The sequence below is a fragment of the Triturus cristatus genome, chromosome 4_1, assembly GCF_964204655.1.
Source record: "Triturus cristatus chromosome 4_1, aTriCri1.1, whole genome shotgun sequence".
In the NCBI taxonomy this organism is placed as follows: domain Eukaryota; kingdom Metazoa; phylum Chordata; class Amphibia; order Caudata; family Salamandridae; genus Triturus; species Triturus cristatus.
This window is the reverse complement of record NC_140585.1, coordinates 165,201,800-165,345,978: the sequence shown is the minus strand read 5'-3', so window position 1 is coordinate 165,345,978 and position 144,179 is coordinate 165,201,800. Positions and strand designations below refer to the sequence as shown.

The 144,179-nt window shown below is 46.5% G+C and overlaps 1 protein-coding gene across 1 annotated transcript; it reads left to right on the top strand.

Annotated features, from left to right (window-relative positions):
• Positions 1-18,626: 18,626 nt before the first annotated feature.
• LOC146853797 (olfactory receptor 5J3-like) lies at positions 18,627-19,583 on the top strand. Its single transcript, XM_085650909.1, has one exon. It carries the CDS (start codon positions 18,627-18,629, stop codon positions 19,581-19,583), a length of 957 nt encoding a protein of 318 aa, XP_085507035.1.
• Positions 19,584-144,179: the final 124,596 nt, after the last annotated feature.

Below are 144,179 nucleotides of genomic sequence, written 5' to 3'. Positions count from 1 at the left end.
GATCATATTGTTCTCTTGTCAACAGGACAATATTTCCACCTTTATCACTTTGGCGAATAATGATGTTTTTATTCTGTTTAAGTTTTAACATGAGCTGTTCATATTGCTGGGTTTGTCGGTTATACCGACGTCGTTTACTCCGAGTCTCCTTATGTAACATTTTTAATTCAGCTGTCACATTTTCATTGAATATGTCAAGGGCATCCCGGGGCATGATGGGATTGTATGTAGACGCTGGTCTGAATGGAGTAGTAGGGACTAATGGATTGGTTCCATCACGGCAATTAGATATACTTAGATCACCTGTTCCTTCGGTGTCCCATAATTCCTGCATAGCATCAACAAGCTATATTTCAGATACAATCCTGGTGCTAACCTGTTTGGCATTTTTGAGTGCAAAAGATTTTTTGTGTTTAAGTTCACGCACTGATTTGTGTATATCCAGTCTTGTGGCGCTGTAATCAAAGTTGACCTGAGGTGAGAATGAAAGACCCAATGCAAGGATCCTCTTATCATCCTCCGTGAGGGTTAAGGGTCTTAGATTGATTATTGTATTGATATTAGTATCATTAGAACTCACTTCTTCGCCCAATATCCTCTTCCTCTTTTCCTGTTCTGATTTGAGACCCCTCTTCCTCGCCCTCCACCTCTGCCTGCATTTGTAATTTGAATGTTTGCGTCGAGGCTCGTTGTTATTGGTCTTGGGCGCAGAGTTTGTCTCCTCTCTATACATAAAAAATTAATTTCCTCTGCTGGAGTCGGTTTGGGGATCAGGCCAGCTGCCAGACTGTTTCGTATCTCGGACTCAGAGTCACTACCCCCTGCTGAACTTAAATCGGACTGTGTAGTCTCCTTAACGTAGGTATATCTGCTAGAGTCTTTATTTGGAGGTACAGTCTTGGTTTTTGGGACACGTAGTGAGTCATATTTCTTGGCAAATGTAAATATTTGCCCCAATTTATAATCGGTGCGGTCCCTCTGGAACTTAAAAACCTTCCTCTCCATAATTTTTGTTTCCTCTTTTTTCAGCCTAGCAGTCATTTTATTAGTTAACCTGGTTTTCTCATCATTATTCTCTATTTTGTCCAGTTCCTCATTGATCTCATCTATCTCCTTTAGTAGCTGCGCTCTGTCTATGTCAGCATACTTGATCAGGATCAACACCAATTTGCGTGAAGATTCTAAATTAGTTTCCACCCATTCTCGCATTAACTCCGGGTTGGGATTCTCATAACTCGGAGCCGTGAGTATTCGCAACCCTCAAGGGATTCTGTTCACATCTATGTAGCGTTGAAGGGACTTGGACTCCCACCATTTGCTCTGCTCGCTCCGTAACTTTTTTTCTAAAATTTTGTATTTTTCTTTCAATGACTTATCTTGTCGATCTGTATCTGTGATATTACTATTTTGGATATTCGTTGGTAACGGGAGGCTGCCTGAAAACATAGATAATGCTGCAGCCTCTCGTTCTCGTACACTGTCTGCCGTCATGTTTACTTTAAGGCTATTCAATAGATTGCGTTTAGGGGCCAACTCGGGTCTTTAAAATTTCATCCGTAGCCACCCCAACGCAGCACTCAAACTCTCCACCCCTCGATACCTTTGTGTGTTTTAGCGAAGTTACCGGAGCTTCCCGCGTCTTGTCGTCCGACTTCGACCAGGGAGCTCCTTCTCCGTTGCAGACCGTGTCCACAGCACTGCCAGTAAGTTATCTGGGGGTCAGGCGCCAACTCTTCCTTCCGGGAGTAGATTCTTCCGGGTTAAACCTGGAAATGGTTTCACTTCAGACGCCGACCAGTTTGCAGAGAGGGTTCCGTGTAAGGGTCGAAAGAAACCTAATACGACCAAACATATCCCGATTACTGCCTTTTGCCAGCCTCAGTAATCCTCCGGACGTTTTCAAAAAGCAGGTACACGAACCAAGTAAAGTGCAAAGTTAGATTTATTTGCCAAAAGCGACGGCCATAACGTTTCGGCTCCTCAGAGCCTTGCTCACATGACAACGCCTCATGCAATGTGCCTGATTTTTAAAGTTCCAGTGCAAATTCCAATTGACATCACGTGGGGGGTGCATCGTTGCCACTGAAAGCAGACTAACACATAGTAAAACAATGTGCTTACAGAAAACTCCCAAAGTAGCGCAAATTAGATTATTATACCATTAACAGTATTGATGTATATTCAAGGCTTAAATGCCAATTCAATCAATCATCACACAGTTGTAAAATACCAGCATACATAATGACTGGTTGCTACTAACTAGTAATGCTGCGATCTGTAAAGCAACGTACTGTACATGAGACCATCAATTGATGGTAAAAATAGTCCTCCCCCTATTCGATGAAAATAAGTTACAGTGCAAATTACAAAGTGAAAGTGCTTGTAATAATAATTGAAAGAAAAAAAGTCTTGTATAGTAGTGCATCTCATATAGTCTGAAAAAACGAATACATTTCATATAATTGATTGTTGTTAATCTCAATACAAGATAAAATACCTTCAGAGTTTAGTGGTAGGTTACTAGTCCTCATATTACATATATAATAAATATTCTTTGAAGCTGCTGAAGTCAACATCTCCTCAATATGTCCCAAGATGTAATTAAAATTATAGGGGTAAGTTCAGATGTGCAAAAATCCTGCATACAGTACAATTTATCTATAATAAATAGTGTAATACAAATCAAATAAATAACCATAAAAGATAAGAATAAATAGATTAAGACCAATGCCTATATATATATATATATATATATAATAAATACTTGGATTCATCTGCCATAATGTCGAAATAATAGCCATGCACTTATCAATTGTTGACCTTGTAATCATGCCTTTTGGTTACACTGAGGGTGACATTACTTGAGTAAGTCAAGGCACTCCATGTTCTAATGTGAGGATTCTATATGTAGATCATAGACAAAGGATAATATTGGATCGGATAGTAAGATCCATTTTAGCAGCTCAATTGATGATCACAGTGTCCTACTGTTAAAAGTAGCATGCGCAAATAAAAACTTAACCTGGGACAGGAAAGTAGGGGATCTGACAATGATCCACTTTGTCATAGTCACTATTGTATTGATGACATGTGTACTATTGATATTTTTTCTATTTACAGCTTCTCTTGCTAGTGGGCTGCCAAGTCCAAAGCAGGGAAATGCAAGACCTTGGGTGAAGGACAGCAAGGACTTCTATGTCTATGTTGGAATAATAAACCACAAATACAACAGCAAAGAGAAGGAAGGAGAAGGCAACTGCTGCAAGGGTGTGTCTGCCCTGAGAGTGATGCAATACCTATCCAAGAAACTCAGTATAGGCAGTACAGACCTGCAAGAAAATGGTTGAAATGAACACCGCATTTCAGGAGGAGTTTGCCAACAGGGTTTCTTATGGTCCTAAAGTCTGGACTGTGGACATATTGCAGAAGGCCCCTCAATCATTGTGGCTTTAAGCTAACCCCTCCATTACATCTAGGCAAATATACATCACCAGGCACACTGATACTTGTCTTCCTGCTCCACCCATGGCCAGTCTGAATAACAGCCAAGGGAAGCATTCATCACACAGCCCTCATGTGTAACACCACCCTGCCTTCTCAGTATATCACCATGACTGCTTTCCAGGAGACATAAGCAAGTGGAATGCTGGTCAGCAGGTGCTCTCTAGGGGGCTTTGTGTGGTGGTATGGGCAATTATTGTTTTGCAAGGCTGACCAGTCTAGAAAGCTCTCCTGCCCCCACTTCTCATGGACTGCAACTGTTTCACCTCATCCAGAGATCTACCACTCACCACCTGATGTTGTGTCTCCCAGTAGTTCTTCCACCACTGCCTCTGTACCTATCCCATTGTGTCCTCAAGCTCAGTATATGTCTGGCCCTGCTTGCAACTGTTAGTGCCTGCACCAGAGAAAAAGATATAAATGGTTCCGAGGTTGGAACCTTAAGATGACCATAAACCTTTGCTGCCAACCTACAGCAATATTTCCAACATGGCATCTGTATTGGGTACTGCCTTTATGTTTGACTCTAAACATTACATTTGGATGTGTTCTTTGCTTTGGGACTTTGGAATATTGCTTAGCAATATTTATTGCCATTTTTCTCATTGGACTGTTGACGTAGACTTATCCCTTGATGTTTTTAGTGTGTTTATTACTGTTGACAATGCACCTGCAAGTTGACTGTTCCTCCTTTAACTTAGCCATTATTTTTATTTTTCTTGCTTTGTAAAGGACAGATGACTTTTCATCTTAAAAACCGATTTACAATTTTGTTAAAAATGTTTTTATTTTCTAAACAATTTGTATTATGCTAACTCTTTTCTTAGTTTGTGAGCATTCCTGAAGAAACATGTAAGTGTGGTTGTCTAGGAAAACATGCTAAATGACTCTCTAATACACTCAATTACATTATTTGCCTATAGCAAATGTCATGCCCTGGCACATTGGCGGATCATCCAAAGCTCTGGCTATACAATACGGTACCCATGTTTGGCTTCAGGATTTAGTTGTGGAGTGGGAGCAGGTGGGTTGTTGATTGTGCAGGCGGGTTGTTGGTTGGGCATTTAGGTTGGACTTGCAGGTTGCTGTTGACATATTGTTACCTGAGATACATATTTTGAACCTACACCTTTAGGTTGGCTGCTGTATAAAAGATTGGCGTAATAAAGTAAATCCACACCAGATGAAGATATGTGGTAAGAGGTATTTATTACAGCCTCAACCAACAGCCAGCATATCAACTGTCATCATAGAACCCTCACATGACAGAACCTCAGAACAAGCTGGTTCCATGCCTAGTGTTCTGGCATGGAGCCATGTTACATCATTACACTTCTTCCTCTTTACATTAGAACAAAAGTAACATGAGAACAATAAACACATTTGAACAACAAGAAAAAGAAGGTAGAAAGAACTACACAAAATCACGTAAATGCAAAGGAAACCTGCGTGTTCTGACACCCCTACAAGTACTATCAGACCGTACATCAATGTCTGAGGGAAAACGATAAGAAGTATCATCCCTCCTGTCGGCCACACCACACCCCCGAAAATGTGCTACACGACTATGATTCCAGATGCGACCATCATCCGTCTTGACAGCATTTTTAAACAGCTTAATGATAGTTTTTGGAGAGGTATATTTTGACCAATTTTGACACCCAACAGGAGCTTTGACCTTTACTTTATCTCCAACCTCAAAATTTGTAACTTTCGCATTATTCCTTTGTTACATCATTACAATTGGTACAAACTGCATAGCCAGGCATGGCACCTGCAGCCTCATACCTAGGCACCCAGAAATGTTCCTGTTGCAACTTCACCATGCTCTGTAGACTCAGTTCTCTCAATAAACCTTGAGAGCTGTTCCAGATGGGCAAACATATTGATTAAAGTCAACCTCGATTCACAAATATCTCAGACAACAGGATTTACCAGCCCAATCCCCTATCCATTGCATGCATGGCTGTCTGACACAGCTTGTCCTTGAAGATGAGGGATGTGAAAGGATGCTGTTGAATAAGGTGAAGAAGTTTCTCCTGTGGTTTCCTCTATCTCAAAAATGGAAAGAAGCACTTGGGTTAGGGGGTGCAGCAGCACAGTCACTGTTGTACTTATAGGCTGCAAAGTCCTTTGTTAATGGTGTTAGCATCTGTGGCTTTTTAGCTGTTGCCTGAACCTGCAAGTCACAGGTTACACCATTACACTACTGGCCACCTGTGATCTGTTTTTCCAAGTGCTTTCCTCAGTGGGTGAACAATCACCTCTTCCTCTATAGCTGCAGAGGTTGCAGAGAAGGCAGCTTGTGAAAGAATTTATTTTCCACGAATTTCATGTCACCCTCCACTTGCAGATGGTGTGGAATCATCGTGAAGCTCTTGGTCCCCAGATGCTGCAAGAGAATGTTGGCTTTAAGGCACAGATAACTTTTAGCAAAGATAAATTAAACTGTAAATTAGTATCCTAGCTAGTCTAGGACACCCCCCGCGCCGCACGGCCACCAGCTGCTGCGTGTGCCCCCCCGCCTGCCTGCCTCTGAGCTCCGGCTGCCGCCGCGGGACCACGCCCCCTGCCATCGAGCGGCGTGGTCTGTGCTCGCTTCCTGAATTGTACCGCTGTTTTGTGTAATTGTATCTTCCTGTATATTGTTATTTTGTCCCCCCCTGTTGCCTATTTGCCGGATTTGTTCCTTGTCTGCCCCTGTCTCATCCCTCCCCGCTTCCCGCCACCGCTGCTAACCCCGCCCCTTTCTTCATTCTGTACCCTCCCCGCTCCCGCCTCCCAGCTGCTCCGCCCCCCCTCGCACTTGGCCATATATGGCGACCGTGCGACGCAGGTGAGTGTGACCTAGTCTAGGACACCCCCCGCGCCGCACAGCCACCAGCTGCTGCTTGTGCCCCCCCACCTGCCTGCCTCTGAGCTCCGGCTGCCACCGCGGGACCACGCCCCCTGCCATCGAGCGGCGTGGTCTGTGCTCGCTTCCTGAATTGTACCGCTGTTTTGGGTAATTGTATCTTGCTGTATATTGTTATTTTGTCCCCACCTGTTGCCTATTTGCCGGATTTGTTCCTTGTCTGCCCCTGTCTCATCCCTCCCCGCTTCCCGCCACCGCCGCTAACCCCGCCCCTTTCTTCATTCTGCACCCTCCCCGCTCCCGCCTCCCAGCTGCTCCGCCCCCCTCGCACTTGGCCATATATGGCGACCGTGCGACGCAGGTGAGTGTGACCTAGTCTAGGACACCCCCGCGCCACACGGCCACCAGCTGCTGCGTGTGCCCCCCCGCCTGCCTGCCTCTGAGCTCCGGCTGCCGCCGCGGGACCACGCCCCCTGCCATCGAGCGGCGTGGTCTGTGCTCGCTTCCTGAATTGTACCGCTGTTTTGTGTAATTGTATCTTGCTGTATATTGTTATTTTGTCCCCCCCTGTTGCCTATTTGCCGGATTTGTTCCTTGTCTGCCCCTGTCTCATCCCTCCCCGCTTCCCGCCACCGCCGCTAACCCCGCCCCTTTCTTCATTCTGTACCCTCCCCGCTCCCGCCTCCCAGCTGCTCCGCCCCCCCTCGCACTTGGCCATATATGGCGACCGTGCGAACGCGCAGCGGTCACGCGCAGCGGGCGCGCCGATTGTGCGCCGAAGGCGCGCCAAAGGTAAGCCCGTCTGCGCCCGTCCGCGCCTGGACCGCGCCCAGGGCTAGGACCCCTGGCCCTCGAGGACCCCGGCCCAGCCGCCTGACGTACACCGCCGCCACCCTCAACGCACTCAACACCGGCCGATTCCCAGGATGCTACCGAGCCACCCCACGACGCACCCACGGACCCTTCAGCTGCCACGCCTGCAAGTTCTCCTGCATCCGGACCTGCCTCGCACCAGCACCCGCCAAGCCGAACACCAGCAGCAACCACCTCAAGTGCATCCTGCTCAACACCCGCTCCATCCACAGACACGCCATCGAACTCTGGAACCTCCTCGACACCACAGCCCCTGACGTTGCCTTCCTCACGGAGACCTGGATGAACGCCTCTTCAGCGCCCGACATCGCCATCGCCATCCCAGAGGGATACAAGATCACCCGGAGGGACCGCACCGCCAACCAGATGGGAGGAGGCATCGCCGTCATCCACAGGAACACCATCCGCATCACGACCAGCACCGACGACACCTTAACGACCGCCGAACACCTGCACTTCCAGATACACACCGACCCGAAGACCACCCTCAGAGGCACCCTGATCTACCGACCCCCGGGACCACGCACACAATTCAGCGAGGACATCGCCGACTTCATCAACCCGCACGCCCTCCCCTCCGCTGACTACATCCTCCTGGGGGACCTCAACTTCCACCTGGAGAACAACAACGACCGCAACACCACCACCCTGCTCGACAACCTCGCCAACCTCGGACTCAAGCAACTGGTGTCCACCCCCACCCACCTCGCCGGACACACACTCGACGCCATCTTCTCATCCAGCAAAGACATCGCCTTCAGCCACGCCACAGGACTCCACTGGACGGACCACAGCTGCGTCCACTTCACCTTCAAAAGAACGACGATCCACCACCACCAGCGACAGGTTGCTCGTAGAAGCTGGAACAAGATCACAGCCGACCAGCTCGCCGCTTCCCTGAGCCAGCACCCGCCTACCAGCTCAGAGAACCCCAGCCAGGCCGCCGACAACCTCACGAAGTGGATCAGCAACTGCGCGGACGAACTCGCCCCTCTGAGGACCCCGCCCAGCAGACCCGCCAGCAAGAAAGCCCCATGGTTCACCGACGAACTCAAGAGCTCCAAGAAGAACTGCCGAGCCCTCGAGAAAGTCTGGAGAAGGGAACCAACACCAGACAACATGACCACCCTCAAGATTGCCACCCGGAAGCACCACCAACTGATCCGCGCCGCCAAGAAAACTGCATTCAAGGACCGGCTGGACAACAACGCACACAACTGCAAGGAACTCTTCAACATCGTGAAAGAGCTCTCCAACCCCAACGCCGGAAACAACGACATCACCCCATCGCAAGACCTCTGCAACTCCCTCGCCTCCTACTTCCACAACAAGATCGCGGACATACACAACAGCTTCAGCTGTCAACCGACGCACGCCACGACCACAGCAACGCCGCCCACCACCACCCTCCGCACCTGGACTCCGATCAGCACCGAAGACACCGTCCGCATGATGAACTCCGTCCACTCCGGATCTCCGACCGACCCCTGCCCTCACCACGTTTTCAACAAGGCCGACGCTGTCATCGCACCCCACCTGCGGGACATTATCAACACCTCCTCCGACACCGCCACCTTCCCTGAGAGCTGGAAGCACGCCGAACTCAGCGCTCTACTCAAGAAACCTACAGCGGACCCCACCGATCTCAAGAACTACCGCCCCATCTCGCTCCTCCCGTTTCCAGCCAAAGTCATCGAGAAGACCGTCAACAAACAGCTGGCCGCCTTCCTTGAGACGAATGGGTCCCTCGACCCCTCACAGTCTGGCTTCCGAGCCAACCACAGCACAGAGACCGCCCTCATCGCCGCCACCGCCGACATCCGAGCCCTGATGGACAACGGAGAAACAGCGGCCCTCATCCTCCTAGACCTCTCCGCGGCTTTCGACACGGTCTGCCACCGCACCCTAGTGCAGCGCCTCAGCAACATCGGAATCCAGGAGAAGGCACTGGATTGGATCGTCTCCTTCCTCGACGGAAGAACACAGAGAGTCCGCCTACCACCGTACAAGTCAGAGGCCACCAAAGTCATCTGCGGCGTCCCTCAAGGATCCTCGCTGAGCCCCACCCTCTTCAACGTCTACATGAGCCCCCTCGCGGCCATCGCACGCCAACACAACCTCAACATAATCTCCTACGCCGACGACACCCAGCTGATCCTCTCCCTGACCAACGACCCCGCCGCCGCCAGAGCCAACCTGCACGATGGGATGAAAGATGTAGCCGAGTGGATGACGACCAGCCGCCTGAAACTGAACTCAGACAAGACGGAGGTCCTCATCCTGGGCTCCTCGCCCTCCGCATGGGACGACTCCTGCTGGCCCCCCGCCCTGGGCACCGCACCCAAACCGACGGACCACTCACGCAACCTGGGCTTCATCCTGGACTCCTCCCTCTCCATGACCAGACAAGTCAACGCCGTCTCCTCGTCGTGCTTCAACATCCTGCGCATGCTACGGAAGATCTTCTGGTGGATCCCCACGGAGACCAGGAAGACGGTCACCCAGGCCCTCGTCACCAGCCGACTGGACTACGGCAACGCCCTCTACGCCGGAACAACCGCCAAGCTCCAGCAGAGACTCCAGCGGATCCAGAACGCCTCAGCCAGACTCATCCTCGACATCCCACGTAACAGCCACATCTCCGGACATCTGAGAGACCTGCATTGGCTCCCCGTCAACAAAAGAATCACCTTCCGTCTCCTCACCCACGCACACAAAGCCCTTCACGATCAAGGCCCGAGCTACCTCAACAACCGAGTCAACTTCTACGCTCCCAAACGCCACCTCTGATCAGCCAGCCACGCCCTCGCCGCCGTCCCCCGCATCCGAAGAGCGACAACAGGAGGAAGGTCCTTCTCCTACCTGGCCGCCAAGACCTGGAACTCCCTCCCGACCGACCTGCGCTTGACCCAAGACCACCTCTCCTTCAGGAAGAAGCTCAAGACCTGGCTGTTCGAGCAGTAACGGCACCCCACCCCCCAAAGCGCCTTGAGACCCTACGGGTAAGTAGTGCACTCTATAAATGTCTTTGATTGATTGATTGATTGATTGACTAATAAAGAAAATTGACCACTAGAAAGTTAAATTTGCCATGCCTAAAGCCTCCGGAGGCTTTGCCCTTTGAGTGCTCAAGTGCTGATGATATCAGGAAAGTGTTCCTAGAGCAGAGACAAAGGCTTTGGTCTAGGGAAGTGTGTTGTTCCTCTGGCAGGATGACCATTTGGACTATGCCTAGGTACTTAATTTATTTCATAGGAAAATGTCAGATGACACCTAGACAAATCCTTCTTTTGTTCCCCCAGTCAGGCTGATCTAATAGCAGTGGGAAGGTAGATGCTCCCAGAACTGGTTTGGAGTGCTACTGAGATGGGGCTTCATATTATCTTTGCTGGACCTCTGGGTGGCCATTACAAAAATGGGGTAACCCAATGGTGATCAAGGACCTGGGTAAGGTATGATGCAAAAAACAGTGGTCCTAGACCTTCATTTATAAATCAGCCAATGATTTTGTGAGCGTTTGCTCATAGAACTTAATACATTATTTACAACAGAAAAGTGCAACAAACCATAATCTGGATCACCATGCATTTTATTTTCAGGTCAAATGGTGAAAATCAGACAATATTATGTACATTATCAATTTTGCAAAGAAGGTTGCTCCAGAGGGAATGTGCATAGGAGTAAGGGTGCTCAAGTGTAAGTTGGTGAAAAATAGGGGTATTCAAAAAGATGACATAGAAAAGTTTAATACATCAAAACAGTTGGACTGGTTATAAATCACCGTCCTTAAGAGCCTGGCCACGCATTTCAATGTACAATCACAAGTATGTTACAGTTTCAATTTACATAGAAGTCCATTCTAGTGTGGCACGTGGGGGGTAAAGTTCGGGGTCTAGGCTTAATTAAAGGGGCATCGATGTTTCGACCCGTCTTATGGCCATGAGGGCAATTAAATCCTCGGCCTTGCGGATCTTCATCAGGACAGGGTGGGGCAACCTAGGAAAGTATGGGGCCTAGTCACATACCTATGGAGTGAGTGGAAAAGAAACCAGAGGTCTGGTCGTTGCACTGGGGGTTAAAATCTGGCAGCATAATTTAGAAGTATAAAGATAGTTCACCCACCGTTAACTGTGGTATACTGATCAGTAGTTAAAGGCTAGTGTCCGTAATTCCTAAGGCTTATGCGGCCAAATTCACTGATGGATGCGCTTGAGAGCAGTAGCTTGAAGGCTGGGGGAGAGGTATAAAGGTGGGGAGAATCAGTGAACCTGCCGATGCTTAGTATCGGGCTGGTAATGTTCATACATTTAAAGAGGCTCTTTACCCAGTAGTCTCAAGGAAGTGGGTCCGCATATAAGTCAGTGTTCTCCAGCAATATTTTATGAGTTAGGTCCGTATAGTCAGACGAACGTTAATGGAGAATCCAATTCCCCAACTATAAGGAGTAAAAACGAATATGAATGAGGGGATAGAGTAAGCTTAGCGTCTAGCATGACATCGATATTCCCCAAGGAGTGAAAATCACCTGAAAAGCGCTCTTCATCCGCGTCCGTCTACCGCCGTGTGTGGCTGCATACTGAGAAGGCGGCTGGCGCGAAGACATTTGTCCAACTGTGGTCTATTTAGAACTGGTCAATTGAGCAGTTGCAGGAAAGATTTCCATTGCATACTGAGAAGGGGGCCGGCGCGAAGACGTATAAAACCGGGTACCGCGTCGGCGACACGCACCGATACCGGGAGAGTCTGTCCTCCCTGTTAATTGACGTGCACCGGCGGCGTCAGTCCAACGCCGACACGGTACCCGGTTTTATACGTCTTCGCGCCGGCCCCCTTCTCAGTATGAAATGGAAATCTTTCCTGCAACTGCTCAATTGACCAGTTCTAAATAGACCACAGTTGGACAAATGGACCTGCCCTGGACCTTGCTATTGGCCTCCGCTGGAGTGACTCCTACCCCTTAAGAGCTGGTCCTAGGGTACTGGAATGCTTGGCTGTGTCTGACTGGACTTCTCCAACCACCCCTGAAAACCTGGGACTTAGAAACTTAGAAATAGGATACTTATCTTTTAGTTTTTAGATGGAAACTCTTATACTGCATGTAATTCATCTCTTTGTTGTTTAACTTTTAGCTTTAAATCAAACCGCAATTATTAAGTAATTCTACACACATACACATATAGTTATCCCTGTGTAGCTAAGTGTAAGTCAGAGATTCCATAAAAAGAGCATTTTTTGTTTTGCTGATAACTTTAGTGCAATTTCAGGGTGAGCCGACAAGCAGGGGTTGTGAAAATGGGGGGTTGCCAGAACACCTTTTTCCCCCATGCATTTTCCATTTCCCAACATGTGAACCAACAAGTACACAGTGTACATATGACAGTGACACCATCTGTGCAATCCTCTGCTTTGTTTCTAGAGACTCCTGGCCTTTTTCACATGTTTAATTTAGGCTACAGCAATATTTTAATTACAACTGCAAAATTTATTAAATTCACACATTTTTGCACCATGTGAAGTTTTACATAATATTTTTACTCAAATGTGGCCCTTATGTAAAATAATATTTGCACGTTTAGGTGCCATATTTGATATTTCAAGGATTCCTGGAATGTTAGTGGATAATCTTTCATTTGTGTTGTGGTGCATATGTGTGTTTACTTGGTCTTTGCTTTCTCCCTTCACCTCCCTGCCTTTTCATGATATTGATGTTCTCTATTTCCTGTATGTGTGTCACAAAGTGTGTCTTGTACTTCATGTTTGTATGTTTGCTATTGTGAACTTTGCTGTCACTATAGATGCACAATATGGTATACCTTCTTTCGTATTGTGCACCATTGTGCAATCATATTCAATTCACATAAAACATTTTATATGAAAGGAAATGACAAACTTTGCATCAGATTGTACACTTTTATGCACTCAAATTCCGCTTACCTTCATGCACACATTTGGAGAGGGATTTTTGGAAAGCAGATCTGTAATTATTTGGAAATAGTCAGAGACCCTCCTCACACATGCCAGGGACCAAATGTATCAACCATTTTTCTGGTTGTAAACTGCCCTATTCGCTGAATCAGGTAACTCCGCTCCGCTAGCAGAAGTTGTGGAGATTTCATAACTACACATTTCATTGAAAACACGGAATTCATGCAATCATTTTCATTCCATTGCGCAATTCAGTTACATGCTATGCCCACTACCCTTTGGTAAACCAACTTTACTTTTACATGCTCAAAAGCATATAACCAATTCACTAAAGTGAACTTTGAATAACATCAGGCAATGAGAGAGGAGATGATTTTGTGGGCACCCCTTATCTAGTGGGAGGTAAAGCAGATGCATTGAACACAAACAGCATATCATGCTGAACGATTTGGTGGTGGTCCCATCCGCCTAGGACCACCCCAAGCAAAGTTATGAGCAAAAATACAATACCAACCAAAGGCCCAGCAAAGCATTATGGGGCGAGATTCTAGAGTTTATTGAATATTATAGTATTAGCTCTCAGCTGAGCCTGAGAGCCTGCCCCTTGAAGAATGTTTTGATATTGGATACAGTAATATTCACTGCACTCTAGAATATTGTCCCATAATGCTTTGCAGGGCCTTTCGTTGGGATTGTATTTTTGCCCATACCTGTGCTTGGGGTGGTCCTAGGTCGCAAAGTACATTTCACTTTGAGAGTCTCTAATTGCGAATCGCAAAATGAAATGGTGGTACATCTGCCTCAAATTTCTTAAATCATTTAGAAAGCTATAAGGATCATAAATGTATTTGAAACTGCGATGGACCAGGATGAGCTCATAGAAACCCGTCACAGTCCACAACTACTAAAAAAGTAAAACTGTTTATCACTAAAGTAATTTTGAATATTTTGGGTCATATTCACAAGGATCTATCGCCGACTTAACGGCACTTTATCGCAGCCAAAGTTGCGATAAACTTATCGCCCCAATCACAAGCTGGTGTTAACATCCCAAAGCACCAGTTTACCCGCGATAGCAGCTGCAAAAAACATTACAACTGATGACCCCCGCAACTATCGCTAATGAGATGCAGAGTAGGCGCTCCCATGCGAAAAGCCGCGACCACACCACTCCACTCCACAACATTCACAACGAACAGCCAGAACTGCGATAAGAACACAAAATAGGTGATAAGGCACGTTAGCACCAGGAAAATAACACCTGGTCCGACCTGGTGCTAAGTCGGACCACAGCCTGCACCACAAAAGGTAGACCAGCCCAGAGCCACACCTGAAGAACAACAGATGCAACCGGGCAACTGAACATGCAGCCCGGAGGGCCAAAAGGGAAGCAACACCCACCGCAACTACCCCCAGGACCCCCCTCCCAGGCACCCCCTGACCAAAGACATGCCACATCAGCTACACCCAAACACATACAAAATAATCTGCCTGATGTCGCAGAATCACAACTGGTGATATGCATGTGTCGTCACAAAAATTAGCATCACACATTCATTTCCGAAGCAACAAATCAAACTTTATTAAAATGAGCACTAAAATGAAATGAAGACACATGGCGGCTCCCCTCGGGACAATCCGTAGGTCACAGCCTGCAAGACAAAAATCATGATGAGAAGGTGTGTCCTGCGCATATGAAAGGACAGAGAGAGAGCGAATGGGAGAGAGAGGACGAGAGGGAGAGAGAGAGAGAGAAGAAGAGAGGGGGAGAGAAAGAGAGAGAGTGCCGACCCTGAGCACCCAGGCCACATCTGCTCACCTGCTGCCACCGGTGTGTCTCCAACCACTTGCCGGTATGTAGTACAGTTCATCAGGTCACACATCTGAGACAGACCCTTCATCTGAAACAGAGTCCAGATACATTATTGGCACAGTACACACAATTGTACAAGACAACATCGCCTGCCCGCCCATGCACACCCAGACAGAGGCACCCCCACCCATCCCGCCTCCCATCGGAGCATGCCTGCCCATGCACACCCAGGCCGCACTGCAAGCCACAAGCCCAGGGCCCGCGGACATGGCACACTCCACACCATGCTGCCCCGCTCCGCAGGCCACCAGGTCTCACGTTTGGTGCTGGGTCTTGATTACTCCATGGCAGAGGACATACCAGTGTACAGGGCATCATCGCAGGTTGCACACCTGCTCAGCCCAATAGGTGCCACTAACTCTGTGACCCGTGTCTGTAGGCCCGCGCTGCCTGCTGGCTCTGGCCTACACTGCGGTCCAGCAGGGCACACGAACCTTAGCTGTCCGGACCGCAGGGACGGGGCATCATTGTAGGCTGCACACCCACTCAGCAGCTCAAGGTGCCCCTAACTCAGTACACCCAAAGTCACCGTGGGTTGCGGTGTACCTGTGCCAGCCGCAATGCTCCAGGTGCCACTAAGCCTGTGCAACCCCAGTCAGCGCCACGTGGCGGTAGACCCGTGACGGCCCCAAGGCCTCGGGTGCCACTAACCCTGTGCGCAACTCATGTGCCCTTTATGATTGAGAACCGTGGAGCCTCCGTCATCCAGTCACCACCGGCAGAGAGCAATGTGACATCGTCAGCTCCTTATGTTGGTGGAGTCACATGGCCTATGATGCCTGTGCCGGATGGGTGTGGTATGCATGCAAACCTGCCCTCAGGGAGTGGCTGTGACATGCTGACAACTAGACCAGTGACCTGCACACCACCAGCGAGTACGCCTGCGACGGGTAGCAATGAGGACCCCCCTCAGAGCGTAAGCGGAGAGGTCTGGGCTGCTGTACGCCAGACCAGTGCAGGGCTTGCAACAATGACTAGTGGGATCTGGGTGTGGTTCAGTCCATGTTCGGACATGGAAGTGACTGATGCGTGTGATGCGTTTGTTCCTGTTGTAGTGTTCACAAGACCCGGTACACAATATGCAATGTAGCACTCTCTGACTGGCATCCCACAGGATGAGCATCATTGATGCAAGGGAAATCACTGTCCCTACATTCATCCACACATTCATACATGAATGATGAAGACATAACACAGCAGTGCGTCACTGGATGCTTATTGCACATCCAGTGCAGTTCTGCAGCTGGAGCGGTACAGGGCATTGCCTAGCACACTGCACAATATGGGCCTGTGGAGGGCCAGCCAGAGTCCATCTGGGGATGACTAGTACTGCGGAAGAGGAAGGGTACAGTCCGCAGCCAGGTCGCCGTGTCATTGGTCATCAAGCAGGATATGGCAGTCTAAGTCACTGCCCAAAGTGAGTGCATCGGAGTGTATCAAGAGTCAGTGGAAGGACATGGGGCCATGTGCGACACCAAGCAGGAACAGGCCAGGTAGCGGAAATGAAAGCTAGTGCCTCCTGATCACAAACCCATCCACGTCCTTGTCCCCGGATGTGTGCTCTGCCCCACCTGTGGGTGTTGCAGTACTGGCTGAGGCAATGTGTGCCACTGACACATCAGGGGCCGGAGGAGGGTTGTCGGCTGCATTGTGTGGCAGTGACACATCAGGTGCCGGAGTGGATACGCCTGCCACACTGTAGGGCACTGACACACCAGGGGGTGGAGATGTGGATGGTGTGGAGTCAGCAGCATTCATCTGTGCCACGCCTTGTGGCACCAACGCCATGATGATGATCTGCAGGGCATGGTAGATCCCAGCTGCATTTCACTGGTGTGCAGCGGTGGCTGCCATCCTTTCCGCCTCCATATGCACCATGTCCTCCATGAGCCTCCGCATGTGTGCCAGCTCACGGCTGCTATCTCTGGAGCCACTCTGAGCAGACAGGTGTTCTTCTCTCTGTGTCAGGACTCCAGCAATGTCAGTCAGGACTTGTTGAAGGCCATGGAGCGGGTCTAGACACCCATGGATGGCGTCCAATTGGTAGCCATGAGGTCGAACCCCACCCGCACCTGCTCAGCCGTCTCCCTCTGGGCCTCCAGAACACGGCGTTGGAAGGCCATTTGTTGCCCCTGGGGGTCTTGGGAGACTGGCGGGCTGTGGGTGCCTTTCGCTGGGTGGTTTGGGTGGTGGGTGGGTTCTCCTTGATGCAGCTGTTCAGCACGGATCCTGGAGGTGAGTCGTGGATGATTTCAATGCTGTCTAGAAGGGCTTGGGTGTCGATGCTTGGGTTGTCCTCCTTGTCCTCAGTGAAGAGTGGCTGGGACTGCTCTGTGGGGGGTATTGACACTGGCCCTGCAATGTGAAATGGAGATGGTGTATTGCAATGTGTCCACATGTATGTAGCCGCATGGGACATGTTGACATTCAGACAGCATGGCATTGTACATTGTGACAGTCTATGGATCTGGGCGATGACCCAGAGTCATTGAGGGTGTGCACTGTGCTCTGCTTGATTGTGCATGTGTGCCATCATGGCCATCTCCATCCGTCCCCTGGTGGTCACTCACCCTGTTGCAGTTGTGCTGTGTCCTGTCGAGCAGTGTCCGGTCCCCCCAACTCCGGCCACAGTATCCACACTGATGACTGTTGACACCAGTTTCTCCATGTCATCCAGCTCGAGCTGTGGCGCTTGGCCCCCACTTCCAGTCTGCATTGCTGCCTTCTGGTTGGTTGCGAGTTTCTCATTGGTCTTTTGCTTGTTGTCATTCCATCACCTCTTGGTCTTGTCCATTGTCCTCTTGTGCTCTCCGACGGCATTCAATTTGTCCACAATGTCCACAATGTCCAGCCATATTCCAGTTTTGGTGCCAATGACACGTTGGAGGTGACAAACAGTTGTTGATGGTGTTCCATCACCTCCATCACTATGCTGTTCGCCTGCGGACTGAACTTCGTCTTCTTCTGTTCCTTGCCCTTCCCTGTCCCCGAGGTCCCGGGCTGGTCATCTGGGGTGCTTGTGGGGTTGCGCTCGTCCTCTGCGCCTGCTCCGGCTACCTCCATGGTGCTTGGGTGTTGGTCAGTTTGTGTTTGGGTGCTTTTTCTACTTTTATGGTGATTTTTCCCGCCGGCCAGGTGTGTGCTGCAGGGCTGGTGCTGCGTATTGCTGATTTCCTCATCGCGCTTTGGCCCATCGCAGGTTTTTTTGGTGTTATGGTTTGTGTTTTTATCTCCATCGAGGTGGTTGTATCGCGGACATTGTTTGCGGTTTCGGCATGGTACCACCTTGTTGTGAATTCCACGTTGACACGGGGTTATTTTCCCGCGATAGACTGCGATGTGTAAAGTTGCGTTGACATTTTTTAGTGATGTTTAGCACACGTTCTTGTGAATATAACCCTTTGTGTTTTCAGTCCTTGACGCCTTTAGCTATGGCTCATTAAAATGAGAATTTTGTTTTATTTACCCTAATCTGATAAATGCTGAAAAACGTTGTTTCTTAAAAGTACCCTGAATTTCAAGAAGTATTTGCACATGTATGTTAAATCTGATAACTAACATAGCTCATATATTTGCTCTCATTTGATTTTCCAAAGACCAATGGCATTGTCCACAGCCATTAAACCTGGAAACGGAAGCAATGTGGCTGAGTTCATTCTCCTGGGACTCACAGGTGACCCACATCTGCAAATAGTTCTCTTCCTAGTGTTCCTCTCTGTCTACGCCTTCACTGTGCTTGGGAACTTCAGCATCATACTCGTTGTTTGGTACAGTTCCCGCCTTCACACACCCATGTACTTCTTCCTTGCACAGCTGTCCTTTGTGGATATTTCATTGTCTACAGTTCTCTCTCCCAAGATGTTGGCTGGATTTGTTACTGGGGAGAAGAGAATCTCTTTTAATGAGTGCATAGCCCAAACCTACCTGTTTTGTGCCTTTGCCAGTACTGAGTTCTTTCTCTTGGGGGTAATGGCCTACGACCGATATGTCGCGATATGCAACCCGCTGCTATACACGGTCAACATGAGCAGACATCTCTGCATACAATTGATTGTAGGGTCATACATAGCAAGCTTTCTGCACTCTCTGATTCATGCTATTTGCTTATTTCGGTTATCTTTTTGTGGGCCTGATATCATGAATCATTTTGCTTGTGATTACCCTGTACTTGTTCCTCTATCCTGCACAGACTTTTTCTTAAATGATTTGGTACGGATTATATTTGGTGGCATGATGGTGGCAGGTTCCCTCCTTGTTATCATTGTCTCCTACATCCACATAGTCAAAGCCATCCTTAGAATCCGCACCTCAGCTGGGAGACACCGGGCCGCCTCCACCTGCATCTCCCACTTCACTTGTGTCTTTCTATTCTATGGCAGCTGCTTGATCATGGAGTTAATGCCCCACTCAAAAGATTCAGAAGACAAGATCAAAGTGGTCGCTGTCATCCATGCTGTGCTGGTTCCCGCTCTGAACCCGGTGATATACAGCCTGAGAAACAATGAAGTGAAAGAAGCTGTGAAGAAGATATTGATCAAGCCATGTCATTCTCGATGATCAGTTTCAGCAAATGGTTATAAATTGAACACCATGGTTACATGACATTTTCTTCTGAGGCTAGAATATGTTCTAGATAGATTAGCTATCAACATTATATGTGCCCTCACCAGTGGATGTTGTCATCTGCTGATTGAGGCCTTGTTGTCTTTTATGATTTTCTCTGACATCATTCCAAGTGTAGAATTTTTTGATAAAGATGGATTATTAATTGTTTTTATGTAATTTTCTTGTCTTTTGTGGAACTGTGTCCTGAGTGCTGAATGGCAGTGACCCCAAGTCCATGGCAGGGATCACAGCAGCATACTCCCTTTGATCAGTTAGGCATATTTCGATATGCAAGGCCAGCGACACGAGGTGCCACGAACCCTGTACAATACAAGGTGTGACACATGGTGCCACTAACCCTGTTCAACACAAGCCGATCCCACATGTGGAACTGTGTCCTGAGTCCTGAATGGCAGTGACCCCAAGTCTGTGGCAGTGACCACAGCAGCATACTCCCTTTGATCAGTTAGGCATATTTCGATATGCAAGGCCGGCGACATGTGGTGCCACGAACACTGTTCAACACAAGCTGAACAATCCCACATGTGATACTGTGTTCTGAGTCCTGAATGGCAGTGACCTCAAGTCCGTGGCAGCGACCACAGCACCAGACTCCCTATGATCAGTTAGGCATATTTCCATATGCAAGGCCGGCGACGCGTGGTGCCACTAACCCTTATCAACACAAGGCGCGACACATGGTGCCACTAACCCTGTTCAACACAAGCTGATCCCACATGTGGAACTGTGTCCTGAGTCCTGAATGGCAGTGACCCCAAGTCCGTGGCAGCGACCACATCAGCATACTCCCTTTGATCAGTTAGGCATATTTTCATATGCAAAGCCGGTGACATGTGGTGCCACTAACCCTGTACAACACAAGCCGATCCCACATGTGGAACTGTGTCCTGAGTCCTGAATGGTAGTGACCCCAACTTCGTGGCAGCGACCACAACACTAGACTCCCTTCGATTAGTGACGCTTATGTGCATATGGAAGGCCGGTGACAGTGGTGCCACTGATCCTAAACATGCAGGCCGGTGGAGTCACCAACCAATGCATGTGGCTGTGGGCCCTTGCTCACCGCTACCTCTGGACTACACTGTGGTCAGCAGGGCCCACAATTCAGATACAGTCGCATTTGCAGATGACGCAGTAGGCAACAGACATAGCACCCACAGCGGCCCTTCAGCACCAAGCAGCATCACAGGCTCATACACTCCGACAGTGTATGCTATACATATTTAATCTTTTCATGATACGCCTACACTGCGGTCAGTAGGGCTCACAATTAAAATTAAATCTTGATTCATTAATTGCAGATTCCACTAGGCAAATAACTATCACAGGCCTAAAACCTACATAATATCCTTTTAGTATCCTTGCTTCAAGAACTTTTTTTATATCAGTTATAGCTTTAGTACAATCGACAAATTAATCTTCAAGTGCAAACAAACACTCAATAACAGTCTACACTGCAGGCAAAAGAGCTCGCAATTCGAATTTTTGACACGTGGTGCCACTAACCCTGAATGGCAGTGACCCCAACTTTGTGGCAGCGGCCACAGCACCAGACTCCCTTTGATCAGTCAGGCATATTTCCATATGCAAGGTCACCGACACGTGGTGCCACTAACCCTGTACAACACAAGGCGTGACACGTGGTGCCACTAACCTTGTTCAATACAAGCCGATCCCACATGTGGAACTGTGTCCTGAGTCCTGAATGACAGTAACCCCAACTTTGTGGCACTGACCACAGCACAAGTCTCCCTTCAGTTTTATTTGTTGTTCTTTTGTTTAAAAAAAATATGTTATATGTATATCTATACATGACTAAGATTCTTGTTTGTCCAACCGCACAGGGATAATTCTGGGCCCAAGAGGGTAGTTGGGGGTATGTTGGTAATGTGGGAAGAGGGTGCGTTACCTGCTGATGTGGGGAGAGGCAGTGTGAAAGGGGTATCTCTCACAGAAAGAACTCCGGTATGTTTTCAGAAATGCCTCGGACAGATGCCAGCTGACGGACTGAATCACAAAATGACTTTTCAATGCTTATGTAGTGTGACTTATAAACAGTTCACACCCAGGCTCGCAGAGGAACAACTGTGGCACGTCCGTATGACTCCCAGGCGCAGTACTACGAGCCGTCCGCTCCCAAAGGAACAGCAGCGTAGTAGCTCGCAGAGGTACAGGCACAGCAGCGTAGTAGCTCGCTAAGGTAGAGAGCTGTGAGCCAATGGACTGGCTTCTAATGCTATAGCTACAAAGTGGTGATGTTGGGAAGAGGGAGCGTGAAAGGGTTATCTCACACAGACAGAGCTCTGGTATGTTAAATTGCCCTCGGGACCTTTCTTTTATATTTTCACTCGATGCAAGAAAGCGCGCTTTCTGGACCATGACCTTTCTCCTTACCAAACTTGGCGTAATTCCGTTCAGCAGTTTGACCTGTAGCCTTGTCTAAAGTTTCCTATGGAAAATCCATTGAGAAAACACATTTTCACACCCCCACATAGCTACCTGATGCAGGCGTACTCGCTGTTGGTGTGCAGGTCAGTGCTCTAGTTGTCAACATGTCACGGCCACTCCCTGAGGGCAGGTTTGCACACACACTACACCCATCCGGCACATGCATCACAGGCCATGTGACCAAGCAAATATAATGCACCGACAACGTCACATCCTTTATTGCCAGTGGTGACTGGATGGTGAATGCTCCACGGGACTCAATCATAAAGAGTCCATGAAAAGTTGTGCAGATGGTTAGTCGCACCCTGCGTTGTATGGCCGTCAGGGGCCTACTACCACGTGGCGCGGACTTGACTTGCACAGGGTTAGTGCCACCCGAAGCTGATGTGGCCGTCAGGGGCCTACCACCACGTGGTGCAGACTTGAGTTACACAGGGTTAGTCGCACCCTAAGGTGTATGGCCGTCAGCGGCCTACCACCACGTGGCGGTGACTTGTGTTGCACAGGGTTAGCAGCACCCAAAGCTGATGTGGTCTCTGCCATTGATGACTCAGGACTCGGCGACATGTGTGGTATCTGCCGGGCTGCAGAGAAGCTGATGTGGTCTCCGCCATTCATGACTCAGGACTCTGCTACATCTGTGAGATCTTCCTTGCCCCAGAGCTTTGACGGGCACGTGGTGTGCCCACTGGTAGACACTCCAATGGCAGCAGGTAATTATTTGGTCATGGATGCGCAGGGGCGGCAATATCTCTCTCTCTCTCTGCCTCTCTCACTTCCCTCTCTTCACTCTCTCTCTGACTCTCTTCCTTCCTTTCCTTCTCTTTCTCTATCTCCCTTCTCCCTTTCTCACTCCCTTTCTTTTCTTCCCCCTCTTCTTCTCTTTAGCTTTTTTTTCCTTCTCTGTGTCTCGCTCCTTTGATATGCGCATTACACACGTCCTTATTTTGTGCTTTATTTTCCAGGCTGTGTCGTCGACATTCATGGTCCCGACAGGAGTCTTCCACCTTGTTGTTTTGTGTTCATTTTGTTAAATTTACTTTATCCTTTATATATACGTTTACGAAAAAAATAAAGTTTGAAGAAAAAACAATTCAATAAAGTTTTTGGTTCTTACTTAAGTGCTGTGTGACTCTTTCTCGTTCTTATTACTGGTATTTGGTGGTGTCCACCATGGTGTTAAATTTTGGGGCAGTGGGGCAGTTATCACGGGAATACTGGTGATGTCTGCAGTTTTCTCCAGCTTCTCAATATTGTGTTAGATTTATCTCAACTGTAGTTGCATTAAAGTGCTGATAATGAGATGCAGAGTAGGCGTTCCTGTGCAAAAACACATGAGGTGCACCTTTGCGATTTATGCTAAATACTAAAATCCTGTATTGAATTGCACTGTGGTAGTGGGTGCATTTTAGGGGTGAGCGGAATTTGCGAAATCCACTTTCGCAAATTATCGCGAAAGTGTTTAAAATTATCGCAAACAAGCGGAAATATCGCGAAGATGCAGAATTTTTTTCCCCGCATGTTCGCGAGATTTTCTGCATGGTTGCGGGTCGCCAAATTACCCATGTGGTTGCTTGCGGGCGTGGCCATCTTGTTTTGAGTTGTCTCGCGGTGCATGATCGCGAGAAGAAAGTCGTGATTGCACGACGCATGACGTCACTGCGGGCGCGAACTGTCGTGAGACAGCGCAAATGGCTAAAAACAATCCAACATCTCTTGGAGAACGCGACCGGATCAAGAAAACTTGTCGGCGAACGCAGGGATTCAGGTAAGGCGATCGCGCGCGCGCGAGAATGTATTATTTTACAGCGCGAGCAAGAAACAAATTATCGCCAAGCTGCGGAAAGCGGAAATTTTGACATTTTCGCGCTCTCAGCGGAACGCGAAAATGTCAAATTATCACAATTTCCGCAAACGGAACGAAATTTTTGCCCAGGCCTAGTGCATTTACAGTGCACACACAAAATCAATCAAGAAATCTCATTGTATTTATATTGATTGGGAATAATGGGTCAGGTGCTGGATCTTGACCGGATACACTGCCCAGTTCATTTATTTTTCTGTACACGAAAAAACCACATCACAACTTTCACAACGAAAGGCAAAAACTGTGATGCGAAACAAATTCCGGCGATAAGCCGCGTTAGCACCAGAGATTTTACACCTGCTTTCTCCAGGTGTTAAGGAGGACCACTGCCTGCAGCATGAAAGGGAACACAGCCAAGAGCCACATCTGAACACTCACAGGTGCCATAGAGTCAATCAGCATGATACACGGATACCCATGAGGGACATAACACTCATCGCAACAACCTCAGGACCGCCAACACCCCCCGAACCCGCATCTGAGCAAGTATGTCCGTGTGGTCATTGTGTTAGCATGATAGGCACGGGCCCTGCAACATCAGTGTGCTGTCTTCAGCGGACGTTACCATGTCACCTCAGCGTTGGCAGTGAGCCTGGAGATGTAGCTCCGCATGCATCCTCCTGCATGCACAAGTGGCAAAGGGAACGGGGTGTCTTACACATATCCGTGTGCAAGAAGTGCAGTAAGTGTGTCTCTGTGTTTTGGTGTGGCCGCCACAAGGGCCGCAGCAGTCGATGTTGTAAAGTGGCATTCACCACCTCCAAACTGCAGTGTCACGGTGTGATTGGAATGCCACAGGACATGCCCGAATAGCCATTACAAAGGTGTGCTGTAGGAGTGCACAGGATACAACAGCACAGTGCACAAAAGTGTGGGGGCTCGTGGGAGGGAGGAGCAGCTGTTTGGCAACGTAACACACAGTAATCCCACCCATGTGCCACATGCTGGGCATCTCATCCACGATGACCAGGGTCACAGACATCCCACAACACCCACGACCGGCCTTTGTACACATCCTGTCTGACTGGAGCTGGAGAAGTTACTGTAAGGATGAAAGGTTCTTTGTCTGAGCTATCTTGCGCTAACACATCCACTGCTCTGAGAAGGAACTTGCAAGTGGCCAGCCCCCACTGACAGATGCAATAATATTTGCATCCGTCTTCCACACTACGCACTGCCCGATTTGAGAACAACGAGTGGACATCCAACACTCAAGAGTCCTTCGTCGTAGTTAGCGTGCGTGAAATGGCCTTCACTCATACTCCCACCACAACCCTGCCCTGCACCCATTGCACACAGACCTGGCTCATTGCACCAAACTGTGCCATTTCATTCACAAGACTGGCACACAGCAAGCCAGTGCAGCTACAAGCAAAGCCACTGACGCATAGCAGGGCAGCCCGAACATATGGTCGGCTCCATTCACGTCAACCTATTCCTTGGACGTCTGCTGCATGTCCTGGGTGCACTGCCTTTGGCAGTGCTGTGGATCACTTATCAGTACCATATACAAGTTATCGTGTTCAAAACAAAACTTCCTCCTACTACGTATAAAATATTGCTGCCACTACTTGCACAGATGTGGCACAGCGGCCAGAGCACATGACTTCTCAGCATAATACACACAGTTTGGACTCACGCTTTCATCCCCGAGTCCGGCCACAGCTCAGCTTAGCAGCATGAGGCTCAAGACAATGCCTCACATATTTTCTGTACCCCAGCACTTTCAAACCAGTAGGGGTCAGTAGTTCATCAAAGTAGGTATACACTCATGCTGACACTACTTCCACAGGTGTGGTGCAATGGAGAGGGCACATGACTTCACAGCATAAGACACACAATTTGGGCTCACGCTTTAATCCCCGAGTCCCGCAGCAGCTCACCTTAGCAGCATCAGACTCTAGGCAATACCTCACTTAATTTCCGTAGCCCAGCACCCTTTTTCCCCTTACTCGCTTCAACAGAATCACAAAATGGCTGCCAACACTTCCTAGTTGCAACCGCTCGCACCGCTCGCAGCCAATAAGCAGCAAGCTCGTGCTCGTAATGCCTCAGTCAATCAGATGGCAGAATTCCCAAATATCGATATCTGTAAATTTCATTTTTTCTTTAAAACTACTGAACGGATTTACACCAAATAAACAAAAGCGTGCTTTATAGACCAAGACCCTTCTCCCTGCCAAATGTGGGGTAATTCTGTTCACCCATTCGACCTGTAGCCTTGTCTAAAGTTTCCTATGGAAATTGCATGGAGAAAACACATTTTGGGACCCCCTTTTTTTGTCCCCCCCTTGATGAATCACCCTCAAACTTTCAACATAGGAGCTGATATGAACAAAGAATTAGTTTGGAAAATGGCATGAAGATTCATCAAACGACGCCAAAGTTATAAGCAAAATAAAAAATGTTCTTCCTATGGAAACTTGGTTGTAACTATAACTACCTACTGGTGACCGCCAGTAGGTAATATACATATCTATATATTGTCCAACAAATGCCCAGCAGCTTGTAGGGGCACACTCCCATTAGATTGCACCATCCGTTATATTTCATATGGGAAGAGACTCGCTTTGCTGCTCCTTGGTTACTGTTTCTCCGACCTGACGCGTTTCAAGGCTGTTGCCTCTTTATCAAAGGTCACTAGTATGCTGGCTTACGCAGGCTGTTCTGATTATCTTTATTATATGCATGCCCCGCCCTCAGTGGGCTGCACTTCGTGCGCACTTGCATGCTGGGATAGGTAGTCCGTATAGAACAAAATGTCACCTCTAGTGGGTCCTGCATGTAAGTCACAAATTAAAACATGCTTTTACACACTGAGTGGGCCCCAGAGCAGCTCGCAAGTCTGTTTTGCCCCAATCTGCTGTGCCGCATAGGGTCCCGATCCAGTTCCGACCCGCAGCCTCCTTTTCATTATCAGGATGTTGCTGCCGCGCACGGCAGGACTGCAGTGTAGTTAAATTGTCCACCAAATGCATAGCAGCTTGTAGGGGTGCACTCCAAGCAGATTGCCCCATCTGGTATATTTCATATGGGAAGAGACTCGCAGTGCTGCTCCCCGTTTACTGTTTCTCCGACCTGATGCATTTCAAGACTGTTGCCTCTTTATCAAAGGTCACTAGTATGCTGGCTTACGCAGGCTGTTCTGATTATCTTTATTATATGCATGCCCCGCCCTCAGTGAGCTGCGCTTCCTGCGTACTTGCATGCTGGGATAGGTAGTCCCATACAGAACAAATTGTCACCTCTAGTGGGTCCTGCATGTAAGACACAAATTAAAACATTATTTTACACCCCGAGTGGGCCCCAGAGCAGCTCGCAAGTCTTTTTTTCCCCAATCAGCCGTGCTGCATACGGGTCCCGATCCAGTTCCGACCCGCAGCCTCCCTTTCATTATCAGGATGTTGCTGTCCCAAACGGCAGGACTGCCGTGTAGTTAAATTGTCCACCAAATGCCTGACAGCTTGTAGGAGCACACTCCCAGCAGATTGCAGCATCCAGTATATTTCATATGGGAACTGTTCCTCCGACCTGAAGTGTTTCAAGGCTGTTGCCTCTTAATCAAAGGGCACTAGTATGCTGGCTTACGCAGGCTGTTCTGATTAGCTTTATTATATGCATGCCCGTAATGAAGTCCACATGGTCTACTGCCTCTCGAGTGCCCTGCCAATCTTTCGGGCATTTGTTGAGAATCTATTGATACGGCGGCCCTGCCGTAGGGAGGAGCACCACCTCATTGAAACACAAGAGGGACTGCAGCACAAACTGTTCCTGAAGCCAAACAGAGCAGGCAGTTTTGAAACTAAGTGACTCTCCTGCAACACTGCGGATCCTACTAAGGAAAGAAAAAAAGCTTTAAATGAAATGATAACAGAAACCTACTGAAGAAAAATAATTTGCTCGAAGCGGGACTACGTGGCCCAACATGCTCCATTATGAACTATGCACTAAGCTAAGCCCACTGAGGGCAATGAATCAATTGAGTATGCAAAAGAGTGAAAATAAAAGAGAGCTTCTTCTGTTAAGTCTTTCAGAGCAAGCCTATGATTAAGATGTCAATCATTGAAACGCGTCAGGGGATAATTCACCGCGATGCCAAAGAGAGCCAGTAATGAAGTCCGCATGGCCTACTGCCTGTCAAGTGCCATGCCAAGCTTTCGGGCATTTGTTGAGATATATATATATATATATATATATATATATATATATATGCCCATCACGCTACAATTTTTGTGCTGGAAGGTGAAAAATAAAGCCTGGCTGTTTGAAGTTCCCCAGCTGTGTCAGACCTGCTTTCTTATTAGGAGGCGGGATTGGTGGTAAGATATATATATATATATATATATATATATATAGCAAACACACGGTGACTCACTCGAGAAGCACTCGGGAAGCGTGCAAGTTCACCAGCCTAAAATAATAATATATTGACAAGTTCAGGAGCTGGTACGTGATTGGCAGCCTTTCTTTTAGCCTGACGCGTTTCAAAAATTTCTTCCTCAGAGGCTCAAGAAGGTAGGTGCTATTTCTCCTCCCCCAGCAGCATTTATAACATGTCCCACCCTTGGATAGGGCAATCGTCATTCTTTGGCATTCTGGGAGTTGGAGTACTAAATCTTTCAATATTTTCATGCACAATTACTGCTTCTGATAAAGCCCAGATTGGGCCCCAGCTGCTGATCAAAGTCATAATTCTGCAACGTTTCCCCGCATCTGCGGAGGCTAAATCACTCCACGCGGCCCCCTCTGGATACTGGGGTGGTGCATCCTCAGCGGCTGAGCGGCCGCTTTTCAATGGCAAACACACAGTGACTCACTCGAGAAGCACTCGGGAAGCGTGCAAGGTCACCAGCCTAAAATAATAAGATATTGACAAGTTCAGGAGCTGGTACGTGATTGGCAGCCTTTCTTTTAGCCTGACGCATTTAAAAAATTTCTTCCTCAGAGGCTCAAGAAGGTAGGTACTATTTCTCCTCCCCCAGCAGCATTTATAACATGTCCCGCCGTTGGATAGGGAAATCGTCATTCTTTGGGATTCTGGGAGTTGGAGTACTAAATCTTTCAATATTTTCATGCACAATTACTGCTTGCGATAAAGCCCAGATTGGGCCCCAGCTGCTGATCAAAGTCATAATTCTGCAACGTTTCCCCGCATCTGCGGAGGGTGAATCACTCCACGCGGCCCCCTCTGGATACTGGGGTGGTGCATCCTCAGCGGCTGAGCGGCCGCTTTTCAATGGCAAACACACGGTGACTCACTCGAGAAGCACTCGGGAAGCGTGTGATACAGATCAGGGTAACAGATATATGCCCACTACCACAGATAGAGTAATCTTTACAGTTACACACACATACATTCATCATACACTAGGGCCCATTTCACTAACATATGCTCCGATACTCTACCAGCAGCAAACCTGTGGAAAGAAAACTCCTAAACACCCTGCATCTATATCTAGGCGATAGGACCAGTTTTAGTGGCTGTCCAACATAATATAAACAATCTATAAACAATAATCAATAAATGTTCAATAAATGACAAGGAAAGAAACAACCAACACCATGTTGAAAGTTATATTGCTTTATCTAAATTAGTCAGAGTAAAATCAGAATAAATCATTTCTCATAGTTACCTATTCTAACTAGTGTCAGAACGGGTCAGGACCAGTCTCTTGAAAAGTCTTTCAGGATAAAGTCCTCAGCATCGATCATCTGCAACGCAAGTTCACGCAGCAAGGCGACGAAAGAAAGAGTGGGGAGAGCCCTCCCTAAGCTAACATTTTATACTATAAAATACAATGAAAACCCACATGCATAAATTGTATCACCAAGTAGAACAAAAAGGATGGGATGTATCGTAGCTACATCCTGAAATCTCCGCTCAAGAAAATCATAATATGACATCCTCGAAAAAAGAATCAAGTTTCGCAACTGTTCATATTCGCTTCCTCCGACAAACCAGCCTTTGCACAGAGTTCTCTCTTAGTCTTCATTGTTCCCCAAGGACAAACATTTCTTTTGGAGATCCTCCAAACTTGCTGATGTCCTCCCGGAAATTTCCTTATAAGGACTACCGCCAGTTTCTCTGTTAACTGAACTCCAGCAGGGGTCTCCCTTGCTACACGATAGATTTCACGTCGCCTGAACCACAGCTCAGCCAGGCTTCAAATTATTCTCAGTTATTTTCATAAAGGCCTCCATAGGCCACAATAGACCATCTTTAATTAAAGAGACAAAATCAAGATTACTACATCATAATGATTAGACAGTGTTAACCCCACTAATACCCTTATGTGTATGCATTTATCTAGCTTTGCGACATACAGTGCATTAATTCAGACAGCGTTTTGTGCTTAAAATAAATAGCACACAGCAACGTTTAAACATGGAAAACTTGCACGTTATTGTGAAAACGAATACAGCACGAATTAGCTAACCCTTGTGCAACCTTCTCTTGTGTTGAAACAAACAGATTGATTAATAAGACGCACTTGCACAAGACAAATAATTAGTTTATTAATTATTAATTAATTAATATGACGCATAGACATGCCAGAGCTTCAAAAGCCCCAGAATTTTCTAACAGAAAACTCTGCTCCAGCAATCCCCCCTTTGGTGATTTTATCACCAAATAAACCCAAAAAAAAAAAAAAAAAAAAAAAAAATTAGTGAAAATTTTAGTCCCATTTTAGGAGAAATCAGAAATGTCTTTTCCCCTTACACAACATTAAACACCAGTCTCTCTTTCATCATCTCTCTTAGTCTCTAAATAAACACTCTCCCTCAATTCTTCTAATTCTATTTCTTCTGGTTCTCTTTTCGAATTCTTATTTTCCTTTTTATTTTTCAAAATTTTCTCTTTCCCTCTCCTGTTTTTATAACACACACACACTAATCTCAGTATCAACACAGCAACAATTATACAAGACAAAGGAAACAATATTCTACCTACAATAGTACTACCTATTTTAGTAATAAAATCCTTAACAGCTATCATCTTATTAGCTAGTTTAGTCCATAAACTCCCAGTTTCAAGTGGTACTAAATCTTCATGTAAATCAGTAATATTTTTGATATAGACCTTCAGGTCTCTGCTTTCATCAGGAATGTAAGTGCAACAATGTTGAACTTTCAAAATTCCACAAACTCCACCCTCCTTAGCCAAAAGAATATCAAGGGCAAGTCGATTTTGCATAGACATGGCACGTACGGCACTCAACTCCGTATTTACCAAAAGAAATCCTCCTGCGGTATTTGTCGATAAACGATCAACCACTGTGGACAATTTCCGAATTCCATAAGCATTTAAAGAAATTCCCACTGCCGGAATCAAAACCCCAAAAATGTCACCCACTATTTCAGACCAAGTTTCTCTCTTAAAACGTTTTAGTACATTAATATCTTCTACATCACTTATTTTATCTGTATGAAAAATCTTAGGAAAAACTAAACCCACGTAACATGTACCATACCAATGGTCAGGCAACCTATAATAAGCCTTGTTCCCACACACATAATACACTCCTGGAAAAATAGTATCTTCTCCACCTCCGAAACCCCAACCAGTCGCAACGAAGTATGTATCATGGCACTCACTAGTTCCCACAAAGTATGTATCATATTGGGATTTCCTTCTGGTAATGCATAGTTTACCCTTTTGCGGTGCATCCAAAGCTAAAGTTGGACTAACCCCATTCTTCAATTCTTTTCCCATTTCAATGTCCCAAATTGTCTCACTCACTTCATATTTTCCCCCTTTCTCCTGCATGTTCACTCTCCTTTCCTCTACCATATCCAGGAAAGCTTTCTCCTCTTCTTTCAAACTGCAAGTTAAATTATTCTTAAAAATGTAATCTAATGTTAGTCCTTTTTCTTCAATAAAAATCTCACCAAAAGTGTTAGCTTCTTTAGCCGGATTCAGCTCTTTGTTCATTGGCAAGTGCCCAAAAATACTATCTCTGTTAGACATCTTATAATCTATTTTCCCTAACAAATAAAAAACACTACTTAAAATACTACAAGAAATACCATATGTAGCTGGTAAATGGTGATAAGTAACACCTTCTGAAACAGATGCAGGTAACTGCATGCAGACATAGCAATCCCTCACTTCCATTGTTTTCACATATTCATATAACAGTTTAGAAAAAACATTACTAGAAAAATTATTAATTGACCTATCTTTGTGTATGTAACTACCACTTCTAATTGGGACTACTTTGTGTGAATTCTTCTCTATATTAGTCATGTTTTCTGTGTCCATCCCAAATTCAACCTTAAAAGTAACTAATAAAACTAAAACACCCCATAGAAGCATTAATATTCCAGTACAACAGCAGCACATCTTGCACCACCTTTTAAGGAAGGCACATCTATTTGGGTTATTCTCTATGTTAGCCATACTGCTTTACTTTTACTCCACTACTTGTAATTAGAACTTATCAATTAGAATTTATCTAATTTCCAACGTGTGTTCCAAACTTTTCAGCTTCTTCAAAGATCTTTCTGTTCACTTAGTCCAAGTGAATTCTTCTTTCACTCAGTTTGGATACTCATCATTTTTCACTCCAATTTCTTCAACATCAAATTGTATCAGATCTCCAACACTTGAATCCTCAGTATCTGACTCTTCTCTGATGTCAGTCAAGAGTACTTTCAGGATTTCACCAGTTTCTTCTTCTCGTACGGCCTCCTCTGGATTTCCTTGACTTTCCACCTCTTCACCTTCAGGCAGTGTCACATACGTCCATTCCGGCGACCTATACTTTTGGTTGGGTCTTTTAACTCTTTTTATTTCTACTGGTTCTTTTGTTTTCTCCAATTCAACCTCTCCAGCTTTTGAAGTTTGACTGGATACCTCATTCACTTGTTCAGCTTCTGATACATTTGTATTTGCTCTTATTATCCTGTATCTCAGTCTTTTCACTCTGTTGTTAGGCCAACGATCTCCTCTCACAACCTTTTTCTGCTTCACTTCCCTGACACTCTTCTCTCCAATCGAAGTTCTCTTTCTCAGAACTCGACCCTCTGTTTGTTCATTTTCATCTTCCGATTCTGTTTCAATTGCCCTTTGCTTTCGTTTCTTAGCAGTTTTCTTTTCTTTCACAGATTCTTTCACCACTGTTTGAGATTTCCCTACTTCTGTCCCTCCTCGGGTCTCCGACACGCAATCTTCTTGCTGTCTATTTGTCCCTTTACCTAGCTCCTCATCAATGTTCCCTACACCTCCTCGGGGGTCTTCCGCAATCTGTCCCTCTCTATCTTCTTCTGACCCTGTTTCTTCAAGAATAATCTCAAGTGGTTCTTCAATCTCCTCCTCTTCTGATTCAGGAGTAGTCTCAATGTGTTTTCTTTTTTCTTTTTTTTTTCCTCCACTGCTACTTGAAACTTCAGGCTCTTTCACAGAATCAGAATCTGATCTTCCTTCTGTTACTCGCAGTGAATCTCTTGAAGCTCTCTCTGCTTCTTTTCTCACTAATTCCGTATCTTCAGGATCTTCACCATCACTGGAATCTGACTCTTCATAATACTCTTCACCAGTTCCCTCTCTTGGACTTGGAATTCTCAGAGTATGACTTGCATGTACCCAGTGTCTCACTCCAGCACACTTTACTGCAGTCGTTGTAGTCAGAATAACTTGTCTTGGCCTTCCCCACCTTGGAACCAAGCAATTTCTTCTTCTGTGCACCTTAATCCTCACCCAGTCTCCTGGACTTAGATCATGGGCTTGCTTCTTCTCAAGTGTGGTAGCTTCTTCTCCAACCTGGTGAAACACAGAATGAACTGCGTCAGCCAGGCCTTTACAGTAATCCAAAATCATGTCATCAGTTATTGCCATCAATTTATTCACAGGTACAAATGCATGGCGCATTGCACGTCCCATAATGATTTCATGCGGACTCAAACCTGTAGTTCTGTCTGGAGTAGATCTCATAGTCATCAAGACTAGAGGAAGAACATCTGGCCATTTCATGCCAGTGGCTAAGCACATCTTCCCAATTCTGTTCTTGATTGTGCCATTAATCTGCTCAACCACACCAGAAGCCTCTGGTCGGTATGCACAATGTAGCTTCTGTTGTATTTTTAATGCTTCACAAATTAAACCAATGAGTTCATTTTGAAAGTGCCTACCTCTGTCAGATTCAATTGTGACTGGAAACCCAAACCTAGGAATCAACTCCCTCAACAGTAATTTTGCCACTGTTAACCCATCATTCCTCCTTGTCGGGTAGGCCTCCACCCACCTCGAAAACAAACAGACTACTACTAGGACATACCTCAGTCTGTTCACTTGGGGCATTTCAATGAAATCAATTTGCATTCTTGTGAAAGGACCTCCTTCTCTGCCAATGGTCCCTAGACTCACCACTGTCTTTTTCCCAGTGTTAAACTGCTGACAAATTAAACACCTCTGACAGATGCTCTCCGCAATTGCCCTAAACTTTGCATTGTACCAGGTTTGCTTGAAGGACCTAATCATTGCGTCCCTCCCCAGATGTCCCTGGCCATGATACATCCTTGCCATTGACGACAAAATTGAGTTTGGCATCACTGGTCTGCCATCTCTGTAGACCCAAACATGGTCTGTTTCTCTTGGAGCACATCCTGCCTTAACCCAATCTTGTTTTTCTTCCTCTCCTGCCTCGTCTTGTAACTGTTTCACTTCATCCCACGTTTCTAGTACATTAGTAAACATCACAGAAAGAAAAGACATTTCCTCCATCCTGTTCCTGTTAATTGATTGGTTTGTTTTTGCACAATACTGCGCCACATCGTTAGCATATCTATTGCCAACAGTGATAAAATCTTCTCCTGAAACATGTGCTGCACATTTTACAACTGCTAACTCCTTAGGCAGCTGTATCGCCTCAAGCAATTTTCCAATCAGCTCAGCATTCTTTATCGGAGTTCCACCCGATGTCAAGAAACCTCTCTGTAGCCACAATTGGCCAAAATCATGCACCACTCCAAACCCATACTGACTATCAGTCAACACAGTTGTTCTCAAATCTTTCCCGATCTCACAAGCTCTTGTCAATGCCACCAATTCAGCAACTTGCGCAGACTTCACTCCTTTTAATGGTGATGCCTCCATCACCTCTGAAACCTTGCATACTGCATATGCTGCACATAGCACACCATTATCATTTCTCAGGCATGATCCATCCACAAACAGCACATGATCATTCTCAGACAAAGGAACATCCTTGATGTCTGGCCTTGGTTTTGTACAGTATTCCAGCACATCCAAACAATCATGATCATCTTCCATCTTTATACCCACATTCTCAATATCTGGCAAAAGTGTCGCTGGATTCACATTCGTACATCTCTCAAGAGTCACATTTGACGCTCCCAAAATCACTTTCTCATACTTAGTCAACCGACTATTTGACATATGCTGAGTTCTGCTTCTTGTCAAAAGAATTGCCACATTGTGAGGTACAAATACCCTTACGGGATACCCCATTATGATTCCCTCACTCTGTTCCAGGCTTCTGCATGTCGCAGCCACAGATTTTAGACAACCTGGTAAACCCACAGCTACAGGGTCAAGTGTCGATGAGAAGTACGCAATAGGCCTCCTCAATTGTCCATGTTTCTGGATTAACACTGAAAGTGCACATCCATTTCTCTCACTACAGTACAGTTCAAATTCTTTTTCATAGTCTGGCATACCCAGAGCTGGAGCTTCACACATTTTTGTTTTGAGCTCTTCAAATGCTGCCAATTGTTCTACATCCAGATCCAATGGATCTGTCATGTCACTTTTTGTCAATTTAATCAATGGCTTTGCTATCAGGGAAAAATTAATTATCCACTGACGACAATATCCCACCATACCCAGGAACATTCTCACCTCTCTCTGGGTTTTTGGAGCTTTCATTTCTCTGATTATTTTGATCCTGTCAGTAGTCACTTTTCTCAGACCTTTCTCAATATTATGTCCAAGATAATGCACCTCTTTCTTGCAAAACTGCAATTTGGCTGGAGATACCTTTAACCCTCCATCTCCCAGATGATTCAGTAAAGCTATGGTATCTACTTCACAAGCTTCACGTGTCTTTGATGCCACAAGTAGGTCATCAATATATTGCACTAGTACTGAGTTCTCAGGCATGACCAAACTTTCCAACGATTTCTTCAATAACTGATTGAATATCGAAGGACTCTCCGTATACCCCTGTGGGATACGACACCATGCTAAAATACGCTGGCCAAACCTAAATGCAAAAATCGGCTGGCTGTCATGATGCAATGGAATTGAAAAGAATGCATGACACAAATCAATCACTGTATACCACTCAGCATCATGTGGAATTTGATACAGAATCACTGATGGATTTGGCACGATGGGACAACATGCCACCACAATCTGATTAATTTTCCTCAGGTCCTGGACAATCCTGAACTTGCCATTAGGCTTCTTCAGCCCCATTATCGGTGAATTACACGGACTACTCAGTAATTCTCTCAGGACTCCTTGCTGAATCATTTTCTCAATTATAGGAGTTATCCCTTCAATTATTTCTGGCGTCATTTTGTACTGAGGAATGTTAGGATATGTAATTCCCTCTTTCACTGCAATCTTCACTGGATCTACATTATTCATCAATCCCACATCTTCTCCAGTAAAATCCCAAACTATTCTCTTCACTGTGTCCCTCAGCTCTTGAGGCAAATCCTCTGGATTAAACACTGGAAATGCACTAATTAATTCATTTTCTCTATTTTCTAAAGTCATTCGATAGAAAACATCATCATCTGGTGTCTCAAAAGCTATTCCATCTGGTGTACAGAAAATCGTGCAGTTCATTTTGCACAATAGGTCCCTACCTAACAGGTTCACTGGACTTGTGTCACAGACAATAAATCTGTGCATGTCTGAAAATTTCCCTATCTGTACTTTCACTGGTTCAGTAAGACGTGTTCTGATCTGTGTATTGGCTACACCAACTACTTGGATTGCTTCATCCGAGAGAGGAAGATTTCTAACATCTGTTGACCTGACAGTTGATCTTGTCGCACCTGTGTCTACCAAAAAAGTAACACTCTCCTCATTTATTTTCCCATCCACAAATGGTCCTGCCTGGTCTATTTCTAGAGTTGCACCAAGTATGCACTCTTCTTCCTCTCCTCGGCACCGTCAGTAATCACCTTCAGACTCACTCCCTTCACTTTTTAACAAGTACTGCTGTACCTTGTTAGTACGTCTTTGTTTGTTTACCTGCTCATCACTGAAGAATCCCGAATCCTGACTGTACTTTTGTACCCCTCTATTCTGCGGTAAAGGTGGTTTTGGCTCTTGACTCTGCTGCTGTCTCACAACTTTCTGCTGTTGTTGCTGTTGCTGCTGGTTATTCCCTTCATTCTGCACCTGTTGATTCAACAATTTACCCTCATTTAATGGTGGATTAGGACATTCAGACCTCCAGTGTCCCAGTTGGCCACAGTTGTGACACGGGAACTTCTTCTTTGCTTCCTCAAGACTTCCTCTTCCCTTTCCTGCAAATCTTGGTCTATTCCCTGTATTATTTCCTGAATTATTTGCCTGTTCCACTAACTGTGCTTCTTGTCTTTCCGCAACTTTCACCTGTGCCCACATTGCTTTCTCTTTCAGCTTTCTTTGCTTTGCTTCAATTTCATCACTGAAATATTTTGCATGTCTCAGAATCTCATCTACTTTCTTACTCTGCCAATCCACTGTGTTTTCACGAATTCTCTCACCAATTTCAGGTCTAAGACCATATACAAATCTGTATACAAAATGACTCAAATCCTTGTCACCCAGGTGTTCATCTCCACTGAATTGTTTAAAAGCCAGTATCAGCCTCTCGTAAAAAGCATGAACTGATTCCTTTGCTTCCTGTTGTGTTCGATTTATCTTAACCCAGTCTGTCTCTATTGGGGGAACTTTACTCTTCAGGTATACCATCACCTGATCGTACTTTCTCATTACTTCTGGATCTGGTGCCCCTGTTCTCGGATCTCTTGGATATTCCTCACTAGGCCAACTTACAACTATTTTACACTCAGTCCACAAGTCCCCTGGAACAATTATATCAAACAGACTATTCAGGTCAACCCACAGCACTTTTGACAATTTCACAAACCTGTCTACCTGCCTATACCACTCGACGGGCTTTTCTCTCAATCGAGGGAAATCATTCGTAAATGATAAAATATCCTGTCTGGTCCATGGAACATGTACATATCCTCCTCCAGGTATTTCTCTCATGGGAAACTGCTCCACTGATTTCTCTTTTTCTCTTACTGGAAATGAATAAGTTGTTCTATCTTCAGATTCATCTCTCTTTTTATACCATCTATCCTTCCACTTTTCCACATCACCCCATCTACGCAATAATGCCACCATTTCTTTAATCTGTCCTGTTCTACCAGAATTATTCAAATTTTCTATATCTTTCTCTGTGAAATCCATCCTGTACGTTTTCTGCAAAGCTTTCACTTTATCAATGTCAATTCCTTGCTCATTTGCTATCGCTCTCAGTCTATCATGTGTATTTCTCGCTCTCCATGTTATGCTCTTACACATAAACAATAATTCACCATCATGGTGACTTTTCAAAATTTCTGTCGGGATTGTTCCTGTCACAAGCTCTTCTAATTCTATACGTAATTTACCCACATCAACAATTTGTGGATCTTTGTCTTTTTTCTGAAGAACTTTCATCCAGTCATTTAAGTCTTTTACTGTTATATCTGTTGTCTGTCTCACTGGAACCCCTTTTCTTTGTGGTTCTAAAATTGGCATTCCTGAACTACTGGAATCACTAACTTCCATTAATTCACTATTTGTGTCATGTCTTGTTTGTCTCAAGTCATTTCTCCCTGTTCTTTTACCTGATTCTCCTGAAGGACCCGCTGTATTACCCGGAAAATATGGAACTACCAGCCCATTTTCACCTGCTCTTTGTCCGTCAATCATAGGAATTATCGGACCTATAGTAACTGGTACTGTCACAGCTTCCATGTTCATTGTTAACTCTCTAATCTTTTCAGTCAGTTCTGTTGTCGTCTTTGCTAATTGTCTGGCATTCCTGGCATTTTCCTCTCTTAAAGAATCACTATTTCTTGATTCAGGTGTCATTTTCCCTTTCTCAACTGTATCTCTTATTGGAGAAACAACTGGTGTACTCTCTTCTGATTCTGATCTATATGGAGGTGGTCTCTTGTACATCATGTCATTTAAAACTTCATCTTCATACTCTCCATACCTTCTCCTTTCTGTCTCAGAAACCCTTTCTTCTGAAGGAGCAGAAGCTTCAACTGTTCTCATAGGATATAATCCCTCTGACATGTTAGCATCCCGCCACCTTTTCATTCGATCATGATGTGTTTCACGATCATGTCTCCTTCCAAACATATACCTGTAATACCCTCCAGACCTTTGTTTTTCTCTGTCATGAACTTCTTCTTCCCATTCCACTAAAGCCTCAAACTGTGTAGGTCTCGGCTTCGGGTCCAGATGTGCCATCTTTTCCCGTAAATTTCTCAACACGGCCAGATTAAATGAACCATGTTCTGGAAATGCTAGAACACCATCTTCTTTAGTATACTTTACCCAATTCTGTAACCATACACAGGTATGTAATCCATATTTCGCAACCATGAAGGATGCAGGTGTTTTCGCTGGAGGCAGTAACTCACCCTCTCTTGTCTTAACCTCTTTATCCTTGCTAAACCACTTCTTAACCTTTCCAAAGAACGTCTTTTTCTTTTTCTCCTCTTGATAATACATTTTAGTTAATTCTTATTTATCTCTCTACTTTTTAAGAAGATTTGCAAACTTAATTCTCGTCAACGCACCAGTCCTGGGCGTCTACGTCACTAAGCAGCTCTACCAATCCCTGCGCGACTCACACTAACGCACCAATCCTAGCGCGAACCCTACTCTGAGTCACTATCCAATCAGTGCGCGAACCTTCTGACGTCAGCAGCAGCTGCAGTCTCTGTCTCCTGTCTCTGTCACTCGTCTACCCCTCCTTTACAAAAACTCTCAGTAGACTTCGTATGTCAAAATTTCTACAAAATCTGTTAGTCACCACATTTAAACATTTCCATTGTCTGCTTCGCTAACCACAGAATAGTAAAGAGAGTCTATTTCTCAAGAGTCAACAACTTTACATACATCTCATAACTGTTTCCTCTAGGACGTATCCAAAAGAGTCTTACAATCAATAAATGTATATGCATTCACGCACAATCATACGAGAGAAAAATATAGTACATACACACAGAATCCTGCTTTTTGAGAACAGCGCACAATCTGCCTCCGCACAGAATTATAACTGACAACAACTAAGCAGCTTACCTCTGCCCAGTTCTGCAAACAAGCTCAGAGAATACCTATTACTCCTCCCGCAATAAGCTTTAACGGCAATCCTTTCGGATCCCTGGGACTTAAGACCAAAGTTTCACAGATAACCTTCACTATGATACACACTCCTTATATACCAGAAATGTCTAATAGTAACATACAATGTCACTGATTCCGAACCCAGACAATGAACAAACGCGCAACTTCTATTGTCACACGTAATTCCTTACAATCCCGTCTTTCCCGAGAGCAGCATATACACCTTCCTCTGCCCTACTACGGAACTGCTTCCAGCTTCCAAGTTCCAGAAGCACTACATATAACTCAACATTACGACTCCAACATATAATATTAGTACATATACCAAAACATCAAATAAATCAATAATCAATAAGCTAGTTTACAAGCAATCTTATCTTATCTTATCAGATCAAGACAACCATCTAAAACCATCCTCTGCTACCAGAGAAATTGATACAGATCAGGGTAACAGATATATGCCCACTACCACAGATAGAGTAATCTTTACAGTTACACACACATACATTCATCATACACTAGGGCCCATTTCACTAACATATGCTCCGATACTCTACCAGCAGCAAACCTGTGGAAAGAAAACTCCTAAACACCCTGCATCTATATCTAGGCGATAGGACCAGTTTTAGTGGCTGTCCAACATAATATAAACAATCTATAAACAATAATCAATAAATGTTCAATAAATGACAAGGAAAGAAACAACCAACACCATGTTGAAAGTTATATTGCTTTATCTAAATTAGTCAGAGTAAAATCAGAATAAATCATTTCTCATAGTTACCTATTCTAACTAGTGTCAGAACGGGTCAGGACCAGTCTCTTGAAAAGTCTTTCAGGATAAAGTCCTCAGCATCGATCATCTGCAACGCAAGTTCACGCAGCAAGGCGACGAAAGAAAGAGTGGGGAGAGCCCTCCCTAAGCTAACATTTTATACTATAAAATACAATGAAAACCCACATGCATAAATTGTATCACCAAGTAGAACAAAAAGGATGGGATGTATCGTAGCTACATCCTGAAATCTCCGCTCAAGAAAATCATAATATGACATCCTCGAAAAAAGAATCAAGTTTCGCAACTGTTCATATTCGCTTCCTCCGACAAACCAGCCTTTGCACAGAGTTCTCTCTTAGTCTTCATTGTTCCCCAAGGACAAACATTTCTTTTGGAGATCCTCCAAACTTGCTGATGTCCTCCCGGAAATTTCCTTATAAGGACTACCGCCAGTTTCTCTGTTAACTGAACTCCAGCAGGGGTCTCCCTTGCTACACAATAGATTTCACGTCGCCTGAACCACAGCTCAGCCAGGCTTCAAATTATTCTCAGTTATTTTCATAAAGGCCTCCATAGGCCACAATAGACCATCTTTAATTAAAGAGACAAAATCAAGATTACTACATCATAATGATTAGACAGTGTTAACCCCACTAATACCCTTATGTGTATGCATTTATCTAGCTTTGCGACATACAGTGCATTAATTCAGACAGCGTTTTGTGCTTAAAATAAATAGCACACAGCAACGTTTAAACATGGAAAACTTGCACGTTATTGTGAAAACGAATACAGCACGAATTAGCTAACCCTTGTGCAACCTTCTCTTGTGTTGAAACAAACAGATTGATTAATAAGACGCACTTGCACAAGACAAATAATTCGTTTATTAATTATTAATTAATTAATATGACGCATAGACATGCCAGAGCTTCAAAAGCCCCAGAATTTTCTAACAGAAAACTCTGCTCCAGCACGTGCAAGGTCACCAGCCAAAAATAAAAAGATATTGACAAGTTCAGGAGCTGGTACGTGATTGGCAGCCTTTCTTTTAGCCTGATGCGTTTCAAAAATGTCTTCCTCAGAGGCTCAAGAAGGTAGGCGCTATTTCTCCTCCCCCAGCAGCATTTATAACATGTCCCGCCCTTGGATAGGGCAATCGTCATTCTTTGGCATTCTGGGAGTTAGAGTGCTAAATCTTTCAATATTTTCATGCACAATTACTGCTTGCGATAAAGCCCAGATTGGGCCCCAGCTGCTGATCAAAGTCATAATTCTGCAATGTTTCCCCGCATCTGCGGAGGGTGAATCACTCCACGCGGCCCCCTCTGGATACTGGGGTGGTGCATCCTCAGTGGCTGAGCGGCCGCTTTTCAATGGCAAACACACGGTGACTCACTCGAGAAGCACTCGGGAAGCGTGCAAGGTCACCAGCCTAAAATAAAAAGATATTGACAAGTTCAGGAGCTGGTACGTGATTGGCAGCCTTTCTTTTAGCCTGACACGTTTCAAAAATTTCTTCCTCAGAGGCTCAAGAAGGTAGTTGCTTTTTCTCCTCCCCCAGCAGCATTTATAACATGTCCCGCCCTTGGATAGGGCAATCGTCATTCTTTGGCCTTCTGAGAGTTGGAGTACTAAATCTTTCAATATTTTCATGTACAATTACTGCTTGCGATAAAGCCCAGATTGGGCCCCAGCTGCTGATCAAAGTCATAATTCTGCAACGTTTCCCCGCATCTGCGGAGGGTGAATCACTCCACGCGGCTCCGTCTGGATACTGGGGTGGTGCATCTTCAGCGGCTGAGCGGCCGCTTTTCAATGGCAAACACACGGTGACTCACTCGAGAAGCACTCGGGAAGCGTGCAAGGTCACCAGCCTAAAATAAAAAGATATTGACAAGTTCAGGAGCTGGTACGTGATTGGCAGCCTTTCTTTTAGCCTGACGCGTTTCAAAAATTTCTTCCTCAGAGGCTCAAGAAGGTAGTTGCTATTTCTCCTCCCCCAGCAGCATTTATAACATGTCCCGCCCTTGGATAGGGCAATCGTCATTCTTTGGCCTTCTGGGAGTTGGAGTACTAAATCTTTCAATATTTTCATGCACAATTACTGCTTCTGATAAAGCCCAGATTGGGCCCCAGCTGCTGATCAAAGTCATAATTCTGCAACGTTTCCCCGCATCTGCGGAGGGTGAATCACTCCACGCGGCTCCGTCTGGATACTGGGGTGGTGCATCTTCAGCGGCTGAGCGGCCGCTTTTCAATGGCAAACACACGGTGACTCACTCGAGAAGCACTCGGGAAGCGTGCAAGGTCACCAGCCTAAAATAAAAAGATATTGACAAGTTCAGGAGCTGGTACGTGATTGGCAGCCTTTCTTTTAGCCTGACGCGTTTCAAAAATTTCTTCCTCAGAGGCTCAAGAAGGTAGTTGCTATTTCTCCTCCCCCAGCAGCATTTATAACATGTCCCGCCCTTGGATAGGGCAATCGTCATTCTTTGGCCTTCTGGGAGTTGGAGTACTAAATCTTTCAATATTTTCATGCACAATTACTGCTTGCGATAAAGCCCAGATTGGGCCCCAGCTGCTGATCAAAGTCATAATTCTGCAACGTTTCCCCGCATCTGCGGAGGGTGAATCACTCCACGCGGCCCCGTCTGGATACTGGGGTGGTGCATCTTCAGCGGCTGAGCGGCCGCTTTTCAATGGCAAACACACGGTGACTCACTCGAGAAGCACTCGGGAAGCGTGCAAGGTCACCAGCCTAAAATAAAAAGATATTGACAAGTTCAGGAGCTGGTACGTGATTGGAAGCCTTTCTTTTAGCATGACGCGTTTCAAAAATTTCTTCCTCAGAGGCTCAAGAAGGTTGGTGCTATGTCTCCTCCCCCAGCATCATTTATAACATGTCCCGCCCTTGGATAGGGCAATCGTCATTCTTTGGCATTCTGGGTGTTGGAGTACTAAATCTTTCAATATTTTCATGCACAATTACTGCTTCTGATAAAGCCCAGATTGGGCCCCAGCTGCTGATCAAAGTCATAATTCTGCAACGTTTCCCCGCATCTGCGGAGGCTGAATCACTCCACGCGGCCCCCTCTGGATACTGGGGTGGTGCATCCTCAGCGGCTGAGCGGCCGCTTTTCAATGGCAAACACACAGTGACTCACTCGAGAAGCACTCGGGAAGCGTGCAAGGTCACCAGCCTAAAATAATAAGATATTGACAAGTTCAGGAGCTGGTACCTGATTGGCAGCCTTTCTTTTAGCCTGACGCATTTCAAACATTTCTTCCTCAGAGGCTCAAGAAGGTAGGTACTATTTCTCCTCCCCCAGCAGCATTTATAACATGTCCCGCCCTTGGATAGGGAAATCGTCATTCTTTGGGATTCTGGGAGTTGGAGTACTAAATCTTTCAATATTTTCATGCACAATTACTGCTTGCGATAAAGCCCAGATTGGGCCCCAGCTGCTGATCAAAGTCATAATTCTGCAACGTTTCCCCGCATCTGCGGAGGGTGAATCACTCCACGCGGCCCCCTCTGGATACTGGGGTGGTGCATCCTCAGTGGCTGAGCGGCCGCTTTTCAATGGCAAAGACACGGTGACTCACTCGAGAAGCACTCGGGAAGCGTGCAAGGTCACCAGCCTAAAATAAAAAGATATTGACAAGTTCAGGAGCTGGTAGGTGATTGGCAGCCTTTCTTTTAGCCTGACACGTTTCAAAAATTTCTTCCTCAGAGGCTCAAGAAGGTAGTTGCTATTTCTCCTCCCCCAGCAGCATTTATAACATGTCCCGCCCTTGGATAGGGCAATCGTCATTCTTTGGCCTTCTGGGAGTTGGAGTACTAAATCTTTCAATATTTTCATGCACAATTACTGCTTGCGATAAAGCCCAGATTGGGCCCCAGCTGCTGATCAAAGTCATAATTCTGCAACGTTTCCCCGCATCTGCGGAGGGTGAATCACTCCACGCGGCCCCGTCTGGATACTGGGGTGGTGCATCTTCAGCGGCTGAGCAGCCGCTTTTCAATGGCAAACACACGGTGACTCACTCGAGAAGCACTCGGGAAGCGTGCAAGGTCACCAGCCTAAAATAAAAAGATATTGACAAGTTCAGGAGCTGGTACGTGATTGGCAGCCTTTCTTTTAGCCTGACGCGTTTCAAAAATTTCTTCCTCAGAGGCTCAAGAAGGTAGGTGCTATTTCTCCTCCCCCAGCAGCATTTATAACATGTACCGCCCTTGGATAAGGCAATCGTCATTCTTTGGCATTCTGGGAGTTGGAGTACTAAATCTTTCAATATTTTAATGCACAATTACTGCTTGCGAGAAAGCCCAGATTGGGCCCCAGCTGCTGATCAAAGTCATAATTCTGCAACGTTTCCCCGCATCTGCGGAGGGTGAATCACTCCACGCGGCCCCCTCTGGATACTGGGGTGGAGCATCCTCAGCGGCTGAGCGGCCGCTTTTTAATGGCAAACACACGGTGACTCACTCGAGAAGCACTCGGGAAGCGTGCAAGGTCACCAGCCTAAAATAAAAAGATATTGTCAAGTTCAGGTGCTGGTACGTGATTGGCAGCCTTTCTTTTAGCCTGACGCGTTTCAAAAATTTCTTCCTCAGAGGCTCAAGAAGGTAGGTGCTATTTCTCCTCCCCCAGCAGCATTTATAACATGTCCCGCCCTTGGATAGGGCAATCGTCATTCTTTGGCATTCTGGGAGTTGGAGTACTAAATCTTTCAATATTTTCATGCACAATTACTGCTTGCGATAAAGCCCAGATTGGGCCCCAGCTGCTGAACAAAATCATAATTCTGCAACGTTTCCCTGCATCTGCGGAGGGGGAATCACTCCACGTGGCCCCCTCTGGATACTGGGGTGGTGCATCCTTAGCAGCTGAGCGGCCGCTTTTCAATGGCAAACACACGGTGACTCACTCGAGAAGCACTCGGGAAGCGTGCAAGGTCACCAGCCTAAAATAAAAAGATATTGACAAGTTCAGGGGCTGGTACGTGATTGGCAGCCTTTCTTTTAGCCTGACGCGTTTCAAAAATTTCTTCCTCAGAGGCTCAAGAAGGTAGGTGCTATTTCTCCTCCTCCAGCAGCATTTATAACATGTGCCGCCCTTGGATAGGGCAATCGTCAGTCTTTGGCATTCTGGGAGTTGGAGTACTAAATCTTTCAATATTTTCATGCACAATTACTGCTTGCGATAAAGCCCAGATTGGGCCCCAGCTGCTGATCAAAGTCATAATTCTGCAACATTTCCCCGCATCTGCGGAGGGTGAATCACTCCACGCGGCCCCCTCTGGATACTGGGGTGGTGCATCCTCAGCGGCTGAGCGGACGCTTTTCAATGGCAAACACACGGTGACTCACTCGAGAAGCACTCGGGAAGCGTGCAAGGTCACCAGCCTAAAATAAAAAGATATTGACAAGTTCAGGAGCTGGTACGTGATTGGCAGCCTTTCTTTTAGCCTGACGCGTTTCAAAAAATGTTTCCTCAGAGGCTCAAGAAGGTAGGTGCTATTTCTCCTCCCCCAGCAGCATTTATAACATGTCCCGCCCTTGGATAGGGCAATCGTCATTCTTTGGCATTCTGGGAGTTGGAGTACTAAATCTTTCAATATTTTCATGCACAATTACTGCTTGCGATAAAGCCCAGATTGGGCCCCAGCTGCTGATCAAAGTCATAATTCTGCAACGTTTCCCCGCATCTGCGGAGGGTGAATCACTCCACGCGGCCCCCTCTGGATACTGGGGTGGTGCATCCTCAGTGGCCGAGCGGCCGCTTTTCAATGGCAAACACACGGTGACTCACTCGAGAAGCACTCGGGAAGCGTGCAAGGTCACCAGCCTAAAATAAAAAGATATTGACAAGTTCAGGAGCTGGTACGTGATTGGCAGCCTTTCTTTTAGCCTGACACATTTAAAAAATTTCTTCCTCAGAGGCTCAAGAAGGTAGGTGCTATTTCTCCTCCCCCAGCAGCATTTATAACATGTACCGCCCTTGGATAAGGCAATCGTCATACTTTGGCATTCTGGGAGTTGGAGTACTAAATCTTTCAATATTTTCATGCACAATTACTGCTTGCGATAAAGCCCAGATTGGGCCCCAGCTGCTGATCAAAGTCATAATTCTGCAACGTTTCCCCGCATCTGCGGAGGGTGAATCACTCCACGCGGCCCCCTCTGGATACTGGGGTGGTGCATCCTCAGCGGCTGAGCGGCCGCTTTTCAATGGCAAACACACGGTGACTCACTCGAGAAGCACTCGGGAAGCGTGCAAGGTCACCAGCCTAAAATAAAAAGATATTGTCAAGTTCAGGAGCTGGTACGTGATTGGCAGCCTTTCTTTTAGCCTGACGCGTTTCAAAAATTTCTTCCTCAGAGGCTCAAGAAGGTAGGTGCTATTTCTCCTCCTCCAGCAGCATTTATAACATGTGCCGCCCTTGGATAGGGCAATCGTGATTCTTTGGCATTCTGGGAGTTGGAGTACTAAATCTTTCAATATTTTCATGCACAATTATTGCTTGCGATAAAGCCCAGATTGGGCCCCAGCTGCTGATCAAAGTCATAATTCTTCAACATTTCCCCGCATCTGCGGAGGGTGAATCACTCCACGCGGCCCCCTCTGGATACTGGGGTGGTGCATCCTCAGCGGCTGAGAGGCCGCTTTTCAATGGCAAACACACGGTGACTCACTCGAGAAGCTCTCGGGAAGCGTGCAAGGTCACCAGCCTAAAATAAAAAGATATTGACAAGTTCAGGAGCTGGTACGTGATTGGCAGCCTTTCTTTTAGCCTGACGCGTTTCAAAAATTTCTTCCTCAGAGGCTCAAGAAGGTAGGTGCTATTTCTCCTCCCCCAGCAGCATTTATAACATGTCCCGCCCTTGGATAGGGCAATCGTCATTCTTTGGCATTCTGGGAGTTGGAGTACTAAATCTTTCAATATTTTCATGCACAATTACTGCTTGCGATAAAGCCCAGATTGGGCCCCAGCTGCTGATCAAAATCATAATTCTGCAACGTTTCCCCGCATCTGCGGAGGGTGAATCACTCCACGCGGCCCACTCTGGATACTGGGGTGGTGCATCCTCAGTGGCTGAGCGGCCGCTTTTCAATGGCAAACACACGGTGACTCACTCGAGAAGCACTCGGGAAGCATGCAAGGTCACCAGCCTAAAATAAAAAGATATTGTCAAGTTCAGGAGCTGGTACGTGATTGGCAGCCTTTCTTTTAGCCTGACGCGTTTCAAATTTTTTTTCCTCAGAGGCTCAAGAAGGTAGGTGCTATTTCTCCTCCCCCAGCAGCATTTATAACATGTCCCGCCCTTGGATAGGGCAATCGTCATTCTTTGGCATTCTGGGAGTTGGAGTACTAAAACTTTCAATATTTTCATGCACAATTACTGCTTGCGATAAAGCCCAGATTGGGCCCCAGCTGCTGATCAAAGTCATAATTCTGCAATGTTTCCCCGCATCTGCGGAGGATGAATCACTCCACGCGGCCCCCTCTGGATACTGGGGTGGTGCATCCTCAGTGGCTGAGCGGCCGCTTTTCAATGGCAAACACACGGTGACTCACTCGAGAAGCACTCGGGAAGCGTGCAAGGTCACCAGCCTAAAATAAAAAGATATTGACAAGTTCAGGAGCTGGTACGTGATTGGCAGCCTTTCTTTTAGCCTGACACGTTTAAAAAATTTCTTCCTCAGAGGCTCAAGAAGGTAGTTGCTATTTCTCCTCCCCCAGCAGAATTTATAACATGTCCCATCCTTGGATAGGGCAATCGTCATTCTTTGGCCTTCTGGGAGTTGGAGTACTAAATCTTTCAATATTTTCATGCACAATTACTGCTTGCGATAAAGCCCAGATTGGGCCCCAGCTGCTGATCAAAGTCATAATTCTGCAACGTTTCCCCGCATCTGCGGAGGGTGAATCACTCCACGCGGCCCCCTCTGGATACTGGGGTGGTGCATCCTCAGCGGCTGAGCGGCCGCTTTTCAATGGCAAACACACGGTGACTCACTCGAGAAGCACTCGGGAAGCGTGCAAGGTCACCAGCCTAAAATAAAAAGATATTGTCAAGTTCAGGAGCTGGTACGTGATTGGCAGCCTTTCTTTTAGCCTGACGCGTTTCAAAAATTTCTTCCTCAGAGGCTCAAGAAGGTAGGTGCTATTTCTCCTCCCCCAGCAGCATTTATAACATGTCCCGCCCTTGGATAGGGCAATCGTCATTCTTTGGCATTCTGGGAGTTGGAGTACTAAATCTTTCAATATTTTCATGCACAATTACTGCTTGCGATAAAGCCCAGATTGGGCCCCAGCTGCTGATCAAAGGCATAATTCTGCAACGTTTCCCCGCATCGGCGGAGGGTGAATCACTCCACGCGGCCCCCTCTGGATACTGGGGTGGTGCATCCTCAGCGGCTGAGCGGCCGCTTTTCAATGGCAAACACACGGTGACTCACTCGAGAAGCATACGGGAAGCATGCAAGGTCACCAGCCTAAAATAAAAAGATATTGACAAGTTCAGGAGCTGGTACGTGATTGGCAGCCTTTCTTTTAGCCTGACGCGTTTCAAAAATTTCTTCCTCAGAGGCTCAAGAAGGTAGGTGCTATTTCTCCTCCCCCAGCAGCATTTATAACATGTCCCGCCCTTGGATAGGGCAATCGTCATTCTTTGGCATTCTGGGAGTTGGAGTACTTAATCTTTCAATATTTTCATGCACAATTACTGCTTGCGATAAAGCCCAGATTGGGCCCCAGCTGCTGATCAAAATCATAATTCTGCAACGTTTCCCCGCATCTGCGGAGGGTGAATCACTCCACGCGGCCCACTCTGGATACTGGGGTGGTGCATCCTCAGCGGCTGAGCGGACGCTTTTCAATGGCAAACACACGGTGACTCACTCGAGAAGCACTCGGGAAGCATGCAAGGTCACCAGCCTAAAATAAAAAGATATTGTCAAGTTCAGGAGCTGGTACGTGATTGGCAGCCTTTCTTTTAGCCTGACGCGTTTCAAAAAATGTTTCCTCAGAGGCTCAAGAAGGTAGGTGCTATTTCTCCTCCCCCAGCAGCATTTATAACATGTCCCGCCCTTGGATAGGGCAATCGTCATTCTTTGGCATTCTGGGAGTTGGAGTACTAAATCTTTCAATATTTTCATGCACAATTACTGCTTGCGATAAAGCCCAGATTGGGCCCCAGCTGCTGATCAAAGTCATAATTCTGCAACGTTTCCCCGCATCTGCGGAGGGTGAATCACTCCACGCGGCCCCCTCTGGATACTGGGGTGGTGCATCCTCAGTGGCCGAGCGGCCGCTTTTCAATGGCAAACACACGGTGACTCACTCGAGAAGCACTCGGGAAGCGTGCAAGGTCACCAGCCTAAAATAAAAAGATATTGACAAGTTCAGGAGCTGGTACGTGATTGGCAGCCTTTCTTTTAGCCTGACACGTTTAAAAAATTTCTTCCTCAGAGGCTCAAGAAGGTAGTTGCTATTTCTCCTCCCCCAGCAGAATTTATAACATGTCCCGTCCTTGGATAGGGCAATCGTCATTCTTTGGCCTTCTGGGAGTTGGAGTACTAAATCTTTCAATATTTTCATGCACAATTACTGCTTGCGATAAAGCCCAGATTGGGCCCCAGCTGCTGATCAAAGTCATAATTCTGCAACGTTTCCCCGCATCTGCGGAGGGTGAATCACTCCACGCGGCACCGTCTGGATACTGGGGTGGTGCATCTTCAGCGGCTGAGTGGCCGCTTTTCAATGGCAAACACACGGTGACTCACTCGAGAAGCACTTGGGAAGCGTGCAAGGTCACCAGCCTAAAATAAAAAGATATTGACAAGTTCAGGAGCTGGTACGTGATTGGCAGCCTTTCTTTTAGCCTGACGCGTTTCAAAAATTTCTTCCTCAGAGGCTCAAGAAGGTAGGTGCTATTTCTCCTCCCCCAGCAGCATTTATAACATGTACCGCCCTTGGATAAGGCAATCGTCATTCTTTGGCATTCTGGGAGTTGGAGTACTAAATCTTTCAATATTTTCATGCACAATTACTGCTTGCGATAAAGCCCAGATTGGGCCCCAGCTGCTGATCAAAGTCATAATTCTGCAACGTTTCCCCGCATCTGCGGAGGGTGAATCACTCCACGCGGCCCCCTCTGGATACTGGGGTGGTGCATCCTCAGCGGCTGAGCGGCCGCTTTTCAATGGCAAACACACGGTGACTCACTCGAGAAGCACTCGGGAAGCGTGCAAGGTCACCAGCCTAAAATAAAAAGATATTGTCAAGTTCAGGAGCTGGTACGTGATTGGCAGCCTTTCTTTTAGCCTGACGCGTTTCAAAAATTTCTTCCTCAGAGGCTCAAGAAGGTAGGTGCTATTTCTCCTCCTCCAGCAGCATTTATAACATGTGCCGCCCTTGGATAGGGCAATCGTGATTCTTTGGCATTCTGGGAGTTGGAGTACTAAATCTTTCAATATTTTCATGCACAATTACTGCTTGCGATAAAGCCCAGATTGGGCCCCAGCTGCTGATCAAAGTCATAATTCTTCAACATTTCCCCGCATCTGCGGAGGGTGAATCACTCCACGCGGCCCCCTCTGGATACTGGGGTGGTGCATCCTCAGCGGCTGAGAGGCCGCTTTTCAATGGCAAACACACGGTGACTCACTCGAGAAGCTCTCGGGAAGCGTGCAAGGTCACCAGCCTAAAATAAAAAGATATTGACAAGTTCAGGAGCTGGTACCTGATTGGCAGCCTTTCTTTTAGCCTGACGCGTTTCAAAAATTTCTTCCTCAGAGGCTCAAGAAGGTAGGTGCTATTTCTCCTCCCCCAGCAGCATTTATAACATGTCCCGCCCTTGGATAGGGCAATCGTCATTCTTTGGCATTCTGGGAGTTGGAGTACTAAATCTTTCAATATTTTCATGCACAATTACTGCTTGCGATAAAGCCCAGATTGGGCCCCAGCTGCTGATCAAAATCATAATTCTGCAACGTTTCCCCGCATCTGCGGAGGGTGAATCACTCCACGCGGCCCACTCTGGATACTGGGGTGGTGCATCCTCAGCGGCTGAGCGGCCGCTTTTCAATGGCAAACACACGGTGACTCACTCGAGAAGCACTCGGGAAGCATGCAAGGTCACCAGCCTAAAATAAAAAGATATTGTCAAGTTCAGGAGCTGGTACGTGATTGGCAGCCTTTCTTTTAGCCTGACGCGTTTCAACATTTTTTTCCTCAGAGGCTCAAGAAGGTAGGTGCTATTTCTCCTCCCCCAGCAGCATTTATAACATGTCCCGCCCTTGGATAGGGCAATCGTCATTCTTTGGCATTCTGGGAGTTGGAGTACTAAATCTTTCAATATTTTCATGCACAATTACTGCTTGCGATAAAGCCCAGATTGGGCCCCAGCTGCTGATCAAAGTCATAATTCTGCAACGTTTCCCCGCATCTGCGGAGGGTGAATCACTCCACGCGGCCCCCTCTGGATACTGGGGTGGTGCATCCTCAGTGGCTGAGCGGCCGCTTTTCAATGGCAAACACACGGTGACTCACTCGAGAAGCACTCGGGAAGCGTGCAAGGTCACCATCCTAAAATAAAAAGATATTGACAAGTTCAGGAGCTGGTACGTGATTGGCAGCCTTTCTTTTAGCCTGACGCGTTTAAAAAATTTCTTCCTCAGAGGCTCAAGAAGGTAGGTGCTATTTCTCCTCCCCCAGCAGCATTTATAACATGTGCCGCCCTTGGATAGGGCAATCGTCATTCTTTGGCATTCTGGGAGTTGGAGTACTAAATCTTTCAATATTTTCATGCACAATTACTGCTTGCGATAAAGCCCAGATTGGGCCCCAGCTGCTGATCAAAGTCATAATTCTGCAACGTTTCCCCGCATCTGCGGAGGGTGAATCACTCCACGCGGCCCCCTCTGGATACTGGGGTGGTGCATCCTCAGCGGCTGAGCGGCCGCTTTTCAATGGCAAACACACGGTGACTCACTCGAGAAGCACTCGGGAAGCGTGCAAGGTCACCAGCCTAAAATAAAAAGATATTGACAAGTTCAGGAGCTGGTACGTGATTGGCAGCCTTTCTTTTAGCCTGACGCGTTTCAAAAATTTCTTCCTCAGAGGCTCAAGAAGGTAGGTGCTATTTCTCCTCCCCCAGCAGCATTTATAACATGTCCCGCCCTTGGATAGGGCAATCGTCATTCTTTGGCATTCTGGGAGTTGGAGTACTAAATCTTTCAATATTTTCATGCACAATTACTGCTTGCGATAAAGCCCAGATTGGGCCCCAGCTGCTGATCAAAGTCATAATTCTGCAACGTTTCCCCGCATCTGCGGAGGGTGAATCACTCCACGCGGCCCCCTCTGGATACTGGGGTGGTTCATCCTCAGCAGCTGAGCGGCCGCTTTTCAATGGCAAACACACGGTGACTCACTCGAGAAGCACTCGGGAAGCGTGCAAGGTCACCAGCCTAAAATAAAAAGATATTGACAAGTTCAGGAGCTGGTACATGATTGGCAGCCTTTCTTTTAGCCTGACGCGTTTAAAAAATTTCTTCCTCAGAGGCTCAAGAAGGTAGTTGCTATTTCTCCTCCCCCAGCAGAATTTATAACATGTCCCATCCTTGGATAGGGCAATCGTCATTCTTTGGCCTTCTGGGAGTTGGAGTACTAAATCTTTCAATATTTTCATGCACAATTACTGCTTGCGATAAAGCCCAGATTGGGCCCCAGCTGCTGATCAAAGTCATAATTCTGCAACGTTTCCCCGCATCGGCGGAGGGTGAATCACTCCACGCGGCCCCCTCTGGATACTGGGGTGGTGCATCATCCGCGGCTGAGCGGCCGCTTTTCAATGGCAAACACACGGAGACTCACTCAAGAAGCACTCGGGAAGCGTGCAAGGTCACCAGCCTAAAATAAAAAGATATTGACAAGTTCAGGAGCTGGTACGTGATTGGAAGCCTTTCTTTTAGCCTGACGCGTTTCAAAAATTTCTTCCTCAGAGGCTCAAGAAGGTAGGTGCTATTTCTCCTCCCCCAGCAGCATTTATAACACGTCCCGCCCTTGGATAGGGCAATCGTCATTCTTTGGCATTCTGGGAGCTGGAGTACTAAATCTTTCAATATCTTCATGCACAATTACTGCTTGCGATAAAGCCCAGATTGGGCCCCAGCTGCTGATCAAAGTAATAATTCTGCAACGTTTCCCCGCATCTGCGGAGGGTGAATCACTCCACGCGGCCCCCTCTGGATACTGGGGTGGTGCATCCTTAGCAGCTGAGCAGCCGCTTTTCAATGGCAAACACACGGTGACTCACTCGAGAAGCACTCGGGAAGCGTGCAAGTTCACCAGCCTAAAATAAAAAGATATTGACAAGTTCAGGAGCTGGTACGCGATTGACAGCCTTTCTTTTAGCCTGACGCGTTTAAAAAATTTCTTCCTCAGAGGCTCAAGAAGGTAGGTGCTATTTCTCCTCCCCCAGCAGCATTTATAACATGTGCCGCCCTTGGATAGGGCAATCGTCATTCTTTGGCATTCTGGGAGTTGGAGTACTAAATCTTTCAATATTTTCATGCACAATTACTGCTTGCGATAAAGCCCAGATTGGGCCCCAGCTGCTGATCAAAGTCATAATTCTGCAACGTTTCCCCGCATCTGCGGAGGGTGAATCACTCCACGCGGCCCCCTCTGGATACTGGGGTGGTGCATCCTCAGCGGCTGAGCGGCCGCTTTTCAATGGCAAACACACGGTGACTCACTCGAGAAGCACTCGGGAAGCGTGCAAGGTCACCAGCCTAAAATAAAAAGATATTGACAAGTTCAGGAGCTGGTACGTGATTGGCAGCCTTTCTTTTAGCCTGACGCGTTTCAAAAATTTCTTCCTCAGAGGCTCAAGAAGGTAGGTGCTATTTCTCCTCCCCCAGCAGCATTTATAACATGTCCCGCCCTTGGATAGGGCAATCGTCATTCTTTGGCATTCTGGGAGTTGGAGTACTAAATCTTTCAATATTTTCATGCACAATTACTGCTTGCGATAAAGCCCAGATTGGGCCCCAGCTGCTGATCAAAGTCATAATTCTGCAACGTTTCCCCGCATCTGCGGAGGGTGAATCACTCCACGCGGCCCCCTCTGGATACTGGGGTGGTGCATCCTCAGCGGCTGAGCGGCCGCTTTTCAATGGCAAACACACGGTGACTCACTCGAGAAGCACTCGGGAAGCGTGCAAGGTCACCAGCCTAAAATAAAAAGATATTGACAAGTTCAGGAGCTGGTACGTGATTGGCAGCCTTTCTTTTAGCCTGACGCGTTTCAAAAATTTCTTCCTCAGAGGCTCAAGAAGGTAGGTGCTATTTCTCCTCCCCCAGCAGCATTTATAACATGTCCCGCCCTTGGATAGGGCAATCGACATTCTTTGGCATTCTGGGAGTTGGAGTACTAAATCTTTCAATATTTTCATGCACAATTACTGCTTGCAATAAAGCCCAGATTGGGCCCCAGCTGCTGACCAAAATCATAATTCTGCAACGTTTCCCTGCATCTGCGGAGGGTGAATCACTCCATGCGGCCCCCTCTGGATACTGGGGTGGTGCATCCTTAGCAGCTGAGCGGCCGCTTTTCAATGGCAAACACACGGTGACTCACTCGAGAAGCACTTGGGAAGCGTGCAAGGTCACCAGCCTAAAATAAAAAGATATTGACAAGTTCAGGGGCTGGTACGTGATTGGCAGCCTTTCTTTTAGCCTGACGCGTTTCAAATATTTCTTCCTCAGAGGCTCAAGAAGGTAGGTGCTATTTCTCCTCCTCCAGCAGCATTTATAACATGTGCCGCCCTTGGATAGGGCAATCGTCATTCTTTGGCATTCTGGGAGTTGGAGTACTAAATCTTTCAATATTTTCATGCACAATTACTGCTTGCGATAAAGCCCAGATTGGGCCCCAGCTGCTGATCAAAGTCATAATTCTGCAACATTTCCCCACATCTGCGGAGGGTGAATCACTCCACGCGGCCCCCTCTGGATACTGGGGTGGTGCATCCTCAGCGGCTGAGCGGCCGCTTTTCAATGGCAAACACACGGTGACTCACTCGAGAAGCACTCGGGAAGCGTGCAAGGTCACCAGCCTAAAATAAAAAGATATTGACAAGTTCAGGAGCTGGTACGTGATTGGCAGCCTTTCTTTTAGCCTGACGCGTTTCAAAAATTTCTTCCTCAGAGGCTCAAGAAGGTAGGTGCTATTTCTCCTCCCCCAGCAGCATTTATAACATGTCCCGCCCTTGGATAGGGAAATCGTTATTCTTTGGCATTCTGGGAGTTGGAGTACTAAATCTTTCAATATTTTCATGCACAATTACTGCTTGCGATAAAGCCCAGATTGGGCCCCAGCTGCTGATCAAAATCATAATTCTGCAACGTTTCCCCGCATCTGCGGAGGGTGAATCACTCCACGCGGCCCACTCTGGATACTGGGGTGGTGCATCCTCAGCGGCTGAGCGGCCGCTTTTCAATGGCAAACACACGGTGACTCACTCGAGAAGCACTCGGGAAGCATGCAAGGTCACCAGCCTAAAATAAAAAGATATTTTCAAGTTCAGGAGCTGGTACGTGATTGGCAGCCTTTCTTTTAGCCTGACGCGTTTCAAAAATTTCTTCCTCAGAGGCTCAAGAAGGTAGGTGCTATTTCTCCTCCCCCAGCAGCATTTATAACATGTCCCGCCCTTGGATAGGGCAATCGTCATTCTTTGGCATTCTGGGAGCTGGAGTACTAAATCTTTTAATATCTTCATGCACAATTACTGCTTGCGATAAAGCCCAGATTGGGCCCCAGCTGCTGATCAAAGTCATAATTCTGCAACGTTTCCCCGCATCTGCGGAGGGTGAATCACTCCACGCGGCCCCCTCTGGATACTGGGGTGGTGCATCCTCAGCGGCTGAGCGGCCGCTTTTCAATGGCAAACACACGGTGACTCACTCGAGAAGCACTCGGGAAGCGTGCAAGGTCACCAGCCTAAAATAAAAAGATATTGACAAGTTCAGGAGCTGGTACGTGATTGGCAGCCTTTCTTTTAGCCTGACGCGTTTCAAAAATTTCTTCCTCAGAGGCTCACGAAGGTAGGTGCTATTTCTCCTCCCCCAGCAGCATTTATAACATGTCCCGCCCTTGGATAGGGAAATCGTCATTCTTTGGCATTCTGGGAGTTGGAATACTAAATCTTTCAATATTTTCATGCACAATTACTGCTTGCGATAAAGCCCAGATTGGGCCCCAGCTGCTGATCAAAGTCATAATTCTGCAACGTTTCCCCGCATCTGCGGAGGGTGAATCACTCCACGCGGCCCACTCTGGATACTGGGGTGGTGCATCCTCAGCGGCTGAGCGGCCGCTTTTCAATGGCAAACACACGGTGACTCACTCGAGAAGCACTCGGGAAGCATGCAAGGTCACCAGCCTAAAATAAAAAGATATTTTCAAGTTCAGGAGCTGGTACGTGATTGGCAGCCTTTCTTTTAGCCTGACGCGTTTCAAAAATTTCTTCCTCAGAGGCTCAAGAAGGTAGGTGCTATTTCTCCTCCCCCAGCAGCATTTATAACATGTCCCGCCCTTGGATAGGGCAATCGTCATTCTTTGGCATTCTGGGAGTTGGAGTACTAACTCTTTCAATATTTTCATGCACAATTACTGCTTGCGATAAAGCCCAGATTGGGCCCCAGCTGCTGATCAAAGTCATAATTCTGCAACCTTTCCCCGCATCTGCGGAGGGTGAATCACTCCACGCGGCCCCCTCTGGATACTGGGGTGGTGCATCCTTAGCGGCTGAGCGGCCGCTTTTCAATGGCAAACACACGGTGACTCACTCGAGAAGCACTCGGGAAGCGTGCAAGGTCACCAGCCTATTATAAAAAGATATTGTCAAGTTCAGGAGCTGGTACGTGATTGGCAGCCTTTCTCTTAGCCTGACGCGTTTCAAAAATTTCTTCCTCAGAGGCTCAAGAAGGTAGGTGTTATTTCTCCTCCCCCAGCAGCATTTATAACATGTCCCGCACTTGGATAGGGCAATCGTCATTCTTTGGCATTCTGGGAGTTGGAGTACTAAATCTTTCCATATTTTCATGCGCAATTACTGCTTGCGATAAAGCCCAGATTGGGCCCCAGCTGCTGATCAAAGTCATAATTCTGCAACGTTTCCCCGCATCTGCGGAGGGTGAATCACTCCACGCGGCCCCCTCTGGATACTGGGGTGGTGCATCATCAGCGGCTGAGCGGCCGCTTTTCAATGGCAAACACACGGTGACTCACTCGAGAAGCACTCGGGAAGCGTGCAAGGTCACCAGCCTAATATAAAAAGATATTGACAAGTTCAGGAGCTGGTACGTGATTGGCAGCCTTTCTTTTAGCCTGACGCGTTTCAAAAATTTCTTCCTCAGAGGCTCAAGAAGGTAGGTGCTATTTCTCCTCCCCCAGTAGCATTTATAACATGTCCCGCCCTTGGATAGGGCAATCGTCATTCTTTGGCATTCTGGGAATTGGAGTACTAAATCTTTCAATATTTTCATGCACAATTACTGCTTGCGATAAAGCCCAGATTGGGCCGGAGCTGCTGATCAAAGTCATAATTCTGCAACGTTTCCCCGCATCTGCGGAGGGTGAATCACTCCACGCGGCCCCCTCTGGATACTGGGGTGGTGCATCCTCAGCGGCTGAGCGGCCGCTTTTCAATGGCAAACACACGGTGACTCACTCGAGAAGCACTCAGGAAGCGTGCAAGGTCACCAGCCTAAAATAAAAAGATATTGACAATTTCAGGAGCTGGTACGTGATTGGCAGCCTTTCTTTTAGCCTGACGCGTTTCAAAAATTTCTTCCTCAGAGGCTCAAGAAGGTAGGTGCTATTTCTCCTCCCCCAGCTGCATTTATAACATAAATATATATATATCAAAAGAAGGTGTGCCACGGCCAGGGTCCGTTCTGCTGAAACGCGTCAGGTTCATCACGTTTCCTTAGGTGCGCGCTATTGAAAATAAAAGCTAATTCCCGGACCCTGGCCGTGGCACATCTTCTTTTGATATTTGAGTAACGGGAAGTGCTGTCTCCCACAACCGTGGCCGCCCTACAGGGTTGGAGGCCCCCGACGACAGTGAAGTTCTTGGAGTTATTTATGAGGGGGCATTGCCCGCTCACCCCTTGCAAGCCTGTGGATTATCCGGCGATGGTGTAAGGAGGAGAGAAAGGGAGCTGAGGGAGGTCAATACCTCTGCTTAGCAGGTTCTGGACAATACGCTATTGGACATGTGCAGGCACAATAAGGAACATTTTGGTGCACCAGTCTCCGCCAACAAGCCATACTTACCGTGTAACATCATTGGTGAAGTTTGCAGTGTTAAATAACAGCATTTAGGTAATAAAGTCAGATGGGCTGCAACTGAAGGTGTATTATGGGACTTGCAGTTTGGTTTGTGGGCACGTCACTTGAACGTTATGAATATCACCTGGGTCACTGCACTATGTGATGACGTACCTTTGAAAAAGGCAGTTTTGCTGAAACGCGTCAGGTTCATCACGTTTCCTTATGTGCGCGCTATTGAAAATAAAAGCTAATTCCCGGACCCTGGCCGTGGCACATCTTCTTTTGATATTTGAGTAACAGGAAGTGCTGTCTCCCGCAGCCATGGCCGCCCTGCAGGGTTGGAGGCCCCCGACGACAGTGGAGTTCTTGGAGTGATTTATGAGGGGGGCATGGCCCGCTCACCCCTTGCAAGCCTGTGGATTATCCGGCGATGGTGTAAGGAGGAGAGAAAGGGAGCCGAGGGAGGTCAATGCCTCCGCTTAGCAGGTTCTGGAGAATGCGCTATTGGACATGTGCAGGCACAATAAGGAACATTTTGGTGCACCAGTCTCCGCCAACAAACCATACGTACCGTGTAACATCATTGGTGAAGTTTGCAGTGTTAAATATCAACATTTAGGTAATACAGTCAGCACGCTGCAACTGAAGGTGTATTATGGGACTTGCAGTTTGGCTTGTGGGCACGTGACTTGAACGTTATGAATATCACCTGGGCCACTGCACTATGTGATGACGTACCTTTGAAAAAGGCAGTTTTGCTGAAACGCGTCAGGTTCATCAGGTTTCCTTATGTGCGCGCTATTGAAAATAAAATCTAATTCCCGGACCCTGGCCGTGGCACATCTTCTTTTGATATTTGAGTAACGGGAAGTGCTGTCTCCCGCAGCCATGGCCGCCCAGCAGGGTTGGAGGCCCCCGACGACAGTGGAGTTCTTGGAGTGATTTATGAGGGGGGCATGGCCCGCTCACCCCTTGCAAGTCTGTGGATTATCCGGCGATGGTGTAAGGAGGAGAGAAAGGGAGCCGAGGGAGGTCAATAGCTCCGCTTAGCAGGTTCTGGACAATGCGCTATTTGACATGTGCATGCACAATAAGGAGAAATTTTGGTGCACCAGTCTCCGCCAACAAGCCATACTTACCGTGTAACATCATTGGTGAAGTTTGCAGTGTTAAATAACTGCATTTAGGTAATACAGTCAGCACGCTGCAACTGAAGGTGTATTATGGGACTTGCAGTTTGGTTTGTGGGCACGTGACTTGAACGTTATGAATATCACCTGGGCCACTGCACTATGTGATGACGTACCTTTGAAAAGGCAGTTTTGCTGAAACGCGTCAGGTTCATCACGTTTCCTTATGTGCGCGCTATTGAAAATAAAAGCTAATTACCGGACCCTGGCCGTGGCACATCTTCTTTTGATATCTGAGTAACGGGAAGAGCTCTCTCCCGCAGCCATGGCCGCCCTGCAGGGTTGGAGGCCCCCGACGACATTGGAGTTCTTGGAGTGATATATATATATATGTATTACCTACTGGCGGTCGCCAGTAGGTAGTTATAGTTAGGACCACGTTTCCATAGGAAAACCTCAACATTCTATTTTGAATAACTTTGGCGCCGGTCGACGAATCCTCGCGAATTTCTCAAAATAGGTGGGGCGCTACGCTCCGCTCCTACCCTGAAAGTCTCGGGGGGATTCGTCAAGCGGGGGCTGAGATAAAAGGGGGGTCCCAAAACGCGTTTTTCCCATGCATTTTTCCATAGGACCTTTAGAACGAGCTACAGCCCGAACGGCTGAACAGAATTACTAGAAATTTGGCAGAGAGGTAGTCCCTAGGTCAAGGAAGTGCCTTTTGTAGGTTTGGTGTAAATCTGTTCAGTAGATTCTGAGAAAATAGCCTTTAAATCAATATATATATCTGAGCCCGCTTACGGTACGCTTACCGTACGCTTACCGTAAGCGTACGGTGGCGTGCGCGAGCGCGATTCTGATTGGCTCTTAGATCTTAGTAAACATTCGAATCGGCCGAAACCAGGAAGCGGCGTCCGCCATTTTGTCTCTCGCACTGAGTGTTGTTTATCAAACCTGATGGCCAAAAACATGTTACGGGGCTGTTTTGACAACTCCCTCCCACATAGTCATGTTGAGGGAGCCCCCAAACATCCCCCAAGAGCAAAAAAGGTTTTATTTTTTTTTCGGCAATTTCGCCGATTACGCTTACCGTACGCTTACCGTACGCGTACGGTCAAAAATTAAAAAAAAAAACAAAATCCACACTTTCTCCACCCCGTGTGCAAATGGTGGCCGCAGGCCACCATTTGTGCCTGGCTTATTAGAGCACAGAAATTCCCCAAAAAAATTCAAAAGATTTCCGATCACAAGGAAGCGCATAATATGTCCTCCATGTGCGCACGGTGCGCGAAGCGCATCGTGCGTACATGGCCCATCTAGCGTAACGTGGGCACGGCACTAACTGCGTAAAGTGGGTGCGCGGTGCGCGAAGCGCACCGCGTGCTCACTGTGCGCGCACGGTGCGCGAAGCGCACCGTGCGCGCACGGAACGAACTGCGTTAAGTGGGCGCGCACGCCACGAATGGCGTAAAGTAACTTAGCATTTAAAAAACCGTACAAATTCACTGAAAAAACCATAGGTTTCACACACGTTATAGTTAGGAATTAGCATTTAAAAAACCTTGCAAATTCACTGAAAAAACCATAGGTTTCACACATGTTATAGTTAGCGGAAATTTTACTGATAAAAAACCAATGAAATTGCCCCGTTATAGTTAGTGCTGGCAACTATAACTCACGCGACCGCAATCTTCTGCTAATGACATATGTGTCTTTATGAAAAAAAAATATTTGTAATATATGTATAGCTAAAAATGTATGGAAGAAGACATGGGCAAATAAGTGTCTAAATACAGTATTAGCATCAGCAGAGGATTGCGGTCGCGTGAGTTATAGTTGCCAGCACTAACTATAACGGGGCAATTTCATTGGTTTTTTATCAGTAAAATTTCCGCTAACTATAACATGTGTGAAACCTATGGTTTTTTCAGTGAATTTGCAAGGTTTTTTAAATGCTAATTCCTAACTATAACGTGTGTGAAACCTATGGTTTTTTCAGTGAATATATATATATATACATATATTCACCAAGATTTCCCCCAGATACGAGGCCGCACTCCAAACAGGTTGGAAACACTCCTTTATTCGACAAACACAGGCAGCTTCTCATCCCTTCTTTAAGTCCCAAAGGCCTGACGCGTTTCAGGGAATTCATTTCCCTTTCCTCAGAGGCCAAAAAAGCAGCAACTTAAGAAATACGTGCACTGCACTGTCCCATGCACGATGTCAAACTCGCCTCCGGTGTGCTACTTCCGGTGTACTTGTTTTATATCCCCTGATGTGAGGTGCATGCTGGGACCTGCAGTAAATTTCATTCATGCCCTCCGGTGGGTGTACCCTTCAATGGGTTAATTGCTCATTTTGCACTTTCAAGGACAAATTTAATCGCTCTTCAGTGAGGTCCCCGAATGAGACTCTGTCTGTGTAATTTAAAGTCACCTGTTCTGCCGATCACGAGGGACATTATTTCCCTCGCGCAGACCCAAGAACAATCCGGGCGGTTCGTTGCCTCCACGGCCGGGAGCGCCGTGATTTATGTCTTCACCAAGATTTCCCCCAGATACGAGGCCGCACTCCAAACAGGTTGGAAACACTCCTTTATTCGACAAACACAGGCAGCTTCTCATCCCTTCTTTAAGTCCCAAAGGCCTGACGCGTTTCAGGGAATTCATTTCCCTTTCCTCAGAGGCCAAAAAAGCAGCAACTTAAGAAATACGTGCACTGCACAGTCCCATGCACGATGCCAAACTCGCCTCCGGTGTGCTACTTCCGGTGTGCTCGTTTTATATCCCCTGATGTGAGGTGCATGCTGGCACCTGCAGTAAATTTCATTCATGCCCTCCGGTGGGTGTACCCTTCAATGGGTTAATTGCTCATTTTGCACTTTCAAGGACAAATTTAATCGCTCTTCAGTGAGGTCCCCGAATGAGACTGTCTGTGTAATTTAAAGTCACCTGTTCTGCCGATCACGAGGGACATTATTTCCCTCGCGCAGACCCAAGAACAATCCGGGCGGTTCGTTGCCTCCACGGCCGGGAGCGCCGTGATTTATGTCTTCACCAAGATTTCCCCCAGACACGAGGCCGCACTCCAAACAGGTTGGAAACACTCCTTTATTCGACAAACACAGGCAGCTTCTCATCCCTTCTTTAAGTCCCAAAGGCCTGACGCGTTTCAGGGAATTTATTTCCCTTTCCTCAGAGGCCAAAAAAGCAGCAACTTAAGAAATACGTGCACTGCACTGTCCCATGCACGATGTCAAACTCGCCTCCGGTGTGCTACTTCCGGTGTGCTCGTTTTATATCCCCTGATGTGAGGTGCATGCTGGGACCTGCAGTAAATTTCATTCATGCCCTCCGGTGGGTGTACCCTTCAATGGGTTAATTGCTCATTTTGCACTTTCAAGGACAAATTTAATCGCTCTTCAGTGAGGTCCCCGAATGAGACTCTGTCTGTGTAATTTAAAGTCACCTGTTCTGCCGATCACGAGGGACATTATTTCCCTCGGGCAGACACAAGAACAATCCGGGCGGTTCGTTGCCTCCACGGCCGGGAGCGCCGTGATTTATGTCTTCACCAAGATTTCCCCCAGATACGAGGCCGCACTCCAAACAGGTTGGAAACACTCCTTTATTCGACAAACACAGGCAGCTTCTCATCCCTTCTTTAAGTCCCAAAGGCCTGACGCGTTTCAGGGAATTCATTTCCCTTTCCTCAGAGGCCAAAAAAGCAGCAACTTAAGAAATACGTGCACTGCACTGTCCCATTCACGATGTCAAACTCGCCTCCGGTGTGCTACTTCCGGTGTGCTCGTTTTATATCCCCTGATGTGAGGTGCATGCTGGGACCTGCAGTAAATTTCATTTATGCCCTCCGGTGGGTGCACCCTTCAATGGGTTAATTGCTCATTTTGCACTTTCAAGGACAAATTTAATCGCTCTTCAGTGAGGTTCCCGAATGAGACTCTGTCTGTGTAATTTAAAGTCACCTGTTCTGCCGATCACGAGGGACATTATTTCCCTCGCGCAGACCCAAGAACAATCCGGGCGGTTCGTTGCCTCCACGGCCGGGAGCGCCGTGATTTATGTCTTCACCAAGATTTCCCCCAGATACGAGGCCGCACTCCAAACAGGTTGGAAACACTCCTTTATTCGACAAACACAGGCAGCTTCTCATCCCTTCTTTAAGTCCCAAAGGCCTGACGCGTTTCAGGGAATTCATTTCCCTTTCCTCAGAGGCCAAAAAAGCAGCAACTTAAGAAATACGTGCACTGCACTGTCCCATGCACGATGTCAAACTCGCCTCCGGTGTGCTACTTCCGGTGTGCTCGTTTTATATCCCCTGATGTGAGGTGCATGCTGGGACCTGCAGTAAATTTCATTCATGCCCTCCGGTGGGTGTACCCTTCAATGGGTTAATTGCTCATTTTGCACTTTCAAGGACAAATTTAATCGCTCTTCAGTGAGGTCCCCGAATGAGACTCTGTCTGTGTAATTTAAAGTCACCTGTTCTGCCGATCACGAGGGACATTATTTCCCTCGCGCAGACCCAAGAACAATCCGGGCGGTTCGTTGCCTCCACGGCCGCGAGCGCCGTGATTTATGTCTTCACCAAGATTTCCCCCAGATACGAGGCCGCACTCCAAACAGGTTGGAAACACTCCTTTATTCGACAAACACAGGCAGCTTCTCATCCCTTCTTTAAGTCCCAAAGGCCTGACGCGTTTCAGGGAATTCATTTCCCTTTCCTCAGAGGCCAAAAAAGCAGCAACTTAAGAAATACGTGCACTGCACTGTCCCATGCACGATGTCAAACTCGCCTCCGGTGTGCTACTTCCGGTGTGCACCTCACATCAGGGGATATAAAACGAGCACACTGAGTTGAACAACACCATCATGATGACCACAGTGACATAGTATCTTCACAGTCACTCAGTACAAGGATCAGAGACGATTGATGGAATAAGTCAGGGCATTTCATGAGTGGCATAAAAGGTAAACAAGTAAACAACAACCACAGCAGACCTAAATGTCTGTGTAGTGGTGGAGTCAAGTGTAGCGGTGGTATGACTGCGGTGCATTGATTTAGTCACTTAAATTGTAAAATGCTATGTTGCTGGATATGTGCTTTGTCCAACTCTTTCAGAAAATGTACGCTAAATGGAGGATGTGCAAAGGGTGCCATCACAGTGGGTCTGCTCTGTCCTGTTGGTGTTGTAGGGTAATGCTGGAAACAGACAGATGATGCATCCATGCCGCTTCGGAAAGTGTTCTTGTTGCACTACACCATAACTTGGGCATTTGTTTCAACTTGGTTTCTCAATATCCCTTACCCTGTGCCATACTTGGGAAAACAATGCACACTTACCTTACCAATAAATCTACATCTGCCAGACAGGCAGTGGTGTCACCCAAGATTGATAAACGAAGCATCCATGTAAGGGAGGACCAAGAGGAATGCCGAGATTCAACTCCGTATTTGACCAGGATAACACAGTAACAGTATCAACTTTCATCATCTTTTATATAATTCGATTCATTTTTTGTCTACAATCATTACAACAGTGTGTTCTTGTTGGTATTATTATCATTAGGTTTGCTCTCTGTTTATAATTCATCCCTACAGATATTTTACAATTTTCTTCGCTATCTGTAAAAGTAAGCCCGGTAACACTGAACACAAACTGTATGTAATCCGGGTCTCCTTATCATCATCATGCATGCATTTCCTTTTTCTCCCTTAACATATTGATATGGATATGGTAGTCTACAAAGATTCTGTCGTTTGTTATTTGTCTAAGCGTACTGTTTTTATTTCTAAAACCTTTCCCCAAACACTCCTTCCCAACCATTCAACAAACCCTTACCCTCTTCCCCCGGGCTGTGTGACTTATTGAGGTGTGACTAAATTAAATTTACACCTATAATTTATCACACACTTGCTGGGGTGGATGTGGCAAAAGCAACAGTACTTCAATTTCAAGGCAGGGCAGGGATCTTCTTCTGCTTTGCCACCCATGAGCAGTATATTTGTGAGGTAATTTGTTTACCAAAGGAACCTAATACATCAGCATTAATTGCCGGCATCGATTGGATTAATGGATTTGATGTCATCCTCCTACACAGCACTAACAGTTACCCTTGTGTCCAGTGTACTGTAGGCCTAGTCAAGTGACTCGACACAACTAGAGTTTATAACTCCGTGTACTACTAGGCTATTCCCACCACCATTATGTTTTGTTGTATTTTTGCATATTATTGTTTGGCAGTAAGCTTTGTACTGTACTTCATTCTACTACTCCTCGAAGAGTCTCTCTCAGGCTACTGACTGTCTCATTTTCTTTTTTTGCAAATGCTGCTGCCAGTGTCTACTACTACTACTACCACCACATCCATGGCATGTTAGGAAATAAAACCATCATCACCATGCAGCCATCGCTGTGCCTAAGTTAAACATCAAACAAAGGTAAGAGAAGTTTGGGGGAGGCATAATTAATAATGGACATGTTTTCATTAATTCAATTTCACACACCCTTTTGAGTCCAGTTGCAGAATGCATAGAGTAGAAGAGACTGACAGTACTAGTAGGACAAGACACTCAGTGAGGGGTGCTGCATCTATCTATTTGTGTCTTACAAAATCAGCCAATGATTAAAATCAAACACTGGCTGAGGGCGGCCCTGCACCAGCAAGGAAACAGTGTGATGTAAAACAGTACCCCACCCAGAAAACATTAACAACATTGTATGTAAAGTAGAAATATATTATTTAATCCCCTAACAAAAATAAACTATGTAAAAAAATCTGACCCACCCCTCTCCCTAACCCCAACCAATGTCCGTAAAGAAAAAATCCAACATAATGTCCAATTGTCCAAAGAAAAGAGAAAACCCAACGCCCAACTCCCACCCACCAAAGGAATAAATAAAAAAGGGGCAATGAACAGGCTCTTATGTTCGGCGGGCTCGACTCTGGAAGACACGCACTTGCTCCTCTAGGCGGGCAACACGGCGCTTCAATGAGTGGCAGTTGCATCCACAGGGAGGGCAGCAGTGATGTTAAAGGATGGACGGCAGCGGGCGGCTGCCAGACGGTGGCGCCGTACCACTGGAGGGTGGTGGCTGTGGCCCGGGGCATTGGAGGAAGCTGCAGCTGCTGCCGCCTCCTCCTCCTCCTCTTCCAGAACCCCCAGCCAATGGTATTCACGCTGTTTGGCCTCCGGCTTCCGGCGCCGGGCCTTGGCTGCCAACTCCTTCCTGTCAGGTTTCCCCTTTGAAGGAGTAGCTATATATCAAGAAGAAAAAACAAGACTATTGTAAAATATACTCTTAGCAAAGCAGTAAGACAAATTAATTCTACACATAGTGGCACGGTAGCACTAGCAAGCACAGTACATAACATTTGTGGTATGTATCTATCCTCCCAATTTCTTGGACTTTAACATTTGTGGAAGTTTCAGGCATTCAACCAACCATGCATCTGATTCCTATCAGCCACCTATGCATGCATGCATCCCATGTATCCTTCTCTGCCAGTCATAAATATTAAATCTTGCCCGTCCTTCTTCCTTCCACTCTTCTTTCCCTTTTTGTTCAACCCATCCATCAAGGTCATCTGATCTGACTTTTAGTCTTCTCCATAAAACTTTCACAGCTGAGTTGAAATCAGATAGAAGAGGTCATTGGTTACTCAACACTACCGCCGCTAATGCTTTTACTAATGCTAAGTAATGGGTGTCTTCAACCGTTAACAACGACTTCTTACTTAGTAAGTCTCAACTGTACAGTATACAGTACACCCTTGCAGTGAGTGTAATGTCAATAAGTAAGGATTAGGAATCTAACTTACCACCGCCCGCCACTACTGCTTGCTCACCCCCTGCAGCTCCTCTTGCAACAGACGCATTCTCTCCTCTATCAGCAGCCGTGTCGCCTTCGCCATTGGCCCCGGCACTGGTGGTTGGTAGTGCGCCTTGAAAAAACATTACACATTTTTTAGGTGTCATATACACCTCCCCCTATTTTTCACTAGCAAGATTGAAAAATGAGTTAATAGTAATACTTACATATACAACATACATAACTAGTACAAATCAGGTAGTAGTAGAGTAGACACTAGTCGTTCTAGGGTCATTCTAGTATTTTCTTAGTTAGCCCGAGCCATGCAACCATTTTACCTTTGTGTCTTTTAGTTTTGCACACGCGTCGTTACCTCGCAGCTCGTTCGTTGTATAACGACGCCTTTGAGCCCGCATAAGCTCATACTGCTACTGTCTAAGCGCTACGTACAAGGCCAAACCAAACAAGCCACTTTGTTATGGAATTCTGGTGTTAGTCCATATTGCTTATCCCTAAAAATGCTACACTTTTTGGCACGACTGAGAAATGCTTCCAATATACTAACGCTCACCATTTTTCTCATAACAGATGGAAGATTCCCTTCTACGAACCAGAGCTTTGCAGAGCTTATGATGTAACCAGTACTGGGTTCTTCTAAGGTGAGGGGTCCACAGAATTCGCTTAGAGATCTTCATTTATAATTTTATATAAACTATATTCCTACCAAGAGGATGGTGGTGCTTCCACCACTGTTCAGTTATCATGATTTTGCATTTTTTTTTCTTCGTTGTATGGACTTGTAGTTGTTGTAAGTGTAACCAAGTGTAACAATGTTTATAGTCTTAATTTTATGCATTTTGCTGTTGGTGCTGCATTATAGAACAATGTACAGAGTTTGTCAGTTGCAAATAAAACTTTTGAACTTACATAGACTCGGTGGTATTTGGTGTGGGTGGACTTCCATGAGTAAGTGAGCGAAAGGAAGGGTGTGCATGTGCATTGCTTCCACGACTGAGAGGTCGGGAGTGTTCTGTTCTGGGTTGTCTACTCATTGGGTATCTTGGGGGGGTTCGGAGAGCTAATAGTAATGAAACACTACTATAACTAGTCGGGCAGGGGATTGTGGTGGGTTCTGTTCTGATTGGGGTGTGAGGAAGGTCCAAGCTCCCATCACCAACATCCTATTTTCTTGTGCAAAGTTCTGTATGTGCAAAATCCCTACAACAGTAGTAGTATGTCCTATCCTATCAAAATAGTAAAATCTGGTTGGGCATTTTGTTGGTGGGAATTATTGAATAACATCAAGATTAATAAAGCCTCAAGATTAAGAAGACTAGAAGGAGTACAAGAGGACAACCCAAAGGACTGGACTCAATGGCTAGAGCTACCGGTGAATCTGAGTTTTATTTAAAACCTTCTAAATAAAGAGTTTCCAACGGGCAAGCTTAGCTACAGACAGACTAATAGTAGTAGTACAGAGATTCATAGCAGAGGCAGTTAGAGGCAGGGATAACAAGAATTTAGAAACAGATAGTCTAGATCGAAGGATAATTGTTGGTAAAAAATAGCATTAGGAAACGGAAACAATAGTTTGGGAAAAATACGGTGCAGTAAAAGTTAGTGAATAAGAATTATTAATATTAAAAACAGGAAAACTTACTGGGGCCAGCAGAAGAGCCCTCGTTCTGGTCCTCCTGTCCTTGTTGTTGAACTGCTCCCACCGACTCTGACCCCGTCTTCTTGCCCCTGGGTACTGATCATGAAAGATATAAGAAAGAAAGAGACATACATTGATGATTGGTGTGGAACAAATAAAATATTTTTAAAAGACGGTCAAAAAAACATTCATGTAAACAACAATTGCAATAAAATTGACTATCTAATCTTGTCGACAAGTAGTAACGGGGGATTCGCGGACCGACTAGTTATTAATTATCAACACTAATCCAGGGTTCCATTCTGATTCCAGAATACTAACTAAGCCTAAGTAGTACGTACCACCTGACCTAGCCCACCTATTCCAGGCGTGCCAATTGTACATTAAGTAAGCATTTCCACTTCCTTTAGTCCTCAAAAATGAATAAATGGAGGACACATGCCTACATTTTTGCATACACCATATTGTTGGTTGGTTGATGCTGATGTTCTGCTAGTGCTAATCTTATTACAACTCACTGAACAAACTACAAAAGGTTCTACTAAGGACTGGGGTAAGCACTAGCAGCACTCAGCAGCACGTGACGTAACAGAGGGGGAGTCACGCAGACCACTAAAAAATTACAAACTCATAATAAGTAACTAAACATAAGTATCAATCCACCCCTATCTCTTAGTGACAGGACAAAGGAAGGACTAGAGTCACTCTAGCATTACATAACTTAAGTTCTCTAAAATAAACTCTTACATAATCACACAAAATGAGCGCAAAAGCAAAGTTGCAAATAACAAGATTAGTAGCGTAGAGCACCTGTGTCATAACAATCACAGAAGACCTTTAAACGTAATTTACCTGTAATGTAAGCAGCAGCATTCTAGCTGGTCAGAAAAAAAATATATTCGCAATATATAACACAGAGCAGAAGAACAGACACAAAGTAGTAATAATTAAATAGCTACTCACCAAGACCCACGACCTCCACTCCTAGCAGGCCCAGCAGGTCCTGCTCCCGGTCCAGGTTATCGGGACACCGGTGCGTCAACTGGTTCTGGCTGCACTGGACACCAGAGCAGTGAAACACTGCCCGGCACACCTTTCCCCAATGCTGCTGACGCTCCCGGAGCCCGTACCCGGACCCAGGCCTGCTGCCAGGGTTAAGGGGAGGTGGCGCTGCACAAAAAACACCAGTGCAAATAAGGCCCATGCCTGCACCCCTTGTGGGTGCCGCTTTCCACAAGGAGCGCGGTCGCGGCTCTGGGACTGTTGGATTGTTATATCAGTTAGAGGGATTTTTGAATAACTTAGTCACAGTGTCGGGGTTTTTGAAGTTAATGACTACACATTCCCCTGTGTCGCTTTTTCTACAGTTTCCCACCCACCCTACTCTTCGAACCATTATAATCTCCCCTGCTCTGGCATTGTCAAAATACTTACACCTTGCAAGCCAGAACAGGCATTTGTTTCTCAACTCTAGTTGAGTTTCCTTTGTATTGGATTCAGTGGGCGGAACACCTGTCAGGATCGCTACATACAGGGTGCAAGCAGGAGGGAGGTTTATATTGGGCAGGTTAGAGCTATGACAAACATTCCTCCCCTCACTGTGTTCCTGTACTGATCGTCTGCCCACTTTTCTATTCATGTCTAGGGCTTTGGGGTTGAGTGTGTCTCAGTGTCTTGATCAGGGCGACCTGTTTATGGCTCTATTCCCGGGGCCAACACACCTATCTCTCTGATGCCTGTGTTCACTCTGGTTCCCTATCTCACGACTAGTCGAGGGACCCTTGTGTGCATGCCCCTCCAACCCACGCGGAGGTATTAGACCCACACTGTCCACTTGGCAGCCTATGTCAATCCCTCTTGCAGGTTTGCAGGTGGGGTGGTTAGATGGGTTGGTTGAACTAGCCTCCCCTGCTGCCAGTGCTTTCTCGAGGTTATCTAGACGGCTGACTAGGGGTGCCAATTCTTCTATAATGGTAGCTCTCAGGTTGTTTTGCAAATCTGTCATTAGGTTCCGGGCCCACAGTGGATAGGTCTTCTCTATGCTGGCTGGTGGCAATTTACCCACACTGTGTTCTCGCTCTCCATCCCCCTCTGCGCTGACTGTATTGCCCTCGCAAAATTTATTTTTTTTAGGTCCAACCTCAGATGTTAGTTTGCGTTTTCCGTTCTTAGGGAAGCTCATGGTATTTCTGCTCTTACACGGTGCTTTCCTATGAGTTACTACCACAGGAGAGGGCAGAGAATGAGCATCTAACTGGGTGTGAGGTGTGTTAGGCTGCGTAATCGTGTTAGATTGGGGGAATAAACAGATTGGGGGTAAGTGATAACCACCTTTCCGTTAGCTCAATTTCGGAGTCCACCACCCCTATTGCCCTCTGCAACATTTTGTCTATTGATGTTGGGGGAGTGAGGGAGTACTTGCAGTTTTGGCTCGAGCTGGGCCTGCCCTCCTCCCCATTTTGTTGACTAGTGGCACTTTAGATCCCCGTCTCACACCACACTAGATTACAACGTCGCTTGTCTATCATGTGGCACCTAAGATCTGCTAGCAACTGGGAAGAAAGCCAGGGATTATGAACTAAGACAAGGTACTAGCCACCTCTTGGTTACCCCCACTTTAACACAGCCAACCCGTTTTCTGATTGATGAGAGTCTCACTACAGTCTACAATTTATTAGAGCTCCACAGGTTGCGGGGCGGGGGGAGACTGGTGGCAAAATTGTCTTGGTGGGATGAGCTGGGTACTGTGACAATGGAAAAGGGGCACATAGGATGTTGGAAGTCTTACCCACTGGAACCTCTGGGACACAGACTCATCAGCCAAGGGGGGCGGCCATGTCCTGTCTCTTCTTGGCAAAGATGGGTGCAGGCCGGGACCCACCCTTGGCCCGGGCTTCGCCTGGGCGCGGCCCGCACCGTGGGGGGGAGAGGCAGCACTATAAGTGCATTTACCACCGCCCCCACTAACGCGCAGCACCTGTGGCAAAAGCAGGGGATGCTGGGACTGGTAGTCCCCTGACGCAATGTGCACCACTTCTGGTGGCTGCTGGCGCTGGCGGTGAGGCTGGTAGTGCTGTGCTGAGGGTGCCCTGGGACTCCTGTCCCACCAGGGCAAAGGCAAGGTTGTACTTGCGGCCTAGACTGTTTCCAACGCCGCGGGGGGAGAGGCAGCACTATAAGCACGTTCACCAGCACCTCCCCCTCACGCGCAGCACCTGTGGCAAAAGCAAGGGATGCTGGGACTGGTAGTCCCCTGACGCGATTTGCACCACTTCTGGGGGCTGCTGGCGCTGGCGAGGAGGCTGGTAGCGCTGTGCTGATGTGTTAGAGTACATACGTTAGTGTACATAGGTAGTCACCAAAACATAATTATTGGCATTCTCATGAAAAGACTGGTCAGGATTTCGCTTTAGGGATGTAATTAGCCAGACTGCAAGTCAATGATAGACCCGCATTGACTATAATATAGAGTGGATTATGTTTTAATTTGCAGAGTAAGCCAAGACTGTATGCTCTGCAAGTGAGTTACCTCAAGTGGAAACAAGTTTTATCTGTGCTCCCTTTGGCCCTCATTTATGGGGATTTGGCACGGGCCAGCACAGCAATCAGTTTACTGAAAAGCTCTATGCCAAAGCAAAAGGGCTGCTGAAATAGTGTACAGGGGAAAGGAAAGGAATGCACGATATTGCATAAATACGGTGCATTTCTGTCCTTTCCTCCAGAGCTGGCACCGTTTTGGCAGCCCAGCAGGCCACTATCCGTGGGAGGGCCAGCCATTCCCAATGTGGTCGCAAATTGAAAAGTGGCTCATTAATATTCATGATCCTCACATTTTGTGACCCCATTGGGAATAGCTAACAGTGTCTCTGACACTTTTGCACATTTGCTTTTGCGAGTCGCAAACTGCGCACCGCTATTTTTGTAGTTTACGAGTCACAAAAGCAAATGGCCGTAATCTGGCCCTAGGAGAAACATGTTATTTCTTCTTGTTACATCTCACCTCTTGAGGTGTAAGGTTTTTTGCACTCTGCCAGGTTTACATGCTCTCACAAATCTGGGGCCGTGTCAAAAAGCATGGGTGTTGCGTGGGAAAACCCACTGCAACGTCCATGGGATGCCTCCCGAACGGAGAGTAAGGCAATGCAGCGATTATCAGCTTCTCAACTAAAAGGATGGATCCAGGAATGTAACTTTGGAAGTCTTACTTTTGCATTGGTGTATCTGGTTGTTTTTTCAGCGACATTGCTTCCCCATTCACCTCCAGGAAGAAAGACAAGCACAAGTAGGGAAAATACAGCAACAGTCAGGTAATGCCCATGTGCCAATGTTAATATCCAATACGATGTAAATACACACAATTATATATTCAGCCCGACCAAGGCAATATCAATAAATGCAATATTGATGCACTCAAATAAATGTGCTTGTATAACAATGTTGATACCAGTAGAAACAATGTCAATGTATGCCATATTATATGCATGCATAACACTGGCAATATCACTCAAGACAATATCGATATACACTATGAAAGCTGTACTCACTTCAATACTGAATTTATCTGTAAAAATTATACCACCATTTTAATTGTACATATTTTAAAGAATTCATATCATTACTGTTGGATTCACCTCCCCATCAACCCTGAGTTAGAAAAACGTAGTCAGACAGGCCCTGTCACCCAACTCTGATCCTACCGATTGACAGGTCCCAGATGGAGTTACACTTGTTCCAAAGAGACAGGTGCCCCAGGGAAAACCCTGATCTATCTTACAGATAGACAGTTACACCACAAACAGGTCTGAGGAAACTGTCCCCAATAAAACACATTTTTCCAAAGGTGCGTGTTAGACTTGGCATCATTTGCGAGGTGCCCCTGACTTTTTGCCTCTATATCAGGGGTCTTCAACCTGTGGGGCGCGACCCCCAGGGGGGCCGTGGAGCGATGCAAAGGGGGTCGCGCCTTCCCAGTCACACTTCTTCCCAGGCCCAAGGTCTTCAGCCCCCTTTCTTCCTCCGTCCTGTGTCTCAGCCCGGGCTGCTGCAGTGCAACTCGAGCTGCTGTGGGCTGGGGGCAGTGTCTGGAATCTTATCTCCGGCAAGTTTTTCACAGGTCTTTAAAGACCATTTGCATTTTTACAAGCCTTTGTAAACTAGTTACAGAGGCTTAGTTTTTTTCCTGGTTCCAGTACCCCCTGGGTCCCCACTCGGCCTATTCCTTGCATTTGTATTTTACATTTACTGCTGTAGTGTAAGAATGCATTTACTGAAAAGGAATATAAAGTATGGTTGCTATAAGAAAAATGCCATGCCATGTTTTGTTTAGAGAGCCTGTAAAGATCTCCTCTTGACACGAAATAGACTTATAAATAAAGTATGTATGCATTTGTTATGTGACTTTTCTGTCTTTGTTCTCTATCAGTATCATTGAGGCAGCCCTAGAACACAATTAAAAGTGCTTTCTATTTATATTTGCTGTTCGAAGTATGCACAGATAAGTGCTGAAAATACAGCTTTAGGTGACTGCCTATTTTTGTACCGACTGGCCCATCAAAATAATCTGCTGGCAACCCTAACCATAGGACTGTAAGTTTGTTGCAGGATCAGCACATTATTTATTTCCTTCACCCTCGATTCCCGATTAATGCTGCAATAGTTTAACTTAGATCTTAAACTCTACGCCGCCTTCAATAACATGCTGAGTTACTTCATGGGTCTGGGAATGCACCCTGCATTCAGACAACTCATTCCTCTTTCTCGCCCTCCACTTTCATGTTCACCCTGCACTCACAGCGATCATGCACTCACACGGATCACCATGCACTCACACCATTCACCCGCTCACCCTGCACTCACATTGATCACTCTGCACTCACAATGCACTTGCGCTGTTCACCCTATACCTCACCCTGCAGTCACACAAGTACACTACTCATCCTGCACTCATGTGACACTACACTCACCTGTTCCCCTCACTGCTCAATATGCAACTCACTCAAACAAGCCCATCAGTAATCATACATCCATTCTTGCATTCTGAACTTGTAGCCGCACGGAAATTCATACGCCACCTCACTTACCCGGCAGTCACTCCTCTTGCCCTACTCTCACACTGTTGCATCACTCACCGTGCACTCACATGGGCACTCTTGTCACCCACACAGTGCAGAGGGTTAATGTGCCTGCTACAAAGAATATGTACCATGCAGATCACAGAAATGAGTGTGAGTAAACTATGAGTAGCGCTATAAAAAAATTAAATGTTTGTCAGAAAGGTGCTATAGAGAGATGAGGTGCATTGTTGGTGAGTGCAGGTTTAGAATTGTTTGTCAGGAGGGGGTCCCTACGCCTCAAAATTTTGACAGGGGGGTCTCGGCATCCAAAAGTTTGAAGACCTCTGCTCTATATCCTGCATTTCTGATGGATTTCGTGTTTGCTGGCTTAGATGCTTTGGGCACTTTACCACTGCTGAGCGGTGTCAAAGTGCAAGTGTTCCCTGTATAAATTGTGATTATGATTGGTTATCCCTGATTGACATATTTGATTTACTGATAAGTCCCTGGTAAAGTACACTGAGTGTGCAAGGGTCAACAAATCAAATGCTACTAGTGGATCTGCAGCACTGGTTGTGCCATTCACATGAGTAGCCCTGAAAATGTGTCTCAGACCTACCACTGTAGTATCTGCACACGCAGTTTGTAACTGCCATGTTGACCTGGCAAGTGCACCCACTTGCAAGGCCTGAACCCCCCTATTCTTACATGTGAGTCACCCCTTAGTTTGGACTAAGGAACCCCCATAGGCAGGGTGCAGTGTATTTTGAAAGGTAGGACATGAACCTGTGTGTTTTACATGCCCTGGTAGTGAAATACTGTGTTTTTCATTTTTCACTATTGAAAGGCTGTCTGTCCCATAGGATAACATGGGAGCTGTACTGTAACGTCATACAAGCATTACTTTCCATCTGGAAAATATGGAGAAATTGAGTTTAGGCTCTATGAACTTAGAATTTACTAGCCCATCTTTTAGTAAAGCTGGTTTTCAAATTGTGTGTTGGAAAATACCACTTTTAGAAAGTAGGCATTTTCTTGTTCAACCATTCTGTGTGTCTCTGCCTGTTCGTGTATTCACTGTCTGGTTTTAGAGTGACAGGAGCTGGGGATGTGCATTCACTCTAGACAGTCACAAGGGGGGGGGGTGAGGTATGCCCTGCCTTTACTGGTTGACTCATAGCTGGGCTAAATAGACCTGGTCTGCATTTAGAGTAGTGGGTGGAGTTTCACTAGCACCTGAATAGACTGTGTTTTCACAATGCTGTCTCCACCTCCTGTAGGGAAGCTATGCCAGAAAGGACAGAACTGTTTTGGACTGGGCTACAAAGAGAAAATGGGGGATAAGTATTGAACCTTAAACCCCAGAGAATTAGATCACTTCTGGACTCAAGAGGAAACTCTGCCAAGAGAAGAGCTGGAGAGCTGTGTGTGCTTTGTTGGGTTGGCCTGCAGGTGCTGCTTTTGCCAAGGAGAAGACAAAGACTGGAACGTTGCTGTGAACCTCCTTAGAGAAGAGGCTCCAAAGGTTTGTGTGTGCTTTCCTCCTGTTTTGGAGTATCAGGGCCAAAGAGACTTCACCTGCACCTACTGACCAGCACCTGGACTCCTCTGTCGAGTCTTATATTCAAAAGGGTGCAAATTCCAAATCCAGTTACTGTGCCCTGAGAACTGCGTGGTTGGTGCTGCAAAGCAAGAAGAAGAAGAACTCCAAGGCCGTCAGCGCCGCCCCAGTGATGCCGTGGCCTGCACTGAAGCCAGGGGCACCACTTGTGAAGTGCATAAAGCACTGCCCCACTGGCACAGTAGCTCTGATGACCTTTGATACCTACTGTTGCCAGCCTTCCCGACACAAGCGCTTGCACCGATGCCGTCACTGCCAGCGCTAACATCAAGTTATCATGGGGCCGATAACTGATGAGGGTGACTTCACAAACTCTTTGACATCGCACCGCCTCACCGGTACTGACGCCTCATCATCAATGTCGCCTAACTTCCCCTGTTCTGGATTTGATGCCTCGCATCCTCACGGACTTGATCCCTCGCCTCTCCCATTCAGAAAGAAACCAGCTTTGTCTCTGCACCAACGCCTCACCTCCATGACTCTGTGCATCGTCTGTTGACTTTGTTTCCAAGATACTGTTGCTTGGCCCAACCATGTGACTCCACGCCCGGCCTACGCACTTTGCCTTCAGCGCCGTACTTTGGATTTGTGCCTGTCACAATCACAACGTTGTAATAGCCCCAGGTGGAGCTATTTTGTTTCTACAGTTTTATTTTTGAAGCAACTGTTTTAAAAGCATATCTCGAGAACTCTTTTTTAAATTTCTATCATTTTGGTCTTGCTTGGTTTAGAAAAAGATACTATAATTTTCTAAATTGGTGTGGTGTCCATTTTTCGTGTTTTCACTGTGTTACTGTATGTTATGATACAAGTACTTTACACATTGCCTTTGGGATAAGCCTATTTGCTTGTGCCAAGCTACTAAGTGGGTGAGCAGGCATTATCTGAAGTGTGTAATCCCCTTACCCCGACTGGAAGGAAGGGTCCCTACTTTGACAAAGGTGCATACCTGTGCCAATTTGAGACTCCCATTGATAACAGTTTGCGTTCCCAAAATACCACAAAGATAGTTGACACATAATACTAACAATCAGGACACAGCATAGTCACCACATGTAGTGATCACTCACTCCCCACGCCATACATTTGGTCACATACACACTGGCCCACACTTACTCTCCTGAAGTCGAGAGGCACATGTGTACCCCTTAACAGATGGTTGTACTGGTTGTTTAGGACTAGTCAAAGAATGCCAGATCATTTTATTGTACCTTATGAACGGTATATATATGGTCGGTCAAAACTTCGTAACCATGAGAGACTTTCTTCAGACTCTACTCTATCGATACTCTCCCGGCCACTGAGTTTAATTAAACCAACTTGTTCCTGTTTTGCCAAACACCTCTTGTCTTTTAATTTTTTTAGTTAAATTCATATTTGATCATCATCATGTCGAGCCCAACTACTGCTGAAGGACAAGGACCCCCTGCCCGAGCTGATTCACATCTGTGCAACGAGATCGGTGAGCAGACTCCATCATTTATTAGAAATTCTCCTGAATCTGCAGGGCGGCGGTCCATTCAGAGGCTTCTGTCACAAGGGTAAGAGACTACATCTGATCCTTAGTCCAACGCATGTGGCGTGTGGCAAACTAGGACAAGTGTGTAGATCACTTTTACTCTTTACCTAGTCAGCACACTGGAGAAGGTGAAGGTAGATAAAAAAAATCACTTAAAAGTTGAGTGTGACACAACTGGTATGCCCCGGACCCTTGGTGTATTATATTGGCTCACCACCCTGATCTTATTTTTAGAGAAAGAGTTTTCTTAGCCACTGTTAGTTTCTTAAGACTGAAGTGAGGAGGTGGATTTATTTGCTTGGACAACTGGGCATCAGGCTTACGGTACGCACAACCCTTGGGAATAATGTAAGTTATAATTTGGGGATTAGGAAAAATTGCAGACCTTGCTGAATAGGATATAGCTTATGTCTGACCACAGAGGGCCTATAGTTATTAGGTTATTCAATTTTTCTGTGCACAAATCATTTCTATTGTTGTCCACCGAGCAAGTATTGACAGACTATCGGGCTCACTTAGCTCAGTGTATTACACAGAGCATCTGCTCTCCTTGGGCTGTGGTGCAAGGATGGGTTTAAGGTTTTTGGGACAAAATTATCATTTTTTCTATCAACCTTTTCTCTTCTAGTTTATTTTAGATCGTCCATGTATGCATTATTGATTTTGTGGAGCTGTTAACATGTGTGCAATTGTATTTCATGTTTAAATTTTATGTTGTTGTAGCAATACTGCATTTATGAAATATTAACTATTATTCCACAAATCAGAATTCCGTACTTGCTATTTCTCTGCTCGTAATTTACTTAACTAACCATTGCACTTTGTTACAGGTTGTTATTATTTCATTGCATTTGTCTTTGTCAAATTGCTAAACCTTTTTGATCAATTTTTGTAGAGCTCATTACCAGTAGATTGTTTTTCAGTACAATCCCATGCACATCATTTCCCCAAAATCAGAATAGAATTTGTAATTATTTAAAAATCTTAAGACAATCAAAAGTAGTCAAAATCCTTATACAAATTCCCTAATCCATCATGAAGACTCCACTAGACCACATGCAAACGAGGTTCCCCAAACATGCTCAGAAAATTAGGAACGACTGTCAGAAGTGGCACAACCATACTAAACCATACTCATTCTCCTGGACTGAGGGGGGAACATTTGATACCAACATCGTAGAACACACAGGACCTTACATTCAGACCTGACACATCGGCCAAGAGAAGGCCATGATAGTGACTCTGATGAGACTATGGGACGATTGCAGGGTGACCCCAACACACAACATACACTACTACAGAGCTAGCAACATCAGAGAATTATAATCTAGCTCCTTGGGGTCCAATAGCAAGGGCGAAAGCATAAGGTGGGACCCACAAACCAGGGGGGAACAGGCAACACACGCCAGAGACCACCGAGGTACCAAAAATGTGCTCACCTCACTGTCAGTTCCAGTCTCCCCTAAGGAAGGCCCTGTGGTCATGAAGTTGATCAGCGAGATACCGTATCATTTTCTAGTGGATAAAGGGATGGCAATGTCATGCTCGCGGGAAAGAGCAGCCCCCATATCAAAGACTACTTCCACAATATGGGGAGTCTCAGGTTCCTTGGCAGAGGTCCCCCTTACAGAACCCATTGAGTTGGAAATAGGGGAGAATAGGATAAAGGAACAATTGCTGTAATACCCTTCCTCCCCAATCAATACACTAGGACGGGACCTATTTTCCAAGTTAAAAATATCCATCCAATTCAGTCAGTATGGGATTATAGCCTGGTCCTCCCATGGAAACTCCCTCCAGCACACAAGCCAGCAAACCACTTTCATGCCACATGGACGCCAGCCAGTATGATCCCAGTCTGTCGAGCCCCCTTCATGGGGGAAGCCCTGGATTATAAGGGAAGCCTGTTAGAGCTATGCTGGTTAGCTCAGCAGTGGGCAGGTCCAACACACTGGCTCTTGGTGGAAGCAGCCCAAAGACTAGCATATGAGGTGCGCAAGGAGCAGGAGACTCAGGACCACAACACACATGCCCATCGAATTCCCTAAGGTTAGGCCGCTAGCCGGCCCAAGGTGCATAGGGACAATGGCGGTAGCCACCAGTCCACGTGCAGTCCCAGGTTTACCTAGTTCAGCCTCTGTCACCACCCCACCACATCCTTGAGGGGAGAAGTGGCGCAGAAAAAATTGCCCCATGCTGAGTGATGTGTTTCCTGAACCAGAGGCCCCCTACTTGCTATTATGGCGAATTACCCCTACTTGAAATTTGGTATGCCTGACTGGCAGGGCGAAACCCCAAGGAATTATCCCCACTTGCCACATGGGAAAAGTCCTGGAGCCTATAATGGCAGGCTAAAGTCCCCATCACCCACTCATTGGATCCCTTGTAGTGAACAAAGAACGGGCAAGATCACCCTTAAAAGGACCATGGCAACCACAAGTGTGCAAATGGTGCCCTGCCAGAACAAGACTCAACCACGGAACCCCACTGGGATCCAACAGAATGTCTGCACCAAAGGGCAACAAGACCTGCAGCCTCCAGTTACCAGAGAATGCCACAAGTGTTACTGAAAAAAACACAGAACTAACTATTGTCTCCTAAGAGCATACCACAAGAAGAAATTAATAGTCCGAGGACAGCCCCAGAAAATACCCAGCCACAAAATCATGCCCTGAGCAACACCATCGTACAATCAGCCCCAGGAAAATCAGACAACCAGTGCCCTCCGACAGAAGGGACCAGATGGTTGGCAGAGCACATGGCAATAGTCACAGCAGACAGGAGCCCCGCCCAGCAAGGACAGGGCCACAACTGTAGATCGGGAAGGTTTGGGGACGCAACGCCTTTACACAATCACAGAATACAAACATGCAGTATCACAGGCCACCCACAAACAGGATGAATCCCCTACATATCCATGTTCAGAAACATTTCCTTACCTGCATCCGCAGCATATTTGTAGGCTGCAAAATAATAGGTTGATTTGGAGGTCACTCCAGAATACACCATCCAAGTGCTCGCAGGGGACCGGACTCCCTTTGCTGTTGATCCCCCGGAGCAGGGTTGACTGACCACACCCACGGAGGAAGGCAGTCTGATGAGGGAGCAAGGCGGCCCCTACCTGGTGCATACAAACCAGTATCCAGGTCCAGAAGTCCAAGTCCAGTCTTGGGCAAGCTATATAAGTCTCAGCAACCGCAGGGTTTCCATCTAATGGAGGCCCTCCTATAGTTCCAAATTGAGGCAAATTATCCAGTGACGGGAGCCAGTTTTCTCACTTTGTAAGGGTAGGGTCATCCTCAAAACTTCTAAAAAGAACTACCACACTACCCCAGTCAATAGCGAAAAATCCATCAAGTCCATTAGCGTTACCCACTTTGGTGCTGATCACACGAATCCCAGCAGCACCCCAGACTCTTGGCGAAAACATATTAAACAAACAGGATTCCAGCCATCCCTCTGCAGGACCCTATGGGAGCCATGAACGACCCCCCCTGACTCACTCCTATATGCTGTTTTAGAAGCAGCATTGCCCAAACCAAAGGTAAACCTTGAATGGGACCTTGACTTTTTAGTCCTAAGTAGCCCAAAATCCACAAACATTCCAGAAGGAGGGCGTAACCCACCAACCTAGCCCCATTAGACCAACTCTTATTACAGAGCAGGTGCAGAGACCTGAGGAACGTGCACGTGTCAATGGAAATATCAACCTAAAAATTAAACATCCACTTTCCCTTGCAGTTGCACATAGCCCATGCAGGTCAAAAGGATACCCCCACACCGGTTAAACATGCCACTGAACAGAGCAGCCCAGAGGAAAATTACCCAAACCCACCATAAGGAGAGATGTGAAACCATAGTATAATTTGCACTAAATTAGCCTAAACTCACGATTACCTAAAAATGCCATCACGTCCTTTGAGTACCGCACTAGAAAATATGGCTCACAGAGGAGCCATAGAGGTTATCTGTAAGAAGTAAATGCAGGAATTAAAAAAAAAATGCCCATTGATGCGCTTTTACCAAGCTAATCTACAACCCACAGCTCTTATCCTGCAGGTCTGCAATCAAGCAACATGTGCATCAACATTGCTGCGGTCAGCTTCTCCTTCGATAAAAGCTTCCAAAAGGACTTCAATAAGGCCAACCACTCAAGAATACAGCCAACAAATTGACTTTACAACAACCTCTTTTATAAAAACACTCTTTTTGCTCTATGAATGATTTTAAAGATATGTGTTTCAGTATACTTGTAAATGCTCTGTTTAGCTGGGGTGCACTCCTTAAGAGCTAAAAATATGCGCAGTCTCATGAAATCTACTTTGACATTCTTGCAACCCATGTGCAGGGACCTCTTTCACCTCACTTACATCTATACTGAAACAAACGTTAGTATTACTCAAGCACTAAACAGCGACCACCTAAACAACACCTTTTATCATCATATGACCGCTATGGACACTTAAACCCCATACAGGTCATGTTACCCTAGTTTGCTGATACTCTTTGCTGTAGGCGCAGATAGGCTTTACTTGTCCCAAGAGATAGCCCAAAAAGCAAAATCCCTCATTCACTTGTATCTATGAAGGATCAGGACCAAGATTTAGCCCAATAGAGTAGAACCCAGTTGAACAATAATAAAAATCACCCAGTACAAGACCAACCCCACAGCACTTTATATTTCTACCAAACCAAGCAACATCCAAGCCAAGGTAGACAGTATGCGCCGAAGGGGCACTATAGCGGAGGACACTCTCTGGTACCGGGACTTCTTACAAAAGAGGTTCTTGGAGGTAGCAAGACCACTACATCAGTGCACAAATATGTCCGCTTCCGCCTACATCTGCTGCTCCAGGGTGGCTCCTAACATAATTGAGGACACATTTTCAATGATAAATGGACCCCGGAAATGGAATTCCAGTGTGGGGCCACTCACCTTGATCATGCTAGGAGAAATTATTCTCATGATCACATGCCAATATAGACACTCCTTACCAGGAAATCTGGGATACCGAAATTAGTAGGTACACATGGTTGGAGGGGAAGGGGCAATCCCTAATTGTATGGACACTTACATTGTAGTTCTCATGTTTTAGAAGCAAAGGAACCATACCACTTGGTTATAACAAGAACTATGAAGTAGTACTGTGTATACTGGACCTGAAATGGGGCACCTCCACGTTGATGGATTTCTAATGGCAGTGTGGTGAGCTTGCCTACACCCAGCTCATCCCTGGATGGCGGACCTCGGCAACCTCATGACCATATACACCCCAAAGCTGGTCATACCTGGTGAAGATCTGGCTGAGTTCTCTCAAAATTCACTACAGAGGAAAACAACTCTGTTGCATCAAGCTCGAGGAAGAACTGCTGAATATTTGGTCTGGGTTCAGTACAAGGACTTCCAGAAGAATTTAGACTGTTTTCAGAGACTCAAGTAAACTCAGACGGATCCATACACTTCATCCCAATGCAAACAAAGGTGAACGCCCGCTGGTTACAAATAGCTAGGTGGGAGATGTTAAAAATTATTAACAACACTGAGCCCAGCCTCAATGTTATCAAGGCAGAACTGAGAGCAATCCTCCCTATGTTGTTGCAACTTGAGTACATGTTGGACTTGATGACCACAATGGAAGGTGGGGTGTGTGCCAATATTGGGGCCTCCTGTTGTACATTTGCCCTGGAAATGACCTTGAGAATATAACTCTTGCTCTTGCCATCCAGGAACTGCATTGTCTACAAGCTGACATGAGGAAGGAGGGAGGTGCCCCAGAGAAGGAACAATTTCATATTATTTTTTCTTGGAACCCCCTAAGGGTATCTAAACTATTCATGTCACTACTTCCAGTTTTCGTTGGTGTACTACTGTTGTGTTTCCTTCAAATGGGGGTCTCCTGCTGTAAAAACCCAGTCCTCAAATTAGGTACTATGCACATACGTAGAGAAGGATAACAGACACTAAAGCAGCACACACAGGCTCAAATTGACTCAAATAATGTAATTGTCATGACACATGAGAGGGATGAAGTCATCACAAATTCAACTAGAGGGGAAAATGTTAATATCCGTGAATACGTCATTACACATTCTTATATATTCAGGCCCGACTACAACATTACCAATAAATGCAAAGTCGATGTACGCCATAAAATGTGCTCACATAATAATGTCGATACCAGTAGATACAATATCAATGTACTCTATGACAAATATACGCACAACACTGAGGGTGTAGGTAAAAATGATATAAATTTTAACAAATTCTTATCATTGGTGTCGGATTCAGCCAACAGCCATCAGCCCCTAGCCAAAGCTATGTGGTCAGACAGGCCCTGCGATCCAATCCTACCGTTTGACAGGTCACAGATGCAGTTACACTTAACCAAAGGAAAAACACACACCCAGGGAAAACCCTGATTGGTCCCACAGATAGGCAATCACACCACAAACAGGTGTGAGGAACTTGGTCCCAATAAAACACATTTACCCAAAGGCATGTGTTTCTTTTTTTTGTGTTCAAAACGTTTTACTGAAGAAGTTTGCAAAGATATAAAACACAATACAAAAATCTGAATCATAAAATATAGGAACATACTACAATATATAAGAAAAATAAAATAACTATATCAACATTATAGAATAGTACAAATACAATATAAAGAACAAAATGAAACATAAAAGGGCTACAGTAAGCAAAGATTAATTTATACAAATTGAAATAAGTTTCCTAAATTGTGGAATATGTACTGATGTAAGAATCTAAACTAAACCAAATACTAGGTCTAGAGGAAGAGGGGTCTTTATGAGAGTGTGGATAAAAGCATTGCCCACGTCTTAGAAAAATAATCCATTCCCACCATGCATTAACCGAAAGTGAAGTAGCATCTTTCCAACTACAAGTAAAAGATTTTATTGCAGTAGAAATAAGGAAATCCAATAATTTACAATCCATAGCGGATAAAATGGATTTAAAGAGTGAGGATTTAACAATTACAACCTGAAATGATAAAGCTGCTTGGATCTCAAGGATCATGGGTAATAAGATGCCTTTGTAATAAAAACTGATGTATGATAGGACAATTGAAACATAAGTTTTGTAGGTCACCAGTTACAGATTGACAGTGCCAACAATTTGGAGTGTCTAGGAGTTTAGCTTTAAATAGTTTATCAGGAGTCCAATGATAGAGTAGTAAATATTAGATTGTATAAGGGTGGCCGGAAGATAATTAGCTATGTTGGAATTCCAGATGTCCTTCTAGTTTATACTAAGTGAATGAATGTGTAAGTGTGGTGACCATTTTTGATTCAACTATGAAAAAGAGAAATTTGAAGTGGTAAGGTTTTTATATACTTTAGATCCCGAATGGCTGGACAGAGAAATACAAAATTTAATGCCAGAGGACTGAGACATCGAAAGTATTTGGGGATAAGCATAACAGTCTATATTTAGGCAGCTCAGATAATGGCTGCTGATAAGTTGTTTGAATAACATCAAATGTGTAAAACATATCATATTGACAGAAAACTGCAACAAAGTAAATATCAGCAGTAATCCATAGTTTCCAAAAAGAAATATGTTTGTGATATTGGAGTTTAGGATTGAACCAAAGAGACATTTTTTTAGTGGAAGACAAATTAATAGAAAAACTATTATCAAATGATAAAAGGGCAACTTTAGAGTTGGCAAAAATAGGGGAACACTTACCAAAAGTCTATTTGCTAAAACGTTTGCATACATTTTACAGTCCTGATTGATTAAAGATAAGGGCCGCAAATAGGAGACTAAAGTATGATCTTTATTAGACTTGGGAAGAACAATTAGAGTGGCTTCATTAAAGGATCCCCCATCATAGAAGTATGCTGAAACTCCGTAAAAAGGGAAAGTAAAAAAAGGGGCAAATTGGTCCTGGAAGCATTCATAGAATTCGGCCAGAATTCCGTCTGGGCTAGGAGGTTTTGGGGGAATTTAAACCATTAAACCTGTAGAATATTTTTTAATGTCAATACGGTTCTCTAGGGTAGCTCTATCATTATCATTATCAGAAAACTGAGGCAATCGACAGGAATTAAGAAAATCACTGATAACACTGTTGTTGGGTGTAAGAGGTTTGTGATATAAAGAAGAGTAGTGAAAGAAACTCTTTCAGTATGTCCTCAACCTCCGTCACCAGTGTACCTTTATTGGCCATGATAGCTGGAATTTGAACTCTTTCACGTTTGAGATGCAGATAATTAGCTAGTTAGCGACCCGATTTATTGGAGTAAATACAATACAAATTTGACTTTTCTTTTGAGCTAAGTAAGCCTGCATGTTTACTAAGCATACAATTATATTCGTAGCGGTGCGGTATTTCTGAAGTTCAATCAATCAATCAATCAATCAATCAATCAATCAATCAATCAATCAATCAGGGTACTTGTAAAGTGCGCTACTTACCCGTGAGGGTCCCAAGGCGCTGAGGGGTGGGTGCCGCTACTGCTCAAAGAGCCAGGTCTTGAGGAATCTTCTGAAGGCGAGTAGGTCTTGGGTCTGTCGTAGGTGGGTTCGGAGGGTGTTCCAGGTTTTGGCGGCGAGGTAAGAGAAGGATCTGCCGCCGGCAATCGTACATTGGATGCGGGGGACATCTGCGAGGGCGAGGTTGGTGGAGCAGAGCTTACGGGTGGGGGTGTAGAAGCTGAGTCTGCTGTTCAGGTAGGCTGGTCTGGCGTTGTGGAGTGCTTTGTGTGCGTGGGTGAGGAGCTTTAAGGGGATCCTCTTGTCGATGGGGAGCCAGTGCAGGTCTCTAAGGACGGGGGTGATGTGGCTGCGGCGGGGGGCGTTGACGATCAGTCGGGCGGAGGCGTTTTGGATGTGTTGTAGCCGCTGTTGGTGTTTGGCTGGGATTCCTGTGTAGAGTCCGTTGCCGTAGTCCATTCTGCTGCTGACGAGGGCCTGTGTCACTGTTCTTCTTGTTTCGGTTGGGATCCATTTGTAGATCCGGCGGACCATGCGTAGAGTGTTGTAGCAGGAGGAGGAGACGGCGTTGACTTGCTTGGACATGGAGAGGGAGGAGTCGAGGATGAATCCTAGGTTGCATGCGTGGTCAGTTGGTATCGGTGCTGTCCCCAGGGCGGTTGGCCACCAGGAGTCATCCCAGGCTGAGGGGGTGGGTCCGAGGATGAGGACCTCCGTCTTGTCCGAGTTCAGTTTCAGACGGCTGCTCCTCATCCAGACGGCGATGGCCTTCATGCCCTCGTGAATGTTGGTTTTGGTGGTGTGAGGGTCCTTGGTGAGGGAGAGGATGCGCTGGGTGTCATCGGTGTTGAGGTTGTGGTGGCGGGCCACTTGTGCGAGGGGGGCCATGTAGATGTTGAACAGCGTCGGGCTGAGGGATGAGCTCTGGGGGAAGCCGCAGATGATGTCGGCTTTTGACCGGAAAGGTGGGAGGCGGACGCTCTGTGTTCTGCCGGAGAGGAAGGACGTGGTCCAGTCAAGGGCCTTCTCTTGGATTCCGGCTTCTTGGAGGCGTGTCTGTAGCGTGCGGTGGCAGACCGTGTCAAATGCGGCTGACAGGTCCAGGAGGATGAGGGCTGATGTTTCGCCGTTGTCCAGTTGGCGTCTGATGTCATCTGTGGCGGCGATGAGGGCTGTCTCGGTGCTGTGGTTACCTCTGAATCCGGATTGGGACGGGTCCAGGATGTTGTTGTCTTCGAGGTGGCGGGTCAGTTGAATGTTGATGATTTTCTCGATGACCTTTGCCAGGAACGGGAGCAGGGAGATGGGTCGGAAGTTCTTGAGGTCCGTGGGGACCGCCTTGGGCTTTTTGAGGAGGGCGTTGATTTCAGCGTGCTTCCAGCTTTCCGGAAATGTCGCTTTTTCGAAGGAGATGTTGATGACCTTCCGTAGTTGGGGTGCGATGGCCGCGTCTGCTTTGTTGAATACGTGGTGTGGGCATGGGTCTGACGGAGATCCTGAGTGGATGAAGTTCATGATCTTGCGTGTCTCGTCGTCGTTGGTGTTGGCCCAGGAGGTCAGGCGGTTGGCGCTGTTGGTGATCGCGGGGTGGGAGGAGTCGTGCATCGTTGGTGCGGTCGTGGAGTTGAAGCTGTCGTGGATGTCAGTGATCTTGCAGTGGAAGAAGATGGCCAGTGAGTCGCACAGTTCTTGTGAGGGCGGGATGTCGTTGGCGCTGGCGTCGGGATTGGGGAGTTCTTTCATGATGCGGAAGAGCTCTTTGCTGTCGTGTTCGTTGTTATCCAGGTGGACTTTGAAGGAGGATCTCTTGGCAAGTCTGATGAGGTGGTGATGTCTGTGGGTGGCATCCTTGTGCACTGCGAGGTTTTCTGGCGTTCGTTTGTGGAGCCATTTCTTCTCTGGCAGGCGCGTTTGGAGGTCAGGAGCTCGTCGGTAAACCAGGTGGCTCTCCTGCTGGCGTGGCTGCTGGATGGTCTCTTGAGTGGGGCGAGGGTGTTGGCGCAGTCGTCGATCCACTGTCTGAGGTTGCGGGCTGCGGCGTTGGGGCAGGTGGGGTTGATAGGTGGGTTCTGGGCGAGGGTGGTGATCAGTTGGTCTTCGGTGACTTTGTTCCAGCAGCGGCGCGGCAGCTGTTGGGTGCGATGGTGCGTGGTTGGTTTTTTGAAGGTGAAGTGGATGCAGTGGTGGTCGGTCCAGTGGGGTTCGGAGGTGTGGTCGAAGGTGACGTGGGTGCTTGTGGAGAAGACGGCATCCAGCGTGTGGCCTGCGGCGTGGGTGGGTGCGGTGACGAGTTGTCTGAGGCCGAGGTTGGCGAGGTTTTCTTTCAGAGTGGCGGAGTTGGCATTGTTGTTGTTCTCGAGGTGGAAATTCAGGTCCCCGAGGAGGATGTAGTCCGTGGGGGCGAGTGCGTGGGTGCTGGCGAGGTCGGCGATGGAGTCGCTGAACTGTGCTCGTGGTCCTGGGGGTCTGTAGATGAGGGTTCCTCTGAGGGTGGTGTTGGGGTCGGTGTGGATCCGGAAGTGCAGGTGTTCGGCGGTGTTGAGGGTGTCGTCTGTGTGGGTGGTGACCTTGAGGGTGGACTTGTAGATGATGGCTATTCCTCCTCCGATTCCATTGGCGCGGTCCCTGCGGGTGATCTTGTAGCCTTCCGGGATGGCTATGGCGATGTCGGGTGCAGAGGAGTCGCTCCACCAGGTCTCGGTGAGGAAGGCCACGTCTGGGGCGAAGGTGTGGAGCAGGTCCCAGAGCTCGACGGCGTTTTTTTTTCGTGCGGTGCGGGTGTTGAGTAGAATGCAGCGGAGGTGGTTGAGTCCAGTTCTTGGAGGTTTGGTGGGTCTGTCGCAGGTGAAGCTGCAGGTGCGGCAGGAGAAGGGTCCGTGGGTCTGTTTCGGGGCAGCCTGGAAGCAGGTGTTGTGTCGGCCGGCGTTGAGTGCGTGGAGGGAGTCGGCGTCGTATCTGAGTCTGGCGTCGTGGCGAGCGTGGGGTCCAGGGGTTCTGGCGCTGGGCGTGGTCCAGGCGCGGACGGGCGCAAACGGGCTTGCCTTTGGCACGCCTTCGGCGCACCGGAGGTGCACCCGCTGCGCGCGTCTGCTGCATGGCCGCTGCGCGGCCTCCATAAGAGGGGCTGAGGGAGGGAGGGGCAGCTGGGAGGCGGGAGCGAGGTGGTGAATGGAATGCTCGGGGGACGGGGCTGCAGGGGAGCAGGGGGAATCGGCCGGGAATCAGCGATCGGGTGAGCAGGGAGTGGGAGTCAGGATCAGGTAGCGGGCGAACCAGAGCGGCACTCAGGGGGGCAGCGCGGTGGCTGGGGAGCGACCTAGCAGGCAATCAATCAATCAATCATGAACATTTATAGAGCGCGCTACTCACCCGTGAGGGTCTCAAGGTGCTGGGGGGGAGCTGCTACTGCTCGAATAGCCAGGTCTTGAGGTGCTTCTTGAAGGAGAGATGGTCCTTGGTAAGTTGTAGGTGGGTGGGGAGGGAGTTCCACGTCTTGGCAGCCAGGTAGGAGAAGGATCTTCCTCCAGTGGTGGTTCGCCGAATCCGAGGGACGGTGGCGAGGGCGTGGCTGGCGGAGCGGAGCTGGCAGGTAGGTGTGTAGAACGTGAGGCGGTTGTTGAGGTATTCGGGCCCATGTTGTGGAGAGCTTTGTGTGCATGGGTGAGGAGCCTGAACGTGATCCTCTTGCTGACGGGGAGCCAGTGCAGGTCTCTCAGGTGGGCAGAGATGTGGCTGTGTCGAGGTATGTCCAGGATGAGTCGTGCGGATGCGTTCTGTATGCTCTGGAGTCTTTTCTGTAGTTTGGCTGTGGTTCCAGCGTAGAGGGCGTTCCCGTAGTCTAGTCGGGTTGTGACGAGGGCCTGGGTGACCGCCTTTCTGGTTCCGGTGGGGATCCACCGAAAGATCTTACAGAGCATGCGAAGGGTGTTGAAGCAGGAAGATGATACGGCGTTGACTTGCTTGGTCATTGTGAGGGAGGAGTCCAGGATGAAGCCCAGGTTGCGTGCGTGGTCCGTGGGTTCGGGGGCGGTGCCCAGTGCAGAGGGCCATCAGGAGTTGTCCCAGGCAGAGGGAGATGGTCCAAGGATGAGGACCTCTGTCTTGTCTGAGTTCAGTTTCAGACGGCTGAGCTTCATCCATTCTGCGACGTCTTTCATTCCTTCCTGGCGACTGGTTTTGGCGGTGGCGGGGTCTTTGGCGAGGGAGAAGATCAGCTGGGTGTCATCAGCGTAGGAGATGATGTTGAGGTCGTGGTTGCGTGCGATGGCTGCGAGGGGGCTCATGTAGACGTTAAAGAGTGAGGAACCTTGGGGTACGCCGCAGATGATCTTGGTGGCTGCGGAAGGATCTCTAGATGTAATAAAAAGTTGTTCCACTGCTGCAATCTGTGTCTCTAATTCATTGAGGCAGGAATAAAACGATGTATTTTCGTGTGCCATATTAGAAATAGAAACTCCACAGATTTAAGATTTAAAAGCATCCCAATGTATAATTTTGGAGGTGTCACAAGACTTATTATTAAAAAAATAATCAGTAATAGCTGAGGCCATTTTTTTAGAATTGGTGGGACTTTTATTATGAGTTGGAGGATCGGAAATAGATAGGAAAAAGAGATTAAAGCATGGACTGAAAGCATAACTGATTCACTAATCATGTGACATAAATTACGTGAGGATAATAAATAATCAATTCTAGAAAAAGAAGAATGATCATTAGAATGACAAGTAAAATCTTTGTCTGTAGGGTGTTCCACTCCCAGAAATCTACCAATTTAGTAACAGAAAGAAAAGATTTCAAAGCAAAGAATGCCTTGTTAGGCTGGAACTTAAAAACAGAAGACCGGTCCAACAAAGGATGTCTGATAAGATTAATATCACCACCCATTATAAGGGACGCATTACCAATTTTGAGTGTTCCAGCAGAGACATAGGACCAAAACGCAGGGTCATCAGAGGTAGGGGCATAAGTATTAACCAAATTTAAAGTAAGTTTGCCAATAAGAACTTGTGCAGCAACAAATCTACCATCTGCGTCATGATGATGTGACAAAATTTGTACACGAGTTGTGTGAGAAAAATATAGTTACTCCATTTTTACGTTTGGCAGCAGGAGATGAAACTATAAGCCCTACCCAACTTTAGATATAGTATGCAATATTTTATCATTAAAATGAGTTTCTTGAACAAAACAAATATCAACCTTAGACTTGTGTAAATATTAAAAAAATGTACGCCGCTTAACTGGGACCTTTCACATTTAATGAAGCAACAATTAACTTTTGTGGCCTAGCCATATTTTCCTATAGAGAAGAGAAGTAACAGGGAAGGAAAACGAGAGCAAGACAGAAGCCCATATAAAAAAGACAAAACAAGGCAAACAACATGAAACGAGGTCAGTCACTGAGACCTAATGCCAATAGAACATTGGAGACGGAGGTACGAAGCAAGAAAACCACCATTAAAATGGACCTGCAAAAAAAAAGTGAAAAACAACCTAACGTGAGGGGGCAGAAAAGATTATTATTGTCAGCCCGCAGACCCAGAAGGTTGAGAGTCAATGAGAGCAGGATTATGTTGATACAAGAATCTCATTAAATCTGCAGGAGCTGAGAAAGACTTTGAAATGTCATTTTTCCAGATGCGCATGACCGCAGGGTCAAAAAGACCATATTTGTAGCCAGCTTCTCGCAAACATGGACATAAATCTGAAAATTGCCGTCGTATTTGAACAGTCTCTTTTGCAAAGTTCTGGTGAATAAAGACTTTGTTTCCTTCAATTAGGAGAGAAGGGATCACTCGGACAGAAGAAGGAGATGATGATGCCTCAGAACTTTAAAAATGATTTGTCGTTGTGTGACTTGATGGGGTTTACGAATTGAAGGTGTTCCGTGGAATTTATCAATCTCAAAGCGCTCAGGAAAGTTAATATTTAATAGCTTAGGGAGAAGATTTTCCAGGAAAAGACGACAACTCTGGCTTTCGACTCCTTCAGGAACATTACATATGCGTAGATATACTGTTGATTTCTGTTTTCCAAATCAAGTAGGGAACATTGGAGAGAAGCAACCTAAGTAGGCATGGGAGCCATAGCTGTGGCTGTAGTATTATCACGAATCCTAATCTTATTGTCAGCATCTCGCATCGATAATGAAGCCATATCTCGATGAATATTTTGGATATATGAGGAAATTGTGTCTATTTTTGCTAATGAGTCCTCTTGGGAATCAATAGCTTTGGCTTCAGCAGGAACTGGGCTCTCGAGATCCAGCGTGCTCATCGGGTCCCTTTTTTCCAGAAACTGCCTATAAAAACAGGTGCCTTACCCCGGGCCATCCTGGTCTATTTCGTCAATTTTTTGTTACGCCAGGCAGTGTTCGAAAAAGCGCGACCTGATTCTAAAAGAACCCGCAACGAGATCTCTAACTTTGTCCGCCCGGACTTTTGCCATTCCACTGTCGAAAGGCGGTGGCGACTATGGCAGCTTATCAAACCGTTTCAGGACAAAAAGGCTCAGGCCTTTTTAAACAATCCAGCCTGTTTAAAAGTAATTTTTGATGGCCAAGCAAGTTTCTTCATGTCTGAAATAAAGGCCAGAGAGTACCTGGATGGAATACATAGTAAAAAAATCGCAGATAAAAGTTACAAGAAAAGTAATCTACAATTGTAGTCCCAGCGTTTGTTTTTTGTTTTTTTTACAGTTCCTAGAATAAGGCCCACAGCACTCAATCGTGCAGCATATCCATCATGTTCAGACTCAGGATTGAGTCTGTCTGCCCTTATTGGGGAGGGGGGGTTGGGGGGAACCAAGAGGGGGGGGAGGAGAAGGTGGAGGGGCAAAAGGAGGGAGGGAAAAAAGCATATCCAGAAATCACTATCAAGTACGGGGGCAAATAAGAGGGATAAATCATTGGCGTAAGGGGATGCAAGAGTTTAATAATGGAATGAGGTTGAGAAAGTTTTGCGGAGGACTTCAGGAATATGGTTCTAACCTAAGATGGGGAAGATAACAATCTGTTCATGGAATGTTGCTGGGTTGAATGATCGGGCTAAGAGGGCAAGGTATGCTGAATTTATTAAACTGAACCCTACTGATATAATTTGTCTGCAGGAGACACACATTCCGTGGGGGAAAAGAGAAGTTTTAAGAATAACAGGATATAATCTGCTGGCATGTACCACCCAGACATCTAATATTCGGGGGTTGGCTATCCTAGCAAAAGCTACTCTGGGAATGGCTAAACGGAAATTATTGGATACACTGAGTAGATGGGCAATTATCGAATTAGCTATGGGTGGCACGCTCTGTGCAGTCTATGGCCCTAATCAGGATGATCCTCAGATCTTTGAGGAGATAGAAGTGGAGCTTGCTACCTGGCCAACCCCTTTGATTTTTTGTGGGGATTTGAATATTTCTTTGGACTACGGGCCAGGGGTATACACGGGTCGGAAGCCCAGAGTTTATAGGGCATTTAACTCTTTAAAAATTAGTCATGGCCTGGTAGATATTTGGACCTCCAAGCTCCCTAACAATCCTGGGTATACGTACTTCTCTTGTCCACATCAAAAATACGTCAGGATTGATTACTTTTTCAGCACAAGGGATCACACCGTGTTAGCCAGCATTAAGAAACTTCCTAAAATAATTTCTGATCACAATCCCCTGATTTTAGAGCTCGAAATAGCTAGCTTTAAAAAACCACGGAGTAGGTGGACCTTTGATGGGAAACTTCTTGTGAATAGTGAATATATCACTCTTATGAAAAAGTGGACACAGGAATTTTTTGATATAAATAGGTTCAGTGCTAGTAGGGGGGTGGTGTGGGACACCTTTAAGGCTGCCCTCCATGGCGAGACTATCTCTTTTGTTACTAGGTCTAGAAATCTGCAGGAATTAAAAAGACAACTAGCTAGTGCCGAAGAAGAGCACACTATGCAAATAGCACAGGGGCTGGAGGGAGATCTAACTCAGTATCGAATTATCGCACTAAAAGCAGAGGTCACCAATTGGTTAAATCAGAAATCAGCTGAGGAATATCAGTCGCACCGTAATAATGTTTATGAAACCGGAGAACAAGTCGGTCAGAGGTTAGCGTTAGGCACTAGGCAGAAGACAGTATTAAGTGCCATATCGTCGATTAAAATCGAGGGTCAAGTCTATACAGATCCGAAAGATATAATTAGGGAGTTCCAAAAATACTATCAGGCTCTCTATCAAGATGACATTAATAAAACTCGAGAAGAGGTCTCCCAAGGTATGGCAGGGTTGTTCCCAAGTAATATTTTAGGTGAAAGGATGGCCGGATCCATGCGAGAGGAGTTAGAGATGGAAATTACAGCCGAAGAAGTCCAACTCGCATTGTTAACGCTGGCATCACGAAAGGCGGCAGGCCCCGATAGCATACCCCTTGAGGGTTATAAAATCTTGGGGTCATCCATTACACCTCTGCTTTTAGACTTGTTTAAGGGGGTACAATATAGCGGAGCCCCCCCTGAGTCTTGGAAAGAGACTACTATAGTCATCTTTCCTAAGAAAGGGAAACCGTTGGAGAATCGATCGTCCTACCGCCCGATCTCCTTGATAAACTCAGATATTAAAATCTATTAAAAAATCCTGGCCATTAGGCTAGGGCGGGTCATAGGACATCTGGTCTCCCCAGGGCAACATGGGTTTATCCCTGGCAAAGGAACAACGGACCACACTCGTAGAGTTGTTTCTCTTTTCGACATTATGGTGCCGATTCCGATCCGTTAAAAAAATTTACTGTCCGACTCGTATCCGTATTTTTTTACCTACGAATCGTACAAGTACCGTACAAACGGCGAAGTACGATTCTTACGTGAAAAATACATACGAATGACATCGGGAAAATGATCGAGAGGGAGCCGTAAATATTTACGTCTGAATAGCGTCAGGAAAAGTGTCCGATGGGGAGCCGGACATTTTTACGTGCAAATCGTAAAACAGAAGTCCGAGCGCGCAAGTACGATCCGTACCGCCCGTCCGAATACACAACCGCATGTAAAGGGCCCCGTACGGAGCGAACGCTGTACCCTACATGTACACGGGTAAACTTGTGCCCGAATACGTAGCACAGCCCCGCACCTGTACGGGCCGCACCCCAGGCCCATCTCCCAGCCCCGCACCTGTACGCCCCGTACCCCAGGACCGTACCCCAGCCCCCCACCTGTACGAGCCGCACACCAGGCCCGTCTCCCAGTCCCGCACCTGTACGCACCGTACCCCAACACCGTAGCTCAGCCCCGTACCTGTACGCACCGTACCCCAACACCATAGCACAGCCCGCACCTGTACGCGCTGCACCCCAACACCGTAGCACAGCCCGCACCTGTACGTGCCGCACTCCAACACCGTAGCACAGCCCGTACCTGTACGCTCCGCACTCCAGGCCCATCTCCCAGCCCCGCACCTGTACGCCCCGTACCCCAGGACCGTACCCCAGCCCCCCACCTATACGTGCCACACCTCAGGCCCGTCTCATCGTAGCCCAGCCCCATACCTGTATGCACCGTACCCCAACATCGTAGCCCAGCCCCGTACCTGTACGCACCGTACCCCAACACCGTAGCCCAGCCCCGTACCTGTACGCACCGTACCCCAACACCGTAGCACAGCCCGCACCTGTACGCGCCGCACCCCAACACCTTACCCCAGCCCGCACCTATACGCACTGCACCCCAACACCGTAGCACATCCTTGCACCTGTACGCACCGTACCCCAACACCTTACCCCAGCCCCGTACCTGTACGCACTGTACCCCAACATCGTAGCACAGCCCGCACCTGTACGTGCCACACCCCAACACCGTACCCCAGCACCCTCACCCAGCATCGCGTATGTACGGACCATACCTACGTGAAAAAGACTCGTACAGAACCAGGACACTGTAAAACAGCACAAGGAGGGTCAATTCGACTCGCACAACACCACAAAACACGTCAACATGACAAAATACATCTCTATGACTGACCTGACACATCCAAACAGGCAAACAGAGGCCCAAATCACAACCACCTCTTATAACACTCCCACCACAAATTCAAACACAGCCACACCCACAAATGGACCAATAAAAAGGGCCCACACACACAACCCATGAGCCATTGCAACAGACCCACTGCTCACAGACACCACAGACAAACAACTGCACCCATACACCTTAACTGACACACCATCACACAACCTCCTTCACAAACACCCCCTCTTCACCTTCACCCACACACACCGTCACATTCACACCCACACACCCACAACCATCCACACCCACACCCCACAGCATGCCCACAGACAAGAATCCAAAGTTCACAATGGCGGAGCTGGAGCTACTTGTCAACGAAGTCATCAGAGTTGAGCCACAGCTGTTTGGAACATTGGTCAGACAGACCAGCATAGCCCATCCGAAGGACCAGGCATGAATGCCAAGCCAGGTGGTACCTTCTGCTCAGGGCAGTCAAGAGGAAAATGAATGAGGAATATGCCCAGAGTAACTTCACTGGAGGCGGGATGCCCCGGAGACCTGTACATTACCATCCCTGGGAGGAGAAGGTGATGGCCACACTTCCGCCGGTGGGAGTACACGGAGTCGAAGAGCCTGGTGAGTACACAAACAACTCACGTAACATGGGGGAATGGCATCCACACCACAATACACCAAATGCACGCAACTACCCCCAAGCCCTCACTGCACACAACCACACCCAAAAACCACGCTCATGCCACTAACGCCTCCATGCCCCATTCACAAATTAAGGCAATGCCATGTCCCAGGCCACACCAACCACAAACCCAAGACTGGATGTCCGGGATGCTGGGAGGGTGGGGCTCACACAACACATCGTGCAACTCAGAACCAAACACCAATGCCCACAGCCCATATGGCCTAGGTACATACCCATGCACCATGCCCAATGCACAGGGACTGGCAAAGTACTGACAAGGTAGCTGACACTTGGCCCTGCTGTAGGCAGCACAAGGCCCTCCTGTGACCACTGTACACTCAAACAACAACTCCACTAGCTCACATACCCAGCACAGGAACTCACACACACTGTCATGCCAGCATGCACCATGAGGGGACAGACACATCACCTGGGAGACCCAATGACAAATCACACTACACCCAACAGCAGGCCTGGTCACACACCCCCCCTCATACAAGCACACACCCCCGGGGCAGGCAACGGATTTACCCACTCACACAATGGACATGTGACACAACAAGACCAATCCATAGCCAAATAACCATTCCAGCCAAAAATCTGCTGGCAAACACTCAGGAGCACATACCAATCTGTTCCCCACAACATACCCATCCCCAAGTGTACATTGAGAGGAATGCTAGGCACATCCAACCACCTGGAGGAACTGTGACTACTTGAATATGTATGAAACATGGATGTGGCATGAAACAGCATTAACATTGCCTCTCTCTCACACACAGGGCAACGTCATCGACCTCCCCCCAACAATGGGGGGGAACAATCACAGTTCCAGGCTCAGCGTGATGATGATCCCACCGGCAGCGACGACTCCCACCACTCCGTGGATGACCCCAACCAACCTGGCCCCTCTGGTGCCCAAGCCCCTGCAGCACCTGCGTCAGGTACATCTGTGCCAACCACCACCCACATTCCTGCCACATTTCAGGAGACACCCAGGAGCCCTGCTCGCACTGAACAACACAGCCAGTCTGACCAGGAGGGACAAGGTTCTCCGGGCACCCAGGAGGAGGCAGACGACCATGCTAATGCCATCCCTCAGGGGTCCCGTAGACCTGATGTGCCCACAACGGCAGACCAGGCTCGTGTGGGCAGGGGTGGTGGGAGTGGAGGCAGGCGAAGGCGGGAACCTGACCAGCCAGCTGAGGGAACCGGTATGGCACACATGCGCCACATCCTGGACACATACCGGCGTGACACCAGGGGCATCAGCCAGGTTGTGTCGAGCCTCACACAAATCAAGGAGACCCTCGACGAGATGAAGAACCTGCAGGCCGAGCAACATGCCAGTCAACAACAACACCAAGGACGGATGGAGGCAAGACTGGCTGAGCTCCTGGTGGTGCAAACGGACATGAGCCATTCACTTCGTCGGATCGCCAACAACATGGGCAACCCTCTCTGTGCCACCAAGCGAAGACCACCACCAGCCACAGGGAGGGAGGAGGAGGAGGATTCGTCCAATGGATCATCACAGACATCGTCAAGGCCTGCATCTGAGGGTCCCCCCAGGAAGGTGGGTCATCCAAGGAAAAGACCGTGAGAGTCAGCGGACCATCAACATCTCCCAGGTCACCTGGCCTGGCACCTGGACCTCTGGCGTAACAGCAGCACCTCACCCAATGACATTCTCTGCCACATGGACTTGCTGGTCACAGTCTGACCAATGATGACCAACACTGTGGTCTGGACTTTGATGACTCCAACTGACAAGGATGCCATCTCCCCCTGTGAACTTCTACCAAAAGACTCACCCCACCAAAAATACATTCTTTTTTTCTTCTCATGAGATGTTGCTGTCATTTGGCATTAGTCCACAACATATGTGTGTGTAAATGTCTAACTATGCCTGAGTGTTGAACCAACTCCACCCATCCATACCCTGGGATCTGAGTCTGGTACAGGACACACATGGGTCACAAGTTATCAGTCAATGCAGACATGGAGCACAATACTCACCTGTGATGGCCTCAAGCTCCTGAGGGGGTGCTAGGTAAACTGTGAGGAGACACCTATTTGGAAGAGTAACATTAAGGCGTAGAGGTCATGCCTCATTTGGAGGTTCCCGGGGAGGGAGTCCCAGGTATGTGTTCCCAGGTGGGAGAACTATGTCCTGCATGCAGGAGTACAGTGGATCAGAAGAATGGTGGCCAGGTCAAGGTTGGATGCACGGAGATGGCACTACGGGGTCTCGGATGACAGTGGTACAAGGTTGGTTTTGGGTCAGGGTTGTGGCCTGCCTCCTGAGTGTGGGTGAGGAGTCTGAAGGTCATCCTGCAGCACACAGTGAGCCATTGCAGCTAACTCTGCTGGACGGTGATGTGGCTGGGGCGCGGGATGTTGACGCTGAGGTGTGCAGATGCAGCCTGGATGTGGACAAGTGTCCCTGGATTTTGTATGTGGCTGCTCCGTAGACGGCAGGGCAGTATTTGACACGGATGTTGTCGTGGACCTGGGGGATGGTCCGTCTCACCTTGGAGTGGATCTATCTGGGGATCATGTGCATAATGCTGAGGGTGTTGCAGTGTGAGGTACAGATGCTGGTGATTACCATGGCAAATTTGAGCAAGCAATCCATGATGCACAACATCTTGTGTGCGTGGACACTGGGTGCCTGTGTGGGGCTTCTGTGGGTGGGACACAAGCAGTTGACCCAGCTGTAAGGGGACAATCCTCAGATGTTGACCTCAGTCCTGTACAAGTACAGCCTCAGGTGGCTGCTGTTCTGCCTTTCATCTATGGATCCCATGCAATCTTGAATATTGGAACTGGAAATGTCTGCGTCCTTGGTGAGGGTGAGGAGAGCCTGGCTCTCAATGGCATACGAGTTGATGATGAGGTCGTGTGCGCATGTGATGGTGGATAGGGGGGTCCTAGACACATTGTAGATTGACATGCTGAGAGATGATACCTGTGACATGTGCCTCACGGCGAAAGCATACTACATGCCAAAGCCTTGAGTCCCACTCCCATGGCCTTGCAGGGGTACAGAGCCGGTGGGGAGTAGTAGGGACATGACCTGGTGGGTGTGACAGGTCCTGGAAGGTGTGGCAGCGCTGTGTAGGCAGTCGGAGTTGCACACTCATCATGCAAAGGTGTTGTGTGTGCGCTCAGTGCATGCCTGAGAGCAGGCGGGAGACGTGTGGATGGACCTTGCTTGGAGGGTGGCTGTAACATCAGACTGTAGTGTGATGTGGGTCATGCAAGGACCTGAGGGTCGTGCAATGTGCACGTTGCATGTGCAGACGGTCCAGCCTTTGGTACCGCATGGCCGCAAGTGTGACACAGACAAGCTGAAGACAGCCAAATGAATGTGTTGAGGGAGGGAGGGAGGAGCACCTTTGATGTGTGTGTGTTGCCAAATCTGGAAACTACGTGTGCCCTTGCTGCAGTGGCATGTCCTGGGAACTATGCCACAATATCCACACAAAGACTAGGATGTCAGAAAGGACTACTGCAACAGGTGTATGTCAAGGAAGGAGTTACCGGTTTGCAATGGCACACCCAGAGACAAAGGATGCACAATCACCAAAGATGACTGACACCGGATCATGAAACTGAAGGCCGAGCTGCACACAGGAAACACACCCCAGAAGGTGTTGACGGCCCATGGGGGGGACTAACATGCCAAAACACATACACAGCCATGGACATCATGCACAATAGAGAATCAAATACATGAAGAACAGCATGCAGGTTGCTAATCTACACATAGACTCATATACACAATCCTTGACAACCATGCCAGAGATGCCGCATGCACAGTGGCAAGAGACCTGCATTGACAGAGATGAGGCACCTTGGAGGCTGAGGAACACCTTTATTACTCAGGCTCACACCTATGGAAAAGCATCAACATTAACAGGCTCACAGGTCTATTAGATTAACATGTGGGACCTACACCGGACACCCCCTTTGCACCAGAGATGCTGTAAATCCATTGTACTGGCACACAAGTGAAGGGGTTGAGCTAAACATCCCCTGCTGCACACGGAGAGGCTGCAATTCCCCATTGAGCATCATATGGGGATGTCCCGCAATATGTCCACCCGTAGCCTCCGGTATGTTTCCGAGGGAAGTTGTACACACATTGATGCCTTCATCACAAACCACAATCCCATAACAGATGACTGTTGCAAAGTGTGACTATCAATTCATGTGAGTCATGCCACATGTCATGTGCCCCATGGTGAGTCGACATGTATGCATAGTAAAAAAACCTGCACAGGAGCAGTGCCCACACATTACAAACAACTACCACACCCAAAAAGCCTTGCTGGAATCCTTACCCAAAGGAGAATTTTCACCATGTCCGTGCATGTAATGCTGATTCAGCACACGTTGCATTACTCATAAGGAATGGCAGGAGCACAACGATGCCATGAGCAGACTGCATGCGGAACTACCTGGGGATGACAGACACACAAGGATAAACATAGTCATCCGCATGCATGGTCATGTACTCTAAATGAATAAGGTTGACACCATGCTAGTTGTCAATTGAGTGTGTCAGCTAAAATGTGTGGAATGACATCAGCACTCGAGTGACACATCAGCACTAGGCCTGGGGGTAGTTCGCGAAGTAGTACTTCGCGAAGCTACGCAAAGTGCAGTTCGCACTACGCGAGCTACGCGTAGCACTTCGCGAACTGCGTAGTACCTTGTTCGCACTGTGCCAGATGTCGTTTTCAATGATTGCACAGTGCGGACAAGCAACCGGCACTGTGCAATCATTGAAAATGGCATCTTGCACAGTGCGAGCTGTAGTTTTCTGCTACTCGAGTAGATTTTTACTTGAGCGGCAGCTTTCTCAATGCGAACTGGTAGTTTCTCATCGCGAGCAGTCGCGAGCATACGCGACCACTCGCAATGAGAAACCTGACCTCCTCGCGTTGTGAATCTCGCCAGGAGGTTTATTTTCCATGCTCGCGATCGCCAACTTGATGTTGCTGATCGCAAACAAGGAAAAAGTCTCGCCGGGATGTCATTTTGCTTGCTCGCAGTCGCCAACTTGACGTTGAAGACCCCGAGCAAGCAAAAAATGACCGCAGCACTACGCAACACTACGCTATGCGTGTTCGCACTGTGCTACGTGCAGTTCGCGTAGTGCGAAGTAGCGCGAACTTCGCAAACTACGCGAGCGTAGCGTAGTACTTTGCCCAGGCTTAATCAGCACACACCTCAAAGTCACTTAGCATACAGTCAGCTGGACACACACATTGCAACACATTCCACACAGGGCTCCAAGCATGCACACTCAGACACAGGGACTCACCTTATGAGAAGAAGTTGCGTATGAGCTGACTCCGGATGTCCTCCTCCTCCTCCTCACTTGCTTCGTGACCAAGGCCGTCATCCTCCACGGGTGGATGTTCCTGCTCATCGGGATCCAGGATGAGTGGCACAGCTTTCTCCACTGCCATTTTGTGCAGCATGCAGCACACGAGGAAGATTTTGCAGACCTTCACCAGTGCATATGGGAGGGACCCGCCGGTCTTGTGGAGGCACCGGAATCGGCTCTTCAGGAGGCCAAACGTCCTCTCAATCACTCGCCTGGTCTGCCCATGGGCGTGGTTGTAACGGTGATCTTCAGCTGTTCTCGGGTTGCGGAGAGGCGTCACCAGCCATGGCATGTTGGGATAGCCAGAGTCCCCTACATGGAAACATCATGTAAAGAAGTGGGTCAGGAGATGCCGTCACATACTCACCAACAAGACATGCTCGTTCGTTGTGCAGCTGCAGCATCATTTCTGGCACCCTGCTACGCCTCATGATGTAGGCATCGTGTGCTGACCCTGGAAAACGTGCACAGACATGGGAAATCACCATGTTAGCAAGACACACCACAAGGGCATTAATGGAGTGGTAATGTTTACGGTTACGGAAGGCTACCTCCTGTGCCTGTGGTGGTACCAAAGCCACATGTGTCCCATAAATGGACCCAATTACATGGGGCATCCCTCCCAGGGCATAGAACTCACCCTTGATACCTGTCAACTGCTCACGATTTGGAAAATGGATGAATTCATCCAGGTGCTCCAACATGTCTTCCAAAACATCATGCAGGACACGGCTGAACATGGTCTGAGACATGCCACCCACATCAGCTATGGTAAATTAAAACGTACCGGTGGCAAAGAAATGTAGGGCTGCCATCACCTTCATCTTGGGGGTCAGCGCAGTCGGATAACTGTGTCGTGGTTGGAGATGTGGTGCCAGCCTGTTTGTCAGGTCCACAATTAACCGTTGGGGGAATCTGTAGCGGCGCATGCAGTCACGTTCCCTCATGGCAGCCAAGTCTGGCATTGGTCGGGGGAGAGGCGGTGCCCTGCAGAATATTGGAAGGAATAACGAAGATTGGGTACATTACTACACCAATGTCAATGAACTGAGCACATGTTCAACAGCTAATACACAAATGCCACATACAGAGTCTGGTCTGTGCAAAACATCCTGCACACGTATGGCAGCCAGGTGATACTCCTACCAAGAGCCAGCTACAAACATGGATAGTCAAGGTCTACATGACATGCCATGAAAGTAGCTGTGGGCCAGTGTGAGTGAACAGCCAGACACATTACAGGAGTGACATACTTCCACATATGTGCATTTGAAGGATGTCATCTCATACAGACAGCTGCAGGCAAGCTAGACGCACAGGTCACATGTCATGGAAAAAGGACAGACCACACACCTTGCAATAAAGGGGTACATGTCAAATATGATCACACAGACATTGAGACTATGCAGATATGTCCTAAGCTCGCAAGTCCCTGTTAGATGCATACAGACACACGTCACGTGTTATTCCACATGTGCCCTGGTGTACGTAATAGTGTGACATGGGCATCTACACACCGACACATGTTGGATGCAGCTACAGCAGATGCCGTTGACGGAACACCAACAGCAAGATCATGGGAACACATGACACACACATGACATAGTCATATCGTGGCACTCTGGTAGTGAGACACATGTAAAAGGTGTGAAGGGGAAGTGCGCCACATGGTGCCCCATCTCACGTGACATGTGTACACAGGTCAGCACACAACTATTGGGTTAAAACCTGAGGAGACATGTGCCAGTTCACTGCCTGACACACCTAGGCCCTACACATGATGCACTGCACTGACAATGACTTGATGTCCATCCTTTTGCGAGTCATACACCTCCATTCCTTTCCTGTGCGCCTCCTATCACCAGTGTAAGCTGTGAAACGCACCGTACACACGCTCTGAGGGTGTGTGTACGGTCGTATCACTATATGGGGTTTGGGTAGGAGTACGCGTGTGTGCACGGACCGTACACACGTACGTGTACACACTGGTCCTATCCCCATGGTAGTGTTGGCGTAGGCGTACGTCATATAGCTACTGGCCGTACATACGCGGGTACGGTCCGTATCTCTATGGCGTACGCCTACGGCAACACTACCATAGTGCTATGGCCCTACACACGCGGGTACGGCCCGTAGCACTAGGGTAGTGTTGGCGTAGGCGTACGCCATAGAGAAACGGTCCGTACCCGCGTATGTACGGCCCATAGCACTATGGCGTACGCCTACGCCAACACTACCCTAGTGCTACGGGCCGTACCCACGTGTGTAGGGTCCGTAGCACTATGGTAGTGTTGCCATAGGCGTACGCCATAGAGATTTGGTCTGTACATATGCGGGTACGGACCGTATCTCTATGGCGTACGCCTACGCCAACACTACCCTAGTGCTACGGGCCGTACCCGCGTGTGTAGGGCCTGTAGCACTATGGTAGTGTTGTGGTAGGCGTACGCCATAGTGCTACGGGCCGTACCCCCATATGTACGGGCCGTAGCACTATGGCATACGCCTACGGCAACACTACCATAGTGCTACGGGCCGTACATACGCGGGTACGGCCCGTAGCACTAGGGTAGTGTTGCCGTAGGCGTACGCCATTGAGATACGGTCCGTTCCCGCGTATGTACGGACCGTATCTCTATGGCGTATGCCTACGGCAACACTACCATAGTGCTACGGGCCCTACACACACGGGTACGGCCCATAGCACTAGGGTAGTGTTGGCGTAGGCGTACGCCATAGAGATACGGTCCGTACCCACATATATACAGCCCGTAGCACTATGGCGTATGCCTACGCCAACACTACCCTAGTGCTACGGGCCATACAAGCGTGTGTAGGGCCCGTAGCACTATGGTAGTGTTGCCGTAGGCATACGCCATGGTGCTACGGGCCCTACACACGCGTGTACGGCCCGTATCACAATGGTGTACGCCTACACCAACACTACCAAAGTGCCATGGGCCCTACACACGCGTGTACGGACCGTATCACTGGAGTAGTGGTGCCCTAGGGGTACGTGTGGAACGCAACGTACCTGTGTGTGGATAGTGAAATTACATAGGGGACACATGAGGGACAAGTAAAAGGGCCTAAATGCATGCTGGTTGTCATGGAGACCGAGTTTCCAGTTCAAAAGTTTGCATCAGGTGGCCAGCAAAAGTCGGTTGGAGACAATATACTATGTTGCAAAGTGGTTGTTGACGTGACATCATGCTCAAATTTTGAACCATGCAAAGGCCCTCACTGGGGTAGGTTTAAAGGGATTGGAGGAAACGTAGGATGCAAATGAGATTGACCAATCACTCTGTACTCCTGTAAATGAAACAGCCCAGCAAGGTAGATATAAGGCAGCCAGGACCCATGAGAGAGCACTTGCCTCCACAACCTTTCATTCCACACCACTGCTGCTGCTTGTGATTCCTCTGGCACCATGTCCAGGTCTGTGGAGAGGGCCCAGCCATTCACCCAAGAGGAGAATGAGGCGTTGCTGGACGTCATCCTCCCACAGTACCCCAGCCTGTATGGGAGACCAGGGGAGCAGGTGAGTGCTGACTCCACTAGCTTTGACTGTGCCCCTTTTTTGTGTCTGTCACTTCTGACATTGTGTCCAGGTGTGACAGACATGCAATGTTGTTCATGGTGGGTCCCAGGGGGGGGAATGCCTTATGTCTCCCATACAGAGCCTGATGTGGTTCATATCTGCACTCCTCACTTGCATTGTGCTTACTGTGACAATCACTGCATGGTGCATGCCACATTCAGCCTGGCTAATCCTCTTGGGAATGTTGTTTCTATAGTCCTGATGTGATTCTGTGGTCCCCCCAGTGTGACAGATGACTGTACCCACAGATGTGTGTGAGTTGAGTGTACCTGTGGTGATAGTGTCCAAATGATGTGTACGGCCCCTGGACATTGGTGTGTGTGTAAGTCCCCTGTCATGTGGGTGAGTGTCTATGTGGAGTGTTGCACCCCAGCTGCATGGAGGATGCATATGCCCTACCCATCTGATGTGAGCAGGGAGCCGTACTGTATGTCTGACGTGCTGAGCTAGCCCCACACCTGTGACTCCCCCCAGTCAAGTGGCACATGTGCAGAGTGATGTTTGTACCCGCAGTTGCCAATGGCAGGTGATTGTCCTGTGCCTGTGTGTGTCTGTGTACTCCGCTGAGGTTGCGTCAGTGGCCTGGGCATGTGACTGCTTTGAGGTGCTGTCCATAATCCTGGTGTTGCTTGTGATGCACAGTGTGAGCTATGATCATTGATTCTGTCGCACCCCTCATGCCACCTGTGTACTTTAAATGCCACGTAGTGCATTTGGCCTTCCCCAGAGGATAATGTCCCTATGACAAAGGTGCAATGAGTTGGCTGCATTCTATGCCCTGTTCAACCAAGCCCAATTGTTCTAATGTGTGTCTCTGTGACATGGAGCAGGTGTATTGATGTTGTCTCACTTTGTCATCCTCACAGGTAGCCGCCTATGCCAAGGGGGAGATATGGAAGCGGGCCGTCAGGGCCGTGAGGTCGGTGGAGGGTCGCAGTCGGCGCCTGGCCCAGGTGAGGAAGCGCTGGCAGGATATCCGGTGCTGGACCAGGAGGATCGCCCGGGTCCTGCTGGGGGACTCACCTCCACGCAAACACGGCGGGTGCCGGTGCCTGACCCACCAAATGAAGCGTGTCCTGGCGGTGGTCTTCCCTGACATGGATAGGCGGTTACAGGAGAAGCAGCAGCAGGAAGGGGGTAGGTACATGTGTGTTTGTTGTGTGTCACCAGCTTTTGGAAGTGCTCATTCGCCTGGATACACTGCCAGGGTTTATATGTGCAGTGCATATTCTGTTCCCCAAAGTCAACCGGTCCTGTTCTTCCTCCCTTCCCCTCCTTGACATGTGTTCCTTGGTCTGTGTGTAGTCACTCTTGCACAAGGTAATCTAGGCTGGCAGTCAATCCAAGTGCCCAATGCTTGCAGCATCATGTGTGGGGGTGGTCTGTGACATGTGTTGGGGCCTTGCCTGTGCCCTGTCCAGTTCAGTCATTTGGGGGTCCATGATTGTTGGCACTGATGCAGAGTCTCAACATAGGAGTGTGAGGCTTAAAATGAACTGCCTTGCAGCATGCATGACCAATGTTGTGGCCTCAGACATGATGTGCATGAGGGGGAGATATGCATAGTGCGGGGACGGTTGCTCCTGTTGCAGTCAGATCTATCCAGGACCATGGAGCAGTGTGGCCACTACAGTCCCCTGAGACACCTTTTCCTAGGAATCATGTGTGTCATCCAACACTGTGGACATTCTCAGTGTCTTCAGCATAGGTTGGCCTCTGTGGCATTGTACCCTGGCCTCATTTGTATTTACATAAAGTGTGCTACATGTGTACACTGTACAGGGTGACCCAATGTGGCTTGTGCATCCTCACACTGGCCAGTGCCTGTGTGTCTGTGTACAACTATCTGATGATGGTTGTTTGTCAATAATATGTGTGGTCAGCCCCACGAGGGGTAGTTAGAGTGCAATTAGGATTTAATGGAGCCCATTTCTGTGATCCCTGATTAAGAGGTGTAAGTCCTTCCTCTGTCTCAATCACATTGTCTCAGGTAGGGGGGGGTTTGTGCGGGCAAGGCCTACATGTCCAAACCTTATGTCTCCTTGCCAGGTCTGGCCTGTGTGTGATGATAGTCGGAACAGACACTCAACAAGTATTGACCCAGTCATGTTGTGCAGTATTTAATGTTAAAGTTAAAAGACATGGTTCCTGCTCATCCATTTTTGGCAACGGTGTGTGGTCCAGATGCTGTGCTCGACTGTCCACAGACACTAGCTTCTCTGTATAATTCGATATCAAGTTCTTTGCTGCTGTGTCATGCTCTCCATTGTTTCAAAGTGGCATGGTGGGTCAACCAACTGTGTAGTGCAGGGCCTACATATGTGCGTAGTATTGTAGATGCTACAAATGATGCTTTTCATGCTATGCACAGTGACATATGTAGTTTGGACTCATGTGTCATATGTATACAGGTGTCTGATTATTTCCTGTCTTTTCACCTTGCCCACAGCAACGTCGGGGGACACCAAGGGAGACACCGGCATGGACGTGGAGGAGGGATCCAGCACCGGTGCCACCAGTGCTGGGGAGTCTGGCACAGAAAGTGGCACGGAGGGCGAGGGGAGTCAGGCGGAGGACCTGTCCAGTCCCAACACCGACTATGATGCTGACGGGTCCGAGGCTGAGCTCCCAGAGGGGGCGGAGGCTGCTCCCACAGCTGAAAGCAGCAGTACATCTCTCGCCACCCCCTCCATTCCCATCACCGCCCTCCCACTTGCTTGGGTCCCTTCTGTCCGTGCTAGGCGACAACATGTCTCCTTCGTGCCAGGCACCGCACCCCCTGCCCCTGTCTCCCCTGCTGCCATCAATGCCGAGTCTGTGGACATCCTGCAGCAGTTGCAGGTTGGTCAGACATCGCTGCTTAATGTCCTCCATGGCCACACCAGACTGATGACACAGATGGTGTCGTACATGGAGGGCATGTCAGCAGCGATGTCTGACCAACGGATGTTGCTGAGGTCCATGGACTCGTCACTGACGGCAGCAATGGGTCTCCTGCAGCGCTCCGTCCCCCCCTGCCCCTGCACCATCCACACTTCCCACACCCATGCCTGTCCCTAGCACACCCAGACATCCCCATGCACGCACCCCACCAGACACAGGCAGCACACCAACAGGGAAGGCCAAGCGCACACCTCCTGTCACGCACACACAGGGGGAAGTAGGCACACCCACTGGGTCGGGGGGCAAACAGCAGCCACGCAGCCACAGTGGGAGTCCGCAGACCCACTTCCTCCAAAACCACTCCCATTAGCTCCCCTGCCCAACAGTCGGACAGAGAGTCCTTCATGGTCAGTCAGTCCCTCAGCCCCAGTGTGACACCATCCCGCAAGCGGTTGAGGAAGTCCCCAGGCAGGGGAGGTGAGAACCCCCTGTCCACACCCTCCCCCATTAGCGCTGCAACCCATCCCTCTGACCCCCCCCTCCTTGGGGCCTGTGGTTCCTTCGGGTGCAGGGGAGACGCTGGGAGACCTTGCTACCGTGTGCAGCGCCATCCTAACCACCACCTTTGGCGCTGCCTCACCCCCTGTGGTGGAGTCATCCGTTCCTGCACCCACAACACCTACCCTTGCCCCTCCTGTCCCTGCGGTGCCTGGTCCTTCCCCCCACATGATGCCCCCCGTGGATGTAAAGGAAATCTGAACTGTGCAGGCAAGCTAGGGGAGACGTGTCCCAATGTGTCCTCCCCCCCCAGGAATTGGCATATGGACTGGCCTATGGGCCTTGTATATAGTGTACATTTCTAATCCTATCTTTTTTTATGCTGAATAAAGCATTTTGTTTTTCATTTGCACACAAATGCTTTTCTGGTATTGCTATTGGTGCTGCTGCTCCCTGAGTTGGGGTGGTGATAATGTGTTAGGTGTCTGGGCAATGTTGTAGTGTGCTGCTCATGGGGAGGACCCTGGTATCTGCGTGCCATCACAAGGTCTCTGCAAATAATCTTTGGTCATGTAAGCTCTTACTGTATGGTGACATTGTCCCAAGGAGTGTTCCTTCCTCTGTGGCACCTGACTTCTTCCCTGCAGGGAGTTTCCCAATTGTTGAGCTGACCTGTGTCTATATTTCCTTGCTGTGTGAGGGATCCCTTCAACTTTGCCCATGCCTGCTCAGCAATGTCTCCGCCTGCATCGTCTGTGCCATCCTTGGTAGTCACTGTACTTGTGTATGGAGTATGTTGCCATGGCTTTATGTGGACATGGTCCCTTTTCCGCACTATGCATGTGTGTACTCCCAGCCTAGCACACATGTGTTACTTGTTCTGCAGGGTATTTGGGCACCTGACTGGCAATTGTGGGCATTGTATCTGTGGGTACTCCACCCTTTTCCCTCCATGGGAGGCAACAACTTGTTGGCTGCCCCAGTGCCTGTACATTCCTATCAGTCCTAGAATGTGGGTGACCGTGTGTGTTCCCTTAGGCTCTCTTAGTTGAGTGGGGTTTAACATGAGGATACAGACTTGTTGCATGATCTCAGTGTGTGTATTGTGCTGCCACCACCAGGGGTGGGTATGCATGTGTAATTTGTCATCACACCCACATGTGGTGTGTCATGCAGTGGGGGAAGGACATTCATCCTCATGGGAGTGGGACACTGCTGTCAGTGATGTGTTGTCATGGCACTCTCAACATAGTCGCACATTGTGGATGCCTTCATGCACCCATGGAGTTTTGCTAATGGGAGGATGATGTACACCGCCCATGTCTCTGTCCACTGCTGGGGGTCCTCTGCACCCACCCCTCATATGTCTGGGCACTGCTGGGAGTGATAGGCACCCACCCCTCACATGTCTGGGCACTGCTGGGAGTCTTCTGCACCCACCCCTCATATGTCTGGGCACTGCTAGGAGTGATAGGCACCCACCCCTCATATGTCTGGGCACTGCTGGGAGTGATAGGCACCCACCCCTCATATGTCTGGGCACTGCTGGGAGTGATAGGCACCCACCCCTCATATGTCTGGGCACTGCTGGGAGTCCTCTGCACCTACCCCTCATATGTCTGGGCACTACTGGGAGTGATAGGCACCCACCCCTCATTTGTCTGGGCACTGCTGGAGTCCTCTGCACCCACCCCTCATATGTCTGGGCACTGCTGGGAGTGATAGGCACCCACCCCTCATATGTCTGGGCACTGCTGTGAGTGATAGGCACCCACCCCTCATATGTCTGGGCACTGCTGGGAGTCTTCTGCACCCACCCCTCATATGTCTGGGCACTGCTGGGGGTCCTCTGCACCCACCCCTCATATGTCTGGGCACTGCTGGGAGTGATAGGCACCCACCCCTCATATGTCTGGGCACTGCTGGGAGTCCTCTGCACCCATCCCTCATATGTCTGTGCACTGCTGGGAGTCCTCTGCACCCACCCCTCATATGTCTGGGCATTGCTGGGGGTCCTCTGCACCCAACCCTCATTTGTCTGGGCACTGCTGGGGGTCCTCTGCACCCACCCCTCATATGTCTGGGAACTGCTGGGAGTGATAGGCACCCACCCCTCATATGTCTGGGCACTGTGGGAATGATAGGCACCCACCCCTCATATGTCTGGGCACTGCTGGGGGTCCTCTGCACCCACCCCTCATATGTCTGAGCACTGCTGGGGGTCCTCTGCACCCACCCCTCATATGTCTGGGCACTGCTGGAGGTCCTCTGCACCCAACCCTCATATGTCTGGGCACTGCTGGGAGTGACAGGCACCCACCCCTCATATGTCTGGGCACTGCTGGGAGTGATAGGCACCCACCCCTCCTATGTCTGGTCACTGCTGGGAGTGATAGGCAACCACCCCTCAAATGTCTGGGCACTGCTGGGAGTCCTCTGCACCCACCTCTCATATGTCTGGGCACTGCAGGGAGTGATAGGCACCCACCCCTCATATATCTGGGCACTGCTGGGAGTGATAGGCACCCACCCCTCATATGGCTGGGCACTGCTGGGAGTCCTCTGCACCCACCCCTCATATGTCTGGGCACTGCTGGGGGTCCTCTGCACCCACCCCTCATATGTCTGGGCACTGCTGGGGGTCCTCTGCACCCACCCCTCATATGTCTGGGCACTGCTGGGGGTCCTCTGCACCCACCCCTCATATGTCTGGGCACTGCTGGGAGTGATAGGCACCCACCCCTCATATGTCTGGGCACTGCTGGGAGTGATAGGCACCCACCCCTCATATGTCTGGGCACTGCTGGGAGTCCTCTGCACCTACCCCTCATATGTCTGGGCACTACTGGGAGTGATAGGCACCCACCCCTCATATGTCTGGGCACTGCTGGGAGTGATAGGCACCCACCCCTATGTCTCTGTCCACTGATGTGGATCGTAGCACAACATACACGCTCTGAAGGCCTGGGTACGGGCCGTACCCCAAATGTTGGGGTGCCGTAGAGGTACGGACCATACCCAGGCCTTCAGAGCGTGGGTACGGGCCGCACCACGCATACCCCTATGTCACCCCAACAATGGTGGTACGGCCCGTACCCAGGCCTTCAGAGCGTGGGTACGGGTTGCACCACGCGTACCCCTACAGCACCCCAACAATGGTGGTACGGCCCATACCCAGGCCTGAAGAGCATGGGTACGGGTTGCACCACGCGTACCCCTACGGCACCCCAACAATGGTGGTACGCCCGTACCCAGGCCTTCAGAGCGTGTGTACGGGTCGCACCACACGTACCCCTACGCGGCACCCCAACAATGGTGGTACTGCCTGTACCCAGGCCTTCAGAGCGTGGGTACGGGTAGCACCACGCGTACCCCTACGTCACCCCAACAATGGTGGTATGGCCCGTACCCAGGCCTTCAGAGCGTGGGTACGGGTAGCACCACGCGTACCCCTACGTCACCCCAACAATGGTGGTATGGCCCGTACCCAGGCCTTCAGAGCGTGGGTACGGGTCGCACCACGCGTACCCCTACGTCACCCCAACAATGGTGGTACGGCCCGTACTCAGGCCTACAGAACGTGGGTACGGGCCTTACCACCATTGTTGGGGTGCCGTAGGGGTTCGCATGGTGCGACCCGTACCCACGCTCTTCAGACCTGGATACGGGCCGTACCACCATTGTTGGGGTGATGTAGGGGTAGGCGTGGTATGACCCGTACCCACGCTCTTCAGGCCTGGGTATGGGCCGTACCCCCAATGTTGGGGTGATGTAGGGGTAGGCATGGTACGACCCGTACCCACGCTCTTAAGGCCTGGGTACGGTGCGTACCACAATTGTTTTGGTGACGGGACATGTCCACGTCCACTTCCGTTGTGGCAGGATGCAGGCCTTGGTGGACACGCCCCCCCCTAAGTGACCAGACCCTGGAGGTACAGTATGTACAGGGCATGTATACATTTTGCCTTGGGTGGGGGTTATGTTTCCTGTCCCCCACCTTTGCCCCTGGGTGTTGCTCTGCCCTTCTGCGGCGTCTGCGTCGGTTCCTGTGCACCAGGTCCATGGCTGTCCGTCGCGTACAGGTGCTCCTTCCTCGCGTCCTCCTCAATTTCCCGGCAGTTTTTGGCTGGCGTAAAATATTATCCGTGCGGAGTGACGTAGGCACGAATCGTACTTGCTGGTTCGTAAAACGCTGCCTGACTCCGTCCGGACATCACGTACGCAGTGTTCCGTATCGGAATTGTGGGTATATTTTCGCCGGTCGGTGTTTTTTACGATTCGTACGGAAATGGTATTTCTGTACAAATCGTACTTGCGGGTTTGTAAGGTGCTTCGAGTCGGACGGAGAAAACGCTCCGTACGACGGTTTGTACCCGGGTTTTACAGGATCGGAATCGGCACCTATGTCTGGGACGGGAGGCCAGATGGCCATGATCCTCCTCGATGCCGAAAAGACCTTTGATCGGGTGTCGTGGGAGTTCTTATGGTTGATATTAGAACAGAACGGTTTGGGCCCACACCTAGTAAGGGCTATTAAGGCAATGTATCAACAGCCAATAGCTCGACTGCAATTACTGGGGGGAGTATCAGGCAACATCAAAATATCAAGAGGGACTAGACAGGGCTGTCCCTGCTCCCCAATTTTATTTGCCCTATATATTAACCCATTACTTGAGAAACTGTTGCAGTCCAGACGTATTGCACCAATAATTACGAGTGAATTTGAGACAAAAGTATTGGCGTACGCCGACGACATTGCGGTCCTCACTCCCAAGCCTGTTGAGGCGATCAAGGTAATTGGGGAGATTGCCGAGGCCTTTGGTTGTTTCTCTGGCTACGCCTTAAATTCTGGGAAAACAATAGTAGTATGTACAGACAACCTTGTGTTTATCGACTCTAGGAGAGAAATTTCAGCAGTCTACCTTGGAGTTCGAATATGTGCCAAGGTAGATGAAATTAGTGAGATCAATTTTATACCTTTGATTAAAAACATTGAGAATGACTTAAGGAGGGTTAACGGGCTGCACCTATCTATTATTGGGAGGGGCAACTATTTAAAAATGACTATATTGCCGAAAATACTATGGTGCCGATTACGATCCGGTAAAAAACTTCCCCGAACGACTCGTATCCGGTCTTTTTACCGTACGAATCGTACAAGTGCCGTACAAACTGCCAATTACGATTCGCATGGGAAAAAGTCCATACGAATCGCATTGAGAATTATTCCCCACACGTCCTCGGGCCGGAAAATGTGTCCGACACGTCCACGGACGATTTACCGTACAAATGTGAAAAGTGAAGTCCGACCGCGGAATTACGATCCATCCCGTGCGTCCGATGTTACAACCGGATGGAAAAACACCGTCCGCACCGAACTCCCATAGCAACCATGGAGACATGTGCCCGCATACGCGCCGACCCCCCCAGCCCCCGTACGTACGTGTCGAACCCCCGTGTATGTACACCCATGTACGTGTCGCACCCGCCCGTGTATGTACACCCGTATACGTGTCGAACACCCCCGTGTAGCGCTGGGGGTACGCACCGTACATACACGGGTGGGGGTACGACTCGAACGTAAACGGGTGTACATACACGGGGGGGTTCGACACGTACACAGGTGTACATACACGGGGGGTTCGACACGTACACGGGTGTACATACACGGGGGGTACGACACGTACACGGGTGTACATACACGGGGGGTTCGACACGTACACGGGTGTACATACACGGGGGGTACGACACGTACACGGGTGTACATACATGGGGGTTCGACACGTACACGGGTGTACATACACGGGGGTACGACTCGAACGTACATGGGTGTACATACATGGGGGTACGACACGTACACGGGTGTATATACACAGGGGGTTCGACACGTACACGGGTGTACATACACGGGGGTTCGACGCGTACACGGGTGTACATACACGGGGGGGTTCGACACGTACACAGGTGTACATACATGGGGGGTGTGTACATACACGGGGGGTTCGACACATACACGGGTGTACATACACGGGTGGGGGTACGACTCGAACGTACACGGGTATACATACATGGGGGTTCGACACGTACACGGGTGTACATACATGGGGGTACGACACGTACACGGGTGTACATACACGGGGGGTACGACACGTACACGGGTGTACATACACGGGGGGTTCGACACGTACACGGGTATACATACACGGGGGGTACGACTTGAACGTACACGGGTGTACATACAAGGGGGGTACGACACGTACGTACGGGGGCTGGGGGGGTCGGCGCATACGTACGGGGGCTGGGGGGGTCGGCGCGTACATACATGGGCTGGGGGGGTCGGCGCGTACATACAGGGGCTTGGGGGTGGTCGGCGCGTACATACGGGGGCTGGGGGGGGTATGGTGCGTACCGGGCCACCTACTCTGGTCGTTTCGCGCCGTACTTCGCTTTTCCGGCACTTTTTGGGTGCCGTGAAAATATTGCCGTCCGGACTGCTGTCGGTTCGAATCGTACTTCCTGGGTCGTGAAACGCTGCCTGATAGCGTCCCGACGTCACGTCGCAGCATTCCCGGATCACATTCGTATGTATATTTTCGTCGGTCGGTGTTTTTTACGATTCGTACGGAAATGGTGTTTCCGTGCGAATCGTAATTCCATGTTTGTACAGTTTTACGACCGGGTACGAGTCGGACGGAGAAAACGCTCCAACCGGCGGTTCGTACCCGGTTTTTACCGGATCGTAATCAGCACCTATATCTCTTTCGTTCTATGCCACTGGCAGTTGACGATAACTTATTGAAGATACTGGAAACAACTTTCTCTAAGTTCATATGGCAATACGGGAAGATTAGAAGAAGCCTCAAACATCTAACAATGCCCCAGGAAAGGGGAGGCCTAGCAGTCCCTAATATCATGAAGTATTATTGGTCAGCCCTTTTACTCCAGATGACCACTCTCTTATCGGTAAACAACAATAAGGAATCAGCACAGGGCCTAAATATACCTACAATTTATGAGCTCTCGCTGGGGAAGGAAGCCTCCGGGTTGTTAGTGAGACAACTGGAACCCAGTTATTTTAAAAAGGTGTGGCTCAAAATAATTTATGGCTCATGGCAAGTCTGGAAGCAGGTCTCTAAGGCTACGGGTATCCCAAGATTCTCTAGATACACCCCTCTATGGCATTCATCATTGCTGCCCCACCTGGCAAACGATGATATGGGGAAAAGGTGGGAAAAAAATGGGATACGCACAATAGGTGACTTCTGTGGGGGGGTCCAAGAGGTCCAAGAGGCTCAATTCCCTAGAATACAGCGGGTCTTTGGTATCCTTGATAATCAATATTTTAAATTTCTCCAGATTAAGAACGTCCTTATCACACGGAAGCCAAAGATTAAATTGGAGGAGATTCCGCTATTAGAAACAGCAACCAGGGAAACGAGTAGAATTAGCGATTTTTATAAAATACTCATGGATAAAAGCCCTGATGACCTGGAAAAAACTGAAGTATCTTGGGTAGCTAATCTTAGTAACCCCGATGTGGATATCTACACGAGCCTTTCCTTAACAGCTGAAATTTTTCTAACATCAAATTTAAAAGCTCAAATATATCAAACGATATTTAACCTATATTTTACCCCTGCTAAACTATTTCAATGGGGGATGAGGGCCAACGCCAAATGTCCTAGATGTGGGGCTGGACCCGCCACTCTGTTACATATGTTTTATGGCTGCGACAAACTGGCCCTACTTAAAGAAGGTTTGTCGGGTTTCTGGGAATCATTGTTCGGTTTTAGACCAGATCTAACTCCGACTTTGCTGATTCTTGGCCATGACAGTACGCTGGGTCTTAACACCGAACTAAAATATGGTATGTTCCTTGGGGCAGCGGTCTATGGGTTATTACTGGCCATAAGATGGAAAGACCAGGACTCACCAACCTTTCATATGTGGCTTGCTTGGCTCCTTGGGATATATAAACAAGAGATGTTTATATACGCCTGCAGAGGCAGACAGGAAGAATTAGGGGTAGGAAGATCTGGGCGTATGTCGCCAATTGGAGTAGTGATGCAAGGATGACTTAGTTGTGCCCCAGTATGTATTATTATAAGCTTTCCTCTGTAAACTGCCATCTCCTTGGTGTAATGTATCTGTATGTATTTGTTTTTAACTTTCTTGGATATGCTCTTAATAAAAATATTTAACAAAAAAAAAAAAAAGAGATTAGCCTGGGTGACACTTTTAGTGACCATGACAGTGCAACATGTTCCATGTTAGAGTGCTTTCCACTTGGTAAGCAAAGAAATGTTGAGGAGTAATTCAGGAACTTTTATTTTACAATGTATGGGAAATGGCTTGCATTGATGCATAGAAATGCCCCTTTCCCAAACATTGCATTTGAAGTCAATGAAGCCTCACTGTGGTACTCTGCAGAAGTTCTAGATCTCTTCCGTAAAGGGGAATTTTCTATACAGTGTCAAAAGTGTTGCTTCTTTTTTAACTGCTTCAATAACTCTGAGAACATATCCGCCCAGCTCAACGTATATGTTGCAGAACATGTCCCAGAGAATTGCGATCGTCACCAGTACTGGCATGGAAAGCTATGTCAGTGGCCAGAGTTAGCAAATTGTCTACTGGCTGTTTTGGCATTGCCCATCTCATGTGTTTGTATAATTGTTGTCAATAATTTTAAATGATAGTTTTCAATTTTAAGTTCTATAAAATTTTTACTATAAATGTCAGTAGTATTTTATAGTTCAGTAGCATGTTGTGAGGTGTGCAGAGGCACAGGGCAGGAAGTTAATTAAGTATAATTAATTGATAATTAACCATGTAAATTGTGTAATTATTAAGTACTTTTAAGTGATATTTTAGGTATGAGTTCTTTGGTTGTAGGGGTATAGAGTGGGAAGCTAATTAAGTCATAATGAATTAATTATTATTACTTAGTGTTTTAGTAATTAAATGTGTAATTATTTTATTTTTTAAGTGATATTTTATGTGTGCATTGTTTTGTTTGTAGGGGTATGTGGTGGGAAGCTGATTAGGTAATAATTAATTAAGTGTTAAATAATTGTTTATTTTGAATTTGAGAATTGAAAATTGTATTATGTAAATTGTGTAATTATTGTATATTTGTAGTGCTATTTTGGCTGTGTGTGTTTTTTATATGGTGTGGGGTTAATTAAGTATTAATGTATTAATTATTAATAATTAAACTAATATTAAATGGTAAATTGATAATTAACTATGTAAACTGTGCAATTATTATTTTTATGTTATTTTTTCTAGGTGCAGGTTGTCTTGTTTGTTGGGGTATCTGTTGGGAAGGTAATTAAGTAATAATACATTTTTGATGAATTATAAATTTTTAATTTAATATTTAATTTATTATGAATTATGTAAATTGATTCAATATCATATTGTTGTTGTGTGTGTGTAGGGTAATAGGGTCAGAAGTTATTCAATCACAATTAATTAACAAATATGTATGAATGTATTAATAAATATTTTATTTTCCTACCTAATATGTTACTTGCGTTTATTTTTTTATTTGACATATATTTTAATTCTGTGTTGCTATGAGTATTGCAGTATAATGTGACATTTTAACTAAATGATCAATTAATAATAAAAAAATGATTTAGGTATTTTTTTTAATACATGATTAATAGTTGAAATATTTATAATAAAAGTGTTATATTTTTGGATAATTCATATAGTTATTAAAATATGGTATGTACTTGAACTGAAATACTTTCCCTACTGTTGTGCAGACTGTAGTGGCAATAGTAAATGTTACCCCTTCACAGTCCAACGCTTTCCCTATTGTTGCACAGGCTGGATTGTAAATAGTATGTGTATATTTTTACATGCTTTAGTATTGTTTTAATGTTGTTTAAATATATGTAATATTATTATTTTTTCATTTAAAATTATTTCTGTATATGTATGTATGTGTATACATTTTTACTTTTTTAATACATAATTTTAGTAAATATGCTTTTAATATTTTTATTTGTTTTAATTTGTAACTCTTTTAATGTTTTATGTATTTATATGTTTAAATATATATATGTATATCTGCTTCATATATTTAAAAAAATAAAAAAATGAAAAAACTAATATAATTTAATAACAGTTGTTTCCTATAGATATGTATATATAAACATACGCACATGACTTTGTGTGTGTATGTTTACTTAAGGATACATTTGTTTCTATTTTCAAATGTTTTAAATGAAAATATTACTTAATTTTAATTGTATTAAAATATTTAAGTTTTATTATTTGAAACCATGTATTTATGCAACAACAAAAGAATTGTCATATGTTTTACACTATATTTTTAATTCAATATTTTTCTAATTACCTTTATAATTATATAAAAACTATATTTATATAAATGGTATGTTTGACACAATATTTGAGTGTTCGAAATTCTTGCACTTTTCCCAGGCAGAACTACTTCTGCCACCTCCTGAAGTAGCCTATTAAACCATGTCTGCAGTCGGCCACCGCAGCATGTTGTGCTGTTTAAACTGTTATGTAGAACTGGCAAAATAAACATTTTACAAGGCCTCAATCTTCTTTTTTAATACTCTTAATTCACCCCTATGGTCATTTTTCATTTCTGTAAGGCCTCTCTTTCCCATTGACAAACACTGGGTTACCTTACTACATTTAATGCATGGTATCTCTGGATTGGGGAAGACTGATATATGCTGTTTGCACTCTAATGAATTGTAATTCATAATCATCTGTAATGGTAAGGTTGGGTTTTAAGTCAATTATGAAAATGTAACTTTTAAAAAGTGCCTTTTTCCTTCTGCCAGGATCCTGGGTCACATGACTGTGAACAGCTCTGCTGGTGGGATTTTTGTATTGCATCCAGACAGCAAAAAAAAAGGGAGCTTAGGTGTGGATAACAGGATGGACCATCCTGACAAGATGACTGGGGTGGAGCTGCACCCAGCCTCAATTTTACACTTCAAAGGCCTTCACCTTTCTTATGCCTCACCAGTTTATTGCCTTAATAGGGAAACAACTTTACAGAACCAGATAAGAGGAGAGGACAGGAAGTCACCCAATACAAGGTCTGGCAACAGGTGTAGATATTGGACCTCCAGAGCCACTCAGAAGAAGTGGTCCTCTTAATGTTAAAGAAGGACTGCCTTGATGCTGTCTGAGAAAGATGATTGAGCCTGCATGCTATATTCTATGGTTACCCACAGTTACTCCAATGGTCTGTTGGCTGACTTCAGAGGCCTCCCTGCAACGGACAACCTAACCTGCTACACTGATCTTCCCTGGACCGGCAATTGGATTTGCCTGAGCTCTACTGCTGGCCTCTGCCTGAAATGAATCCTGATCCTCAAGAGATGCCCCCCCAGGTCCTGGTCCCTCAGCTGGTATCAGAGTGTACTACTTCCTGCCTAGCTGTGGGTTCCATCAAATCAGACACAGCGTGGTGCAGCTCAATGCAGGAATTCATTTTGCTGCCTCTCATAGCTCCTGGTTGGTGGCCCCATCGTAAGTGGCGCAGTGCAACTGAACTCAATGTAGGACATGGCATCACAGCCCTCGATTCTACTAATTAGAACCAATACAGTGCTGCACAACTCAAAGCTGTATTAGACATTACAGCACTGCGCAGTTCCTGATTGAGTGACGCAAAGCCTTGCATCAAGAACATACGGTATGACTCTCAGTGGGACTAACCTAGTCCCTGTATCCGGGTCGCACTCCCTCACAGTTGGCCTGACTTTGTGACTCGTCGTAGTTTGGATCAACAAGATTACTACCGTTGGCACTATGCGCTTTTAGCACTATTTGTACTAAAAGCTTTAAATATCAATATATCTGGTTCTACTGATTAGATTTTTTGCCCTTCTGGTTTCATTTTATTTATAGCAAGTATAAAGAGGGATTCCCAGGCGGAAAAATTTAAAAAGACACCATGCTAATTATGGCACATATGAATTACAGCCCATATGTTAGAACATGTACAAAATCAAATTGAGCAGAAAACCATATTAAAATGATTAAAAAAAGTTTTTATTTTTATAAAAACACAGTAAAAATACTTTAGTTATAAAGTATGCAGAAACACATCAAAATTCACAGTTACAGCCCACAAAATGCAGTCCTATGTATTTGGGAAAATTTCATGCCCAACCCTACCAATGGGATTATGCAATAATCTCAACAGTAGATGGTTTTATCTAGGTCCTATTGTGATCTAATATACTAAACAGAGAGACAAAAACAGACAGTCATATATGCATTGCTTTTGTTATCATCAGAATAAAAGACTCCCCTTGGAATCAAGATGTCACACAGTGGATACAACCAATAGCGCGTGACATACAACAGTTCAATTCACTCCCTCCTGCGTGCAGTCGGAGTCCTATAGTTTTAAGCACATATTACTTGAGGGGAAATGTATATAAAGCCTTAAAATCATAGATATCATATATAGATACCCAATTTTTTTTATCATAATCCCATTATACATATACAAAACCATATGAGTTCAAAACAATCTATAAGTAAAACAAATTCCTTTCCAAAGCCCCCAACCGTAATGGCACAATAGGATACAATCAAACAGAAATATATGTTAGAAAACAATAATCTAATAGGAGATCCCTACAAATAGTGTTGTTATATCTGTTAAAGGTGCTGATCCATAATTTCTTAACCAACAAGGGTACTAATGGAATGAAAGTTTTTCATCTAGAATCCCCCCGTGTAATCAGATTCAGCACATGAATACTTCAACGTGTTTCAGTGGACTAAACCAAATCTCCCCAACTTTCTTCAGGACAAATTTTTGTGCCTGAACCTCACTCAGATTAGGAATAACAGTTCACTTAATATTATATGAATGCAGTACAGTATTGTTGATAGATATGTTATGGTTGGCTTCTATTTTCTATGTTCATAGGCCTTTTCACTGCTTCAATATATAGGGGTATAACCCTCTGTAGTTTCCAGGGATTGCACCTTCGATGGACCCAAAACTGTTCTCAGATACGTGCAAATGTAATCCTGCACCAGGTCCTCACTTGGAATAGGGATGATCTCTCCAATTCCTCAGGTCTTCCTCAATCCTGATATGTAGGCGCACAACCTCCTGCAGCAGGATTTTTCGACAGGGGCCTCACTACCCCACTTTGTTTAAAAAAAGGTTCTTTAAAAAACAAACAAAGTAATTCATAGGGGCTATGTGCTCTTTTGTCTTGTACCCTGCAGCGCTTTCCTCCAATGCCCAAAATGACAGTCCTGGAACAATATTTGTTTAGGTTACAATCATGGGGTCAATTCAGAATGGCATTTTGAAGTATTTAAAGTAGCAGAACTCTTTTGTGATTTTGTGTATTAGAATGGTACTTTTAATGGAACTATTCAGTGAATAGCCAAATACAATTAACAAATATTGTTGCATAAGCTTCGACTTGGGCGCGGCTCTACAAGGTGTGCTTTCTCACCCACAGATCACACAGGTGGACTGGGACCAATGCACCAGTGATGAATGTGAAAGACAGATTATGCCAGCTCTGCAGAACACTTACCAATGTGCTATTGAAATGGAATTATTGCTTTTGGGTTACTAACAATCCCTAGAAAGGGATCAGGGGCACCGTGGTAAAGGTAACAAAATATTCACAATCACACACAGTATTTTTTGGGCCCTTCCCATTTATGGGTACTTGGCCCAACCACACAAATAAGGTACCATTTTTATCAGGAGACTTGGGGGAATGCAGGGTGGTAGGAAATGTGTGCATGCCCGGTGATTTAATACAATAATAATCCCTGGTGCCTAGTGGGCTTTCTGCGCCCTGGAGGGCCAGATTGGGAGATATTACCCCTTTATGCACCCCAAAAATACTGTGCTAATTTTGAGATGGGTGGGGGCATGATAATGCCCATTTAGGTCAGCCCCCACATCTCCATTTTTAACAAAACAAAATCCCTGGTGTCTAGTGTGCTTTCTGCCCCCCCCCCCCCCCTTCCCCGGGGGAGAGCAGATTGGGGGGGCAGAAAGACTGAATAATGCCAGAAATGTTGGGAGAGGTCAAAATCCCTTGTCCAAGGGGCCTTCCCCCCTCCCTGGTGCTTAGTGGGTCAACCCCTTCTTGGAGATCACCCTCCTGCTGTGATCCACAAGCAGGGATCCACTAGGGAAGGATACCGTTGGAAAGGGGAATGTTTCCCCTTTCCAATGATACATCTCCCATTTGCCTACATGCTCGGGGGGGGCTGAGATAGCCCCAGGAGCACGTAGGCAGTGAAAGTGACATGAGCTGATCTGTTTACAGCAGAGGCATTTCTGACTGATGTGCTGAGAACACAATAGTTACGTCCTTGGCAGAGCAGCACCGCGGCAGAGGGTGTAACCATTAAGCCCTCAGCATGGAAGGGGTTAATAAATCTATTTTCTTTTATTTCTAGGGGGCCAGCTAAGCCCCAAAAACCAGCACCGTAGTTCCCAACCGAGATACAATTACTCTAAAATACGGCCAGCGTTTAATTTCATTGATTGGTTTATGTTTTAATTAATGAGCAAATCTGAAAATAGCCTCTGAATTTCTATTTAAATATTCAAGTCTTGCCATCAAAAGAGGCGACCAACTCAACAGGTTGTTAATAGGGATTCCCAAATATTTTTTTCTTTCACTTACACATGGTCTCCCATGGTATAAGTTTTTGACCTGGTATTTGGGCACCCACATGTCACTTCAAAAGATTTAGAAAAATATACTTGAAGGTCCAGCCCATTCATGTGTTTCAAGAAAAGATCTAATAGGGATTGGAGGCTGTTTTTGTGCAGGTGATCAGCACAGTGTTGTACTCATACAGTAAAATGGGCACCAACTTTGCCCCTATTTTTGGAAGGTCCTTTCCAGTCTCAACTAAAAAAGAACTTAAATATCATTAATATAAATCATGAAAAGAAAAGGGGCTAAAATGCAACCCTGTGTAACGCCCTGCCTGGAGTCTATAAGTGGGGAGCATTTACCTGAGAGATCATAATGCACTTTTACTGAGAGATACGGGTGGAGCCGGCATAACAGTAATAAGAGTTCCGGTTACACGCCCATCCCACTCATTATATCCCGCAACTTGTCATGGTACACTAAATCAGATGCGCTTGATAAATCTACAAAGGGTAGGGGCATAATTAAGAATCTGGCGGTCCTCAAACCACCAGACTCATGGTGAGGCTGCAGTGGTGGTCTTCCAACTGCCACATTATGACATTGTTGGTCTGGGATCTTCGACTCTACCAGGGAACCGCCATTCGCTGATGGTGGTAGCAGGGGGAGATTGAGGCAGTATTATGCCTGTCAGGACTGCTGTTTTCCCACAAAGCATATTTCCTTACTGCCACTGAATTCATGGAGGTCTTGCTTCCATGAAAACAGTGGCAGTGAGAAAAGAAAGGGTGCCATGTGCCTTACTCCATGTGGATTCACACTGGGGGGGCACAACATGTACTTTTGTGTGCATGCAACCGCAGTTCCAGCACGTCATAGACTTTACAGTCCATGCCATGCTGGAACTTCCTTTGATTTTTCCATTGTGGTGCTTATTTTATAGACACCGCTGTGGGAACATCAAAGAAACCGCCAGCCAGTGACTAAAAAAAGTAATAATACGGTGGGCAGTTTTCACACGGGTTTGGTAGTGCGGCGGTGGGGTAGTTCAGCCACTAAACAGCTAAATTCGTAATCGGGCCCTAAGTACAAATTCACTCCTGGCCTTTGTATGCTTCCCCATAATTACGTATGAGTTTAAACACTGCTCTACCTTACCTAGAGCGTGTCTAAACACAAATTGTATCTCAGAAATATTATTATTAAACAATGCCTAATCCTCCAAACATGCCAATAAGACATTTCCCAATATTTTAACACTAGCATCGATTAGGGTGATTGGACGGTTCAGATCTGTCCCCCTTTTTAAATATTGGGACCAAAATGGTGTTTGACAAGGAGTCAGGGATCGGGCCTAGTTTTGCTGATCTAAACATGTTTGCTAATATTGGTGCCACAAGGAGATGATGGACTTAAAAAAGTCTACGGGGACACCATTTGGGCCCCGGTTATTGCCAGTAATCGACTTATTTATAGTGCCAACGACCTTTGCCACAATGATGGCATTTTGAAAATCTCTGTTCTGGGATGTGTACACAGAGTCTTCCTGATCCTCAAGCCATTGAGTTTTCGTGGAAAAGAAAACTTTCATATTATGGGCTACCCACACGTTTACTGTGATTATTATGTTTATTATTGGTGCACCTTTTTAAAAAAACAAAAAGGCCTGTTGATGACTTTTGGCACCGTCCTTCAGCTCCCCTGCCTTTTTAAGATCATCCCAGGCCAAAATCCTTATTTACGTGTTCTGTCCTCAAGGGCCTTCTTATACTCTGCTCTTGCCTGTTTAACATCAAAGTTCACACAGGGCTAATCTTCAAGTTAGCCATCAAACCTTTATGTACTGCAGAACAGGCTGCGTTAAACCAACTTCATCACCATATGTTTTTGGGGGCATAAGTAGCTGTTAGATTATTTGCTATGGATCTACATAAAATTGCAAAAGTGCCTTGAGTCAGTTCAGGTCCTAAGCCCTCGGTTAAACAAGTCTCTATGTCTTCCCTAGAGTGGGTGACTAAGGTTTGACTGAATAAAGCTGGATCCACTATTCTCCATTTGAGGTTCAAGACCTTGTTCTGAGTTATTTCCAAATAATCCTTTTTTCCGAATTAGTTTCTGGATAATAGTTGTCAGGGCAATACGAAGTGGGCTGTGGTCACATATACAACAACCCAGTAACCAATCAAATAGGGTGATAAGTCAGTAGATAGCAAGATATGGTCAATTGTGCTACCTGTGTGATTCCCTATAAAAATGGAACCTAAAACATTATTAGAATTACCAATAACACTGGCAAAAATGAGAACATATTTTATTGAAACCTCATGAAGAGCCTCACCAAATACTGAGTGTGTAAAGTGGGTTGCAATATCATTACGCTCATTGCCTAAGCAACAAGTATTTACATTTGAAATATTACATATAACAATGTTAAAATCTGCTGCGTGTTTGCTGAATAGTATCTCACAGGGATAGATATGGTTACCCTGTTAGAATTTTGACCTGATTGTGACAACATATTACCTGGGGCAGGTATATGTCAAGTGGCCCCATCCCAGGCTCTCTTGCCCTGGGGGAAAAGAAGCATGGGGAATAGGGGCTACGCTGAGTAGAGCCATAGAAACTACAGCCGAAATATCATGATTGCATGTGGGACATTTACTAGTAGAGGGTGAACTAGTGGGAGACAATATAGAATAAATGAGCTCCAATTTATTGGACATAAGATCTGCAATGATGGACTTAACATCACTAGTTGCCATGTTTTGAAGTTCAAAGTCTGAACATCTCGGAGCAGGGGAATGTGACACATTTCTGGTCTAAGGTTTCTTTGATTAGGTGCCTACATACAATGCTTTCCTTTTTACTGATTTACCCTTAGTTAAGTTGGCTAGCTCCTGGATGGACGAAACAAAGGTGGCTTCAGCAAGATTTATAACATCTCTTGAGGATGGCAAATCAAGAGCCACAGGGTCACCATTATCTACAATAGCACAAGGTGAACCTAATCAAAAAGTAGGGATGCTTGCTAAGCTGGATGGTTGGCGGAGAGGAAGATGACAATCAGCGTTCTGCCAACTCTATTTCTTTTGAGATGGCATCCACTGCCCTTTTCAAATAACCGGGTCAAGTAGATTCTGTATTAGCCTGAGGGACTGTGTTGACTTTTTGTTTCCCCATTGTATCAACAATACATTTTATGCACAACCTCTACGCATTTCTCGGAGAACAAAACAAAACTATACAATATATGTAAAGGCCTCCAATATCTATGGTATTCCGGTTTGCCACAGTACCTTTTAGTCTTTCTAGACCTCAGCCAAGAGAGTTGACCCAGCCCAGCCTCGTCCGGGTGTGGACGGGGTGGAGGGCTCGGTGCATCCTGGGACAGCATCCCATGCTGCGGGGCTAGAGGCAGCTCTATAAGAGCGATGGCCATGTCTCCCCTGAGCAGATGTGGCAAGATATGGGCTTAGTGCACCCTTCGATGTAGAGTCTCACCAGCGTGGTATGCAGGCAGAAAGAAAAGCAGCCCCAGCAGCGATAGCGGCCTGATCTACAGGGGTACAGGCAGAGCTATAAGCGTGATATTCAAGCCTCCCCCTAGCAGCTGGGGCGAGTTCTGAGCTCAGTGCACCTTGTGACAGGAAGACCCACCAGGGTGGTAATCAAGCAGAGAGAAAAGAAGCCCCCAGCAAGGATAGCTTCTCAAAATTGTAGCATCTCAGCACACTAGTGTCTTAGTGCCTTGAAACCTTGCCTCCTTGATATCCAGAAAATGGGAAGGCCTAATGGACTGCAGCAGTACTTGCAAGCACTCTCAAACTCTGCTCAAACAAACCAATGCTTCCGAATGCTGCCAGGCACGATAAAGTCTGCCCTCTACACTAGCTGCAGAGCTAGATATAGTATAGAAACAATATAAAGAAAATGGTCCTTCTTACTTCAGCCGATTGCTACCTTGAAGTAAAGTTGTGCTGCTACTGACTGCTTGCAGAGAAACACTGCCCTAAGCTTGACTCGTAGCCTCCTGGGCTCATCCTCATCTGTCTTGTGGTTACCTTGTAGTTATCTTGGGAAGAGGCTCATGAAGGGAGAGTAAGGGGGGGTTGCTCAGGGTAAAATGATTGGAGTGAGAGCGCTACACTCGACTCTGGCCCTCCTGTAGAGTGCCCGGGCATAGGCTGTAGGACAGGAGGTAAGCAGCAGAGCAGAGCTTCACTGTCAGTGCCAGTATATACATTTAAACAATTACCGAACCAAGTAAATAAAATGTATATTTAAATTAAAACATAGGGGCTTATTACGATGTCAGGCAGAAAGCCTCCTCTCGACATTTGGAATCTCCTAGACAGTGTCGGAACCCTTGCGAGCGATTCATCGGTTTACAACCTGACTGACCGATTACAATGGTTCGAGGTCGGTTTAAACTGCATGGTCTTTCTGAATCGATTCCGACCGGCTCTCTGAGAATCTGTGTCGGTTAGACCCGCATCTTACAGCTCTTTGGACTGTGTTTCCAGCCAAGCAATTACGATGTTGGTTTCCAACAGCCTTTCCGAGTTGGCCTGTTTGAAAGTGACTTTTAAGGCCCCTAGCAGGGCCCCCTTCATCCTGCGGCCTCTGGTTTGGGGCAAAGGGGGTACCTAAGGGACCCCCCTGTAAAACCCTGCACTGTGTGGCAGGCACCAGGGGGTGCCTGCGACAGGGTTCAGAGTTTTCCGCACAACCTCCATTTCCCCATAGGAGCCTGTGTTGTCAGGCAGAACACAGGCTCCCATAGGAGTCAATGGGAATCTAATAGAACAGTGTTTGATTGCATCGTGTTTGGTTGGGAGGAACCCGCGACCGCGAGCCGGTGGGTCCCAATTCCGAGTTGGTGTCGGGAAGAGGAAACTCCAACGGACATCATAATGAGGCCCTTAACTGTTATTACATATAAACATGTAAAAGACCAATTCATTAAAAAATACTTTCCAACTTCTATCTCTTTCTAAAAGAAAAAAACTATGACTTGAAAAAGTGATAAACTGGTAGAGAATAACAACTATCACAAACCAGCAAAAAGATATCTCTGTCATAGAGCTAGCCAACCACTACAATTTACTAATAGAAAGGCCTTTCTGCCAGCAAAATGACGACAAATGTAGCACCCTAATGGACTATTTGAAAGACACTTGGATTGGCAGACTGCATCACTCAGGACAAAGACTCCAGCCCAAATTCCAAATGCCATGGTAGAATGTTTATGACAGCACCTAGACATAAATAGTAATCATAGACTTTGAGAAAGCTATGATTTAAGCCATTCTATAACTGTACTTTAAAATATCCATACATGGCTGTTTCTATCATTTTAATCAAAGTATATGAAGACACTTACAAAAATCTGCTCTAAGTTTAGAATATTTACAAACAACCAATTTGCCTTTAAAAGCAAAACAAAACAAATAATTATATGTCTCTGTCATTGAGGTAGCCAACCACTACAATTTACTAATAGAAAGCCCTTTCCACCAGCAAAATGACGACAAATGTAGCCCCCTAATGGACTATTTGAAAGACACTCGGGTTGGCAGACTGCATCACTCAGGACAAAGACTCCAGCCCAAATTCCAAATGCCATGGTGGAATGTTTATGATAGCACCTAGTCAAAGGAAGCTAAAATAAATGAAGGATGGCACAATACCTTCTAAACCACACTAGTCAGAACCCGTACCCATACTCTACACCTTTTTGGACACATTACAAAAAGAAAAAAGCAACCAACAACTAAGAATGGAGCAATCTGTAAGCCAAGTTGCCCCTATACTCAGCATACAAACCAAAAGTATTTATGAAGTGCTTCAAATTAAAGTCACACTCTTCATAAAGAACAAAGGAGTACATTACTTAGAAATGAAAGCTAAAAGCATATTATAAAATAAATAGCAACCTACTAAAGTTATTAAACATTACAACAAAATCTAAACCAAAATACCAAATCGTTAGTATTTCAAATAATAAATATATTTTCTTGCTTCAGTCAAAACATTCATTAAACTTCCAATGTTAATGAAGATTGATATAATAAAACTATATATATACCAATTCTTTTTTAAATGCAGTCATCACCAACCAAGAATATTGGAAAATGAGCTCACTCCATCACATAAATTAATTACAGCACATAAAGCAACATATAAACCAAACAATACCACATAACAATCACATAATGTTTATACTAACAATATAAAATAACACTTCCCACCCCAAGGAAATACAATAAATAAAATTGACTGTTCCGTAGCTGTAGATCTTTCTCTGTATTCACATAATAAACAACACCAATCTAACTATGTCGTTTTGTAACCTTTAAACCGGGGATAGGGACGTGCCCCTTTGATCTTCCTCCCTCTCTCCTCTGTTTCCCCAGATTTAGCAGCGCACATCTGTGAGAACCTGTTCACTGTTCATTGATTGCCACAACATTAGTTACCCTGACATGAAAACCCGGGACTTGTCTTCACTGAGGATGATGTCAGTCTCATCATCTGTGCCCCACCTGTAGAAATCAAAACCTAATCTGGGGCTTCACTGATACATCTGGTCCTTTTAAACCAACAAAGAAGAGATTGACACTTAAGCTGTAATATAAAAGACATCTTTATATTCATTTAACCTCTAAAGAGGGAAAAATGCGTCATACAGAATTCTCAAATCACTGTAGGAGACATTTCTAAGGAGTACAGAGAACAGGGGCATTATATACCCAAACAGGGGCTGAAAAAAGGCAGTACAAGTACACATGAGAAGAGTTATGCACATAGATGGTCATACAGAAACTGCACAGACAACAAGTAGGAGGAGTAATAAGTTGCTGACATCAGTTAAAACAGCCTGACAGTTCTATATTAGGAACAGGTGCACCCTACTAGCTAGGCCCATCTGAGCATGTGCAAGACTCTGGGAGAGGGAAACAGCAAATGTCCAGCACATAGCTAACTAAAATGGCTGCCAAATACAAAATGGCTTTCAGATTAATACAATCTTCAACAGATGGTCCTTTTAGCATGAGCTAAAGACATTCCCATAATCCAGTAGGAAATATGCATATTATTTTTTTTCATAAAATTTATCAATATCTTAATTCATTGCTAGGTGGGCATTTCTCATTCTAAATATTGTTAAGCTGGTATGTATAACGTATAAGCAGGAGTACAAAGGGAACAGAGCATTGGGTCATACAGATAGCAGGAGAGAGTAATTACTATTATCAGAAACAGAACTATTAGCTTTCTAGTCCTAAGCAAATCCTAGAACCATCCAGTAAAAACATTTTCAAGGCTCCTATGCATTTCAGTGACCATCAATTTCAACTTCAAAATAGCCAACAGCACACTGGTCTAATAAAAACATTTTCGCTAGACTTTTCCAGTGTTTCTTTTATCAGGGCTAGAGTATCAATCAAAGAAAGGGTAAAGTAACATTTGTCAACTGCTCAGATGAACTTTTCTCTCGCAGAATAAAAATTATTCCTAATACAGTTATGAAAGCAGTGAGACATATTATTACAACAATGATCCTGGATCCAGAGGACCAGGAGGACCACACAGGACCATGAGGATTAGGACAAAGAGCTGCAAAGGGCTGCTCCTCCTCAAAAATGGGACGACCAATGGGGTACATTTACAATAAAAAAGAAAAAGAAGTCCTTGGGAAATTAAAGCCGCTGTACAACCAACCAGAGGGGAGTCTTCTCCATGTGTCCGTTTGAGCCACACAGGCAGGCTCTTGTTGTTCCCACGGTGGAGCTGCACAACTCGCAACTCAGGAATCACGGCCCAGTTTCAAGGGAAAAGTTTCTTCTTTCAGGATAGGGCAATCACCCACCAGGGCAAATGCTCTCAGCGATCCTGTCCAGTGTCTCAAGCAGTGCACCAGTGTTCTTCATTTCAATCTAAAAGGCACCAGAGACACAGCACCTGTACCCTGAACTCAAGTCCTTCCCTAACTCCTGTATTGCTCTGCTGGCACACTGCTCTTTCGTTGGGGCCATAGATTGAATTCAGTGTGCCCAGGTATCTCTTGACCAACAAAGGTGAAGACTTTACAGCCACTTTGGGACCAGGATTCAGAGGCCTGATGCTAAGATCTCTGAAGCAACCCTTGTTTCAAAGGCGGTTACCTCAAGCAAAAGCTTTCTCGCCTTCGTGGTCGGTCTGTGACTCTCGGCTGGGCATCAAAAACTTGATCCACGATTTCTCCTTTCTGATTTGTGACCCTGTCTTTCGCCCAAGACAGTGGCAGGGGTACACACTTCACATCCCAGTGCTTCCGGCCTTCTACCTTCACTGAGGTCCTGGTTGCCAGTAATGCCTGTGCTGGTTACCTTCACTTTGACTTCAAGCTGGACTGGTGCTGACTCTCCAAGCTGGATCTGATGTCCGCGCCCCTCTGGCAATGGTTGTAACGCAGCAAATATCTATTGGTGGACAGAATAAAAGGTCTTTAGACAAGGCACAGAAATAATCTATCAACAAAGAGGATAGTCTCAGAATACTTCCTAGTCTAGGGACGCCCCATATATTAGCAAGGCACCCAAGAACCACTTTCATCTATGTGAAAGTAAAAAAACACAACAGCCTCGACCTATTGGCAAGTATAAAAGGAACTCTTTGGTGAACTGACAAGAGTAATACGTCACCCAATCCCAAGCAGCCAAGGAAGTCTGTGTTCATTTACAAAATTCTGAGGAAAAGAGAAAAACAATACAGACATACTCCAAATCCTTACATCTGTATAATCCTATCTTAATCATCTAAAGACCCTCAAGAAAAAAGGAAATGTTCTACACTTTTACTCATAGACTTTGCATTCCTTGTACAGGACTGCAGACATTTCTAAAATGATTTCTCTTAATAAAAGCACCTGCATTGTATGTTTAGGACCATGCTCTCATGTTATAGGAGCAACAGGAAAATCTAAAACTGCTAATTTAACAAGGATTCCTATTACACAAAGAACTAAAAACTTCAACATAATGGGTAAATTTTCTCCAGCAGAACATCTTGTGACACACAGACTCCTATAAAACAATATTTACCTCAAAAATGTTTGCTAAGGATCACATGGGCATCTTCCCTGCATTCTATTTTTCACAATTTAAACTTTGCAACATCAGCTCTAGTAAGGACTGTCAGTTTATTTACACAGACTAGCTAATAAAAACTAGCAATGCCCTTGCAAAAACTGTATGTAGCATGAGAATAACAAACAATAGTGGTGTTATCACCTGAGAATTTCAGAACAAAAACTACCCACAGCTAGTTCCCCTTAAAGATCAAATAAGGGAACCACAATCTAGACTACTCATCCTTTCATAATTTCATCAGACAGCATGGGCAGTAACATAGCAAATTTATTTATTCATTTTATTAATGCTAATAATGTTTAAAACAGTATTACTGAATAGCCAATTAAATGTCTCATGGCTATTTCACAGACAGTTTAGACAGGCTCAAAAGAAATTAAGAAAAAGAGAGACAACATACATTTGCCTACCCTTAATTTGTAGAGGAGCTAGCCTCCTCCCCCATTTTTGACAGTAGGAAACCTGTAACAGGTTTCATTCTGTCAACACTATCAACCCCAATTTGTAGCAACTGGGCATAAACAAACTCCGAGGAGCTAAATAGCACATTGAGCTAGCTAAAGAACATATTCCTTTAGCAAATGTACAAGTGTAACACGAGGGCACATGAATTCAAACTAAATCCCATTGCTTCCTAAATTCAGCCCTGAAAGCATTAGTGCTATGTATATATGGCAGAGCCATTGTCTTAATAAGAGCTCACATATACCATTATTATTCAATCTGTTCATATGAGTGAACAAAAACTTGCTTTCCCAAAAAAAGTAAGCAAAACCTCTCTCTGTCCCTGCCCTGCCATTTCCTCTTTCAAATGTCGAAATGTCAAAGCGAATGTTGCGCTAAGCCCTGCTTCTAAATGTAGAACTTCGACCTTTAACCTATTCGCAGCTGTCCCATCTTGCGTGCAAGGTTTTCATGCAGTTTTACAAATTGGAGACTGAGAACTCAACAGCAAAACCCACTCCATTCCTGTCTACCATCAATTCAGAGGTAAGCTTAATAACTTTTGCCAGTTTTTTGCACATATTTATATTTGTAAGCAGTGTGCTGAGTGCTTGTCTAGCAGTATAGATGTCAGCTATTCATTCTATACTTACATATGTGCATTTACTGGAGCCTGAGGCAGTTTAAAAGCTGCTCTGATTGGAATAACCTCACTTAAATAGTGAATTTTACTCAATTTCGACTTTGATGTTTGGGGCACTTAACCCCTTCGCTGCTAGGCTTTTCCCCTCCTGTGCTAAGCCTTTTTTGGGCTATTTGGGGTAGTGTGCGCTTAGGCCCCTGTAACTTTTTGACCACATTAGGTATCCACGCCAAATTTGCGTCCTTTTCTTCCAACATCATGGGGATTCTAAAGGTACCCAGGGTTTGTGGATTCTCCTAGAGGGTTCCCAGAAATTAGTCAAAATACAGCAAAATTTTGTTTTGTTTGTCAAAAATGGGGAAAAGTGGCTGCAAATGAAAGCGTCTGGGTTTTTCTCTGCAAATGATATCAAAAAAGGGTTTGTGGGGCTGAAATCACAATTTCTCCAGCTTTTAGGGAATGACAGATTTTTGTCAAAAATCCAACATTTTTTACACAGTTTTGACATTTTTCTGGGACATACCCTATTTTTGCTATTTTTTGCGCTTTCAAGCTCCTTCCAGATAATGGTAGAAATGGGTAGAAAAGCAATAATGGATACTGGAAAGCTATACATTTTTGAAAAGTAGACAAAATTCTGAATTCAGCAAGGGGTCATTTGTGTAAATCCATCAAGGTTTCTTTATAGAAACTAACAGTTAAATATAGGAAAAATTGCTAATTTAACAAGGATTCCTATTACACAAAGAACTAAAAACTTCAACATAATGGGTACATTTTCTCCAGCAGAACATCTTGTGACACACAGACTCCTATAAAACAATATTTACCTCAAAAATGTTTGCTAAGGATCACATGGGCATCTTCCCTGCATTCTATTTTTCACAATTTAAACTTTGCAACATCAGCTCTAGTAAGGACTGTCAGTTTATTTACACAGACTAGCTAATAAAAACTAGCAATGCCCTTGCAAAAACTGTATGTAGCATGAGAATAACAAACAATAGTGGTGTTATCACCTGAGAATTTCAGAACAAAAACTACCCACAGCTAGTTCCCCTTAAAGATCAAATAAGGGAACCACAATCTAGACTACTCATCCTTTCATAATTTCATCAGACAGGATGGGCAGTAACATAGCACATTTATTTATTCATTTTATTAATGCTAATAATGTTTAAAACAGTATTACTGAATAGCCAATTAAATGTCCCATGGCTATTTCACAGACAGTTTAGACAGGCTCAAAAGAAATGAAGAAAAAGAGAGACAACATACATTTGCCTACCCTTAATTTGTAGAGGAGCTAGCCTCCTCCCCCATTTTTGACAGTAGGAAACCTGTAACAGGTTTCATTCTGTCAACACTATCAACCCCAATTTGTAGCAACTGGGCATAAACAAAGTCTGAGGAGCTAAATAGCACATTGAGCTAGGTAAAGAACATATTCCTTTAGCAAATGTACAAGTGTAACACGAGGGCACATGAATTCAAACTAAATCCCATTGCTTCCTAAATTCAGCCCTGAAAGCATTAGTGCTATGTATATATGGCAGAGCCATTGTCTTAATAAGAGCTCACATATACCAGTATTATTCAATCTGTTCATATGAGTGAACAAAAACTTGCTTTCCCAAAAAAAGTAAGCACAACCTCTCTCTGTCCCTGCCCTGCCATTTCCTCTTTCAAATGTCGAAATGTCAAAGCAAATGTTGCGCTAAGCCCTGCTTCTAAATGTAGAACTTCGACCTTTAACCTATTCGCAGCTGTCCCATCTTGCGTGCAAGGTTTTCATGCAGTTTTACAAATTGGAGACTGAGAACTCAACAGCAAAACCCACTCCATTCCTGTCTACCATCAATTCAGAGGTAAGCTTAATAACTTTTGCCAGTTTTTTGCACATATTTATATTTGTAAGCAGTGTGCTGAGTGCTTGTCTAGCAGTATAGATGTCAGCTATTCATTCTATACTTACATATGTGCATTTACTGGAGCCTGAGGCAGTTTAAAAGCTGCTCTGATTGGAATAACCTCATTTAAATAGTGAATTTTACTCAATTTCGGCTTTGATGTTTGGGGCACTTAACCCCTTCGCTGCTAGGCTTTTCCCCTCCTGTGCTAAGCCTTTTTTGGGCTATTTGGGGTAGTGCGCGCTTAGGCCCCTGTAACTTTTTGACCACATTAGGTATCCACGCCAAATTTGCGTCCTTTTCTTCCAACATCATGGGGATTCTAAAGGTACCCAGGGTTTGTGGATTCTCCTAGAGGGTTCCCAGAAATTAGTCAAAATACAGCAAAATTTTGTTTTTTTTGTCAAAAATGGGGAAAAGTGGCTGCAAATGAAAGCGTCTGGGTTTTTCTCTGCAAATGATATCAAAAAAGGGTTTGTGGGGCTGAAATCACCATTTCTCCAGCTTTTAGGGAATGACAGATTTTTGTCAGAAATCCAACATTTTTTACACAGTTTTGACATTTTTCTGGGACATACCCTATTTTTGCTATTTTTTGTGCTTTCAACCTCCTTCCAGATAATGGTAGAAATGGGTAGAAAAGCAATAATGGATCCTGGAAAGCTATACATTTTTTAAAAGTAGACAAAATTCTGAATTCAGCAAGGGGTCATTTGTGTAAATCCATCAAGGTTTCTTTATAGAAACTAACAGTTAAATATAGGAAAAATTAAAAATTTGTTGAAAAAAGCAGCCTTTTGAGTCAACGTTTTCACCTGTAACTTCTTCTAATTATGACATCTCTTTGAAAGCAATGTACCGTTACATTCGGTGGACCTTCCTGGTTGTGGGGATATATAGGACTGGTAGGTTCACCAAGAGCCCAACGAACCCAGAGTAAAAAGCATTTTGTAATGTTTTTTTTTTTTTGTTCCGGGTATATAGCAATTATTGTGGGAAAATGTATACATGGAAAAATCAGTATGAAAGACACCTATGTATTTCTGAAACGGGAACAAATTACAGAGTTTAGAAACAGTGCATATTTGCACATTTTCGAAATTGGGAATACTCATACTTGCATGACAATTATTGGTCATTTTTCAAAATGACTTTTTTTTTACACAATGTCTTTCATTTGGAAGGGAGAAATGCATCAAAAATCAATAGGTAATAACAGTTGCTTTACAAATCTGAACTACCCTAAGTCTCCCGATAAAAATGGTACCTCACTTGTGTGGGTAGGCATAGTGCCCACGACAGGAAGTGGCTCAAAACCTAAGGTGAACACACCACATTTTCACACTGAAAATTTACACTTTTTTTGCGAAGAGTCTAGCTGTAGTTTTTGAACCCTAGCCCTGCCGGCACCTAGGGAAACCTAGCAAACCTATACATTTTTGAAAACTAGACACCCAGGGAAATCCAGTATGGGGTGACTTGACTGCCTCCCACCATGGTCTGTTACCCAGAATCCCTTGCAAACGTAAAAAATTGACAAAAAAAACACATTTTCGCCACATTTCTGTGATGGAAAGTTCTGGAATCTGCGTGGATCCACAAATTTCCACCCACCCCGCGTTCCCCAAAGTCCTACGAGAAAAATGGTACCTCACTTGTGCGGGTCGGCCTAGTGCCCGCGACAGGAAATGGCGCAAAACGCAACGTGGTCACACCTCAATTTTGCAGTGAAAAATGACCCTTTTTTGGCAAAGTGACGAGCTGTAGTTTTTGAACTCTAGCCCTGCTGGCACCTAGGGAAACCTAGCAAACCTATACATTTTTGAAAACTAGACACCCAGGGGAATCCAGGATGGGGTGACTTGACTGCCTCCCACCATGGTCTGTTACCCAGAATCCCTTGCAAACGTAAAAAATTGACAAAAAAAACACATTTTCCCCACATTTCTGTGATGGAAAGTTCTGGAATCTGCGTGGATCCACAAATTTCCACCCACCCCGCGTTCCCCAAAGTCCTACGAGAAAAATGGTACCTCACTTCTGCGGGTCGGCCTAGTGCCCGCAACAGGAAACGGCGCAAAACGCAACGTGGTCACACCTCAATTTTGCAGTGAAAAATGACCAATTTTTGGCAAAGTGACTAGCTGTAGTTTTTTAACCCTAGCCCTGCCGGCACCTAGGGAAACCTAGCAAACCTATACATTTTTGAAAACTAGACACCCAGGGGAATCCAGGATGGGGTGACTTGACTGCCTCCCACCATGGTCTGTTACCCAGAATCCCTTGCAAACATGAAAAATTGTTTTGACATTTTTCTGGGACATACCCTATTTTTGCTATTTTTTGTGCTTTAACCTCCTTCCAGATAATGGTAGAAATGGGTAGAAAAGCAATAATGGATCCTGGAAAGCTATACATTTTTGAAAAGTAGACAAAATTCTGAATTCAGCAAGGGGTCATTTGTGTAAATCCATCAAGGTTTCTTTATAGAAACTAACAGTTAAATATAGGAAAAATTTAAAATTTGTTGAAAAAAGCAGCCTTTTGAGTCAACGTTTTCACCTGTAACTTCTTCTAATTATGACATCTCTTTGAAAGCAATGTACCGTTACATCCGGTGGACCTTCCTGGTTGTGGGGATATATAGGACTGGTAGGTTCACCAAGAGCCCAATGAACCCAGAGTAAAAAGCATTTTGTAATGTTTTTTTTTTTTTGTTCCGGGTATATAGCAATTATTGTGGGAAAATGTATACATGGAAAAATCGGTATGAAAGACACCTATGTATTTCTGAAATGGGAACAAATTACAGAGTTTAGAAACAGTGCATATTTGCACATTTTCGAAATTGGGAATACTCATACTTGCATGACAATTATTGGTCATTTTTCAAAATGACTTTTTTTTTACACAATGTCTTTCATTTGGAAGGGAGAAATGCATCAAAAATCAATAGGTAATAACAGTTGCTTTACAAATATGAACTACCCTAAGTCTCCCGATAAAAATGGTACCTCACTTGTGTGGGTAGGCATAGTGCCTACGACAGGAAGTGGCTCAAAACCTAAGGTGAACACACCACATTTTCACACTGAAAATTTACACTTTTTTTGCGAAGAGTCTAGCTGTAGTTTTTGAACCCTAGCCCTGCCGGCACCTAGGGAAACCTAGCAAACCTATACATTTTTAAAAACTAGACACCCAGGGGAATCCAGTATGGGGTGACTTGACTGCCTCCCACCATGGTCTGTTACCCAGAATCCCTTGCAAACGTAAAAAATTGACAAAAAAACCACATTTTCGCCACATTTCTGTGATGGAAAGTTCTGGAATCTGCGTGGATCCACAAATTTCCACCCACCCCGCGTTCCCCAAAGTCCTACGAGAAAAATGGTACCTCACTTGTGCGGGTCGGCCTAGTGCCCGCGACAGGAAATGGCGCAAAACGCAACGTGGTCACACCTCAATTTTGCAGTGAAAAATGACCCTTTTTTGGCAAAGTGACGAGCTGTAGTTTTTGAACTCTAGCCCTGCTGGCACCTAGGGAAATCTAGCAAACCTATACATTTTTGAAACCTAGACACCCAGGGGAATCCAGGATGGGGTGACTTGACTGCCTCCCACCATGGTCTGTTACCCAGAATCCCTTGCAAACGTAAAAAATTGACAAAAAAAACACATTTTCCCCACATTTCTGTGATGGAAAGTACTGGAATCTGCGTGGATCCACAAATTTCCACCCACCCCGCGTTCCCCAAAGTCCTACGAAAAAATGGTAACTCACTTCTGCGGGTCGGCCTAGTGCCCGCAACAGGAAACGGCGCAAAACGCAACGTGGTCACACCTCAATTTTGCAGTGAAAAATGACCCCTTTTTGGCAAAGTGACTAGCTGTAGTTTTTTAACCCTAGCCCTGCCGGCACCTAGGGAAACCTAGCAAACCTATACATTTTTGAAAACTAGACACCCAGGGGAATCCAGGATGGGGTGACTTGACTGCCTCCCACCATGGTCTGTTACCCAGAATCCCTTGCAAACATGAAAAATTGACAAAAAAAACACATTTTCCCCACATTTCTGTGATGGAAAGTTCTGGTATCTGCGTGGATCCACAAATTTCTACCCACCCCGCGTTCCCCAAAGTCCTACGAGAAAAATGGTACCTCACTTGTGTGGGTCGGCCTAGTGCCCGTGACAGGAAATGGCACAAAACGCAACGGGGTCACACCTCAATTTTGCAGTGAAAAATGACCCTTTTTTGGCAAAGTGACTAGCTGTAGTTTTTGAACCCTAGCCCTGCCGGCACCTAGGGAAACCTAGCAAACCTATACATTTTTGAAAACTAGACACCCAGGGGAATCCAGGATGGGGTGACTTGACTGCCTCCCGCCATGGTCTGTTACCCAGAATCCCTTGCAAACGTAAAAAATTGACAAAAAAAACACATTTTCCCCATATTTCTGTGATGGAAAGTTCTGGAATCTGCGTGGATCCACAAATTTCCACCCACCCCGCGTTCCCCAAAGTCCTTCAAGAAAAATGGTACCTCACTTGTGCGGGTCGGCCTAGTGCCCGCGACAGGAAACGGCGCAAAACGCAACGTGGTCACACCTCAATTTTGCAATGAAAAATGACCCTTTTTTGGCAAAGTGACTAGCTGTAGTTTTTTAATCCTAGCACTGCCGGCACCTAGGGAAACCTAGCAAACCTATACATTTTTGAAAACTAGACACCGACGGGAATCCAGGATGGGGTGACTTGACTGCCTCCCACCATGGTCTGTTACCCAGAATCCTTTGCAAATGTAAAAAATTGACCAAAAAAACACATTTTCCCCACATTTCTGTGTTGAAAAGTTCTGGAATCTGCGTGGATCCACAAATTTCCACCCACCCCACATTCCCCAACGTCCTCCGAGAAAAATGGTACCTCACTTGTGCGGGTCGGCCTAGTGCCCGTGACAGGAAATGGCGCAAAACGCAACGGGGTCACACCTCAATTTTGCAGTGAAAAATGACCCTTTTTTGGCAAAGTGACTAGCTGTAGTTTTTGAACCCTAGCCCTGCCGGCACCTAGGGAAACCTAGCAAACCTATACATTTTTGAAAACTAGACACCCAGGGGAATCCAGGATGGGGTGACTTGACTGCCTCCCGCCATGGTCTGTTACCCAGAATCCCTTGCAAACGTAAAAAATTGACAAAAAAAACACATTTTCCCCATATTTCTGTGATGGAAAGTTCTGGAATCTGCGTGGATCCACAAATTTCCACCCACCCCGCGTTCCCCAAAGTCCTTCAAGAAAAATGGTACCTCACTTGTGCGGGTCGGCCTAGTTCCCGCGACAGGAAACGGCGCAAAACGCAACGTGGTCACACCTCAATTTTGCAATGAAAAATGACCCTTTTTTGGCAAAGTGACTAGCTGTAGTTTTTTAATCCTAGCACTGCCGGCACCTAGGGAAACCTAGCAAACCTATACATTTTTGAAAACTAGACACCCACGGGAATCCAGGATGGGGTGACTTGACTGCCTCCCACCATGGTCTGTTACCCAGAATCCTTTGCAAATGTAAAAAATTGACCAAAAAAACACATTTTCCCCACATTTCTGTGTTGAAAAGTTCTGGAATCTGCGTGGATCCACAAATTTCCACCCACCCCACATTCCCCAACGTCCTCCGAGAAAAATGGTACCTCACTTGTGCGGGTCGGCCTAGTGCCCGCGACAGGAAACGGCGCAAAACTCAACGTGGTCACACCTCAATTTTGCAGTGAAAAATGACCCTTTTTTGGCAAAGTGACGAGCTGTAGTTTTTGAACCCTAGCCCTGCCGGCACCTAGAGAAACCTAGCAAACCTATACATTTTTGAAAACTAGACACCCAGGGGAATCCAGGATGGGGTGACTTGACTGCCTCCCACCATGGTCTGTTACCCAGAATCCCTTGCAAACGTAAACAATTGACAAAAAAAACACATTTTCCCCACATTTCTGTGATGGAAAGTTCTGGAATCTGCGTGGATCCACAAATTTCCACCCACCCTGCGTTCCCCAAAGTCCTACGAGAAGAATGGTACCTCACTTGTGCGGGTCGGCCTAGTGCCCGCGACAGGAAACGGCACAAAACGCAACGTGGTCACACCTCAATTTTGCAGTGAAAAATGACCCCTTTTTGGCAAAGTGACTAGCTGTAGTTTTTGAACCCTAGCCCTGCCGGCACCTAGGGAAACCTAGCAAACCTATACATTTTTGAAAACTAGACACCCAGGGGAATCCAGGATGGGGTGACTTGACTGCCTCCCACCATGGTCTGTTACCCAGAATCCCTTGCAAACGTAAACAATTGACAAAACAAACACATTTTCCCCACATTTCTGTGATGGAAAGTTCTGGAATCTGCATGGATCCACAAATTTCCACCCAACCCGTGTCCCCCAAAGTCCTACGAGAAAAATGGTACCTCACTTGTGTGGGTCGGCCTAGTGCCCGTGACAGGAAACGGCGCAAAACGCAATGTGGTCTCACCTCAATTTTGCAGTGAAAAATGACCCTTTTTTGGCAAAGTG

Coding starts and splice junctions, on each gene's coding strand:
- LOC146853797 (XM_085650909.1), top strand. CDS start 18,627: ATGGCATTGTCCACAGCCATTAAACCTGGAAACGGAAGCAATGTGGCT.